Source organism: Bos indicus x Bos taurus, chromosome 2, assembly GCF_003369695.1.
Source record: "Bos indicus x Bos taurus breed Angus x Brahman F1 hybrid chromosome 2, Bos_hybrid_MaternalHap_v2.0, whole genome shotgun sequence".
Taxonomy (NCBI): domain Eukaryota; kingdom Metazoa; phylum Chordata; class Mammalia; order Artiodactyla; family Bovidae; genus Bos; species Bos indicus x Bos taurus.
This window is the reverse complement of record NC_040077.1, coordinates 128,339,233-128,480,049: the sequence shown is the minus strand read 5'-3', so window position 1 is coordinate 128,480,049 and position 140,817 is coordinate 128,339,233. Positions and strand designations below refer to the sequence as shown.

General features: G+C 49.8%; 3 protein-coding genes and 1 long non-coding RNA gene across 5 annotated transcripts in view; 1 reads left to right on the top strand and 3 right to left on the bottom strand.

Annotated features, from left to right (window-relative positions):
* MYOM3 (myomesin 3) overlaps positions 1-45,578 on the bottom strand; it is a 51,977-nt gene extending 6,399 nt beyond the window's left edge. The window contains exons 1-31 of one of the 2 annotated variants that reach the window (XM_027520389.1): positions 45,419-45,578; positions 42,976-43,154; positions 42,273-42,353; positions 41,290-41,449; positions 40,455-40,612; positions 35,502-35,597; positions 33,950-34,038; positions 31,661-31,705; positions 31,067-31,207; positions 29,484-29,645; positions 28,700-28,841; positions 27,515-27,714; positions 26,300-26,353; positions 25,780-25,907; positions 24,108-24,291; positions 20,769-20,943; positions 18,384-18,505; positions 17,836-18,023; positions 17,476-17,602; positions 16,224-16,402; positions 11,235-11,349; positions 9,922-10,078; positions 9,117-9,226; positions 7,602-7,646; positions 6,523-6,659; positions 4,725-4,869; positions 4,526-4,585; positions 4,091-4,158; positions 2,785-2,895; positions 568-655; positions 28-66 (exon numbers count right to left, since the gene is read on the bottom strand). In XM_027520389.1, coding sequence (XP_027376190.1) covers positions 28-66; positions 568-655; positions 2,785-2,895; positions 4,091-4,158; positions 4,526-4,585; positions 4,725-4,869; positions 6,523-6,659; positions 7,602-7,646; positions 9,117-9,226; positions 9,922-10,078; positions 11,235-11,349; positions 16,224-16,402; positions 17,476-17,602; positions 17,836-18,023; positions 18,384-18,505; positions 20,769-20,943; positions 24,108-24,291; positions 25,780-25,907; positions 26,300-26,353; positions 27,515-27,714; positions 28,700-28,841; positions 29,484-29,645; positions 31,067-31,207; positions 31,661-31,705; positions 33,950-34,038; positions 35,502-35,597; positions 40,455-40,612; positions 41,290-41,449; positions 42,273-42,353; positions 42,976-43,136 — 3,667 coding nt within the window. In that variant the 5' untranslated portion in view covers positions 43,137-43,154; positions 45,419-45,578. The remainder of the gene's footprint in view (positions 1-27; positions 67-567; positions 656-2,784; positions 2,896-4,090; positions 4,159-4,525; positions 4,586-4,724; positions 4,870-6,522; positions 6,660-7,601; positions 7,647-9,116; positions 9,227-9,921; positions 10,079-11,234; positions 11,350-16,223; positions 16,403-17,475; positions 17,603-17,835; positions 18,024-18,383; positions 18,506-20,768; positions 20,944-24,107; positions 24,292-25,779; positions 25,908-26,299; positions 26,354-27,514; positions 27,715-28,699; positions 28,842-29,483; positions 29,646-31,066; positions 31,208-31,660; positions 31,706-33,949; positions 34,039-35,501; positions 35,598-40,454; positions 40,613-41,289; positions 41,450-42,272; positions 42,354-42,975; positions 43,155-45,418) is intronic. The other variant, XM_027520383.1, reaches the window with a different exon arrangement.
* Positions 45,579-53,756: 8,178 nt separating this feature from the next.
* On the bottom strand, positions 53,757-80,379 carry IL22RA1 (interleukin 22 receptor subunit alpha 1). The gene is made up of 7 exons (XM_027520378.1): positions 80,113-80,379; positions 75,861-75,993; positions 74,543-74,721; positions 72,420-72,595; positions 60,563-60,701; positions 56,628-56,749; positions 53,757-55,715 (listed from the first exon to the last, which is right to left on the bottom strand). The coding sequence occupies exons 1-7, from the start codon at positions 80,153-80,155 to the stop codon at positions 54,762-54,764; spliced, it is 1,746 nt and encodes a 581-aa protein (XP_027376179.1). The 5' UTR covers positions 80,156-80,379; the 3' UTR covers positions 53,757-54,761.
* A 10,857-nt stretch (positions 80,380-91,236) lies between these two features.
* On the bottom strand, positions 91,237-115,399 carry IFNLR1 (interferon lambda receptor 1). Its single transcript, XM_027520361.1, has 7 exons — positions 115,267-115,399; positions 110,395-110,518; positions 104,073-104,257; positions 98,483-98,625; positions 96,541-96,700; positions 95,777-95,910; positions 91,237-94,592 (listed from the first exon to the last, which is right to left on the bottom strand). Exons 1-7 carry the CDS (start codon positions 115,322-115,324, stop codon positions 93,822-93,824), a joined length of 1,575 nt encoding a protein of 524 aa, XP_027376162.1. The 5' UTR covers positions 115,325-115,399; the 3' UTR covers positions 91,237-93,821.
* Positions 114,870-119,939, top strand: LOC113879103. The gene is made up of 3 exons (XR_003507202.1): positions 114,870-115,201; positions 117,036-117,137; positions 119,708-119,939. It is a non-coding gene; the product is annotated as an uncharacterized LOC113879103 (long non-coding RNA).
* Positions 119,940-140,817: the final 20,878 nt, after the last annotated feature.

Genomic DNA, 140,817 nt, shown 5'->3' with positions numbered 1-140,817 from the left:
GGGCAAAAGTGGGTGGGACTTGCTTACCACCGATCCTGCCCAGCTCAGTGAAGATGGCATCCAGGGCTGGAGGGAGAAGAGGGAACAGTCAGCTGATATGGGGGACTCCCCGAGGGACGTACCAGTGTGGGCTCGGCCTTGGAAAAGGCTGGTGGAGCTTATGAGCAGCTCTGAGGATGCAGGCGTAGGCGCAAGGAAGGGACCCAGGGCACTCCGTGATGGATGGGGTGGGGCCACGCAGATGGAGGACAGATGGGCTGACCTGATGATTTTCCTGCAGGCTGAGCCCGCCGGCCTGGTGAGGACCCTGGGGCCCATGTGGGGCAGAGCAGAGAACCCAGACTCCACATCACGAAGCCTGGGCTCACTGTGGGGCAGGGCAGTGAGCGTGGGCTCCAGCATCACACAGGCCAGGCCCGCCCTGGCCCTGACCTGCTGTGAAGCCATGGGTAGGTCACTTAACCCCCCTGGGCCTCAGTTGCCCCCAGTGACACGGGGATCACAGACTGTATCTCTTGGTTCAGCAAGAGACCCTCCTGGCCCGTCTCTGACATCGCCAGCTCCTACCTTCATCTCTGAGGTCCAGGATGGTATCGTCCTCCCCTCGATCGTCAGAAACCTGTGCTCTGTAAACGCCCTGGTCCTCTTTGGACAGCTGGAAGGAAGGAGGAGAGAAGGCGATATTGGCATGGGTTCCAGAAAGAGCGATGGACAGCAAATCAGGAGGCCTGGGCTCCAGGCCTGCCCCTAACTCTCCTCCCTGGGCTCAGTTTAGCCCCCTGTGATGGGCCATCTCTGGCTCCTTCCAGCTCCAGAGCCCTTTGATTCCAAGCTCTTGGTTTGTCTGGGCCTGGAGGTGGGGCAGGGAGGCGGACCTGAGGGCAGAAACAGGTGCCCCCTTCCCTTCTCCCCTCCCCCAGGGGGATTCTGAGTCAGCTGCTTTGAGCAGAGCAGAGCGTCCTCCTTGCAGAGCTGGGCTGAGCTGGGGGCACCCTCCACCAGAGCTGCCCTGCTTCTGGGGGGCCTGGGATGGAGGGGTCTCTCTGCATCTCTCAGAAGAGGTGTGCTTTCTTTTGCTCAGGACAAGCGGGTCCTTATTGGCACATGCTTGTCAATCTGGAGAAGCCTGGGTCAACACTCAGCAAAGCAAGAACTTGGGCTGTTCTTTGAAAGCAAGGTCAGAGGTCAACTGTGCCCTCTCATTACACATCATCTCCTCCAAGGGCTGGGTTAGGGGCAGGGGGCGGGACGATATCTGCCTCCCTGACCCGTCAAAGGGCCCCTTGCAACCATCTCCACATAGTGTGCTTTGAAGCAGGATCTGAGGCAGACACATTTCTCTAAAAAAAAATTATTTCTTTTTAGGTGGAGGACAATTGCTTTACAATATTGTATTGGTTTCTGCCATACATCAACATGAATCAGCCACCGGTATACATACGCCCTCTTTCTCATGAACCTCCCACCCATCCCAGCCCACTCCTCAAGAAGCATCTCTTAACCCGGAGATCAAAGGACTGAAAACCCAACAGTCCTCCCCTATGTTCCCTCCCTGCTCCTTCAGTGAAGGCTCCAAAGCCCCAGCCACATTCTGTGGAGGGTGTTTGGAGAGACTTTTGGGTCCACTCTCCAGCCTTGCATCTTGGTACTTAAACTCCCTGAGTCTCAGTTTACTCATCTGTAAAATGGTGGCATAAACATTGCCCTGACCACATGCTACAGTTTCCGATCAAGGGAGATAACTTTTCAGAAGCCAGAGAGTTCTCGCACCAACAGGCCAGACGATTATGACAAGACTCAGTAGCAATTAAGCCCCTCCTTGACGCCAAGCCCAGTGGAAGGGCCTGCATTGTGATGACAAAGGCCAACTGGTCATTATTTTGGCTGAGATTTGGGCGAGGACCCTGAAATCATTAGTTCTTTCCTCGTCAGCAAACCTGCGTTTGCGCCGTGCTCCTTGGCACACGGGCCACAGAAATCAGTGGCAGGGCAGAAAAACATTGAATATTTAAGAACGAGCTTTGTATTTCTATCTTAACCAGGTCACACTCCTTTGAGGGCCCTGGGGAGGAAGTGGGTGGGAGAGGTGAGCTCCAGGCCTGCTTTGCTCTGCCCAGAACTGCCTCCCATGGAGACAGTCTTCCTGCCCCAATCTCAGGCCGCAGCAGCAGGAAGGAATCTCTGAGACAGCATCCTGCCTGACCCTCTCAGGTTACAGGTGAAAATTGAGGTCAGAGAGGGACAGTGACAAGCCCAAGGCCACACGGTTGGGGGCAGGGCCAGGACTGGAATTCAACGAAAAGGAAAAATCAGGATGACTGTGCCTGTCTTTATTTACAATTTTGGCATTGCTTTCCCCCATGGTCTTTTATTTTGGCATTAATTTGATTCTTACTGTTGCCTAAAAAGGGCTTCCCTGGTGGCTCAGGCAGTGAAGCGTCTGCCTGCAATGCCGGAGACCTGAGTTGGATCCCTGGGTCAGGAAGATCCCCTGGAGAAGGAAATGGCAACCCACTCCAGTACTCTTGCCTGGAAAATCCCATGGACAGAGGAGCCTAGTAGGCTACCGTCACGGGGTTGCAAAGAGTCGAACACGATTGAGCAACTTTATTTACTTACTTATTGCCTAAAATATTATTTATCTTGATTACTAAGCTTTTTTAGTGCCCCCTTAAAGTGCGTGCATGAAGTTAGTGCCTCACTCGCCTCGTCTTGGTCCTGACTCCCTGCCCAGTGCTCCTGGCACCGCAACTCCATGAGCTCTCAGGTCAGGGCTGCACTTACCTCTTCGATGCAGAGAAGCCCTGCTCCAGTCTGCGGGTCGTACTGACCAGCTGGGAACTCTCTCTTCTGGAAGAACCACTGGAAGCGGGTTTCTTTCTTGGTGTTGGTCACCTGAGGAAGGTCAGGAATGAGGAGACTCCTTCAGGCTTCCTCTTTTAAGTGAAGACCCAGTTCATCTGAACTTTCTTTTACAAAAATGACTTCCCCCTCCCCCGCTCCCACCTTGCTCTCCCCCTAAATCTCAGCCAACTCCTTCCTCACACAGTATGTCTTCTCTGATGGCTTCTGGACTTTGGACTTTTGCTAATGACGTTCCCTCTGCTTCTTGATTCCTTTCCTACCTTATTTTTCTTTGTAAATAGCTGTGTTACCTCCTCCAGGAAGCCTTCCTTTCTGCGCCCCAGAGTGCCCCCTATCATGAATAGTAAATTTCATGCATGTCTCCATCACAACACCAGGCATGCTGTTTGCACAGGCTCTTGCTTTGGACTGTGGGATGCTGGAGGCCTCAGGAGACCACCTCTTCATTCTTGTAGGCCCAGGGCTTGCAGAGTGCTTAAGTTTGCTGAATGGATGCCCTTCTGGGAGTGCGCCGTCCCCTAGTTATCTAAAAGGCTGCAGGGTGCTGAGAAACAGCAGCACCAGCTCTGGAGTCAGACTTGGTTAAACCCCGGCTCCAGGCTCTGCCTCTTTCTCTGTGGTCTTGAGCTACTTCTCCACTTGTTTTTTCATCCTAAAGTGGGGATGCTAACGCCTCTCTCACAGATGGTTGTGAAGTAGATGAGATCAAATGATGCTATAAAACGCTGGGCACAGTGTCTGGCGGGACACAGGGACTCCCCCTTAATCTACAGCGAGCTCTCTTTCTTCCAGACTCCTGGCCTCCGGACTCTCCCCCAGGGCAGCTAGGAGACCTAGCTCAAGGCTGACCCAGCGCACTATAATTCACTCCAACTCTGCTTCTTGGGCTTTTGTTTTCTCGGTTAAAGGCAAAATGCCTGGGGCTACTTCCCCTGCTTGGGATCAGACTTAGCGCAGAGTATGGAGTTTCCGGGGAGTGGGGCAAGACCGACTCTTTGCGACCCCATGGACTGCAGCACGCCAGGCTTCCCTGTCCATCACCAACTCCCGAGTTTACTCAAACTCAGTGTCCATCGAGTCGGTGATGCCATCCAACCATCTCATCCTCTGCCGTCCCCTTCTCCTCCCGCCTTCAATCTTAAGACAGCCACTGGGCTTGGGGGAAACCACTGGTCTGGGCCCACGTGGCCCGGGGGCAGGGCTGGAGGCGGGGGCGAGGCTTTGCCTTGCAGGTCAGCAGCACTTGGCAGTCGTCCGTGACCTTCCACTGCAAAGGCTCCACGAAATACGGACCTGCAAGGGCACAACGACACGCTCGGCGGTCAGAGCGCCAGGATCGGCTCGCGCGCCACCTGGTGGCGAGACGGGGGAAGGCACCTGGGGCGGGGCGCCTGATGCCCAAAGGCCCCTCGGATTCTGGAATCCCGCCCCTACGCAGGAGGGGCCTGGGGTGAGGCGAGGGAGGCCCCTGGGGTGCAGAATTTAAGGAGGCGCTCACTCTAGGGGTTGGGCACGTTTTGGCACGAGGACGCCACTGGCTCAAACGGCAGTGGCCCTCCCTCGGGGCCCCAGCAGGACGGAGGCATCTATTAACCCACTTGTCTGGCGGTTCCCCAACGCTAGTGGCGAGGGTTTTGGACTTCGTCCCAGCAGCTCTTACCCTGTTTTCTCTTCCAGTCTCTTCTCTTAGCATCTGCCGCCCTTAGAAGTTTGTCGAACTCTGTGAACACAGGGGGTGGGGAGGAACTGGCGTGAGCCAGGAGGAGCGCAGGTCCGGGAGTGGACTAGGGGGGCGTCTGGATGGACCAGGAAGGACCCCAGGGCTGAGAGCTGAGGTCGGGGACCGGGGCACGGCTGACCGTCGTCCACCAGCGCCAGGGTGATCTGGTTCTTGGCTTTTCCGTCTTGGAGCTGGGCAGTGTACGACCCTTTGTCGTCCTCGGTCAAGTGCTGGATGATAACTTCCACCAGGCCCTTCTCTCGGACAAAATTGATTTTGCGGTTCTGGGGAGAACAAAGCACGAGAGTCTGTTCTGCTTTCTTCCAATTATAGGGAATTTGTGTTGTGGTGTTGCAAATCGGGGTGTAGTTGGACTTGGGGTGGTAAAGTTAGAAGACTTCAGGTTTGGGGAAGGGGTCCTGGGTACCTCTCTTCATGTGTATAGACACACCCGGCTCCTGAGAACACCCTGGAGCCCAGCGGGCCCAGGAGAGTCTTGTGTCCCAGTCAATTTCAGTTCATAATAATCCCCCAATCTCCTACTGCGCCATACTTTTTTGGTTATTTTCTGCCACTTTTTTTTTTTTGCAGTTTAATAGGCAAAAGTTCCCCATAAAATTATAAAGGGTACTATAAAAATCCTGTGTGTCTGCTACCCAGAGTTAATACTTCTTTATATTTTGTCACATTCTAACAATTTTCAAAATGTTTTGTTTTCCATATTTAGGATCCTTTCCCCTCTGGCTTCACTTGTACTATGATTTGAGGGAACTCCTAGTTTTGTTTTGTATTTCTATAGTCTCAGTGCTGTGTGCTGAGTCCAGACTTTGTTACACTTCCTCTATCATGAGCCAAAGTCATGCAGGCTTCATCTTTATGCAAAACTTTCTCTATTTTCTCAGTTGTTCCTCCTGATCCTGGGGCAACCAACCCCATTGTACGGATGCAGAAACTGAGGCACAGAGAGGTGAAGAGACCCGTCCAGGGGCACGCGGCCCACAGGAGATGAACATGAACCTTCTGACATTTAGCCTCGAGTTCTTTTCTCCTCTGTCAGAACCAGCTCCTCTCTTGATAACACATATGTAATGACGGCCACTTGGCCATCTGGAGATGGAATTCACAAATAAGATCATTTTATGATTAAATCTCTTATGAGATTGAAATTGGCATCTTTGTAAGTAAAAACAGTTGCGTATGGGCAACTTATATGGTTCAATTAATACAACTTGCTGTACACAAAGATTTTAAAAAAGCAATGTAACACCACAACTATAATAGGAAGAGGAAATAAAAGTAATGCTTTTCAATACACAGATGCTCATATCACTCACTGGTGCTTCATGACTTACAGTGAATTCGTTTTAACTAAAGAGAAGTTAGGAAAGAAAACTATTCTGTATGGGGGAATTCCCTGGTGGTCTAGTGGCCCAGATTCAATCCCTGGTCAGGGAACTGAGATCTTGCAAGTCAAAGCAAACAAAAACTATTCTGTACAAGAACAGGAAAATGAATAAAAGAGCACAGGTAATGTGGCTAATAGAATAAGACTATCAGTGTATGTTAACATTGCAAAAAAGTTAAAAAAATTGTGTTTGTGTCTCAGAGTTAGGGTCTAGGCTTGGATACTTACAAGCATGAATGTAGGCTTTTCATCTTACGAATGTTTGTCAGGATACTCAAAAATTGTGGGGGGCATGGGAAATTCTTTGTGGGAGTGTCCCTTGCATTGGCAAATGTCTAGCATCCCTGCCCCCCCGTCCCCCAGGTACTAAAATCCAGGTGTCCCCACCCCGAGTCCTTCACTGTGACAGCTGAAGCAGGTGGCTATTTCTGAAATGTCTGCTAGGGGGAGGTTCTGGCTGGTAAAGACCACTGCCAGCGAGGCCACCTCCTGGGCCAGGGACCTCATTTAGGGATTCTGAGCCCCCAGTTACCGGTGAGCTGAAGATTTCCTTCTCGTTGAAGATTAGATGCAGCTCAGCCGCCGGAGACAACTTTTCCACTTCCAGCCAAAGCCGCACCTCTCCTTGCTCGAGGATTTCAACGTTCCAGCCGGAGATCAGCTTGATCACTGGGAGGCAGAGGACAGGAAGGGGTGGGCAGGGCATCCTTCTCCCCTCCCCACTCCCGACAGCCCCACCTTGAGCACTGCATGGACATGCCATGTGCAAAGTGCTTCAGAGTCTGGTGGAGACATAACTAGGGTGAGGGTCTGGGGAGGGTTTCCCACATTCAGTCACCCTAGATAGAATTCATCTCAGGTCATTCACCCTCCTCCTATGGCTTTGAGGCTGTGCTTCTCACCCTGGCTGGAGACCAGAAACGTAAAGACTTTTAAAAAACATGTAATTTCATTTATTTCTCTTCATTTAGAAATCATTTGACTTGCAAAATGTTGCAAAAACAGACAGAAAATTCCAGTATCCTGAACTTTCCCAAATCACTGTATGTATTTTTTAAACCAGGAAATTAATATAGATACTATTCTACAGATATTGTTCAAATTTTGGCACTATTTACTAAGACAATTTTTTTTTTTTCTGGTGTGGGATTCAATACAGGATCCCACATTGCATCCATGAACTTTCAAAACACCAATATCTGGCTCCAGTTCCAGAGATTCTGACTTATCTGGGGCATGGCCTGGGCATTTGGATTTTGAAAAGCTCCCGGGGTGATTCCAGTATACACCCAAGTTTGTGACCCCTGCCACAGGGACTATAAATGCTACCCCTGGCCAGTGGAGGAAAGGAGGGTTTAGATGACCCACAATCCAAGAGGAAGAAGAAATCATCCACTCTGCCCTCCCTTGCACCCCACGTGCTCCCTGCTGGCCACTCTTTTCCCTTTATGGACTGAGCACTCTCTGGGTGTCTGACCGTCCAGCCCCAGGATGACCCCATCCTCCCCTACCTATCAGCCTAGTGTCTGGCTCTTGGCTGACTCAGCTCTGCTCAGGACACCCCAGTGGGCCTGGCATGACTGCCCAAGTCTGGCAGCTTGGACCGCTTACCTGGGTTTCTGATCTCATGGCTCAACTTCTTCAGCTTGTTCAGCTCTGGGACAGGGAGGAGCAAGGAAGAAACCAAAGAGAATGAGATACCTGGGCTAGTGGGGGTCATGGGAACCGTTCTAGCATCCGCACTGGGTGAAAGTCCTGAGAGACTCAGCTCGGGGTCACTTGGTTACCAAGGAGGTTAATGATGACGATTGCGAGCCTTGGCTCTGGGGCACCGAGGGGGCTTCAGGGGTTGCTGTAGGCCTCCCTGAAATCGCTTATTCTTCTCGTCCTTCAAGGCCTGATCAAGTGCCACTTCCCCAGAGGAGCACCTACTGTCTGCCAATCTCTGCATGATCTCAGTGATCCTCACACCATGCTGTGGGGGGTGAGCGTTACTGTCTGCCTCCTGAGCCCCCTTGTTAATCCACTGTGACATGCTGTCCTAGAATCTGAGGGCCTGGCCCCTTCAATGAGTACTTCAGGCAACACGTGTCGGGGACAGGTTGGCACAGCGCTGTGTCACCGCTAACTGCTTCCTCGTGTTAGGTTTGTCTCTCCTGCTTAGCTGAACTCTGGACCTACATGGGTGTCTGGCACACAGCAGGTGCTTGGTAAATATATGTTGCATGAATGAACTGGCAGAGGCAGAGCCCATATCTCATTGTCCCTTGTAAGGTTAGAGTCCAGAGTATGATGAGTCTGCACACACGGCAAGCATCAAATTCCAAACCAAAAAACGACACCCACTGCTTTTGTGGATGGTTTTATGCTTTTGTGGTTGGCTTTAGCTTGCATGGAGTCACGTAAGGGTGTCTGCATAACAACATTGTTTCACTTGGGGTATCAGCGGTTATTACCCTCCTTTTACAGGTGAGAAAACTGAGGCCCAGAGAGGGATCATGACTTGCCCAAGGTCAAGCAGCCAGGAAATTGTGGAACTGGAATAGAAATCTGGACCCGCCTGGCTACTGTGTCTTAACAAAATCGAAGGGCCCCCTGTGCATTCAGCAGGGAGGACCATGGCTGTCCCAGTTGCTATGGAGACAGCAGAGGGTGAGTCTCCTGGACAACGGCTTTAGGCCCAGCCTCCCCTCTCTGGTGGCCACGGCCCCCACTGCTCCCTGTGGCCATCCTCACCCCTTAGACTAACTGCCTTTGGCAGTTTATCACTCTACTTACACTGTTGTTTTTTTCGGCTATGGAAGGAAGTGAAATAATTCACTGGTACCTTTGCTTTACCAATAGTAGAAAAAGGAAAGAGAGAGAATAGTATGAGCTCCATCAGGCAGGGGTTTTTGCCAGCGGGCTTCACTGATGTAATTCAGTGCCTGGGACGCCTCTGGCATGTGGTCAGTGCTCAACTGATACTTATTCATGGACCGGCTGACTGAGTGGGTGGCAGAGGACCTACTTCTCTTGAAATCTCTGCTTTACTCATTTTTGTGGCTTCCTGCTGGCCCCTGGGGTATTTGTGTTTGGCACTCTGGGCCTGTGTCTCTGGGTGGTGGCAGCGGAGAGGGACCTCACCATCCTCCGTCAGCGTGTGGCTTGCTGAGATGTCTTCGTCAGCATCTGTGACCACCACCGAGTAGGTGCCCAAATCCTCGAGGCCGGGATCTTTCAGGATGATCTTGGATCTGCAGAGACAGCAGAGCAGAGGCTCTGAGAGGGGACTCGTGCCCTGGAAGCCTGGGAGCTGGGGAGTCTAGGTTGGCCTTGGAAGCCCTGCATCCCAGACCCAGACCCTGGCCCAGCAGGGGCGTTTGCCTCCTTACACGTTCCCGGGGTCCCCTGCCTAGAGCCAGTCTGGCCTGCCACCCTCAATGGCTCTTGCTAGCCAGGCTCTCTGGAACTGTCTTCATACTGGCCACATCCCCCAGGCCTGCCTCTCCTTGGGCTCATTAGCTTTGTCTCCTGCCGGACGGGGCCAAAGCCAGAGCTGCTACAGATGGAGGAACAAGGTCTGGAGGCCCTTGACATCCTAACCCCTCTTTTACTGATGAGGAAGCTGAGCCCAGAGAACTTCCAAGAGCAAGTTGCTGGTACCCAGGCTAGAAACCAAATCCTGAGCATCTCCTTGGAAGCAGCCACATAAAGACACACTTCTTGCAGAAAAAGGATCTCTAGATGAGTATCACCATTTCAGCCCGTCTGTTGCCCCCTCCCTCACTTCTCCCTGAGGTGGCAGTCAGCATCCTTCATGGGAGACCACGCAGCCCCCTCAAACTCATCATCGGGGGTCCTGCCAGGTGGTCTCACCTGCGAGCTTTGCCCACTCATCTGGTAACATCCGGGACCCGTGCTCTAGGTGTGTTGCCCTCCCCTCACTTACTTGTTAGCCTCCTCCTCGACCTTGACCCTCTCTGGGTCCGGTGGGCCCTTGTAGTCTTTGGACCACTGAAACTCGGCAGAGTCGGGGGCCTCTGGGGCTTCAAAAGCCATGTAGATAAAGCCCTCGTCATCCACACCAACCTCGATCTCCCGGGCATCTGAGGGCAGGATTCAATGGAGGGTACCAGACATTTAGAAATAATAAACCAGGTAAGGCCCGTTCCCTGCTTAAAGCCTCCAATAGCTGCCCATTGCACTCGAAGAAAATAATAAACTCTAGACTCTTGTGGCCTCCAAGGCGTTGCATGACCAGGCTCTTTCTCAGCTCAAATGTCACCTCCTCCGAGAGGCCCTTCTTGACTACTCTGGCTAAAGTAATGCCTACCCCACCCTATCACCCTGTTTCATTTCCTTTATTGCCCTCGTCACTGACTTTTTCAGCATTTACTTGTTTACTGTCCATCCGTCCCCACCCCTGTTACTAGAGCGGGAACCTTGCTGTCTCATCACTGCCTCGTCCCCAGTGCAACATGGGTGTCATCAGATACTTGCTGAATGAATAATTAAAAGAATGGGAAAAGAACACACTGTATAATGAGAAGAACTGAGCGAGTCCGGCATACACGAGCTGTGTGGCTTGGTCATTTAACTTCTCCGAGCTACAACAAAATCAGTTCTTAAGTGGGGACAGCGAGGGCGTCCCTGGTGGTCCCGGGGTTAAGAATCCGCCTGCCAATGCGGGGGGCACGGGTTTGATCCCTGGTCCAGGGAGATCCCACACGCTGTGAGGCAACTAAGCCCACGTGCCATGACTAAGCAGCTGGAGAGCAGTCCCTGCTCGCTGCAACTAGAGAAAGCCCTCGAGCAGCAACGAAGACCTAGTGCAGCCAAAAATAATAAATAAATAAAAATTAAAAGTGGGGACAAGGACAGCTCTCTCAAGGGCTTGTTGGGAGGGTCAGACAGTGTAAGGACCCGACATAGCATCTGGCCTGTGTGGTAGGAGGGGACCCCGGGAGGGAGCTGTGACTGCAAGGCAGGCAAAGCCACACGGCGTATCTGAAATGCAGCTGGCTATTATTTTAAGTATCCACGAAGAGTTGTAAGAGTTTAGGAACGTGGCATATCAAGGATGGAGGACCCATCTTGTAGAAAGAGACCGTGTGTTCAGATTTCAGGATCCATCTCAGGATCCCACAGAAATAAAGGAGAGTGGGGGCTGGGAGAGAAATGGGCAGGAAGGGGTGTAGAGGGGAGGGGAGGCCCAGCTGGTCCATCTTCCTGCTGTGGATCCTCCCCTCCCCCTCCCCCTACCTGGCTTGTCCTCCAGGAGTACCGGGTCGGTGGGCATGGATGGCTGCCCTGGGCCCGCTGAATTTACAGCCTGTACCTGGAACATGTAGGTCTTCCCCGGCTGCAAATCAGAAATCTGGAAGAAAGGAGGGGGTAAGAGTGAGCCCTGAGGAGGGCAGAGGCCCGCCCTTCCTGCAGCTCTGGCCACGGCTGCAGGGGATTGACTGATCACCATCCACCCCAGGGGGGCAGGGGGAGCAGGCTGCCCGGAGGAAGGGACAGGTTGGGGGCATGTTGCCTTCCTGAGCTCCAGCTTCAGACAGGCATCTCCACTGAGATTACCTCCCATGCCTGTGACACCCGGAACTCCATCTGCTTGGGGCTTAGCTTACCATCAGCTTCCTCACAAGAAAACTCTTTCTCCTCCTGGGCCCCCCGCCTCTCCTCCATCCATCACCCCGGAAACAAGCTTGGGGATCATCTTTGACATCTTTTTCTTGAGCCCTAAACCTCTCATCACCAAAGTTCCCATTTTATTTCCCTAACGTTTCTTTCTTTTTTTTCTAATTTATTGATTGATTTTTGGATGCGCTGGGTCTTTGTTGCTGCACGTGGGCTTTCTCTACTGGCAGTGAGCACAGCTTGCTCTCCAGGTGCAGTGCACAGGCTTCTCACTGCGGTGGGTTCTCTTGTTGTGGAGCAAGGCTCTGGACCATGCAGACTCAGTAGCTGTGGTGCATGGGCTTAGTTGCTCCGTGGCATGTGGAATCTTTCCGGACCTGGGGTTGAACCCATGTCCCCTGCATTTGCAAGTGGATTCTTATCCACTGTACCGCCAGGGAAGTCCGTCTAACGTTTCCTGAATGTGACCTCTCTGTGTCCCGGCCATGCCTTGATTAAAGTGTTTTTTCTCTCACTGGGATTAGTGCAACAGTTTCCTAGATGGCACCTCTGTCTCTAGACCCATCTTCCCGGTCTATAGTTCCCTCTACCAATCTTTCCAAGATGCCAGTCTGATTACACTTAACTCTTTCAGTGGCCTTCAGGGTGAACTTCAGATTTTGTGGCTTCGTACCAAAGTCTTCCTCATCCAACCATCTTCAGCCTTCTGTCTTCTTCCTCTGCTCTGTGCCCCTTCACCCCCTGACTCCTCAGGGTCCCCCATGCGTCACATTGCTTCATGCCTCCCTGCCTTAGCCCTCGCAGAGCCCTCTGTCTGGAATGCCCTCCCCTCCTCTTGGTCTAGCAACTCCAACTCATCCTCAGCCACTCAGCGTGGCAGATGGGACGAGTCCAGGAAGGATCTCTTACCTTCCTGCTTGGAGCGCCCAGAATCCCCTGAACCTGCCTCGATTGTATGACACACAGTATTGTAATTGCCGGTTCCCCAAGGCCTGTGACTTGAGCCTTGAGCTTTTTACATCCAGGATCTAGTTCCCGGTCTGGCACTAAGGAGGTGTCCAGAAGTGTTGAGTGAATGCCAGCCAATCATCCACACGCAGAAATGCTGCCAAGTCACTGAAGCTCCCCGACCCTGGAGAGCAGAGGGACCAGCCATTTCCTGTGGCTCTCGAGGGTCAGCTGTCCAGCACTGGCTGACTCTACCGCAGGGAGCCGGCTTCCATGGGGGCAGCAGCTGCAGAATCTCAGAGCATCCCATGGGCTCTCATCCCTCTGTGATTCAGTTAAGACTTAATATTATTGTTTCAAAATGAAATATTTTTATTCTTTTCTGACTATGAAAGAAATGCATGCTTGTTGGGGGAAATATCAAAGCAATAGAAAAGAATATAAAGTGAAGGCTCCCCTGGTATTCCCATCTCTAGAGATGACCAAAATTGCCAATATTGTAAAAATCCATTAGTACTTGTATTAAATGCGTGTAAACCATGTTGAGGGCTTCCCTGGTGGCGCTAGTGGTAAAGAACCCTCTTGCCAATGTAGGAGGCGTAAGAGATGCAGGTTTGATCCCTGGGTAGGGAAGATCCGCTGGAAGAGGGCATAGCAACCCACTCCAGTATTCTTGCCTGGGAAATCCCATGGACAGAGGAGACTGATGGGCTACAGTTCATGGGGTCCTAAAGATTCGGACATGACTGAAGCGACTTAGCACTCAGACCACGTTGAAATGTGACAAGCACCATACTCTGCCTGTTAGCATCTTCTTTCCACATTGTTTTGGGCCTCTTGAGCATGCTTTTCTTTCCTTTTGGTGCTAACAGAGTGTTCACCTGTGGTGTTGAAACCCACACACCCTCCTGCCTGCTGGTGAGAGATGCCTCAGGAAAATGAGTTGGAGAAAATATTCCCTCTCTCCTTAGAGCTGCAGAAGATAAAATTGAGTACATCTCATGGAACTTTCCTTAAACCAAGGAGGCCTGTGAGACATGTTGTCTTCGGAGACAGATACTACCATCTGGAAGTCTGTGATCCGATGGATTGTTTGTTAGTAATTTGTGTCTGTTAAGAATGCTACGGGCTTCCATTGTAGCTCAGTTGTTAAAGAATCTGCCTACAATGCAGGAGACCTGGGTTCGATCCCTAGGTTGGGAAGATCCCCTGGAGCAGGGCAAGGCAACCCACTCCAGTATTCTTGTCTAGAGAATCCCATGGACAGAGGAGCCTGGCAGGCTACAGTCTATTGGGTCCCAGGAGTTGGACACGACTTAGCGACTAAATCACCACCAAGAATGCTTCAGTGGACACCTTTGTTTTTGCACAAATCTGCGTGAGTTGTCTTTGTAATGCCAGAAAAGCATTGTTTGTGTTTCCCTTCTACACATGTGGAAGTGAAAGCAACCACCACAGGTGCATAAAACCAGTGATTTTGCTAGATTTATCATTTGTCCAAAGAGTTTAGAATTTGCTTCTCATCGAAATTAAGAAACATGTGTATGCATATATGGTCATTAATATACAATGTGATATACATATATTACATGTTGCATGCTCAGTTGCTCAGTTGTGTCTGCCTCTTTTGTGAACCCATGGTCTGTAGCCTGCCAGGCTCCTCTGTCCATGGGATTTTTCCAGGCAAAAATGCTGGAGTGGGTTGCTATTTCCTCCTCCAGGGGATCTCCCCAACCCAGGGATCAAACCTGCGTCTCTTGCATTGCAGGTGGGTTCTTTACCCATGAGCCAGCAGGGAAACCCCTATTAAATGTTATCTAACATAAGGAAGCAACTGGACATGGAACAACAGACTGGTTCCAGATAGGAAAAGGAGTACGTCAAGGCTGTATATTGTCACCCTGCTTATTTAACTTAAATGCAGAGTACATCATGAGAAACACTGGGCTGGAAGAAGCACAAGCTGGAATCAAGATTGCCAGGAGGAATGTCAATAACCTCAGATATGCAGATGACACCACCCTTATGGCAGAAAGTGAAGAGGAACTAAGAAGTCTCTCGATGAAAGTGAAAGAGGAGAGTGAAAAAGTTGGCTTAAAGCTCAACATTCAGAAAACGAAGATCATGGCATCTGGTCCCATCACTTCATGGCAAATAGATGGGGAAGCAGTGGAAATAGTGTCAGACTTTATTTTTTTGGGCTCCAAAATCACAGCAGATGGTGATTGCAGCCATGAAATAAAAAGATGCTTACTCCTTGGAAGGAAAGTTATGACCAACTTAGATAGCATATTGAAAAGCAAAGACATTACTTTGCCAAAAAAGGTCCATAAAGTCAAGGCTATGGTTTTTCCAGTGGTCATGTATGGATGTGAGAGTTGGACTGTGAAGAAGGCTGAGCGCTGAAGAATTGATGCTTTTGAACTGTGGTGTTGGAGAAGACTCTTGCAAGTCCCTTGGACTGCAAGGAGATCCAACCAGTCCATCCTAAAGGAGACCAACCAATCCTGGGTGTTCATTGGAAGGACTGATGCTGAGGCTGAAACTCCAATACTTTGGCCACCTCATGCAAAGAGTTGGCTCATTGGAAAAGACCCTGATGCTGGGAGGGATTGGGGGCAGGAGGAGAAGGGGACAACAGAGGATGAGATGGCTGGATGGCATCACCGACTTGGTGCACATGAGTTTGGGTGAACTCCGGGAGTTGTGATGGACAGGGAGGCCTGATGTGCTGCGATTCATGGGGTCGCAACAAGTCAGACACGACTGAGCGACTGAACTGAACTGAACATATAAATATCCTGCTCTGTATTGTGCGTTTTTTTAGCCACATATGATGGATATATTTTTGTGTCAAAACTTACATGTAGCTCTACCTTGTTGTATGTACTATTGCTGCTCCTTAAACTCCCACAGTCTTTACACTCCCTGGCACTGAGTTCGCATCAAGGATACACTGTGATCTATTTAAACAAACCCACTGCTGATGGATGTTTAAGCTGTTTCCAGCTTTTGCCTTCATAAACAACACTCCAATGAGCGTCACTGTCCCGAGGTCTTTGTGCATTTGACTAATTGCTCCTCTTCAGTTCAGTCCTAGAAGCAGAATTCCTAGCTTAAGGGATGTGCATATCAAGGACTTCCCTGGCAGTACAATGGATAGGAATGCACCCAGCAAAGAAGGGGACATGGGTTCAATCCCTGGTCTGGGAAGATTCCACATGCCACAGAGCCACTAAGCTCCGCGCGCCACAGCTACTGAAGCCCACGTGCCCTAGAGCCCGTGCTTTGCAAGAAGAGAAGCCACTGCAATCAGAACCCAGGGCACCACAGCTAGAGAGTAGCCCCTGCTCTCTGCAACAAGAGAAAACCCCCTCTCAGCAGCAAAGACCCAGCACAGCCAAAAGCAAAGAATAAATAAGTGTTTTAAAGAGGGATATGCACACCCAAATGCTGCTACACCTTGCTGATCACAAGTGAGGTTTTCGGGAGGAGTCTACTCAGCACAGAGCAAGTTAAGGCCAACCTGCCAGCCGGACCTACTGCCAACTTGCTGTGTGACCCTGGCTAAGCCACACCCCCTTTTTGATCCTCTGCTAGTAAGTGAGGGCAGTGATGTCCTGGAGTCCTGCCATATCCTGTGGCAGGGCGGGGACTCACCCTCAGGTGGGTGTCAGAGATGAGGTCTGGAGTGACTGGCTTCCACTGCTCAGAGCCTTCCTCCTGGACGCTGATGCGGTAGCCTGTGACAGGTCCAGCCCCTCGGTAGAGAGGGGGCTCCCACGCCAGCATCAGGGAGGTGGCCCGCACCTCAGACACCCGCAGATCATATGGGGGCCCTGTGGGAAGATGGGCGAGAGAAGGAGAAGGGCAGCCAGGCACCCAGCCAGACAGCCAAATGCCAGCCACACAGTCAGGAGGCAAGCGGGTGGTAAGTCAGCAAGCTTGTCCATTTTCCGGTCCCTCCCAGGCCTGGAAGTGCCTGCTCAGGGCCTGGTGGAGACCTGACCCGCCTTGGCTTCATGGCAAAGCTTGGTCTGGCTCAGAAATAGAGTTAACTCTTCAGAGTGTATCCAGTAGCACTTCCTCTGGGAAACATCCCTAATCCTCCTCATTCCCAGCCCCCACACGGCATTCATCTGTTTGATCTCTTTGGCATTTCAGTGTTTAATGTAGAAGTTCAGGGTGTGGGGTTCAGGTCCCAGCTCCACCCTTTCAGGCCATGCGGACTCTGGGAAGTTACTTCACCTCTATATTCTTGACTCTCATCTGTAAAATGGGGATAATAATAGTTCTTATAGAAGAGTGCTGTTGTGAGCATTAATGACAGAATTGATGGGAGGTGTCAATACACCTTATTGTTAGTACCCAGTAAGTATCAGTTGTTTAAAATGTTGTCTCAGGCCTCACACAGAGTGACTATCTGCCATTCAGGTAGAAGGTTTGTGCAGAAAACAGAACTGAGCTAAACAGAAAGGTGGGAGGCTGGCATCCTCCCTTCCTAAGTGGGAGGTGAAGGGCTATCTTGTGAGAACGCTCATGTGGCACTTTGTCCAGGACTGGAACACGGGACTTTTGATGATAATTCGGGGAACGTGCTGGGCAAACTGGAATGAGCTGGTCACCTAGCCGTGTGCCTTTGGGGTTTGGGATTGGCCTGTGGTGAGAATCAGAGCTCTGATGGAGTGCTGAGCTAGAGAGTTAATTTGGACGGGGGTGCAGGGCCAGTCAATGGCCAAGGTCAGGGCTCTTGACTTGCCTGGGTTACGACCATCTGTGGATAAGATTACGGGCCCATTGGTGGAAGGGGACAGGGGAAAGAGAGCAGGGCGGTGATGTTCATCTTCACTGGTTAGCTTTGGGGAAGGAGGCAAGGACTGGTACTGGGCTTCGGCTCCTCCCGGCTGCTCACCTGGTTGGGGCATCGTCCACTCTTTACACTCAAACAGCTTGCTGGGTGCCGACAGCTCCCCAACACCTGCCCAGTTTACGGCCCGGGCACGGAACTCATAGAAGTGACCTTCATGGAGGTTGCTGACCTTGAAGAGCAGAAACACAGACTGTGAAGGCCGAGTTTGGGGAGACAGAGGATCGAGCTGACAGCAGGAGGTCTGTGGGGACTTTCGGTGAGATTGGTCTGCCCTTGACAATCAGCTGGATCGTGCAGACCGAGGGGCCTGAGGTCTCTCAGCCTCAGAACCTCCAGCCCCGACCTCTGGTCTCTGCCTGCGTAAGTCAGGACCGCAGGCCAGTGGCCGCCTTCCAGCCTCACCTTGCAAATCTGGGTGGGGACGGGCTGCTGGTTGACCTCGTGCCAGTCCAGTTCCTCGGAGTCGTGCTGGTCCAGGAAGTAACCCAAGATCTTGCCCCCTCCACGCCGCTTCGGGGGTTTCCATCCAATGACCATTTCATTTTTCCCGCAGTTCAGGAGGGCGAAGTCATATGGCGCAGATGGTGTTGCTACAGGGAGGAAAGGGGGTGAGGGTCACTGCTCCCAGGGCATGGCCAGACTGGGCAGTGGGGCCCGAGGGAGGTAGAGAGCCTCTCCTGGTGAGTGCCCACCCTGCTCTGGGGGCGCTGACTTAGCTGGTGGTGTCCCTTGATAACTCTGACTCTGCTACATGGAGGACACCTGAGCCTCCACGCTGGTCTCAGGCCACGGTTACTCTCTCCTCAAAGGATCGGGTGGTCAGGGGGGCTTCTGCCCCGTGGCCTCCGGATTGGACCCTCCAAGAGATGGTCAATGAGCCCCCAGCTCTCTCCCAGGCCACGGCTGCCCACCCTCAAGGCTTGCAGGCTGCACCTGCCCTGTGGACTCACCCAGAGCCTGCTTGACCCTGATGGGTTCGGTGACGGCTGAGCTCTCCCCGACTCCGGCCTCGCTGACGGACCTGATACAAAACTCATACTCCTTCCCCGTCCTTAGCCCGGGAATTGTAAACCTGGGAGAGACATGTGCTGCCTTCAGGGACGGCCAAACAGTTCGGAGACATCCCTGAAACTTCTAGAACAACCCTGAGGGGGCTAAGTGGCCCCCCAGCGTGGCAGGATTGGAGGGCCTCAGTTCTCACCTAAAGACCTTGCCCCTGCCCCCAAAGTGATGCCTGCATCCTGGAGGGTGAGGTCCTTAAGATTTTAAAGGCTGTGACTTCTAGAGCCTGTCATTAAAGTGCAAACATGCTGGGGACTCCCCTGGTGGCCCAGTGGTTAAGAATCTGCCTTGCAATGCAGGAGACACAGGTTCAATCCCTGGTTGGGGAACTAAGATCCCACATACCACAGGGCAACTAAGCCTGAGAGCCACAATTACAGAGAAGCCTGTGCACCATGGCAGTAAAATTAAAAAAAAAACAAAAGCAAATACCTTGGGAAAGGTACCATTTGAAGGCCCAGGGAGCCAACCCCTGAACCAAGCTATCTAGTAGATCGCCAGGACTTTGGGCCCCATCCTGGGAACACGAGTGGTCTTTTCATCTGTACAAATGCTGTAACTCCAAAATAGAGTCCCTTTAAAGACCCCCAAAGAGAATCATCAGCCAGAGACATACAAGGATACTCTGGCTTAGAGAAAAATGTCCTCCCATCCTGTCCCTTCTCAGTAAGACCCAGACTGTGAACCCTTCTCCACTTAGCAACATTTTCCTGGAGCAAATCTTGTTCTATAGGGAGCCTCTCTTGGTCAGTTGACCTTAAGGAGTTGAATGTTGGAAGGCTGGAGAGGCCCCTATGGATCAAACCAGTGTCTTCATTTTACAGGCAGGGAAGGTCTTCTGCAGGAGGAATGAGGGGAGCCAAGAGCACACAGCCCACCAGGAATGGGCTGCAGCCCAGGCCTCCTGAATCCCAGCGCAGTGCCTGCCCGTTCATTATTCATTCACTCAAGTCTTTTTTGAGCATCTCCTGTGAGCCAGCTTCTGAGGAGGTCGTGGCACGGTGGTGAACCAGGCCCTGCCTTCCAGCCGAGCTCGCTTTAGGCACCACCTCAGGCAACACTCCCGGGCAGCTGTGTTAAACCTCTTTCCAGCCCCGACACACGTAACCGATGAGATACACACGTGTGATGAGCTCTCTGGATGGTCACTCCCACGTGTGACACATTCTTCCGACATACCACTCTTGTCACGTGACTCTCGCTCAGCCCCCGCCCCCCCCCACCCCCCAGCCCAGGGATGCCCACCTGGATGCAAGTCCTTGGGGAGATGTCATTCCAGGGATAACTTGGACTCTCATTTGTCTCAAACCCAAACTTTAGCGGTGACAAAGCGTGAGTGACTGCGAGGCACCGTGAGCCAGTGGGGCGCCAGGTCCTGTCTCTTTCTTTGGGTGAAATGATCTTGCAGCCCAGGGTGAGGGGAGCCCACAGATGTGCTCAGGGCCTGGTCAGTCATCGGATGGAATGGGGGGTATGTGCCATTGACTGAGTCCCTGATCCCACAGGGCCTCAAAATGGAGAGAAGTCATGAGTGCAGAAGCCTGAGGCTTCTGCCTGCAAGGATGAGGCCACTGAGTGAGGAGGGAGGCTCAGAGGGGAGTGGGGTGGACAGGCAGGCTGAGCTGAGGGTCAGAGAGGGCGAGTCTCTGTGCCAAGGTCCCTGGTGAATGAGGGTGGGTGAGGAGCCTAAACCCTGGCCTCCTGGCCTGTACACTCTGCTTCTCTGTCTCTAAGCTTCCGGAAGGACGAGACCTAGCCAGTCCCTGCTATCTCCAAACAGCGTGCCCTTAGAGAGTGTTTGCCAGAAAAGAGGCCGTCCGGGGCAAGTCCTGTTTCCTCCACTCACTAGTTAAGGAAGTTTTGGCAAGCTACTTATCTGTGCTGTGCCTCAGTTTCTTCTTCTGTGCAACGACAATAAAAATAGTAATCCTGGGACTTCCCTGGTAGTCCAGCGGTAAAGAATCTGCCTAACACTGCAGCGGACTCGGGTTTGATCCTTGGTTGGGGAACTAAGATCCCACGTGCTATGAGGCAGCTAAGCCTATGAACCACAACTAGAAAAGCCTGTGTACCACAATGAAGACCCAGAACAGCCACACAAAGAAGCAGAAAAGTAGCCCTAAGTTCTTAGGATTGCAGGTAGAACTGATTGATCTAACGTATGAAAAGAGCTTAGAACGGTGCCCTGTGCCCAACCGTGTCTTGGAAGGCAGGCTTCCTCATTATTACTGTTATTATTATTTCTGAGGCAGGAAGGGTGGGCGCAAACTCACCTGCTGCCCTGGATGGGTTTGTTGTTCACTGTTCGCCACTCAGATGATCCTGCCTCCCGGGAGTAGATGTAATAACCCAGGAGCTCTGGGCTGTCTTTCACTGGATCCCAGGTCAGGGAGACAGAGGTCTGTGTGTCTCGGAAAGCTTGAACTTGCGTTGGAGGCGGGAGAGTGGCTAAAACACAGAAATATGGGCTGAGTGAAGATGCTGTCCCATGGCTGGGAAGGGGGAGAGGTGTGGGAGAGGCAGAGAGGGGCGCACACAGCATGGGGGTGGGGGTGGCTGGGGGTAGCCACAAGCACTTCAGACATGCCCTGGGGCTTTGGGCAGCTCTTTCCCAGTCCCAGAGGCGTGGTCCAGGCTCTTGTATTCTGAAAGTCCTCTCTCACCTCCAAACATTTCCACTTCCTCATTAAAATTCTTTTATCAATCCTTACTGTCACTTTCTCTCCTAGAAGTTACCGGATCTGACAATTTTCCTCAGCCCTTATCTTCAAGCTCTAGGAAACATAGTTTGTTTCCCTTTGAAACGTTATCTTTCATGGCTTTCTCAGACAATGTTCCTTGAAGTGGGTCTGCCATGATTTGTTAAATGAAAAGATCTCTGGATGGATGGATGGGAGAATGGATGGAGGGATAGATGGATGAATGGATGGAACGATGGACGGACGGACGGATGGATGGATGGACAGAGGGATGGATGGATGATGGATGGATGTCAGATACAGGAACTTCCTAGTACTCTTTGTATTTCTCAAACTCCTTACATATCTGTTTATGTTTTCCCCTCTTCCCTTTGTCCCTAAATTTGAGACTCCTCCAAGCCTCAGTTCCTTGGCTTGCTCCGTTTTTCTTGAACTCTTTTCAAGAAAGGCATGGAGGGTCCACTATGCCCATGGCTTCAATCCTCACTTCTCTGCAGGTGAACCCCCAGGCTTTACCGCCAGCCCTGCTCTCTCTCCTGAATTCTAGAGCCTCATCTTCCATTTCCCCTGGACACTTCTCCTTATGTTCCAGTGGTCCTTTGAAGTCAAAAGGCAAAGGCTGAACTCAGCATCCATCCAACAGAAACCCAGTATCTCCTGAATGCCTACTCTGCGCCAGGCTCTGTACCTGGCCCAGGGGAGGTGCTGAGATGTAGACTTGGGGTCCTGGGCTCAGGAAGGTCCCATCACAAATTTCAGTCTCAGATTGAAGGCAGAGTGGCAGTGGATGGAGGCTGGGTGGTGGGACAGGCTTGAAGGTCAGGCATGGCCATCCACGAGACCTGACTCTACCAGTGGGCAAGAACTGGAGCTGAGGGTGTCCATGTATGGAGTCCTCCTCACACGCTAAAACCTTGATTTCAAGGAGGATGTCAAGACCTGAGGGTATGTTTGTGATATAACATTAATTTTAAAAAGTAGAATGCAAAGCTCTACATATGGCTTGATTGGACTTTCAAGAAGAGGCACTGGTAGGCATGTGGTTGAAAGACCAGAAGCCCAGGTACCTGGATTCTCACAGTGGTTACCCTGTCAGTGGGATTTTGGGGGGTGGGGTGCTCTTGCCCTTCCTTCCCTCCTTCCTTCCCTCCCTCGCTTCCATTCTCTCCTTCTCTCTTGCTCCTTTTGTATTTTCCTACTTTTGTGCAATACTTTTGCTTTCATGCTGCTGCTGCTGTCGCTGCTAAGTCGCTTCAGTCGTGTCCGACTCTGTGCGACCCCATAGACGGCAGCCCACCAGGCTCCCCTGTCCCTGGGATTCTCCAGGCAAGAACACTGGAGTAGGTTGCCATTTCCTTCTCCAATTGCTTTCATAATACAAGTCAATTCCTTTTCTTTTTCCTCTCCTCCCCTCCTCTCTTTTCTTTTCCTCTCCTTTCCTTCTCTGAAGTGTACCAGAACCTTGCCCTAAGGCTACCTTGTGGTCCAGAGACTGCCTACATCCAATCACAAACCACTCACTGGCTGGAACCCTGAATCAAGCTTAATTGTTAACCAGACTAGAATGAAAGAAAAACTCCATCTGCCCACCAACCTATTTATACTTACGATGAATATGTACATGCATTCATGTGGGCTAAGTTGCGTCAGTTGTGTCTGACTCTTTGCAACCCCATGGACAGAGGAGCCTGGAGGCTCCTCTGTCCATGGGGATTCTCTGGGCAAGAACACTGGGGTGGGTTGCCATGCCCCTCCACCAGGGGATCTTCCCAACCCAGGGATAGAACCTGCGTCTCTTACATCTCCTGCATTGGCAGGCAGGTTCTTTACCACTAGCACCATCTGGGAAGCCTGAATATATGCATATATATATATATATATATATAATTTTTTTTCCTACATTATTGAGCACTACAAATCTAGGACTTGGCAATCTTCCCCACACAGGCCTTGCAGCACATCAGGCTCTTCTCAGATGGGCTGTGCTGCAGTTGGTTCCCTAAAAGACTCGTTGATGATGGCAGCTCCAGGGACCCGTCTGGTCTTATCAAAGAGAGAAAGACCCCACAATCCAGAGGCCTCAGAGGAGAGAGGGAACCCTGGCAAGTCAGGACTAGCATGAAGCTGCCGCTGGGAGGCTCAGGAAGGAGCCAGAGGGAGGGGTGATAACCAGACCTTCAGAACAGTATGTTTGGCAGGTGAGGACATCAAGGTTTGCAGCTCAGAAATGACCTGCCCAGGTCCATGCTGTGCTGCTATTGAGAGGGGTTGCACCCCACAAGGGCTTCCCTGGTGGCTCAGAGGTTAAAGCGTCTGCCTCCAATGCGGGAGACCTGGGTTCGATCCCTGGGTGGGGAAGATCCCCTGGAGAAGGAAATGGTAACCCACTCCAGTACTCTTGCCTGGAGAATCCCATGGATGGAGAAGCCTGGTAGGCTACAGTCCATGGGGTTGCAAAGAGTCGGACACGACTGAGCGACTTCACTTTCACTTTCTTTCCACCTGATGAGGCAGGGCTGGGGGATGGGACCAAGGAGAGGGCGGGAGGCCTGCCCAGGGGCTCAATCCTGGCTGCACGAGGGGGATCAGGCTTTAGTTGGAGACCTTTAGCCCTGAGGGGCATTGGTCACAGACAGCTCCTGTCTGGACCCAGCTGGATTCTGCAACTCACGAATTGTTGATCTGGAAAAAAAAATGCCTGTACTTCCAAGAGCCTCTTGCCCAGAGAAATGTAATTCTTGATGGTCTGAAACTTTACAGGCCTGTAATCATGTTGCTTCTTGGCTTTGTGATAGGTAGAGTGGTCAGGAGCAGAGAAATGTGTGTGGCTCTGTCCCTGCAGCCACCGGGGGCCCGAGGCTTGGGTGCTGACAGCCTGGCTTGGCCTGCGCCCGTCTCCTGCATCCCAGGTACCTGGCTTCCCCCTCAAGGCGATGGGCTCGCTGGGCTCCGAGGGATCGCTCATGCCGTACTGGTTTATCGCCCGCACTCTGAAGACGTATGACTTCCCTTTCTCCAGATCCAAGAGGGCGAATCTTGGGGATTTCACAGGAGCTTCCGAGTTGATGGCCTCCCAGGTGCCACTACCTATGACCGACTGAGACAAAGGAGAGAAACTTGGTGTTGGTTAAGTGGGAGGGCACTTCCCACACGTGCTCTCATTAACCTCTCTCCCCACCCCAGGATGCCCCTCAATATCTGAGCTTTGGATTCACCTGCCTCTGTGATTCTCTACCTGGATGCCCGTTGAGCATTCCGTGGAGCTGACCCTGAACTTGCCTCCACGCCAGTGCTGCCCACATCTAGTCAAAGGCACCCATCCTTCCAGCTGCTCAGGTCAGAGTCCAGGAAGCCTTCTTGGATTCTTTCTCTCATTTCTCACCCTCAAATACGCTCCATCAGTGAATTCAGTTGGGGGAATTCCCTGGCGGTCCAGTGGTTAGGCTTGGGGCTTTCACTGCCAGGACCCAGGTTTGATCCCTGATTGGGGCACTAAGATCCTACAAGCTGCACAGTGCGGCCAAAAAATAAAACAAAACAACCAACCAAAAAATACCCCCAAATCCCAAATCCAGCTGGCTGGCTCTACCTTGAAAATTTATCCAGAATCTAACCATGGTTAACCTCTCTCATGCTTCCTTCCAGAACCTTGATCCAGAGCCACTGTCGTCTCTCACCATCTGAGTTATCTCAGTAGCCTCTGATCTGGTCTGCCTGCTTCTAACTTTAACTCCCTTCAATCTTTTCTCCAAATGACAGGCAGAGAAATCCTTTTACAGCACAAGTCAAATCCCATCTGTGTCTGCTCAGAACCCTCCCAAGCCCTGAGTCTCCCCGGAGTAAAAGCTGCTTCGTGGTCTGACTCCTGCCATCTGCCTGGTCACGTTCCACGTCCCACTTTGTCGGCCCACCAGGCTCTGTGGCCCCCTGCTGCTCCTCAATGGTGCCAGGCTCCACCCCTGCCTCTGGGTCTTTGCACTTGCTGGTCTTTTTTCCTGGGATGTTCTTCCCCCAGAGATCTCTGGCTGGCCCCTCACTTCCTTTAGTGCTGTGCTTAGCTGCTCAGTCATGTCCGACTCTTGCAATCCCATCGACTGTAGCCTGCCAGGCTCCTCTGCCCATGGGATTCTCCAGGCAACAATACTGGAGTGGGTTGCCATTTCCTTCTCCAGGGGATCTTCCTGACTCAGGCATTGAACCGGGGTCTCCTGCATTGCAGATAGATTCATTACTGACTGAGCTTTGAGGGAAGCATCATTTCCTTTAGGCTTTTACTCAAAACTCACCTTCTCAGGGAGACCTCTCCGGTTCCTCCATCTAAATGTCAGTAGCCCCTTCGCCTCAACACTTCAAATCCCTTCCAGAGCTGGAGATAACCTCAAAAGGTCATTTAATCCACCCCCCTGCCTCTGTGTAGGGCTATGTTCAGGACTTTCAGACAGGAAATTCTCATCAGGGTTCCCCAGGGGACGCCTCTGGGGTCTCTCAGCGCCTCCCTGGACCTCCACTCCCCCTCACATCCGGGTCCCACAGTGTTTCTATTTCTCCGGCTGACCTGGGGGTGGGGCCCTAGGGGTCGCCATACCTTCTCCAGGAAGTACGTCAGCGGGGCTTTGCCCCGGGGTCTCGGCTCCTCCCAGGCCAGAACCACATAGGCCTCACGGATCTCGCTGCCATGGACATTAGTCGGTGGTGAGGGGATGGTCACAAAGTCTGGAACCAGAGTTACCCAGGGTCTGAGATGTGTGGGCCCTTAGAGACCCCAGCTCTCAGCCCCCCACTTCATTGAGGACAGGGCCAGGGCCCAGAAAAGAGGCAGAAACTTGCTTCAGTCACCCAGCAAGGCTGGGCAGGGCAGGGCTGGAACCAGAGCCCAGGTCTCCCCACGTCCTGCTGGAGACTTTCCCCAATGTCTGCTTCCCCCAGGAGGGGTGCAGTCACCCACCTGAGAGCCTGGCCCCCCACCCGGATCTCTGCCCACGCTCACCACCCCACCCATGCCCGCAGACAACTTCTGCCTCGGGTCAGTTTGTGTCCCAGCTTCCAGACCACAAGGGGGGCAGTGCTGGAGTCTTAAGGCCAAGTGTCAGGGGGTTCACACATACCGTCAAAGTCATCTGTGCTGACCGTGATGGATTTTCCCATATCAAAGGGAATCTCTAGGGTGGAGAATGGAACCCATTAGTGGAGAACTAAGGGCTGCAGGGTGTGTGGCTGGGTCAGGAAGGGACAGGGCAGGGCCTGCCCCGCCCTGGGGGCAAATTCCTCCCGCTTCTCCTGATCCTGACCTCTCGGCCCCTCTCTGTGTGTCCTCGGGCAGGTGGCATTCTCAGACCCCAGAGGTGCTCTGCCCGCTGGGGGCAAAGGGGCACAGAAAGGAGGAGCAATGGGGTCGGATTCCAAGGGCACAGCACACCCTTGGTGTGTGTCAGGGTGACTCCTCGGGGCTGAGAGGGCTGTGTCCCCCACTCTCTGCCTCCCCACCTCCACCCTCCAGGCTGGGAGCTTCTGAGTCAGGGCAGTTTCCCTCCTGCAGGTTAAGGGCATCTGAAGAAGGTGCTGTGGTTTCACCCCAGATTAGCATCTGGTGCTAAGATTTGTGTTTCTTTCATCAGACAAGCTCTACCTCCCCCTCAGGCTAGGGGCTGCTACGGACAGCACCGTGTCTCCTCCATCAGACTAGGGGTCCCTGAGGCTGTGTCAAAGCTATAGTTTTTCCAGTAGTCATGTTTGGATGTGAGAGTTGGACTATAAAGAAAGCTGAGCGCTGAAGAATTGATGCTTTTGAACTGTGGTGTTGGAAAAGACTCTTGAGAGTCCCTTGGACTGCAAGGAGATCCAATCAGTCCATCCTAAAGGAGATCTGTCCTGGGTGTTCGTTGGAAGGACAGATGTTGAAGCTGAAGCTCCAATACTTTGGCCACCTGATGTGGAGAATTTACTGCTTAGAAAAGACCCTGATTCTGGGAGGGATTGGGGGCAGGAGGAGAAGGGGACGACAGAGGATGCGATGGTTGGATGGCATCACTGACTCAATGGACATGAGTCTGGGTAAACTCTGGGAGTTGGTGATGGACAGGGAAGACTGGTGGGCTGCGGTCCATGGGGTCGCAAAGAGTCGGACACGACTGAGCGACTGAACTGAACTGAACTGAGGCTGTGTCTCCTCCATCAGACTGGGGGTTCCTGAGGGCTGGGCTGCGTCTCGTCTCCTGGACCAGGGCTGAGAATGGGGGCCGTTCGCCTGTCTCCTGTGTGAGGCAGTCCTGGGTGTGCCCTGACAGATGCTCTAGCATGTCCTTCAGGGCCTCTGTGCCCACCTGTCTTCCTCTGAGCTTCGTCGCGGTCACCCATGACAACCGGCTCAGAAGCCTTGGAGGGGACGCTGCTGCCCGCTCTGTTGATAGCTCTCACCCGGAACCGGTAGCTCTGGCCTTCGATGAGGCCTTGGATTGGGCACCGACAGGTCCCGCCGGGAGCCTGGTGGCACGGCACCCATTCCTCGGACTCTCCCTGGCACCTGTGGGAGAGAAGCCCCGGCTTCAGCCCCTGCCCGTGACTCACACCCTCCCAGTCTGAGCCTCTACCAGGACATTCCCCTACCCTGGGCTGTCCGCCCAGCTCGTCTCGGCCAGGGAAACACCTGCTCTCCATTTAAAAGCCTGGCTCCAGCCTTGGGTCCGCAGGAGGCCTTCTCACCAACCAGGATGCTAATCGAAAGAGCTAGTGCCTTTCATGGAACTCTCCTGTGGGCTGGAGCTGTGCTGTGCCCATCACATCCATCATCTTGTTTAATCCTGAAGGTCCTTGAGGTTAGGTGTGATTACTTACACTCTACCAATGGGATCTGAGTTTAAAGAGTGAGATGACTTGCCCAAGGTCACATGGCTCATGAGTGGGTGACTTAGTATTTCCCCAGAGGACTGTCCACTCCCCTGTTGGTGTGTGTTCTAGGGTGACCCTCAGAGTCTGGGATCTCTACACCCTCTGGGTACCGCCATTCCTCGCACTGGCTGGATGGGGCAGTGTACCTCAGTTTCCTCATCTGTAGAATGGAGCACGAGAGCATCCCCTACCCCCTCAGATAGGGATTGTTGTAAGGATTCAAGTGGTTGGATTAGGCCTTACCTCCAGCTAGGGCCTCGGAGCTGGCGGGGGGGGAGGAGGCGGCGCGTCCAGGCCCTCCCCTTGCTGGGAAGCCCCTCCCTCCAGGCTCAGTGCTCCTGGGTCTCTGTCACTCAGGGAGGCGAGTAGCCACCGAAGCCTCGCGTGCTCAGGCTTCAAGCACTGATGTTTGCCCCTGCCAGGGTCAGCTTGTGCCGTAAAGGGCCCAGGGGCAGCGGCTGCCTCCAGAGGTGGACACCCTTCTGTTGCCCCTAAATAACACACCTACCTCCTGCCCTGTCCCCAGGAGAGGCATGCGGTCCCTGTTTCCTGTGGCCCCGCCCTTGTTCTCACAGAACCATCTCCCCCCGAGGGCTCTGCCACTCAAGAGACCCACTCACAGCTCGATGGAGTAGCCAGTGATGGGGTTGCCCCGGGTGTCGCTGGGCGGGGTCCAGGTCAGGATGAGGCAGTCTCTGTTCACATTCAGGCATCGAACGTTCAAGGGGGAGCCTGGGACCCCTGGCTTCTCGGCCGCAGCATCTGAAACCCGGGATGGTGAGGGGCGTGGGAAGAGAGTAGGGGCGGCTCTTCTAGTCAATGTCCACTCGGCAACCAACCCCCTCCCATTCCCACCCAGCACCTTCTTCTCACGAATCCCCCAGGGGTGCAGTTGATCTTGAAGACCAAGACCTGAATGACAGCCTGTTCTTTTAAACAGCAGCATCTAGGGGTGGGTGGGTGGGAGTCCAGTTTATTAGGGGCCCATTCTACACCATCTGCCTGAGCAATTGGCACAATTCATCTTTGAGTCCCAGAGCAACTCTCCGTTTTGCAGGTGGGAATACTGAATCTCCTAGAGGAAAAGCCAATCGCCCAAGGTCACCCAGCCAGTGAAGCGGCAAAACCCGGAAGCAGAAATCAAGCAGGACTAGAAGGATGCCAGCCCACGCTCAGCCCTCCTCTCCAGCTAGCTCCAAGCCTGAGAATCTCAGGCTGGGTCCCTTTGGAGGGTCATGGGCAGTCTTAGAAAGACTCTGCCTCAACATGCGCATTCACTATATAGCTGGGACACCGAGGCCCCAAGGAGCTGGGGGCTCGCCCACGTGTCCCACGGCAAGTCGGTCAAGGCAGAGTCCTGGTCCCTGGGCTCTGGCTGGGCGCCCTCCTCCAGCCACCCCTTACCTCTCACAAACACGTAGGCGCTCTGCTCCCGGAGCTCAAAGGGCGAAGGCACCTGGACTGTGTAGAGGCCCTCATCCTCCTTGTAGGCGCAGGCCACCTTCAGGACTGCCTGGCGGTCAGCGTAGAGGATCTGCCGGCGGCCGGAGGACCTCAGCAGCCTCCCTGTGGGGAGAGGGGTTCCAGGGTGAGCTCCTGGGGGATCTGGAGCTCAGCCGGGAACCCATAGGTGCTTCGGGGTTCACAGGCAGAGATGCGGTTGGCCAGGCTAGAGCCTGAGGCTCTGCTGGGGAGTTGGGGAAGGGAGTAGTGACCTTCAGGACTCTGCCAAGGTGGTCTCTGAACTCTCCTCTGTAGCAGGCTTGGTGGGGGTGGGGGTGGGGGGTGGGGAGCACCCGGGGAAGGGGCCGGGGGCTGCTGGCTCGGTGAGGAGTTGGAGGTTCTCTGAGAAAGTGGAAACAAGAGCAGTGGGGGCCTGGTGTGAGAGGCAGAGGCTCTTTGGGAGGCTGGGGGCTCAAGGAAGGAGATAGGGCTTGGTGGGTGGGGGTTGTGAGCTCAAGGAAGGGAGGGGGCTTGTTCAGGGGATGGGGACTCAGGAAAGGGGGAGAGGACTTACTGAGAGGGTTGGGGTGTTGGTGAGGAGGGTCAGGGTTGGGGAGGAGGGTGGGAGGTCGGCAGCTGGGACCTTAGGGAGAGGGCTGGGGACTCAGGGAAGGGGCCAGGGGCTCCAGGCCTCACCCGAGGTCCTGCTGTGCACCATGCTGCTCCTTGTCCCTGCAAAGGCCCCTCCTGCCTGTCAGCACCTCTGTTCCCAAGGATCTACGGGTCTGGGGGACATCTCGGCCTGTTATCACAGCTGTTTCTCAGGGCTCATGGCTTCTCTACTCCTCTGCCCCCAGCCCCCCAAGGGGCACCTCCCTAGGCTCAAGCTGCTGAGGGTGCTGCACTCCTGGCCCTTCGGCTGCTGGCTTGGTCATGAATAGGGCAGGAGGTCCAGCCATCTGCCTCCTCCCTGGCTGGTCCGTCTCTTCCTGCCTGAGCTGACTGGGCCTTCCCCAGCCCTGGCCTGTGATCCCCCAGAGGTCTTCCAGCTCACGAGTAGCAGTTCTTGCCTGCACCCACAAACTGACTCTGAAAAGCCCGAGGCAAGTGCCCTGACCCTCCGTAGGCTGACCTGCCTCCTGCGCTTGCCTCTGTTCCTGTTGCTTCATACGTCCTCACCCGAGGGTGCTGATGGCGATCACGTGTGCATAAAGGGCTCTCAACCAGAGGCTCTAGAGGGGCAGAGGCTGCAGTTGTGTTTCGGCTTCCTGCCCTCTCTTGGATGGAGGGCCCCCTGACTTAATGGCGTGTCTGTGCCTCCCCCTGGCCTGGCACCCAGTGCAGGCTTGGCACTGTGAGTACTCAGTGACCCTTGGCAGGGTGATTTGATCTGAGCCCACCTGGCTTGTTCAGCTTCCCTCTGCCTCGTCCACGCTCATCACTCGGCTTGTACGGGTTAGGGGAGAGGCATAGCTGAGTTCCTCTCTCCACCAGGGGTCTATCTCTGCCTCTGCAGGCTGGGGGCTGGGACCGGGGTTCCTCACCGTCTCGGAACCACTGGATGTTCTGCTCGGCGTCCAACACATCTTCTGAAAATAGGCACTTCAGGGAGAAGGTTTCCTTCTCACGGGCGAAGACCGGCTTCAGCACTGATGTGAAGTCCACGCTGGGGCCAAACATCAGTCCTGGTGGTAACAGAAATTTAGGACAGAAGTTTTCTGAGGCCGTGTCAGCTTAGCCTGGGGCTTAGATGGGAGTGAGGAGGACCTTCTGGGGTGTCCCCACTCCTTTGGGTCAAGATTCACAGTTCTCCAGGTGGTCTTAACGAGAAGAGCCTGATGCTGGGGGCTGCGGGTGGGGAAGAGATGTCTTTAGGTGGTACTACGTGAACTGAAATGGTAAATATCCATTTGTCTGCTTGGCTTTGCCTTTTTCTCATTCAGCTTTGGCCACTGGACATCCCAGTGGCCAGGGACAGCTCTGAGGTGCCTAGGGGCCCCCAGAAGCCAGTCCACAAGTATTAACAGTTTATAGGCAATCCCCACGTGGACATCCCTTTGTGGGGAATGGACAGTTATATTCTAAAGGGACCCCAGATACCTCCTCCCTGAAAGCCCGTCCCTCCCCAGCCTCCTTACTTTTAAACATCTCCGAATCGAAGCCAGCATCCTTCCCCAGGTAAGCTGAAACCCAGAGCAAATGGGAGTTGGAGAAGGCTCAGCACCCTCACTCCTACTGGGTTTTGGGGGCATGGCCTCTGGGTGTGCGTTCAACTCCTGGTCTAGCAGGGCCTCCCTTTAAGGCTCGGAGAACGTTCCCTGGCCTATCTGTGCCTTGGTTCCTTCCTGAGTCCTACCTGTTGGGGGTGGAGGTGGGTTCTGAATACCTGAGTTCACATGAACAAAGCCCTTAGCAGGACCCTGGCATATAGTTGGTGCTCAATAAATGGTGTTTTCCTTCCCAAGAGCTTCCCTGGTAGCTCAGCTGGTAAAGCTGGTAAAGAGCTGCCTGCATTGTAGGAGACCCCAGGTTCGATTCCTGGGTCAGGAAAATCCCCTGGAAAAGGGATAGGCTACTGACTCCAGTGTTCTTGGGCTTCGCTGGTGGCTCAGATGGTAAAGAATCCACCTGCAATGTGGGAGACCTGGGTTTGATCCTTGGGTTGGGGAGATCCCCTGGAGGAGGGCATGGCAACCCACTCCAGTATTCTTGCCTGGAAAATCGCCATGGACAAAACCCACCCACTACTAGGGTCACAGAGTCCTAGAGGTGGAGCATGGTCAGACTGGGATTTCTGGTAGGTTCAGGGCAGCACTAGGAAAAACTCCTGGTGGCTTCAGGGTGAAGTCCAAGGTGGTGTGGACACAGATCACCAGGGGACAGTGAGAACAGTTTTTGTTCACATAGCACGCACCACGTGCTGCTTTTTAAGGCATTTAATCCTCACAGCAGCCTTGTCTGTAGGTGACATCATTATCCTCTAATACAGATGGGGAAACAGGCATGATCACCCAGCGAGCACCCCAAGAGCCTGAAACCACTGCATGACACTGGTCCCTGGGAAGGCTCTGATGGAGGGAGGGATGGGGATTCAGAGGAGGTGATGGAAAGGAGAGGCGGACAGAGGGAGGCAGGGTCGGAGGGCCTGATGCCTGACCTTGCACTCGACTTTGGACAGCTCAGATTCCACCCAGAGAGCCTGGCCCAGCAGCGGGGACAACTGCCTCCCAAGAGCTATTTGGGGAATAGGGAAGAGGGGTGGAAAGGCTGTGAAGGACAGTTAAACAAGGAATGATGAGAGCTGGGGGGTGGGGCTGGACTCCAGCCTGCCTGCCACCCAGTATGTGTGTGAGTGTGTGTGTGTGTGTGTGTGTGAGTGAGTGTGTGTTTGAATTTGCATACATGGAGTTTCTCTTTCTGGGTCCTTAGGGCAAGGCCTTGGGCTAACCGGTCCATCCTAAAGGAAATCAGTCCTGAATATTCATTGGAAGGACTGATGTTGAAGCTGAAACTCCAATACTTTGGCCACCTGATGCGAAGAGCTGACTCATTTGAAAAGACCCTCATGCTGGGAAAGACTGAGGGCGGGAGAAGGGGACGACAGAGGATGAAATGGTTGGATGGCATCACCGACTCAACGGACATGGGTTTGAATAAACTCCGGGAGTTGGACAGGGAGGCCTGGAGTGCTGCAGTCCATGGGATCACAAAGAGTCGGACACGACTGAGCGACTGAACTGAACTGAACTTAAGCTCAAAGCTGTGGCCTTCTTGGCTAGACTGCCTGGGCCATGGGCTGATAGGGTGGGGAGGAGGATTATCTTTCCCCAAGAGCTTGCTGCAGCCAAGCTCTACCTAAACCATCTCATTTAACCCACGGGAGCATCTGAGGTGGCAGGAGGGCTCCCCCTTGCAGGTGGGGAGGTCAGGGAAGCGAGGTGGCACCCAGGCTCACACGGCCCATCAGCATCAGAGGAAGCTTGTGGTCTAGGGTCTGGTGGACTCAAGGGTCTCTTCTGCTTTGGGCTCTGATCAATGCCCAAGAGGAGCCTGAGCTAAATGGGAAATACGCACCAGAAGCTAAAAAGGGCAGTGAGAGTCAGCAGGGGAGGTGGTAGGACTCGGCCTTTGCCCCTGCTGGGGACCAGGCCGCCTTCCCAGAGGTCCTGGGATCTGGACCCAAGCCCAACCTGGTGGGACAAGCCTGCTCTCGAACAGGCACTGAATTGGGATACAGGTTGTATAGCCTGAGGGTGGAGAATCTCACTTGCTCTGAAGGCCTTGGGGAAGCAGGAGTCCCAGTGGCTGCTCTGATTACTCAATCCCAGGACAAATACCCCTGCCGCGCCCCGTGTCTGGCGCGTCCTCATCTGCCTGTCCAGGGTTTGCTGTGGGCTGCCCGGCCTGTTGGGCACGGGAGGACTCACTGCGGACAAGGACTTTGGCAAAGGAGGAGGCCTGGCCGTAGGCGTTCTTGACCTTCACTGTGTAGGTGGCTGCGTCCTCAATGGTACATCTGAAAAGGAGGAGGGAGATGTTTCCCCGAGGCTACTGGGCTCCACGGAAAACTCAAGTCCCGAGAGCAGGGTGAGTGGGGAAGGGGGTGGTTATGGGAGGCTCTAGGTCAGGGCCGGCCCCTGAGAAGCTGGGTGACTTTGGGCTGCCCCCGTCCCTCTCTACACCTCCAGGCCCTCCTTTGAAAACCGGGGAAAACAACACCGCAGCTTAAGGTGAAAGTGCTTTGAAAATACAATTGTTAGGATATCATTTGAGCTAAGTGACTGGTCCAGAGTCACAGAACAACTGGAATTCAACCCCACTTCAAGGGGACAAGCCCGCTCTCAGGCACGGCCTCCCTGCTCTGTCAACACCTCCTGGGCAGAACTCTGGAGCAGGAGATGCCCGGGCACACCGCCAGCCTGTGCGAGACCTGGGCCAGTTGCCCAGGTGTTCTCAAGCCCAGGCCTGGGGCTCACCACCAGCCAGACCAACCCTGTTCCTTGTGGAGCCTGGGGCTGGCTCCATCCAAGGGCCACCGTGGCAGCAGGGCGTATCTGGCCCCATCGGCAAGCAGAGAGGCCCCTTGGGGCCCCCTCTTCTCCCCTACTTGCGGGTCAGTTCCACCTGCTCCCCAAGGCTGCCCCGGCCCTGTGTGCTGTCCTGGACGGTGCGGTCCATGGGGCACCTCCCTGTGGAGCCTTGGAGGGTCTGGTATTTATGTCCACGCAGCCCCACTTGGCTTCTGGAGCCTCCTGTTTATATTCGTGTCTCCCAGAGCCCCAGTGGGTTGAGGTGGAGGGTTTGGTGTATTGGAAAGAACCCAGGTGAAAAGAGTTGACTCAACCCCAGGCCCTGCCCTGTACAAGTTGTGCAAGAGCCTTAATCTTTCAGAGCCTCAGTTTTCTCATCTGTTACATGGATGCAACAATGCTTCCTTGAGAGAATGAGGGTGGGCTTTGACAACTATGTTCGGAAAGCAGCGAGCACAGGGCTTGGCACCTGCAGGAGCTCAGCGCCTGGCAGTTCATATGAACAGTGCGTACTTTGGGGAATATTGTGCTCATTTTCTCCAAGCACGCTGCCTCTTCCTTAAACACAGTGCTTAAGACTCACTGCCTCCTGAAAGGCCTACCTAACTCTCTCTTCTGCTTCCCCTTGCACGCACGGGTGTGTGTATGTGTGTGTTCTCGCCCCCAGCAAGGAACTCTCCCCACATGCCTAGCTGCTAGCCAAGTCCAGATTTCTCACTGTGTATTCTAAGACATTGGAATCACATGGGGGTGTCTGTTAAATACCAATTCCTGGGCCCCACTTCAGACCTATTTGATCTGACTTTATAGGAATTAAAGGAGGGTCCATCCCACATTTACTATTTTGAGGCTGACGTGGTTCCTAGCTCTGAGGAGGGGTTGGACCTGCTCCGGCCTTGGTAGCGCCGGGGCTTGGGACCATGCGCCTCTCTGGGGCTCGTGGTCTCACCTCCTGATCTCCAGTGTCAGCAGTCCATAGTTGTTGGTGATTCGATACTTGCCGGCAGGAAAGAGGCGGGGGTCAATTCTCACGTCATTTTTGTACCTGCGGAGACACAGTGGAGTGTGGGAGGCAACGTGGTTCTGAGCAGGAAGGATCCTGAGCCTCTTAGACCTGGATTCCAACCTCAGTTTTGTGCTGCTTATTCATCTGTGTGACTCAGGGCAGCTCCAAACCTCAGTTTTCTCATCTGTGAAATGGGAATAATAACTGCGCTGATCTTGCAGTGTTGTTGTGATGATTAAATGGGATAAGATATGTAAAGTTTGAAGGCTATCGATGCTCAAGTGTTTATTCCCTTCTGGAGGGCAGAGAAGAGGGAGCCATAATTAGGGGTATCTGCCCCTTCCCTTACCAGGGGTACCCCCAAGGACCAGGCTCCAGCTTTTCCTTCCTCTCTGAAGGGGTACCAAGGAAAGTTCTCCATCCCTTCCTTTTTGTCAACCCTCAGGACAACAGTTCTTAATCTCAGTTCTTGTTAAAATCACCAGTTCAGTTCAGTTCAGTCACTTAGTCATGTCCGACTCTTTGCGGACCCATGGACTGCAGCACGCCAGGCCTCCCTGTCCATCACCAACTCCTGGAGTTTACCCAAACTCATGTCCATTGAGTTGGTGATGCCATCCAACCATCTCATTTAAAAATCTCCATGCTCAGAGTCTGAATGGAAGCCTTTGAGAATTTGCATCAGAATCTGCTCATTGCAGGGATTTCCCTGGTGGGCCAGTGGTTAAGAATCCACCTTCCAGTGCAGGGGATGTGGGTTTGATCCCTGGTTGGGAACTAAGACCCCTCATGCCACAGGACAGCGAGGCCCTTACACTGCAACTAGAGAAAAGCTGCAACTAAGACCCAGTGCGGCCAAACATAAATTAAATAAATATTAAAACATAAACTTCTCGTTGTTCTCCACCAGCCATTCTCCTCTTATTCTAAAGTAGATTTAACATGTTTCCTAGTCTCTGCTTCTGCTAGGTGTGACCACGTGACTAAACTAAGTCTTGTCAACAGAAATAAGTCCAAGTGTCACGTGGCTGCTTCTGACGACACTCTGCCCGTTTTCACATCATCTTTCCTTCCAATCTTGAGGCAAGAATACGGCCATAAATACGGCTGCCATCTTGAACCAGGAAGACCCGAGGTCTCCAGCAGTGCATGGGAACAGGCCTGAGTCCCTAAGCTGAGGGGTGGAGTTGCCATTGCAGCCCCTCCCTGTCTACATCAGACATTTACATGAAAGGGGAGAAAATATCTATCTTCTTTAAGTCATTAAAAAAACTCCATGCCCAGGCTTTAGCCTGGATCCATGAAATCAGAATTTCTGGGTGTAGAATCTGGGCATCAGTTATTTGGAAACTTGCCAGGTGACTCCCAACCATGGCCCCACCCCACTGTACCCTGGATACTTCCTTTTGTTTTCTGTGAAGTTTTGTTCCCTCTGCTGCAAGCCCTGGACAGCCAGGCGTCCTTGCGTCTGCCCACAGCCCACTGGGGTATGTTCTGGAGATCTGATGAGTGAATGTCTGTGAAAGTTAGGAGGCCTGGGTTCCTGACACTGTTTGCTGTGTGACTTAGGGCCAATCACTCCCCCTCTCTGGGCCTCTGTGTCCATGAACCCTTTATGTGAAGAGTCAGCCCCAGAGGTGTGTGTGTGAGCATGGTCAGTCGCTTCAGTCATGTCTGACACTTGGCGACCCTATGGGGTGGAGCCCGCTGGGCTCTGTCCATGATATTCTCCAAGCAAGAATACTGAAGTAGATTGCCATGCCCTCCTCCAGGGGAATCTTCCCAACCCAGGGATTGAACCCAAGTCTCCTGCATTGCAGGAGGATTCTTTACCATCTGAGCAACCAGGGAAGCCCAAGAATGCTGGGGTGGGTAGCCTATTCCTTCTCCAGGGCATCTTCCCAACCCAGGAATCGAACTGGTGTTTCCTGCATTGCAGGCGGATTCTTTACCAGCTGAGCCACCAGGGAAGCCCAGCCTCAGTGGTGGTTGAGGTCAAAGAGGAGGCCTTGGCCAAAAGAGGGCGCCCCAGCCTCAGTATATCACCTTCCTTGGATCCGCCCACCCCCCATGCCCTGTTTGTCTCCACGGCAACCAAACAGTGCTGTGCTCACACTCCACCTTATGGCTGTCAGGCCGTGCCCTCTTCTGAAAGGAGCCCAGTTAAATCTTCTGTGGGGAGGGTGGTGCCTAATCTGGATGCCCAATCTTTCCACCTCTCCCAGGCCTGGGGGGCCAAGGTCAGCCCCCCCATCCCCCAGCTGTCAGGAACATTCCAGACACCTCAGCCTGGGCCAGCCTCTGCCTTTCCCAGAAAAAGCAGCAGCTGCAGCTCTGGGCATGACCTGGACAGCCCAGGACCTCAGCTCTCTTTTTGCCCCACTCTGGGCGCCAGTCTCCTGCTGGTTCCTCAGGCCCTTGAAGGCTTGGCTGTGTGGATGAGGCTGAATGGCAGCCAATCATTAAACAGCATTAAACGAGAAAACTGAGGCAGGCGCCCAACCCAAAGCCTGGCTCAGCGAGGCCTACATAAAAGAGTGAGATTTTTTTTATTATTTATCTAAATTTATTTTCCCTTACATATTCTGGTGGGTATTTTTCCTCCTGCCACCCTCAACCTCTTTTATAAAATGAAAAAAATTTTTGACTGCGTGGCTCGTGGGATCTTAGTTCCCTGACCAGAGATCACACCTGCACTCCTGGCAGTAAGAGAACTGAGTCCTAACTACTGGATGGCCAGGGAATTTGCCATATTTTGGTGTCCGCTTTACTTTTGCAGGCAGCTTGACCTGGGAGAGTGGTTCTGATGTTCATGAACGGTGGCCAGGACCCACTTCCGCAGAGTAAACACAGCCAGCCTGGACCTTGTCTGATGTGCCCTCTTGTTGCCCCTGCATTCAGGAAGTGCTCAATAATTGCTGAATGAATGGACTCTCCTGACAAGCCTGTGGAGCCGTGATCGTCCTGCTGACTTGGGCTGGGTCTCTACCAGGGTCTGGGTGAAGCTCTGGAGGCCAATCCAGGATGAGCTGGCCCTGCCAGAGGTGCCTGATGATAGGAAACCAGATCCCCAAAGCCTGGAGCCCCCAGGGTCCCCTGAGTCCCTCCGGTTGGAGGTGGGCCTGGCCTTGGCCTCCACCACTTGCTCAGCTCCTTGTTGTGGCAACCTTGCTGGCAGGGGTGGAAACAAGCCTCCCTCCCAAGAGGCTCCTATGGAATGCCTTAGATGTGGGCCTTGGTGCCAGGGCAGGGCAGGGCTTGGCCGCCAGGCTGACTGCCACTTAGCTCAGGTCTTCCTCCCGACTGCCTTGGTCCCCACAGAATTTGAATGAATGCCATCTGGCAGTGACCAGCAATGACACTTCCCTCAAGACATTTTTCTGGATTGCTCCTGGCCTAAGTTCTTTCCCTTTCTCTCACTTCAGAGGCATTATAGATGCTTTAAAGAAAAACAAAACCAAAAAACAACTGTAATGATCACTTTCCTACTCTCTTGGCCAGTAGAGATCTGGGCTGGGAGGCAAGAGACCTGAATTTGAATCTGGGCTCGCACTAGCTGTGTGACCTTAGACCAGTCACACTATCTCTCTGAGCCTCGATATCCTCACCTGTGAAATGGGGATATAGTCCTAACCTCATGAGTGGCCCAGAGGCTCAAACGAGAGGAAAAGTGTTGGGTCAGTGTAAGGGAAGTTCAAGTGTAAGATGTTGCTTTTTCCTTTGTGACCTCAGTTATTTGTGTGCTTACCTTCTCTCTCCTACCAAAACCTTGGTCTGTTCACCCTTGAGATCGGGCTTATATGTCACCTCGTCTGAGAAGCCTTCCTGGATTCTCCAGGTGGAGGCAGCTACAGTCCTTCTTCACCTCCACTCTTTTACCTCAAATATCGCCTTTGGATATATTTTTCATTGCGTTGACATTTCCCTTCTGGGTTGAGAGTTCCTTGAGGTGAGATATGTCTGGGTCATTTCTATGCCTCACTGCCCAAGCCAGGGCCTGGGACAGATTATGTTCCTGGTAAATATTTGTTGAAATTTCTTCCTTGTCTCCCAGCATACCTGACAATGGGCCTTAGACCCTGGGGAGCTCAGGATAGACTGAACTCAGCTGTGTGAATGACACATTTCCCTCTGGGGTGAAGTGAGACCCCAGATGCTGCCATGCCCACCTCCCGAGGTCCTTTCAGAAGACTCCTGCCTCCGCTCCCCTATGCCAGCAAGGCCTCAACTCCATGGTTCTTTTATGAGTACATTCCCAGGAATGGGACCTCCTGCTTTCCCAGCAGCTTTCAAGTTCTGAGGGCTTCCACATTGTTGTGGTATTAAATCCTTAACACAGGCAAGCTGGACAGGAGGTCTTCAACCCCTTTCACAGATCAGGAAACTGAGGCAGGATCAGAGTGGTTGAACCATAGCTGAGACCACACACAGAATTAGCAGAGAGAGCAAGCCGTGGAGAGAGTAAGCTCTCCTTCTCACTGAGAGCCCCCACCCTCCCTGCCTCCTCTCCTGCCCTGACCCTGGGCCTGTCTCCGCCATCTTCCTGCAACCCTGGAGATGCCCAGCTCGGGGCAGCTGCCTTCTCATGCCACCAGAATCATATTTTCACAAGTGCTGGCTCCCCAGGTGGCCCAGACCTCTAGCCCCAGGCTGGCTGGGAGGCAGCTAAGAATAACCCCTCCTGAGCTTCCCCAGCAGCTGCTGCTCTGTTTGGGGGTGGGCAGAGCTCAGGGCTGTGGGTCTGTGGCTTTTCTAAGGCAGCAGGAACTTCTGGGGAAGGGACTGGGCCCCTGGAGGGGAGCTGTTGGGTGTAAGGAAGTCACATTCAAGGGATCCCTGAGGCCCGGAGCCTGAAGGCAGGGCAAGGACCCCTTGTCTCTTGCCCCGGGGGCTTACCAGGTGACCTGGGGTGGAGGCGAACCCTGGACGGTACAGGTCAGCAGGACCGTGGTGTGCTCCCAGACCGCGTGAGAGCGCAGAGGGATCCAGAACCAGGGCCCACGGCCGGAACACAGCTCCCGCAGCTCCTTGGCCTCCCGGACCTTCTCCTCTGTCTGGAGGCAGGAAGGGTCTGTGAGTCCCAGGAGCTGGGGCACCACCTCCGCCGTCTTTGCTGTTACCTTTCCCCTGACACCAGGCTGGACTCTCCTTGCCAGTGGCTGAGAGGCAGCATGGCACAGGGGGCAGGGCATGGGGCTTTGGGACCTGACCTGGAATCAAGGCCAAACTCTGCCACTTACGGGCCATGAGACCAACCACAGGCCAGGCCTCTGTTTCCTCATCTGTAAAATGGGGATGATAATCATATTGCCCCACCCTCCTGTGGGATTGTAGGGAGGATTACTTAGGTCACTACGTGAAAAACATGGGCAGTGACAACAACCATGTAAGTATTTACAGCTGTTCCTGTCCTGCCCAGGGATGGGGTATGGAGGTGGCTTCAGATCCCTGACATTTCCCGAGCGTCTTCTGTGTTCTAGGAAAGTGGTTTTATAAGCGTGTTCTTATTTACTTCCCATGTCGACGCTCAGCAGTGGACCACATACGTCCACTTTACAGATGAGAAAACTGAGTCTCGGTTAGAGTCATTGCTTTGCCCAAGGTCATGCAGCTGGAAGGTGGGGGCCCTGGGAGGCCCAGCTTTTCTGGAGAAGGGGGTAGGGTCGGGGCGGGCAGCACGAGAAGGGCTGCAGGTCCCAGGGCCCCGGAAGCCCCCGCCCACCCCTCTCACCCGCCGTCTCAGCGCCTTCCGGTCTCGTCTCTGGCGCAGCAGCCACTGGGTCCGTAGGAAGGCGATCTCTGTCCTCTCCCAGTCGTTGCCGAAGCCCACCCGCTTCTGCCCCCGCTCCTCCAGCTCCACGGTGCTGGTCTGGCGCCTCAGCTGGGCCTCCCTGCGGTGACAGAGGCCGTCAGAGGCGGAGAGCCCTTGGGGGCGCACCCTGGCCCAGCCTCTCTTATGCCCGGCCTTGCCGGCCACGCTTGAAGCTTCTTGAGGACAGGGCAACTTTAATCCTTTCTTGCCTCCAACATCCCCTGAATAGGTCTGGGTTTTAGAAGGTGGAGCAGGGCATGGCAACCCACTCCAATATTCTTGCTTGGAGAATCCCATGGACAGAGGAGCCTGGCGGGTTACAGTCCATGGGGTCACAAAGAATTGGACACGACTGAATGACTAACAATATTATCGATACAGTTCACAAGGGTCTTTCACAAGCCATGGTTCCTCTTGTTTCCACTACAACCAAGCGGACAGGCTTAGTCTCCCCATTTGACTGGGTAGAGATTTGCTTTATAGGCTGAGTGACTTGCTCTGGGCCAGCCAGGAGCAGGACATAGGCCTAAGGATGCTCCCAGGCTTGGAGGCCATCCTATCTCAGAGCTTGTGTTCGACATGTGGGCTGGTTTACTTGCTTCTCCTAGCTCTACCCCTAGACTCCTTCCCCGCCATGGAAGCCGGGTGGTGAAGCGTGGACCCCCGTCCTCTCCCTTAGGGACGGTCCCTCACTACTGCCTGTGGGCCCATCAGAGGGTGGTGCAGTGGGCTTTGACGTCAGTCAGCCCTGGGCTTTAACCTCTGACTAGTCACCCGCTCTAGGTGTGTAATTTCGGCACTTTTTTTTTAAGCCGAGTATGGGTGCCCAGCAGGGAGGCAGGGGACTGGACAAGATGACCTCTTCCCAGCCCAGGGCTCTCTGGAAAGGTCACTCGACTTACCATGTTGTCTCTGAGGAGGCTGTCAGAGCCAAGGCTGCCGCGAGGGCGTAGTCTGCAGCACTGAACTGGTACTCTTCCTCGCTGCCCCGGGGAAAAGAGAGATCATGGCTCCTGCAGATTTGGCTGGGGTTCTGGCTGGGGGCTCCATCTACCCACCTCAGGGTACTAGCAGGCACAACTGTGGTGCCCTCCTCAAACCGTGGTCTCAGAACAGGGCCATGCCTCCTCTCTTAGACTGGGAGCTCCGCAAAACAGAGCTGTGCTTCCCATCTCAGACTGGGTTCTCCAAAAAGAAGGGTCATTCCTCCCCTTTCAACAGGAATCTCCCAAGGTCAGGGCTGGGCCTCCCTCCTTGGACTGGAGGCCTCCAGAAAGTGGGGCTGTGCTTCCCCCCTCAGGCTAGAGTATGCAGAGTTCAAGGAGTGAGCCTATGCCTCCCTGCTTAGATTGGAGTATGAATAGGTCAGGATGTGACCCCCTTTAGGCTGGAGGCTCCAGAGAGCAGGACTGTGGCCCCTCCTCAGACTGGAGTATGCAGAGGTCAAGGTTGTGCTTCCTCCCTCAGACTGGAGACTCCAGAGAGCAGGACTGTGCCTCCCGCCTTGGACTGGAGTATGCAGAAGTCAGGCTGTGCCTCCCTGCTCAAACTGGGGGTCCTGGGGGAAGGGCAGTGGCTGGGCGGGGGTGGTTCCTGATGCCCCACCTGCTGCGGAAGGTCCGTTTCCTCATCGAGGAGTCCATCTGCAGGCTGTGCTGCCGCTCCTCCTTCTGCTCCTCCTCCCGACGATGCTCCCGCCGGTGCACTTGCATGGCCTGGGGGGGCCGGGGCTCCCCCACACCTCCCGGGCTGTGAGGCAGAGTCATGGCTGCGAGAGTGACAACCTGCAGAGCCGAAGTGCACAGTTACTCCACCTGGTGTCCACCTGCCCCTTCCCCCTGGGGTCCACCAGCATCTCTCCGCAGGTCTGCTGGTGGCAGGGGTGGGGGGTGTCTCTCTATGGTGGGCAGGCAGGCGATCTCAAGATGCAACAGGGAGCCTGGCTCGCCCACCACCCTGTGGGCTGCCCCCCATTGAGGAGCAGGCCCTGGCTTCCAGCTGCACTCTGTCCTTGCCCCTCCACGTGGTCTGAGCAAGGCCTTCCCTTCTCTGGCCTCAGCTTCCCACACATGAGTGACTGAGCACTGTGATGTCCAGGGCAAGGAGAAGTGGTCAGGAGAGTGGGGGCCCCAAGCTAGCTGGTTCTGAGTTTTTGCGGTACATTCTTTCCCGGATCTGGGGTACAATGATATCCCCGGGCCTCTGAGGACCTTCTGATGCTGAAACCCTAGGGTGCTTCTTGGTGGAACCCCTGGAATTGGCTTCCATGCTCCTCCAGGTGGGAATTTGGGATAGGCCTCTTACCTGGAAAGGTCCTTACTGGGTTTGGCCCTGATGTAGACCCTGGGCACGAAGGAGGAGACAGAAGGGGAGAGCTGCACCTTAGCCCTCTCCTGCCTGCTTCTAGGCTCTGCCCTGTCCCCGCCTCTCCTGCGGGGCCTGCTGGCCAAGCTAGAGTGAGTGTGTGTGTGTGTGTGTGTGTGTATTGTGTTCTGACCTGAACACGCCTGTGGAGGGCCATGTCTCTAAGTCCATGATGTGGGAGGTGGGCATGCTGGCCTCATCAGAGATCCTTGACCCGGAAAGGCCTATTCTAGGGTGTCAGAGGGCTCAGGCTGCCAAGGGTCAGTCTTAATGGGAATTTATTTCTTCTGGTTCCTTAAAGTTTGCTCCGTTTGGGCATCCAGAAAAGAACCCCCAGGAGAGCCTGGGTCACTGCAGAGTGTTAGCTGGGACCAAGGACTGCCCGTGAGGCTTCCTGCAATGACCCCGCTGAACACAACAGGACATCATCCCTCGGGCTTCCTATCCAGCACCCCCACACCCTCGAGGAAGAGGCTGTCTGCACCCAGACAATGCCTGGCCTGCTCTTTCTGTGCCTTCCTCCCCTCAGCCCAGAAGAGAGCCGCTGGGTGCCAGCGAGGGAGGCCCCGGCTCGGCCCTGGCCCCAGCAGCGGAGGGTTAACGTTCCCTGGCCTCAGCTGCTGGCTGCTTTCCCCGGATGCTCTGTTCCTGACGGGCACAGCGGGGTGGGCCTGGCGCTCATCCTTGACCTCCTGGGCCGCCCGCAACCAGACCCCTGGCTTTAGGGATGAGCCATCGGTTCTTTTTAAAGCGCTGACTGAGGCTTGGGATTAGGTCGTGAGCAGATTGCAGCTTTCCAGCCCTCTCTCTCCAGAAGGCGGTGTGTGTCTGCTGGGGAGGGGTCAGCGATGCGTGGCGGGTCAGGAGGGGACCTCAGCCCCCACTGCCCTCCCCTGAGGGTGCAAAGCCACCAGGGGTCCTGCCTTGTAGCCTTCCCCACCCACTCTATTCTCTCCACCTTCCTCCCAAGCCTCAGTCTGGCCACTGCCCTGTCTGCAATGCCCCCCCACCATCCCCCCAGCTCTCGGACCGCATCTCCCAGTGAGAAGGGTCAAGGAGGTCTCTCCAATTCCTCAGGTTGGGAAGAGAAGCATATGAGCCAGAGAGACTCTGAGCCCTGACGGCAGAAAGCTGGGTCCTGCGGGCAGGAGTGGAGACACAGCCTACCCAGGGGTCTGGGCAGGCGGGGACGTGCTCTTAATACTCCCCACCAGTTTCTGAGGCGGGAGTGCTGGCCCGGGTTTGGTGCCAGTGAGTCCAGGCTGGATGAGCGCCCTCCCAGCCCTGCGATGTGGGCCCCACGGCCTTGCTCTCATCCCCTGCCCGCTGGCTGGGCCAAGCAGGGCTCCGCCAGGACAGCTCTAGGTTGGCCAGACCTGCCAGCCCACCCGGGTCCCTGCTGATCCCCGATGCCTGCAGGAAAGCCTCCACTTCCCAGGGCATCGCCAAGGGATCTGGGCGGGGGGTGGGGTGGTGTTGTAGCTTTCATAGCACAGAAGGCTCAGCTCGGAAGACCCAGGGCCACACAGAACAGTGAGGCGGGGCAGGGATTTCTTTTCTAGAATCCCTTCTCATTTCCATGGCTGAGAACAAGTCTGCCTCTTCTTTCCCGATCTCACAGGATCCTTCCCCCCAACCCCCCACACCCCTACCGCACTTCCGAATGAAAAGCTGAGGGTCTCACTATCTGGAGGTCTCTCTCCTCTCCCCTGATCTCTGGAGGTGACTCACAGAAGAAGCTGTGCCCACTCAGGTGGCTCTGGGGGGACAATTCCAGAGGATGAGAGGGTCCTTGGTTTCTTCTTGCCCCGACTCAGCGGGGACCGGGAGAAGAATGTGATCCTGGAGCTTGCACGGGCCTTAAATATAGCAGTGTGATGACAATGGATGAGAACTGTGGGGGGGGGGCGGGGAGGGGCCGTTCCCTGGGCCCGGCATTGCTGGGCCGCGGCGACAGGTGGAGCTGTCCCCACACCCCCACCCACCTCCCGCAGACAGCTCCTCCCCTGGGTTCCATCCCTTCCCCAACCCTCGCCCCTGCTGCAGTGGAAAGAAGCTCATAGCTCAGGCCTGGGTATATGGAAAATGGATCAGGGACAGCTTTCTCAGCTGCTGGGAGTTCTGCTCTGAATTCCTCCCCCGGCTCCCCCCAGTGACAGGTGCTTTGGGGAAGACACGCAGCTTCTCAGATCTGATTCCCCTTCTGAAAGTGGAGACAACGAGGCCGGGCCCCCAGACATCAGGAAGACACGATGTGTGACTGGAAAAATGACTCCTTAGTGCTCATAAGTTATCACTGCTAAAATAGAAGTGGGTTTCTTCTCATCTCTATGCCCCCACTCCCCACACAGCAGCTACTAACTGGCCCTGCTCGCCTATGGTGAGGTGTGTGAGGGTGTGAGTGTGTGTGTTTGTGTGCAGGTATGTGTGTGTGTGTGTGAGGGTGTGCAGGTGTGTGTGAGAGTGTATGTGAGGGTGTGTGGGGGTGTGTGGGGTGTGTGTGAGGGTATGAGGTGTGTGTGGGTGTGCATAAAGGTGTGCAGTTGTGTGTGAGTGTGTGTGTGGGTGTGTGGGGTGTGTGTGAGGGTATGAGGAGATGTGTGTGTGTGGGGGTGTGTGTGTGAGGGTATGAGGTGTCTGTGGAATGTGTGTGAGTGTGTGTGGTGTGTGTGAGGGTATGAGGTATGTGAGGAATGTATGTATGATTGTGTATGGTGTATGTGTGAGGGTATGAGGTGTGTGTGGAGTGTGTGTGAGAGTGTGTGGGGTGTGTGTGGAATGGGTGTGAGAGTGTGTGGGGTGTGTGTGAGAGTATGAGGTGTGTGTGGAATGTGTGTGAGACTGTGTGGGGTGTGTGTGTGAGGGTATGAGATTTGTGTGGGTGTGCATAAGGGTGTGCAGTTGTGTGTGAGGGTGTGTGTGAGGGTGTGTGTGCTGAGTGTGAGGGTATGAGGGTGTGGGATGGTGTGTATGGGGTGGGGTTAGGGTATGAGGTGTGTGTGGAGTATGTGTGGGTGTGTGTGCTGAGTGTGAGGGTATGAGGGTGTGCTATGGTGTGCATGGGGTGGGGTTAGGGCATGAGGTGTGCGTGAGCTGTGTGTGAGGGTGTGTGGGCTCAGTGTGAGGGTATGAAGGTGTGCGATGCTGTGTGTGGGGTGGCGTGAGGGTGTGTGGGCAGTGTGTGAGGGTATGAGGTGTGTGTGGAGTGTGTGTGAGGGTGTGTGAGCTAAGTGTGAGGGCATGAGGTGTGTGTGGAGGGTGTGTGGGATGAGTGTGAGGGTGTGAGGGTGTGTGATGGTGTGTATGGTGTGGTGTGAGGGTGTGTGTGCTGTGTGTGAGGGTATGAGGTGTGTGTGAGGTGGCATGAGGGTGTGTGGGCAGTGTAGGGTGTGTGGGCAGTGTGGGGGATGTGGCACAAGCAGCAGAGGAGGGCAAGTCATTTCCTCCTTCCGCATCCAAAGTTCCCAGGCTTCGGGAGTGGCCACTGGGAACTTTCTTCTGGACCTTTGCTCCTCCTCCCCTTCTTAATCCTATCCCCTCACGGACATTCATACCTAGGCCTGCAGGGCACTGGGGAAGTAGAGGAGGAGAGAGAAGATGCTGGCCATTACGATACAAGTCTTATCTAGGTGGGGAGACAGGCAATTACAGTGGGGGGGATCAGGAGGGGGGACCTGAGCCAGTCTCAGCGGATGAGCAGGTTTGGGGAAGGCGGTGCTGGCTCCACTCCAGAGACACAGCTCCCCTCCTGGCCTCTTCCCGGGGCCTCAGGGGCCCAGCAACACTGAGTCTGTCATTCTCCCTAGTGCCCTGGGGACTCCTCAGGGGAGAGAGAGACAAACAGACAGACAGACAGAACATACAAGTGAGTGCTTCAGCCAAAATCTCAGTCTCCTAAAAGGGAACTCTCATATATTTCTCTCAGGAATGTAAATCGGTGCAGCCCCTATGGAAAATAGCATGAAGGCTTCTCAAAAAAATTAAATAGAACTACTATATGATCCAGCAATTCCACTCCTGGCTACATATTTTAAAAATGAAAAGATTAATTAAAAATATGCATGAACCTCAATGTTCATAGCAGCATTATTTACAATTGCCAAGATATGGAGGCAACCTAAGTGTCCATCAGGAGACGAATGGATAAAGAAGATGTGGCAAGTATATACAATGGATACTACTCAGCCAGAACAAAGAATGAAGTTCTGCTATTTGCAACAACATAGATGGATTTGGAGGATGTTATGCTAAGTGAAATAAGTCAGAAAGAGACAGACAAATACTGTATGATCAGTTCAGTTCAGTCGCTCAGTTGTGTCCGACTCTTTGTGATCCCATGGACTGCAGCATGCCAGGCTTTCCTGTCTATCACCAACTCCTGGAGCTTGCTCACTCATGTCTATCGGGTCGGTGATGCCATCCAACCATCTCATCCTCTGTTGTCCTCTTCTCCTCCCGCCTTCAACCTTTCCCAGCATCAGGGTCTTTTCTAATGAGTCAGTGCTTTGCATCAGGTGGCCAAAGTATTGGAGCTTCAGCTTCAGCATCAGTTCTTCCAATCATACTGTATGATATATTATCACTTATATACGAAATCTAAAAGATGAAATAAATGAGTGGACATAACAAAAAAGAAACGGACTCACAGATAGAGAGAACTAGTGGTTACCACTGAGGAGAGAGAAAAGGGGAGGGGGAAGATGAAGGTAGGGTATTAAGAGGTACAAACTATAGTATATAAAATAAATAATGTACAAGGGCATATTGTACAACACAGAGAATATACAATATTTTATAATAATTATAAATGGAATATAACCTTTAAAAATTGTGAATCACTAATGTCATACACCTGAAACTTATGTAATATTGTATACATAAACTATACCCCAACAAAAACATTAATATTAAAATAAAAAATCTTAGTCTCCTGATCTTTTTGAAAACTCTTTCCTCAGCATTCTCCCTTCATCCCTGACTGCAGTGTTAAGAGCCTCTTTGGGGGGAGATCATTTGGCTGCTCTCTCCCATCTTATACTGATCCAACTTAAGAAGGGATTTCCACATTTATGCGTTCACTGTGAAGAGTGAGTGTGAACCTGTACAAAAAACCAAGAGGTGTGAGTTTCCAATCCAGCAGGAGACAGTCATTTAAACTGATTCTATAAACCCCTTTCCCCCAAAGCAGCCTGGCGGAGGAGCTACTGATCACTATGATCTTGAACAAATTCTATGATCTTGAATAACTTCTAAGTTCTATGATCTTGAACAAGTCACTAAGCCATTTGGGTTTTATCACCTGTACAATGGGATCAGTGATGCCTGCCTTGCAGTCTGATTGGAAAGATTAAATTAGGAAACGTGAAGCCTGTTGCACAATGCTACTGCCAATAGCATTAAATGAGAGCTGCACCAGTAGCTTCGAGACTAAGAAAACGGAGAGCTTTCTCTACCTTCCTTTGGGTGTGGTGTTCCCATGTAACCCTTTGCAGACCAAATCCCAGTGAGGCCCTCACTCTTCCTGGGGTGCCTTAATGTGAGCACAACCAAGCCTCAGGTCGGGAGGTAGAGCAGAGGTCAGACTTGGTGCTTTATGAACCTTGGTTTAAATACCAACCTCTGGCAGCTGTACTTACTGATGGGGAAAACTTGGCCTCCTTTCTGGGCTGCTTCTTTATCTGCAAATTGTATGCAAGCTCTGAGACAACAGGGAATTGCCTGCCCGTCTTGTTCATTGTATCCCCAGCCCCAAGAATTGCGCTGGCATATAACCCGGTCTTTGATATATGCTTGTTAAAAATGAATGAATGAGTACCTGCCTTGAAGAATGTTTATGAGATTCAAATCAGGTTAAAATGCATGAAGTGCCTGGTATAATACTTAACTCATGGCTTATTATTGTTGTTTAATCACTAAGTTGTGTCCAACTCTTTGTGGCCTCATGGATTATAGCCTGTCAGGCTCCTCTGTCCATGGGATTTCCCAGGCAATAATACTGGAGTGGGTGTCCACTTCCTTCTCCAGAGGACCTTCCAGACCCAGGGATTGAACCTGTATCTCCTGCATTGCAAGCGGATTCTTTACCTCTGAAGCACCGGGGAAGCCCTCGCCCTCTGGGAAGTTCTAACCCACAGTTGTTCTTCTTAAATACTTCATTCTTTCTCCCCTTCCTTTTCCTTTTCATTGCCATCTTTGGATTTATGAATATTAAGGATACTCATCTGAACCTTATTTTTTTTTTGTAAATTAATTATTTTAACTGGAGGCTAATTACTTTACAATATTGTAGTGGTTTTGGCCATACATTCACATGAATCAGCCATGGGTGCACATGTGTCCCCCATCCTGAACCCCCTTCCCACCTCCTATTTTACCTACCGGCCACCCTGAACTGCCACGAGGCTTTCTGGGACAGCAATCAAACTGTCTTTGGCTGATCGTTCCACCTGGTGGCCAAGGGGAGAACTGTCTGGTCCAAAGCTTTCTCCCACTACCTCCTTTCGTCCTGCGTCAGTCGTCTCCCTTCCCTCCTCTGTTGCTCTCACACTTCAGTTAATTCCCATTACAGTTCATCTCATACTAACAGGTCAAAACGCATCTTCCTCATGCCCCTTCCTCATTAGAGTGGGAAGGGAAAGCTGGCTCAAGCAACTGAAGGGCTGAGTGGGGGTGGGGGTGGGAGGGTGGGGGATGGGGCTGGGGTCTCAGACCTGTGTCCCTCTGTCCAGGCTGACACTCAGACTGGGGAGGGGCACAGAGGGATCCAGCCTTGCCCTATGGGACCCTGGAGGAACCCTCATCCCCAAAGGCCCCGTTCTCTGGGTGGAAACTCAGGCAAACCATGTGCATTCCTAGGGTGAGGGGTTTGGGAGGCCAGGAGTCTTCAGATATCCCAGATTGAAATACACCCCCTCCCCATCCCACCTTCTTTCAGCTCCTTACCCCCATCTAGGGGGTTAGATGGGGGTGGCTCTAGGGGGATATTTGAGACCAATGGATAGGAGAACTATTGACATAATAGCATGGGTTCCTCCACTTGCCTAAGAGGAATCACTAAAGGACTTTATTAAAAGCCTGATTCCCTAGGAGCTGTGGACCCAGCAGGTCTGGGCTGGGGCCAAGGAAGATGTATCTTTTGTAAGCTTCTCAAGGGCTTTTCATTGTGAGGCAAGTTTAGGAAACCTCACCTAAACCCCGGAGAAAGCAATGGCACCCTGCTCCAGTACTCTTGCCTGGAAAATCCCATAGATGGAGGAGCCTGGTAGGCTGCAGTCCATGGGGTCGCTAAGAGTCAGACACGACTAAGTAACTTCATTTTCATGCATTGGAGAAGGAAATGGCAACCCACTCCAGTGTTCTTGCCTGGAGAATCCCAGGGACAGGGGAGCCTGGTGGGCTGCCGTCTATGGGGTTGCACAGAGTTGGACACAACTGAAGCGACATAGCAGCAGCAGCAGCACCTAAACCCTCTGAGCCACATTTTCCTCCTTTGCAGAATATCAGTGATGCAGCCTATCATGGCAGGTTAATGGAAGAATGAGTCATCAAGAGCAGGAACTTCCCAACAGCGAGACTGAGTCCTTCTTCCTCTTACTACTCCTTGTCGGGCTCTGCTGGACTCTTACTCACTTGCTTCTGGGCTGGGCCCTGCGTGACCTGGAGGCTGGTGACACCAGACTCACCTTTCTCTGGACTGGGTGGGGCCCGGCTGCAGTGCGGTCAAGGTCTAGGACGCTCAGGAATGCCAGTGCCCCAGCCCAGCTCCGGGGCCTCGGACACGCTGCCCCCTAGCTGGTTCCAGCTGTATCTGTAGCCTGAGTTTCCTGCCTGGCAGGCTGGAGACCTGAGAGGGGACAAAGCCTAGTAGACGCAAGGCCAGGCTGAGGAGGGTCACAGGACTCAGAGACTCATGGACTGTGGGAACAACAGTTACCCCAGGGAGCTTAGAGAGCTTTGTGGCCTTGTGAATTGGAAGAGATGCTTACAGCTTTTAATTAAAAAGTCTCTGACACCCTGACCCACTCACCTGGTGAGAAGAGTCCAGCTGGTAAGTTGATTTTCATGACTAAATCAGGTGAGACCGTCAACCTTTGACCAAGTTCACCCCGAGTGACAGGAAGCAGGCTTGTTTGCAGTGTCGCGGCAGGGAGCAATCATCAGGGCCAATGTAGCAGCTGCCAGGAGGAGAATGGGCTGGCCCACCCTCTGCCAGGGAGATACTGGGTCTAGACCAGTGACCCTGAAGAGATGTTAAATATTAATTACAGATAAGGACAGTGCTGCCTGGCGCTGTGTTGCAGGGAGGGGAGGGGTGAGGAACAGGAGGGGGGATGTGCTGGGTGCGGTGAAGGGAGGGCATTGCCCACCCGGAAAGGGTCTCACCAGGGCAGCTGCACTTTGACCCTGTTGCTCAGCTATGTTCAGACAGGGCTTTGGGATGTTCAGAGGGGGATGGGGGCGCTGGCCCCTCAGGGTGCCCATGGGGCCCTCCCCTCCTTATGTCCCTGGAGTCTCATCCTGCAAAGAACCCAAACTGCTGTGGGAAGTTCCTTCTCTTGATGAAGACAAAACATACTAGGTTGGGGGACTTCCCCTGGTGGCCCAGTGGTTAAAACTTCCCCTTTCAATGCGAGGGGTATGGGTTCAATCCCTGTCCAGGGAGCTCAGATCCCACATGCCTCGTTGCCAAAACACCAAAACATAAAACCAAAGCAATATTGTAACAGATTCAATAAAGAATTTAAAAGAATGGTCTGCATACAATTTTTTTTTTTTTTAGAAAAAGCACTAATTTTAAACTCCAATTGTGTCGTGGCCTCAGCGGGGGCCCAGTGGGGGAGCCCCCTTCTTCTCCTTGGGCCTCTGTTTCCTCATCACAAGGATCACAGGAGATGCAGTGATACAAAGGATGTGACTGCATGCTGAAAGCTCAGATGAGAACCTGCTTTTATGGAGGAGCAGAGGCAGGGGCAGAACGGTGGGGGGGCCCTGCCCTGCCTCTGGGGCTGGGGGTTGCTGGGGAGACAGGTCCTCTGAGAAGGCTGCTGCCACCCCCAAAATAGCTTCCACCTAAGAGCTCAAGGCAGAAAGTGAAGAGGAACTAAAAAGCCTCTTGATGAAAGTTAAAGAGGAGAGTGAAAAAGTTGGCTTAAAGCTCAACATTCAGAAAACTAAGATCATGGTATCTGGTCCCATCACTTCATGGGAAATTGATGGGGAAACAGTGTTAGACTTTATTTTTGGGGGCTCCAAAATCACTGCAGATGGTGATTGCAGCCATGAAATTAAAAGACGCTTACTCCTTGGAAGGAAAGTTATGGCCAACCTAGATAGCATATTCAAAAGCTGAGACATTACTTTGCCAACAAAGGTCTGTCTAGTCAAGGCTATGGTTTTTCCAGTGGTCATGTATGGATGTGAGAGTTGGACTGTGAAGAAAGCTGAGTGCCGAAGAATTGATGCTTTTGAACTGTGGTGTTGGAGAAGACTCTTGAGAGTCCCTTGGACTGCAAGGAGATCCAACTAGTCCATCCTAAAGGAGACCAGTCCTGGGTGTTCATTGGAAGGACTGGTGCTGAGGCTGAAACTCCAATACTTTGGCCACCTCATGCGAAGAGTTGACTCCTTGGAAAAGACTCTGATGCTGGGAGGGATTGGGGGCAGGAGGAGAAGGGGACAACAGAGGATGAGATGGCTGGATGGCATCACCGACTCAATACACATGAGTTTGGGTGAACTCGGGGAGTTGTGATGGACAGGGAGGCTGCGATTCATGGGGTCGCAAAGAGTCGGACACGACTGAGCGACTGGACTGACCTGACCTGACCTGAATTGAAGAGCTCAAGGAAGAGGTTCCATGTGTCTCTGGGATCCTGTTTCCTGTGGTCCCTTCCCTGGCCTCCTAGGCAGTCTAGCCCCTCTGGCTTGGCCTGGAGCCATTCTGAGGAAATCAAGATAATCTGAGAAAACATCTGATCCAAAATCAACCTGAATTGGGGGTTAAAAAAAAAATCACAATAGGAGACAGCTACTAGTTTATTGGGCATGGCCCATGTGCCAGGCACTGTGAAACACTTTACAGACATGATTTAATCTCAGCCTCACCACAACCCCATGCAGTACTATCCCCATTATACAGATGAGGAAACTGAGATTTCTAACAGCGATTCATTTGCTGGTAGTCACATGGCCGGGAAGTGTTAAGGCTGGAGTTGGAACCCAGGCGGGCTGAACCCAAGGCTGAGTTTCCAAAGTTGTGAAGTAAGTACAGTTTGTAGTTGTGTCTCCTTCAGGCGCCCCATGGCCCCATGTTCCTTTCAAACCCTGCTCCCAGGATAGGGTCTGAAACTCCTGCTGACAGAGAGGGTTTCTGTGTTCTCCCTCCCTGGTGGACCTGCACTTCACCTGGGGTCCAGCCTCCAGCAGAGGATGGAAGTTGAAACAGTGCAGTTTCAGGCAGTAGGCCTGGGTGGGGCTGAGCCACAGGCCGCACTCGGCCCTGGAGTCTTGCCATCTCGCAGGTTGTTCTGGTTCTGCCCAGTCTGCTAGGAGGCATCCCTTTTCAGGCTCCTTTTTCCCCTCTTTGGGGAATCACAGAGGAGGCAGAGACCTCAGTCTGCTGAATCAGATTATGAAACTGGCCAGGAAAGGAGTGAAGAGGGGTAAGCTCCAGAACTCTGTATCCAGTGTATTAGGAGCCGGGGCCCTGTATCTCTGGGAGGTGTCCTTGCATCAACTCCCTCTCTCTGACTGTGTCCTGCCCTGCAGAGCTCGGCGTGTTCAAGCTCATTTGCACATGATAGACCTCTGAAACTCTGGCTGGAGCTCTTCTCATGTCTTTTTTGCTCCAAAGGGATCTCAGCCGAGGCGAGGGTCCAGCCTCCTCCTCTGCTGGTTCCTCGAGGGTACCCACCCAGGGCGTGGCTGCAGAGTGCGCAGCATCCCTGGGTGCAGGAGTGATGGCCAAGGATGTGAGCTGGAGGGGTGGTGGGGACAGGAGGAAGCCCCAGGCCTGCCCTGTTCTCCGCTCAGGACTCCCACTGCACTGTTAGGGCCAGGCCTCGGAACAGAGAGTCCAGCTCCGTGGGCGACTCCAGGTCTGGGGCCTGAAGGCCTGGGCTCTCGGCCTCAGTCTTGGACACTGGATCCTCATCACTGGGACACACGAGGGACTCCAGCAGGCCCCAGGGACTTGGACCCTTGTCTGTGGGGGAACATGGGAGGGAAGGAGTCTGCAAAGGGAGGCACCCCGGGTGGCCCTCGATCTGGACAGAGGAGAGGAGGGGCAGCTGGCCCTTTAGGGAGCTTCGTGTTCCTGGCTCCCTTTGGCCTATGGTATCAGAGTCAGAGTCTGAGTCGGTGTGAACCCTTAGACACTGGTGGGAGGATTTTGCTTCTTGGGGGTCCTCCATGGCCAGGGGGGTCACCTCCTGTAGCGAAAGGCCAGTTGGGCTGCAGCTTCCAGCTGGCACCTCTTTCTGGAGCTGCCCCTTAGTTCCGAGGTGTTTGGGACCAGAGCGTGTCACAGGGGGGGAGTCTCTCCCAGACCCTTCCCCGCACATCCCGTAGGAAGGAGGCCAGTTATCCGGGGTGGCCCGTGGGGTGTAGGAGGGAAGCTGGGTCTCTGAGACAGCCTGTGGAGTGTAGGAGGGGGGTTTAGCTTCCAGAGCTCCCTGAGGTGCATAGGACGAGGGCCTGCCCTCGGGAGCAGCCTGGGGGGCATAGGAGAGCACGGGGAGTGCCTGGTGAGGTGGTCCTCCGGAGGGCCGGAGGACGGGGAGGTCTGGCTGCCCAAGGTAGGCAATCTCAGGCAGGCTGTGCCGCGGTGGGGGTCCCGGGGGCTCCGTGGGGTTGGAGACCTTGACTTCGGAGTACTGGACAGGCTGGGCCAGACCGCCGGAGCCGCTGAGGTCGAAGACGGGGATCAGGGTGTGCTCCTGGATGAACTGCAGAGGCCGGAAGGGCAGGATGTGCTGGACATTCTAGGCAGGGAGAACAGCATGCCCATTAGAGTGCCTTCTCAGCCCCCGCCCCCGAGGATGCCATGGGCGCCACGGTCCTCCCCAGGGGTGGGGGCGAGGGCAAGGCCAGACCGCCTGAGGGCTTTTCCAAGATCCACAAACCCTTCCTCCTTTCCCAGGGCTTCCTCTAAGTGCTGGGGCCTCTGTGAAGGAACAGGGCTCTGGCCCTGTTAGCTGAGGGCCACTTCCAGAGTCTGGCTTGGCCAGGGAGAGCGGTGAGTCAGGCTGTGATTTCCCAGGAGGTGGGTATTCTGGAAGGAGTTGACTCAGATTTGGAATGACCTTGGGTGATGCTCCCCGGGAGGTGCTTCAACTGCTCTTCAGCTCCCGAAGGGCCTCATGGAGGGAGAAAGGAGGGGAAGGGTCGGGGAAAGCGGAGGCGGGGAGAGTTTACAGGAAACGGCTCAGATGGGCTTTGACTCAGAGGGGCCTATGGGTCCAACTCCTCCAGCCCCAGACTGTTCAGGCTCTGCAGTGGGCAGAGATGCCGTGCTGGGGGCCAGACTCAGGCTGCTGATGTGACACGTGTGGTTTGCTAAGGCTTAATTTAGAAAAATTAGTTGCCAAGACTTGAAACGTGGGAGAGTTCACATTACCATCTGAACTTCTGACTTCATTGGTAAAAAATGCAAAGATGTGGCCACGCTGGGCCTGCGATCCCAGGTGGCAGAGCCTGCCTGGGCTGCCCATTCAGACGGGGCGTGTGCCCCCTTGAAAACGACACGGCTTTTCTGTTCCATACCTTCTCTTCCTGATCCCCTAGCTCTTGTCAGTCCACCCCAGGGGCTGCCAGCCATGTCTCTAGGTTGGCGGGAGAAGAGAAGGAGAGCCGGGAGTCCCTGGGCCCATGCCCTCCCCGGGGCCCCTGCTCACCAGGGAGCTGGGAGGTGGAGGCGGCTTGGTGATGTATCTGTAGCTCAGGTAGCAGAGCCCTGCGACCAGGAAGCCCAGGGAGAACAGGAAGGCACCGGAGAAGGAGTAGGTCCACGTCCGATCTGGTTCAATGAGAGGCAGAGCAGGAAGACTGAGGCTGTCAGTGTGGGTGCTGGCAACTCGGGCCTCAATCCCCAACCCCACCTCTCGGGACAGGCTTGGGAAGGCCTCTTCTAACCCCAAGACTTACGGGGCCAGGGTGAGGGCACAAATGGAGGGCCACACACCATACGTCTAAATATTAAGAATTTATAAATCGTGTTTTTGCATTGTTAAGTAAAATATGTTATGTGCCCCCTCCTTGACAAATATACTTTTCATAACAACCTGGAAGGCTTGAAGCTTGCTTCTTGGACTCCTCGGGGTGCAGAGTGGAAAGAAGGAAGTGCAGGGGGGAGTTCCTGCAAGCCCAGCCTGGCTCCAGTCCACCCTGCCAGGGGCCTCATGCATAAGGATATGGGCTCAAGTTCATCCATGGCCCCTACAATACCCATCCTTTGGCCACCCTTTGGGCTGCGGGCTTGTCCTCTGGAGGAAAGACCCAAGGAGGAGACCTGCCAAGACTGGACACAGGCTCCAGCCATTGATGCAGGGAATTTTGGGGCTCACAGAGTCCACAGGGATCTGCCCTCTTGGACTTAAGGACCCTTCATCTTGTGGGGAGGGCCATGGCCAGGGCAGGGCTGGAGCAGGACCTTACAAGGGCCCCTCTTGTCTAGGTCTAAAGGAAGTCCTGCCTTTCTGGTGGGGGCTTAGGAAAGAGGCTACGGGAGGGGAGATGGACAATGAGAGGGGCCTGACTTGCCCACATCTCAATCAAGGTCTGAGCTGGGTATTGGGAAGACCTCACTCAGGAGGGAGCCTGGGAGGCATCACCCTTTCTAAAGCAGCAGGAGAGGACAGATGAGGGCTTTAGTGCTGAGCCTCCTCCCTACAGTCCTGGGTCTTTGGAATGGGTGCCTGCAGCCAGTTCTTGGCATGACACACTTCCTGTCACCAACCCAAATGGGACTGGGAAGTAGCTTGGTAAAGAAGAGGTAGCTGGGGTTTTTGTTAAAACTGGTGATTTGGGACTTCCCTGATGGTCTAGTGGTTGAGAAGCCATCTCCAATACAGGGAACGCTGGTTTGATCCCTGGTTGGAAAACTCGGCTCCCACAGGCTGCAGGACAACTAAACCACTGTGCCACAAGTAAAGAAAGCCTGTGCGCTGCAACGAAGACCCAGCACGGCCAAAACAAACCACAAAAAGTGGTGATTTGGATTACCCAGCGGTCTTGGCTTTCCGAGTCACCCTCCTTCGGTTCCTGGCCCCTGTGTGGCTTCAGCTTGGGTGATCATCAGTTGCCAGTGACCTTGGCAATGACTCTGAACCCTGGGAATTGTTGGAGACTTTACTTCCAGCCCTCTCCTTACTCCTTCCCAAGCCCCTGTGGCTTGGGTCTCTCTGGGTAGCTTCCCACTTGAGCGATAACCTGTCCCCTGCCATGTGATACTCCCATCATTCTACTGGGGAGAGGACAGGAGATGACATTCTACATGACATGCCTAACGTGACTGGAAAACTGCAGCTCCTTGTGCCAGGACAGGGACTTGGAACACTTCTGATGTCTCACTCATGGGGAAGTAGGAAGACATGACAGAAACAGCACTGGAAAGTGGGGTACTAGAGGTCTGGTTCAGTCACTGATGTGTTGAGGCTATTCTCTTCTGCATGACCGTCTCCAGTCTAAGATTTATTATTAATAATAACAGTAGCCAGTGATGACTGAACTCTTACTATATGCCAGGCACTGTGTAGAGTGCTCTACCAATGCTATCCTACCAAACAGATGGCTATGTATGCCCCCTCCTTACAGATAATGAAGCTGAGAGTCTCAGAGAGGTTAGGTGACTTGAACAAGGTCACACAGCTACTCAGTGGCGAAGCCAGGGTTGACATGTATAACTCCAAAGCTCATCCTCACAGCTGCTACACAATGATACCTTTGTTTCCTTGTCTATTAAATTTGGGGTGAGCTGACCCTTAGACCCCTTTCCAGCATCAGGATGCTGGGATGATGGTCCAAGACATTCGGAGAGGTAGATAAAGGAGGGGTCCTGGGCTCTGGGGTTAGACAGACTCCTAGATACAAGGTCAAGGGCAGGATGTTTCATCCTGAAATGGAAGTAAGAGGAATAAATGTACAGCAGAGAGGACCGGCTCTAAACAAAACTGTAGAGTGGTGATTAGAGCCCAGTCTTCAAAATTAGATGAACCTGATTAGGTTCACTGACCAGCTGTGTGATCATGGGCAAGTTGCCTAACCTTTCAGAGCCAGAGTTCCTCCTCTGTAAAATGGGAATGAGGTAACCCAAGTTGCCGGATTGTTGTAAGGATTCAATGAGATAATATATGTAAAGCATTTTGCACAGTGTTTGGCACTAGAGTAGGTGCTTAATAAATGGTAGGACTTCTTATTAATATTCTTGATTATAAAGGATAAGGCACCTTCTATATGTCACCAAGGAACAGTCACCAAAAAGTATGATTCTTATAAAAGCAGCTACAGTCTTAGAAGAAAACGATACCATGAGTTAGATCATGTAGGATATGGGCAGATCAGAAGGATACGGTGGAGTGGTCTGCAAGCTGTCAATAAGCAAGGGGACAGGGGCGAGCCAGGAATGGAGGAGATTCAGCCAGTAGGGTCCGAGGAGAGGGTCACAAATCATATATACACTCCCAGCTCAGTGCCTGTGACATGGGTTTCTTTTTTCTAGTTCTTCCGTTGCCAAGTTCTATTCCCGTCTTCGTTTGGCCCTTTCCCCAGGAAGGGCACACCCCCTGCAAGTGGCCGGAGCTGGCTGGTCCACCATGCATATCTTCCCAGGAAAACTAAAGCACTGGGACTCGGGTGGAGAAGTCAGTCTCTTACAGGATCTTGGAGAAACCGTTGAGCTGATTTTCTGAACAAAGCTGAGGACCAGAACCTAACTGATGATGATTCTACCAAGCTGCAGTTATACCCTTGGGTCCAGCCTCTAAGCTGCCTGGCCTCTATCCATCAGAACAGAAGTCACCCACTGACATCATTAACCTGAAGATGATGACTAGGGTGGAAACTGTTTTCCAAATCCACCCAATCCAGTGCTATCGCTTTCATCCTCTAAACTTACAGCATTGCATTTCTACCTCTATGAAAATAAACACAAATAAAAATATCATGATGCTTACAATGAGAGTCGAGTTTCACTGTGCTAGAGGAAAGGAACATGGGATACCACCTCCTTGAGCCAGTGACTCAAAACTATTTCTATAGAAGCGTAGTGATGTGAGTGTCTTCCCTGGAATTAGGCCTTGTTCTGTCTATCACCACCTGTGCAATTTGGGGCAAGTTACTTAACCACTCTGTACCTCAGCTTTCTCAGTGGAACCAAGATGCTTCATAGATAGCTCATGAGAATTGTGTTCTGTAGTGTCTGGTCCCTGGCTGGCAGTGCAGACATGCTGTTATAATCACTGCTATTTTTATTTGACCTGGGAAGGTAACGAGGGATCTTTTTATCTTTTCTGCTCTCCCATCAGCAGATTATTTCCCAGGATGTCTCACTTGAGTTAATATAAAGTTGAATTTGCTTTGTCAGGATACACACGCAGTTTGCCAGAGAGAGGAAATTCGGATGTAAGCTGGAGGGTAAACATTTGCTATAATAACCCACCAGCTAACTCATTTATGGATAAACAAAGATTGCCTTTAATAATACACTGGTCGTCCTTCTGTGTGTGTTTTTTTAAGAGTGCGTTCGAGCCTCATCTGGGTTATCAGGCGGAAAGCACAGAGTCAAGGTGTGAATTCAGCAGTCCCGCCTCCCTCTGGCTTCAGCGGAACTTACCTGGCAACGTCTTCACTCGGCACATGTAGGGGGTGCTCTCCTTGAACAAGTTTGGAATACAAATCATGATGGTCCCAAGGAACTCCGTGTCAGGGGTCAGGCCGACAAACTCAAATTCTCTCTGCTTCCCTTCAAGGTGCTGAATTTGACAGAGAACGCAGAGCAACATCTCTTATACACCAACCTCCATAAGGAGCCTGCTTACAGCTCTGCCAGGGTCATTGCGCTCAGTAAAATGGCACGACCAGCTGCCCAAACCATACACTGGTAGGTCAGTCTGCAGTGCTCCATTCCCAGTCCCCCAACTTCTGGTTTCTCCCTAAAGCCAATGAGTTGCAAGCTCAGTGTACTTTCACTTGGAACAGCATCCGGCATTTAATATGCACTCCATAAATACTAGTTGCTGTTATACTACCACCATCAGGGTGGCACCACCACCACCACCACTGGCACCATCACCACCACCATCATGACCACCATGACCACCACCACCACCACCACCACCACCATGACCACCACCACCACCATCACTATAAAGGACAGAAATGGTATGCACCTAACAGAAGCAGAAGATATTAAGAACAGGTGGCAGGAATACACAGAAGAACTATACAAAAAAGATCTTCACCACCCAGATAATCACGATGGTGTGATCACTGACCTAGAGCCAGACATCCTGGAGTGTGAAGCCAAGTGGGCCTTAGGAAGCATCACTATGAACAAAGCTAGTGGAGGTGATGGAATTCCAGTGGAGCTATTTCAAATCCTGAAAGATGATGCTGTGAAAGTGCTGCACTCAATATGCCAGCAAATTTGGAAAACTCAGCAGTGGCCACAGGACTGGAAAACGTCAGTTTTCATTCCAATCCCAAAGAAAGGCAATGCCAAAGAATGCTCAAACTACCACACAATTGCACTCATCTCACAAGCTAGTAAAGTAATGCTCAAAATTCTCCAAGCCAAGCTTCAACAATACGTGAACCATGAACTTCCAGATGTTCAAGCTGGTTTTAGAAAAGGCAGAGGAACCAGAGATCAAATTGCCAACATCTGCTGGATCATGGAAAAAGCAAGAGAGTTCCAGAAAAACATCTATTTCTGCTTTATTGACTATGCCAAAGCCTTTGACTGTGTGGATCACAAGAAACTGTGGAAAATTCTGAAAGAGATGGGAATACCAGACCACCTGACCTGCCTCTTGAGAAACCTGTATGCAGGTCAGGAAGCAACAGTTCGAACTGGACGTGGAGTTCAGTATACGTCAAGGCTGTATATTGTCACCCTGCTTATTTAACTTCTATGCAGAGTACATCATGAGAAACGCTGGGCTGGAAGAAGCACAAGCTGGAATCAAGATTGCCAGGAGAAATATCAATAACCTCAGATATGCAGATGACACCACCCTTATGGCAGAAAGTGAAGAGGAACTAAAAAGCCTCTTGATGAAAGTGAAACTGGAGAGTGAAAAAGTTGGCTTAAAGCTCAACATTCAGAAAATGAAGATCATGGCATCTGGTCCCATCACTTCATGGGAAATTGATGGGGAAACATTGGAAAGAGTGTCAGACTTTATTTTTTGTGGCTCCAAAATCACTGCAGATGGTGATTACAGCCATGAAATTAAAAGATGCTTACTCCTTGGAAGGAAAGTTATGACCAACCTGGGCAGCATATTCAAAAGCAGAGACATTACTTTGCCAACAAAGGTCTGTCTAGTCAAGGCTATGGTTTTTCCAGTGGTCATGTATGGATATGAGAGTTGGACTGTGAAGAAAGCTGAGTACCGAAGAATTGATACTTTTGAACTGTGGTGTTGGAGAAGACTCTTGAGAGTCCCTTGGACTGCAAGGAGATCCAACCAGTTCATCCTAAAGGAGACCAGTCCTGGGTGTTCATTGGAAGGACTGATGCTGAGGCTGAAACTCCAATACTTTGGTCACTTCATGCGAAGAGCTGACTCATTGGAAAAGACACTAATGCTGGGAGGGATTGGGGGCAGGAGGAGAAGGGGATGGCAGAGGATGAGATGGCTGGATGGCATCACCAACTCGATGGATGTGAGTTTGAGTAAACTCTAGGAGATAGTGTTGGACAGGGAGGCCTGGTGTGCTGCGATTCATGGGGTCGCAAAGAGTCGGACCCGACTGAGTGACTAAACTGAACTGAACTGAACCATCACTATCACCATCACCACCACCATCATCACCATCACCTCTCCATTCTTCCTTCTTCTAGTTCTTCTTTTCCTCCTTTTTTTTTTTTTTTTTAAATAAAATAACAAAACCCTTTGACTATCCATCAATCTCTTGCCTCCTCATTGCTTCTGTCTTGACTGGACCTCAATATGTTTGCCCTGGACTCTTGCGGTGGCCTCCTTACCAGTCACTGGTCTCTGGTTTCGGCCCTGTCCACTTCCAAATTTAACCTTGTGTCACAGTGATCGCTCTAAACAATGAATATAATTGCAAAGCTCCTCTATTCAAAATCCTCTGATGGTCTAGGTCACATTACAGAGTGAAAACCCCTGGCCCCTGCCCACCTTGTTCACTCACCGCTCCTTACAGCTCACCTAATTGGTACTTTAGCCTCTGGTGATGTTGAATGCCTGCCACTCCTGCAGACACTTTGCTTCGGAAGCAAGCCCTTGCCTTTTGTGTCTGCCCATCCCCCTGCTGGAGCTGCTTTTCAGTTCTTACCCGCTTGTGTGTCTCGAAACTCCCTGACCTTGACTCCTTCCTTGGCCGCCTCATCCCTCCTTCTGGCTCTTCCTACCTCTCTGACCTGATTCCCTCCTTCTGGCTCTTCCTGCCTCTCTGACCTGATTCCCTCCTCCTGGCCCTCTTCCTGCCTCTCTGATCGCTCTTTTACTGCTTTCAGCCCCTCAGTGTTGTTTTTCTGCAAGTTTCACTCTTTATCTATTGTTTTTCTTCTTCCACCAAGTATTTTTTGTTAATACTTTTCTTGATCTGTGGCTCCTGTGATCATCAATGTGTGGATAACCTCCAAACTGATCTCAGTAAGATCTATGGAATTCCTGGGGCACAGTGTCAGCTCTCTCCTGAACATCAGTCTGTGGGCTTCTCTAACTTCACATGTCTAAACATCCTGATCTCCTCTCTCTGGGGTCTGTCCTATCCCCAACCCCAAACTGGCAACTGTATTTGATTCCCTAGTTCAGTTCAGTTCAGTTGCTCAGTCACGGCCGACTCTTTGAGACTCCATGGACTGCAGTACCCCAGGCTTCCCTGTCCATCACCAACTCCCAGAGCTTACTTAAACTCCTGTCCATTGAGTTGGTGATGCCATCCAACCATCTCATCCTCTGTAGTCCCCTTCTCCTGTCTTCAACCTGTTAATAATGTCTTTCTTGTTCTAATGTCCAAAGCATAGATCTTAAAGCCATTTTTTGACAAACGCTCTCTCATATCCTTTGTATATAATTGCCCTGAAACAATCCATAAACTTTTCTTTAAAGGTCTAGGACCTATGTTCTTGGGAGTTTAAAGGCTAAGAATTTTCTTCTTTGGTTCTTTGCCTTTCAGCTATGCCTTTCCTTTTCCAGGCATGTGGAGGCCAAGATTTAGGGTATTTATGGTTTTTCTTTTGAAGGGGGTGAAGAAGCACATATAAGGATTTAACAGGTTATTACTTTATGGAACGCATATGGTTGAAATGATCACGTGATACAATTCCAGTAGAGTTTTCAAGGTCCAAAGAGTCCTTCCTTCCGCAGTTTTTTGCTGCCTCCATCCTGGTTCAGGCCCTTACCATATCCAGCATGTACCGCTGTGATAGCCTTCTGACTTCCCACCCTGATCACTCTTTCATTTCTAAGTTTGATCTTTCTTCTTTCTCAGTAATTTACAGCTTCTATTGGACCAGTCTCCCCTAAATAACAACTATAAATTCTGGTCAAAATAAAAATTACTTTTGGGTATTGGAAAGTGTATAAAGCAGGCAGATGCTGGAGAAAGGAGAAAGGGGTGGCACTGAACGAATTTCTCTCTCTCTTTAGTATCTTTGGGCCTGAGGACAGGCCCCCATTTATACCATGTGGGATGGGTAACAGCTAGACAAAACCTTGTAATCTTACCAGTTTCAATAACCAGAAGACAGAGTTTAGGGCAGTCATGAAAGTTAGAAAGTGAGGGGAGAAACCACAGATAGGAGAAGTTCCTAGAGAGGGAGGCCTGAATTCTATGTATAAATTTTGTTCAAATTTTTGGCTGATACCTAAAGTATACACTAATGGAGTAGACTCCAAGCAGTCCAGGTAAAGTTTGAACTGAACATTACATAGCTGAGATTTTGGAGCTTGAAGTTCAGCCAGATTAAGTGCGTAAGGGACGGAGGAGCCTGGTATGGTAGGCTGCAGTCCATTGGGTCGTGAGGAGTCGGACACAACTGAGCGACTTCACTTTGACTTTTCACTTTCATGCACTGGAGAAGGAAATGGAAACCCACTCCAGTGTTCTTGCCTGGAGAATCCCAGGGATGGGGGAGGCTGGTGGGCTGCCGTCTATGGGGTCGCACAGAGTCAGACATGACTGAAGCGACTTAGCAGCAGCAGCAGTAACAGCAGCAGCAAGACAAACAAAAATCAGTACTCTTTGGAGGAACATAAGAGAACCCAGTCCTTTCAACATATCATTCACAATGTCTGGGATGCTTTCCAAAATTTTTAGGCATATAGAAAAGAAGAAAATGTAATCCATACTCAGGAGAAAAGACAGTTAATTATGACTTACCCCCAAGATAACCAAAATGTTTGAATTAGCAGACAATGATTTTAAAGTCAGTTCAGTCGCTCAGCTGTGTCCGCTCTTTGCGACCCCATGGACTGCAACACACCAGGCTTCCCTGTCCATCACCAACTCCAGGAGCTGGCTCAAACTCATGTCCATCAAGTTGGTGATGTCATCCAACCATCTCATACCCCGTCGTCCCCTTCTCCTCCTGCCTTCAATCTTTCCCAGCATCAGGGTGTTTTCCAATGAGTCAGTTCTTCACATCAGGTGGCCAAAGTATTGGAGATTCAGTTTCAGCATCAGTCCTGCCAATGAATATTCAGGATTGATTTCCTTTAGGATGGACTGGTTGGATCTCCTTGCAGTCCAAGGGATTCTCAAGAGTCTTCTCCAACACCACAGTTTAAAAGCAGAGTTCTTCAGCGCTTAGCTTTCTTTATGATCCAACTCTCACATCCATACACAACTATTGGAAAAACCACAGCTTTGACTAGATGGGCCTTTGTTGGCAAAGTAATGTCTCTGGTTTTAATATGCTGTCTAGGTTGGTCATAGCTTTTCTTCCAAGGAGCAAGCATCTTTTAATTTCATGGCTGCAGTCACCATCTGCAGTGATTTTGGAGCCCAAGAAAATAAAGTCTGTCACCGTTTCCACTGTTTTCCCATCTATTTGAAGAGATGGGACCGGATGCCATGATCTTATTTTTTTGAATGTTGAGTTTTAAGCCAGCTTTTTCACTCTCCTCTTTCACTTTCATCAAGAGGCTCTTTAGCTCTTCTCTGCTTTCTGCCATAAAGATGCTGTCATCTGCATATCTGAGGTTATTGATATTTCTCCCAACAATCTTGATTCCAGCTTGTGTTTCATCCAGCCCAGTATTTCTCACGATGTACTCTGCATATAAGTTAAATAAGCAGGGTGACAATACACAGCCTTGACGTACTCCTTTCCCAATTTGGAACCAGTCTGTTGTTCCATGTCTGGTTCTAACTGTTGCTCTTTGACCTGCATACAGATTTCTCAGGAGGCAGGTAAGGTGGTCAGGTATTCCCATCCCTTTAAAATTTTTCCACAGTTTGTTGTGATCCACACAGTCAAAGGCTTTGGTGTAGTCAATAAAGCAGAAGTAGAATGCTTTTCTGGAATTCTCTTGCTTTTTTTATGATCCAAAAGATATTGGCAATTTGATTGCTGGTTCTTCTGCTTTTTGTAAGTCCAGTCTGAACATCTGGAAGTTCTTGGTTCATGTACTGTTCAAGCCTAGCTTAGAGAATTTTGAACGTTATTTTGCTAGCATGTGAAATGAATGCAAGTGTGTGGTAGTTTGAGCATTCTTTGGCATTGCCTTTCTTTGGGATTGGAATGAAAACTGACCTTTTCCAGTTCTGTGGCCACTGCTGAGTTTTCCAAATTTGCTGGCATATTGAGTGCAGCACATTAATAGCATCCTCTTTCAGGATTTGAAGTAGTTCAGCTAGAATTCCATCACCTCCACTAGCTTTGTTCATAGAGATGCTTCCTAAAGCCCACTTGACTTCCTGTTCCAGGATGTCTGGCTCTAGGTGAGTGATCACACCATTGTGGTTATCTGGGTCATTAAGGTCTTTTTTGTACAGTTCTTCTGTGTATTCTTGCCACCTCTTCTTAATATCTTCTGCTTCTGATTAGGTCCATACCTTTTCTGTGCTTTATTGTGCCCATCTTTGGATGAAATGTTCCCTTGGTATCTGTATGTTTTTGGAAGAGATCTCTAGTTTTTCCCATTCTATTGCTTTTCTCTATTTCTTTGCACTGATTACTTGGGAAGGTTTTCTTATCTCTCTTTGATATTCTTTGGAACTCTGCATTTAGATAGATATATCTTTCCTTTTCTCCTTTGCCTTTCACTTCTCTTCTTTTCTCAGCTATTTATAAGGCCTCCTCAGACAACCAACTAATAGAAGTGTGCCTAAGAAAGTTAAGGAAAATGTGCTCATAATGAATGAATGATTTTTCAGTAACATATAGAAACTATAAAAACTAGAGACTTCAGAACTGAAAAAAAAAATCTAAAATAAAAATGCCCACTGAATAGTCTGAACAACAGATTGGAGATGACAGAAGAATCAAAGAACTTGAAAACAGATCAATAGAACATACAAAATTAGATAGTGGTGATGGTTGGAAAATTTCTTGAATATATGAAAAAACTACATATCAAACCCACATCTTCTGCATTAGCAGGTAGATTCTTTACCGCTGAGCCACAAGCGAAGCCCCAAATATAAGGCTAGAGTCACTATATTAATAGTAGATAAGGTAGAGTTCAATAAAAGAGTATTACTAGAGATAAAAGGGAACAATTCATAATGATGGAAGGGTCAATTCACCAGGAGGCTATAACAACTATATTTGTAACTGTCTGATAATAAAGTTTCGAATATGCACAGAATTAAAGGGGAAAAGAGACAAATCCATAATCACAGCTGGAGACTGTAATACTCTCAGCAATTAAGAGAACAATAGAGCTCCCCCAAATCAGGAAGGACATAGAAGATTTGATTAACACTCTTAGCCACCTGTATCTAATTGGTATTTGTAGAGCACTCCACGAAACACATATTCTTTTTGAGGGCATGTGAAACATTCACCAAGATAGCCCATATGCTGGGTCATAAAACAAGTCTCCATAATGGAGTGAACTCATACAGAATATGTTCTCTGGTCACAAACTGAATTAAACTGTAAATCAGTAACAATAAAATATTCATTCAAACCCCAAATATTTGCCAAAAATGAGTTGTGATAAAGCCTCTTCCTGCTCAGTAATCGCTACTCACTCCCCTTGATGACTGAAGCAAATAAAGACTCCTGATTCCTCCGTCTGCCTTCCAGACATCTATAGCATGGCCCCAGCCTGTCTTTTTGGGGTTAGCATTGTTCCTCTCCATCAGTGGTTCTTAAACTTTAGGGTGAGTAGTGATCATTGGGTTCCTATTAAAATTCAGATCCCAGAGGTGAAACTCTAGAATTTGATGAAGCAGATTATAAGGGGGCCCAAGAATATGCATTTTAAACCAAGGCAGTAGGAGATTGTGATGCCATTGGCTTGGGGCCAGGTTTATTTATTGAGAAACTGTTCTACATGTCCCTATGATTCAGCTCAAATGGGTAGTTTGGCGCTTTCGAACACTACCCTAAGTTTCCCTGCTTTTCTCTCTGATCGTAGTGGGACAAGGTGGTGCAAGGGGGAGGGGAGGAATGTGGGCTTAGAACAAAGCTGGCTTGGAGTCTTGACTACGCTATTATTTGCTGACCAGTCTTGAGCAAGTGAGTTAACCTCTCTGAACCTCTGTTTTCTCAATCAGGAAATGGAGCTAGAATCACCTACTTCATAGTGTTGCGATGAGCAATAAATGACACAGTCAGCATATATTACCTGGTACACCTCAGAAACTGGTATTGGCACAAGAAGTCCCCTGTTCTAGAGGTTCTTTCCCGTCTCTCTGTGCCAACAGCTCCTCTCTCAGTCCAGCTGCCCTGTCTCTCACACACTCTTGTTTCCCTCTACCTCTAGCTGTATAAATTCTTGCTTTCATTCTTGCCACACACATTGGATTATAAACTCCTTGAGTGCGGGAATAGCTGTTCAATGGAATTATGGATTAGCGGCTCACACTGCAGGGGGTAGGGGGACTACTTCATATTTTTTTTTCTGAATACAAAAAGAAATGTGTAACATTTGACAGTTTATGCCCTTGCCTTCCACCTTTCATTATTACTGATCTTAAGACACTGCTTGTATACAGTTCCTTCAAAAAGTGGAGAGTCAGCAAAAAGAATTGCAGCAGTAGAAATTGATTCTTTGAGTACAAAATGAAGCAGGGCAAAGAATAACAGAGTTTTACCAAGAGAATGCACTGGTCATAACAAATATCCTCTTCTAATAACACAAGAGACAACTCTACATATGGATACACCAGATGGTCAATACTGAAATCAGATTGATTTTTTTTTTTTTTTACAGCCAAAGATGGAGAAGCTCTCTACAGTCAGCAAAAACAAGACTGGGAGCCCACAGTGGCTCAGATCATGAACTCCCTATTGCAAAATTCAGACTTAAATTGAAGAAAGTAGGAAAAACCACTAGACCATTCAGGTATGATCTAAATCAAATCCCTTATGATTATACAGTGAAAGTGACAAATAGGTTCAAGGGATTAGAGCTGACAGAGTGCCTGATGAACTATGGATGGAGGTTTGTGACATTGTGCAGGAAGTGGTGATCAAAACCATCCCCAAGAAAAACAAAGGTAAGAAGGCAAAAAGTTTCTCTGAGGAGGACTTACAAATAGCTGAGAAAAGAAGAGCAGTGAAAGGCAAAGGAGAAGGGGAAAAATTTACTCAACAGAATGCAGAGTTCCAAAGAATAGCAAGGAGAGACTAGAAAGCCTTCTTCAGTGAGCAATGCAAAGAAACAGAGGAAGACAACAGAATGGGAAAGACTAGAGACATCTTCAAGGAGTTTGAGGAAGCTCAGGGAGTTGGTAATGGACAGGGAAGCCTGGAGTGTTGCAGTCCATGGGGTCGTACAGAGTCGGACACGACTGAGTGACTAGACTGAACTGAACTTCAAGAAAACTAGAGATCCCAAGGGAACATTTCATGCAAAGATGGGCACAATAGAGGACAGAAACAGCAAGGACCTAGCAGAAGCAGAAGATATTAAGAAGAGGTGGCAAGAATACACAGAAGAACTGTACAAAAAATGTCTTAATGACCTGGATAACTATGATAGTGTGGTCACTCACCTATCACCTAGAGCCAGACATCGAAGCATCACTACGAATAAAGCTAGTGGAGGTGATGGAATTCCAGCTGAACTACTTCAAATCCTGAAAGAGGATGCTATTAATGTGCTGCACTCAATATGCCAGCAAATTTGGAAAACTCAGCAGTGGTCACAGGACAGGGAAAGGTCAGTTTTCATTCCAATCCCAAAGAAAGGAGATGCCAAAGAATGCTCAAACTACCACACAATTGCACTCATTTCACATGCTAGCAAAATAACGTTCAAAATTCTCTAAGCTAGGCTTGAACAGTACATGAACCAAGAACTTCCAGATGTTCAGACTGGATTTACAAAAAGCAGAGGAACCAGCAATCAAATTGCCAATATCTTTTGGATCATAGAAAAAGCAAGAGAATTCCAGAAAAGCATTCTACTTCTGCTTTATTGACTACACCAAAGCTTTTGACTGTGTGGATCACAACAAACTGTGGAAAACTTTTAAAGAGATGGGAATATCTTACCTGCCTCCTGAGAAATCTGTATGCAGGTCAAAGAGCAACAGTTAGAACCAGACATGGAACAACAGACTGGTTCCAAATTGGAAAAGGAGTACATCAAGGCTGTATATTGTAACCCTGCTTATTTAACTTATGTGCAGAGTACATCATGAGAATCGCTGGACTGGAAGAAACACAAACTGGAATCAAGATTGTTGGGAGAAATATCAATAACCTCAGATATGCAGATGACACCACCCTTATGGCAGAAAGTGAAGAGGAACTCAAAAGCCTCTTGATGAAAGTGAAACTGGAGAGTGAAAAAGTTGGCTTAAAGCTCAACATTCAGAAAACGAAGATCATGGCATCTGGTCCCATCACTTCATGGGAAATAGATGGGGAAACAGTGGAAACAGTGTCAGACTTTATTTTTTGTGGCTCCAAAATCACTGCAGATGGTGACTTCAGCCATGAAATTAAAAGACACTTACTCCTTGGAAGGAAAGTTATGACCAACCTAGGCAGTATATTGAAAAGCAGAGACAGTACTTTGCCAACAAAGGTCCATCTAGTCAAGGCTATGGTTTTTCCTGTGGTCATGTATGGATGTGAGAGTCGGACTGTGAAGGAGGCTGAGCGCCGAAGAATTGATGCTTTTGAACTGTGGTGTTGGAGAAGACTCTTGAGAGTCCCTTGGACTGCAAGGAGATCCAATCAGTCCATTCTGAAGGAGATCAGCCCTGGGATTTCTTTGGAAGGAATGATGCTAAAGCTGAGACTCCAATACTTTGGCCACCTCATGCAAAGAGTTAACTTATTGGAAAAGACTCTGATGCTGGGAGGGATTGGGGGCAGGAGGAAAAGGGGACAACAGAGGATGAGATGGCTGGATGGCATCATTGACTCGATGGACGTGAGTCTGAGTGAACTCCGGGAATTGGTGATGGACAGGGAGGCCTGGCGTGCTGCACTTCATGGGGTTGCAAAGAGTCGGACACGACTGAGTGACTGAACTGAACTGAACTGATGGTGATTCCAGTAGTCGTGTATGGATGTGAGAACTGACCCATAAAGAAGGCTGAGTGCCAAAGAATTGATGATTTTGAACTGTGGTGCTGGAGCAGACTCTTGTGAGTTCCTTGGACAGCAAGAAGATAGAGATCAAGCCAGTCAAGCCTAAAGGAAATCAACCCTGAATTTTTGTTGGAAGGACTGATGCTGAAGCTGAAGCTCCAATACTTTGGCCACCTGATGCAAGAGTGGACTCATTGGAAAAGACCCTGATGCTGGGAAAGATTGAAGGCAGGAGGAGAAGGGGATGACAGAGGGTAAGACGGTTGGATGGCATCACTGACTCAGTGGACATGGGTTTGAGCAAACTTCAGGAGATCGTAAGGACAGGGAATCCTGTGGGGCAGTCCATGGGGTTGCAAAGAGTTGGACATGACTTAGGGACTGAACAACAAAAGAAATTGATTCCAGTATTTTCCAAAGTGGACATGTGCGAATGTTAATAGAAGATGTTCTTCAGAATGTTAGAAGGCATTAGACAAAACAAATCAAAACATGTAATGAAAATAAGGGGGCTTTCTCTGATCAAATATATGTGGGAACAGTTGTATTAAACAAACTGAAACTGGAGTCTTGAGTTTGCAGGACTTGTCAGAGTCTTTAGCACGCTATTGTGTTTGTGAATCTACAAGAGTAGGCTGTAGATGTATTCTGGGAAATGCTGATTTATATAATACATCTCACTTCTACTTAAAGCAATGCAGAGAGGAAAATGGGTTTTGGAGGCAGGGAAGGACCATGGTGGTATGTATATTTACCCTTCATTTACCATTTGATAGGTGTGGTTGATGCGCAGCTTTAAGTGGTAGAGTAGGTCCTGGAAGATGTTCTCCAAGGTCAGCTGGTGGCCATTCTGTGCGCGGATTGGTGTGTAGGTGGGATGGACGATCATCTGGATGGATCTTACCTTGGGGATACAGGTCACATCAGGTGGTTTGATGCTAGCTAGAAAAGGGAGAGAGCAAAAAGAAATGAAACAGTTGGAATCAGCCAGAAGTGTCTGAGAGGCTGCCGTGGACCTTAGGAAATGATTCCTTCCTACTGCCTCCCACTCCAACCCCAGCCACGCTTCTGAAAGCATCACCTAAGTTAACAGGTGAGAAGAGAAGCGACTGGTGCTTGGGCGTAAGGCTGGCGAAGAGGTAACCAAGGGTGGTGGGAAGAGCCCAGGGAGAGGGGCCCGTCCCCCCAGGCTGATCACATCCCCCAGCGTCCACACACCCCCAGTCTACTGGCAGTGAGAGATTTGGGGAGTGAGGTTTCAACTGTGCGTCCTGAAGAGTGTTTGTGGTTTCCAGTATCATTGCTGCTGCTGCTGCTGCTGAGTCGCTTCAGTCGTGTCTGACTCTGTGCGACCCCACAGACAGCAGCCCACCAGGCTCCCCCGTCCCTGGGATCCTCCAGGCAAGAACACTGGAGTGGGTTGCCATTTCCTTCTCCAATGCTTGAAAGTGAAAAGTGAAAGTGAAGGCGCTCAGTCGTGTCTGACTCTTAGCGACCCCATGGACTGCAGCCCACCAGGCTCCTCCGTCCATGGGATTTTCCAGGCAAGAGTACTGGAGTGGGGTGCCATCGTCTTCTCCGATATCATTGTGTAGCCTCAAAGGCAAGGCCTAAGACTTCAGTCTCTCTCAAGATGAATTTTCCAAATTAACCAAATGACCTTTCCTGGTTTATAGAACCTTTTGTAAATTTGGTGAATGCTATGGTTCTTTGCTCCCCCAAAATGTACATATACAAAAATCTTGCAAACAATTTCAGGGATTCATGTCTCCCCCTGAACCTAACTTATAAAAAGTCCTCAAGGGTCCATTGACCTCCAAGATTAAAATGATCTGCACTAAAAGAATGTTTGCTTCAGTTATTTATTTAAAAACAACAAAATCCTGATTCCTTCCAAAAGGGAATCAAGGAAGTCAGTTAAAGTACCTCCATAGAATGGATCATTTTTGTAGTTGTGAGATATCATGATGTGGAAAAGCATTTAATGACATGGGTAAATGTTCATGATACCATGATATGAAAAACAAACCACCAGATCACAAAAGTGGAGATACAGCTGCTAGTAACTGCGGTTATGTTTAAGTGTTCAGATTATTTGGGCTTAGTTTTATTTTTCTTTGCATATTTCTATATTTTCCAAATTTCCTACAGTAACTATGCATTAATTGAACAAGCTGAGAGACAATATAAAATAACTTGCTGAATTTTATTTTTTATTTTCCTAAAACACCATGTGACTTTTAAGTCAGTCAGTGAACATCACCTGCTTAACTTGTGTGAGGAGTTTGGCGACTCATCCATTTATCCACCCATCCATCTAATTTCATCAGTTATGTATGGAGCATCTCCTATGTGCCAGGCGCTATGTTAGGGACTAGGAATCCAATGGGTTCTATGCCCATGCATGCCTTCTTGAAGCTCACATTTCAATTCAGATGATATCCATGCACGCAAACAATAAAGACAGGTTATGATCTGAGCTCTGAAGTCAGTGAATAGTTTATGGTGACGGAAAATAGCAGGTGATGACCTGTATAGTACAAGGGAGTTGTTGGGGCTGTGGGGTGGGGATGTTCACTTAGGAGGTGATGTTGAAACTGAAACCATGACTGAGGATTGAAAAAGAGTCAAAGAAGGAGTAGGTGGATGGAGTTAGGAGGCCTTGGTTGTGCTCAAGTGGCAAGGTGAAGGTCTGCATACAAGAGGTCTAGAGATGGAGAAAAATGGAGGACCACACGGGAGATGCTGTCCAGTCTGGGGCGTCTTCCCTAAAAGCCACATCCTTAACTGGCCCCGAGAGGCAAAGCCCTTCTGGACGCTCCACCCACTCCAGAGGGGAAAAGGCCATCCTCCCACCCGCATCCCGTGCAACGAGAGGGCCCCACTCACTGTGCTGCAGTGAGCTGAAGCGGTTGGTCATCTTGGTGGCAGACCGGCCTGCCCCGTCAGTGGCGGTGACCCGGGCGTAGTAGAGCTCAGTGAGGTTGCTCGTCTCCATGGTAAGGTTGCAGGATTTCTGGGTGATCCGCTGGCAGCCCTCCTTTTCCAACCACTCTTCCTCTCCATACCTGTGGGCAAGGGAGGGGCTGGAGCACACCTTTCATGAACAGGTTTGGCAGCCAGCCTGTGGTTTATTAATATTGATAATGATATCGAATATTTACTTAGCACATGTGTCCCAGGCCTTTTATGCAGATGATCTGTTAGTCTTCAGATCAACCTCACAACAGTGTTGTGAGGCTCACACATTATTAATATCTTCCTTCCTTTTCAAGTCAGGAAGCTGGGGCTTAAGGAAGTAAAATTTGCCCAGGTGTTTGCATCATGCATGCAGGGAGCCCGGATGTGAACTCAGACGGTTTGAGTTCATGTTCTGGGCACTGTTAGGCCCATTTACAGGCCAGGGACCTGGGCCTCGGAGAGGGCAAGTGACTTGCCACAGGATGAAGTGGCAGGACCAGGAATGGAACCCAGGTTTACAGATTTCTCAGCCCATGCAACTCCCCTCTCCTGCCTGGGAAGGGAGATGAGCGGGAATGGGGCTGGGTGGGGGCTGGAGGGGGTGAACATGACTTTTTGTTGACTTGCGTGCATGCGTGCTAAGTTGCTTCAGTTGTGTCTGACTCTGTGCAACTCTATAGGCTGCAGCCTACCAGGCTCCCCTGTCCATGGGATTCTCCCGTGAGAGTACTGGAGTGGGTTGCCATGCCCTCCTCCAGGGGATCTTCCTGACTCAGGGATTGAACCCACGTCTTCTACGTTTCCTGCACTGGCAGGCAGGTTCTTTACCACTAGCGCTACCTGGCTGTTGACCTAGTCTTCCCCAAATAACAAAGCAATGGTTGGGCATTTGTTTTTTGCCAGGAACACATGCTAATGACTCATTTAACCCATCCAACAACCCTAGGAGGAAAATCTCATTGCTATCTTTACTTCTTGGATGGGAAATGGAGGCTTGGTGAATTTCTCTACCTGCCCAGGGTTATAGGATGAGGGGCTGGCGTTTGCCTCCAGAGCCCATACTTGTAACCATCATTCTAACCTCTCCCTGCAAAAGAAACATCAAGGAGCAAAGCCATGTCTTGGGGGAGAGTTGCTGAGTGACACCAGTCTGGGTCCGAGGGGGACATGGGGACATATGGAAGAGGGGAGGGTTTTCTTTGGTTTCAGAGCAGAGTCAAAGGGGTAATGTTGCTGGGGAGCCTACGTCTTATACTGGACGCTGTAGACGGTGTCGGGGGCACTCTCCGGCCTGCCGTCCCACGTCAGGATGTTTTCGAAGTTGCTGGACTGGAACTTCACGTGCTGAAGGAGATCTGAGGTGTCCTCAGTGATGTGAGCTGCCAGAAGTGGGAGCAGGGTGAGCAGATGGGTGCATAGACCCTGCCCTAGCCCCCTTTCGAGCTGCCCACCGAGGGGGTGAGCCAGCAACCACTTAGCAGGAGACGGTGCTAACTGACCCTCCCGCTCCCCTTCACTTCTTTTTTTCCTTTTTATTGAGCTATGATTCACATTCCATACAATTCACCGCTTAAAATCATATAGTTCTGTGGTATTCTGAATATATTCACAAGGTGGTGTAGACCACGGCCGCAGGTCTAGTTCTAGGACGTGTTTGTCGCCCCCAAACAAATCTTGTGTCCGTGAGCTGTCATTCCCATCCCTCCCCTCCTCCCAGCCCCAGGCAACCAACCAATAATCTACTTCCTGTCTCAATGACTTTGCCTATTTGGACATTTTCTATAAATGAAGTTATCCAATTGGCCTTTTGTGTCAGGCTTCTTTCACTTGGCATCATGTTTTCAAGGCTCATCCGTATTACATAGATTGGCACTTATTTCCTTCTTGCAGCTGAATTCTATTCCATCGTGTGGATAGGTCACATTCTGTTTATCCTCAATCAGCTGCTGGGCACTGGGGTTGTTTCCACTTTTTGGCTATTTTGAGTAATGCTGCTGCAAATGGTTGTGCACAAGTTTTTTAAGTGGACATAAGCTTTTAGTTCCCTTGGGTAGGAGTGGGATTTCTGGGTCCTACAGTGATTCTACGTTGAACTTTTGAAGAGCAGCCAAACTGTTTTCCGGAGAAGTGGCTGCAGCATCTCACATTCCCATCAGCGATGTTTGAGTGGGTGCGGTTATTTCACATCCTTGTCGACACTTGCTATTGTGTTCATTCATTTCTCAGCACCATCTGAAATCAGTGTTCTCACCAAGGGAATATTTTAGAGGTACTCAACTAATGTCTAAAAAGTAACTTTCCTAGAACCAGTAATTTCAAGCAAGGGTGGAGAAGATGTTTGTGAATCCCTGCCTCTCTGTCGGTGGGTCCAGTCCCTGCCCACCCACCACACACCTGCTGAGGAGGGCACAGGCTCCTTCCCCAGCTCCACGGGTTTCATAGGGGCAGGATGCTGACTGAGGCCACATACAGGTTCATGGGGTTGCAAAGAGTCAGACACAATTGAGTGACTGAACTGAACAGGCAGCGTGTCCTTGGGGAAGCTGTTTAAGCCATTAGAACTTCAATTTCTTCAGCTCTAAAATGGAAATAATTGGACCACAGCAGCAACTACCATGTCTGAAATTCAAGTCAAGTGCCAGGCACTGGGCTAAGTCTCCTCATCCAGTCCTCCTGACCACCTGATGAGGCAGGTTATGCCCATTTTATGGATGAGGAAAACTGAGGCCCAGAGAGGCAGGGTGCAATACTTGTCACAGCAGTTAGCCTGCTTTTGGGGTCAGATACAATGGGCCAAGGAAGGCGGAGCAAAGGCCAGAGCCCCAAGAAGAGGACCCAGGAGGAGGCACTGACCCTGAAGCAAATCTTCACTGTAAATGAGAGCCCTTGACTTACAAATAGATCTCCTCTCAGCCCTCCCAGCTTGGTCTGAGGAAAGGAGGAAAGCACAGGAAAATGGCGACCAGAGCGGCAGCTGGCTCTGCGCATGCTCAGAGGGCCTGGTTGGCCGGGGAGGGAAATGAACAGGTGCAGACCCAGCTGAGTCAAGGCCGTGAGGCCCATGTGTACATGTCTTTGATGTGATGTGTGCCCTCTCCCCGCCCCCAACCCAGTCAATGACGATGGCCGCCAGAAGGTCCAGAGAGTGAGGGAGTAGAGAGTTATTTACTCCTCTACTCCCAGTCTACATACAGGATTTCTGCAAGAGGGGTCCATGGGCTTGGGAGGCATTTGTGGGGAAAGGAAAGTATCTCAGGACAGCCCGACTCTGCTGTGTATCCGTCTGCTAAATCTAAGGCCATATCCCTCTTTGAATCTGGGTGGATCAGGCAGGCCCAGCAACTGCAGAATTCTTTGTGTTCTCGGAGCCCCCAGACTCAGGTCTTAGGGGCCGGGGGTTTCTTCCTGCCTCTAGCCAATGTGATGGATATGGTGCTGAGTCCCACGGTGTGGCTGGGATCTTGTTTGGATCTGAGTCTTGGCAGAACTGGGGTCTGTTCTGGAGCGAGGGATTCCCAGATGGCGCTAATGGTATAGAAGCCGCCTGCCGATGCAGGAGACAGAAGAGATGCAAGTTCGATCTCTGGGTAGGGAAGATCCCCTGGAGGAGGGTATGGCAACCCACTCCTCTAATTCTTGCCTGGAGAATCCCATGGACAGAGGAGCCTGGCAGGCTACGGTCTATAGGGTCGCACAGAGTGGGACATGACTTAGCGACTGAGCATGCACTTACTGAAGGGAGGGGTCCTGGATTCAGAACCGGGTCTTAAGTTGAGGCAGGGAGCCCACTTGACGTCAGAACTCAAGGGTGACTTCAGGCAAGGCGGTGAGGTCAAGAGCAGGCAAGAGAGAGGGATTTGAAAGAAGGGCAGGGTGTGCCCGGGGGTGGGCTCAGCTATGGTCTGCAGCGGGAGGGTTGCTGGTTGGAGTCGGTATCTTGGGTGGGCCATGTGGGTTTGGAGGAGGCAGGTGGCTGAGGCTGGGACATGCTAGGGAGGTGAAGGGCCCAGGTTGGACGGAGACGGGGACCCATTTCCAAGAGGGAAGTGAAGTTGGCTTCCTGAAGTCAGGTGGGTGGACCTTGGCAGATCCCCCCTCTTTTAGGGGCTGTTGAGGGATAACAAGATCTCCCCCTTTTATCCTGCCTACTCATTCCTTTTCCCTCTCAAATTCATCATCGGCTCCTCAGCCCACGTCATCTCTGTGCTTCCTGGGTAAAAGTCTATGTTGTGAAATCGTGGGGAGATGTGTATTGTCTAGAGATTGACAGCCTGGGAGATCTGATCAAAGCAAGTTTTTGCATTTCCTAGGAAAAACAATTCTACGTCAATCAGTTGGGAAGTTAAGGACAAACAAAAGCAATTCAACTTGCTCTGGAATCAGCCAAAGAATTCCAAAGAAGGCGTCTTTCCAGAGTGAACTTATAGACTCCTAACAACTTCCTAAAGGCTGGTACCCCTGGGTCCCACATCGTGAAGGGCCGATGGCCCCCAGCCAGAATGGATGAGGATCTGGAGGGACAGATCTGGGGTCTCTTGAGGGGGAAGCATCAAGTCTCCTGAACTTATCATGAGTTCAGTGTGCTGGGAATGCCCAGCTTGATGCCCAGGGGAGGGTGAACTGGAGGGCTGGGACAGCAGCTGGAAGCCCCGTGGATCCGCGCAACACACAGCGGGCACAGTGTTGGAGGGGCTGGAAGTTCCAGCCCTTTATGGCCTTCACCCTGCACTTGAGCTTGAAGGGACCTTGCGGCGGCCACCCCTCCCCACTCTTCAGCTGGGACTATGCTTTCACTTTCTCAGAAAGTTCCCTGAATTTTATTAAACATCTCAGGGAGCAGAGAGACAATCTAGGATCTCAAGCATTGGTCCTGAAGTTCTCCATAACCATACATCAAAGAATCTACTTTATTGGCTGTGAAGACTATGCCCTTGAGTCCTGTTTTCTTAAGAGCGCTGGTGTTTGAAGACCTCTTAGAGCAACAGACCTGAGCACTCTGTGAGAAAGGGCTCTTTCAGGTCTGGCACAAGGGGCTGGCAGAGGCTCCCTTGGGTAGCATGGAAGGAGGCGATGGCCGGACTCAAGCTTTGTCCATCCTGATGCTTCCTCACCTCCCCATGTCAGGCCAGCGCCAGCCAGAGCAGAGGAACAGAAGCACAACTTCTACCAGAAAGATGTGAGTTGTCCAAGGATGTCTGTCTCCCTCAAGCTAGTTCTCCATCCGCTGGGGTGGGAGCATCCACAGATTCAGACGGGTGAGAGTCTTGAGGGTCAGTTGAGTCTCTGGAAGAACCCAAGAGCTGAGGGACCCCCTCTTCCCTCCCACCCCCCAGCAACCTGAGCTGGTATCTACTTCTCCCCGGAAACTCACAGTGCAGCCCAGCAGAGAAGAAACTGAAACTGGTCATGCTGGGGCTGGATGGGGTTCCAGGGGGGATAGCCCTGATCATCAACTCCTGGGGAGGGGCACGTCTGACCGCAGGGTGATGGGCACTCACCGAGCAGGGATCCCGCCGCCAGGATGGTCAGTAGTGTCCTCATCGGGGCCGGGCACAGGGCCCTCTCTCGGTCTCCACTTCAGACTGAGCCCAGAGGGAGGGCTGAGAAGCTTTGGCGCCTTGGCAGCTGGCTCCACCCAGGCACGAGGGCGGGGAAAGGAGGAAAGGTGGGACCTGGGCAGTGGGGAGCTGGGTACAAAGGTGCCTGGTCCGTGTGCTTCAGAATTCCAGGTCCTGGGCGGGACCCAAGGGAGTTCCCTTCCTAATTGCAGAAAACAGCAACAGTGACAGACTGGCTTGTTTATCTGGTCCGGTGGCTGATTCATCCTAAGACTCTTCAGTGCTTTATTAGGGAACTGATAGGCAGAAAAGACAAAAATAATCTGTGATGTACAGCCTTATCTGGGAGCAAGTTGGCACTGGGTATCAAAAGCTTGCAACTTACAAACCACATTTTGCCCCCGTGATTCCATCCACAGGGATTCACCCTGAGGAAAGCAACTGGAGCAGAGGCAGGAGCAGAAGATATGTTCTGGAATGTTCCTTGTGGCAGAGGAAAAGCTAGACCCCTTGGCTTTGTTCTGGCAAGAAGAGATAAGTGTATTTACTTGTGTTGATGCTGGCCCGCCACGATGTACATTGGGCTTGGGGTCAGCTTTCCACCCAGAGAGGCTGCTGGGGGCGAGAAGCCCAGGCCCTCCTTCCTTGAGCCTTTGGACTTAGAAACCTGCAAAACATTAGGGGGGAAAAAAGGGTCTGAGATTTCAGTGACTCTACTGTGCTAGAGATGGGGGCAAAACTCAGGAATGGGCTTTTGACTGGGGACCGTGAAGATTCAAACTGCTCACCCAGGCTGTCTCACCACATGCAGCTGGATCTATAGGGATTACGTGATACCCACTGGGATGGGTGTTTAGGCAATGATTTTCCCCTTCTCACTGGGCCTCAAGAGAAGGTTGAAGGGGCCTGGACTCTGGTTAGGGTGGACTTTATCAGAGATCTCTACCTCTGTGGATAGTTTGGCCTGCCCCAGTCACACAACAGCTGGCTGAGTCCTGTAGCAGGGACAGCTGGGTCCTCAGGGAGGGTTAGAGGCCTTGGTTTTAGGATGTAGTTGGCTGTGACGGCCAGGGATCTGTATTTAAGTTTTTCTTCTCTGTGTTGTACTTGTTTTCTGTCAGCTCTGAGTCCTTGGCAAAATTTGTTTGACTAAATAGCCACAGTTGAGGTGTATTTTGGGGGAATTAAGGTATGGCTTGTGACCTTATTTTTTTTTGGTTCCAGAATCACTGCAGATGGAGACTGCAGCCGTGAAATTAAAAGATGCTTACTCCTTGGAAGGAAAGTTATGACCAACCTAGACAGCATATTAAAAAGCAGAGACATCACTTTGTCAACAAAGGTCCATCTGGTCGAGGCTATGGTTTTTCCAGTAGCCATGAATGGATGTGAGAGTTGGATTATAAAGAAAGCTGAGTGCAGAAGAATTGATGCTTTTGAACTGTAGTGTTGGAGAAGACTCTTGAGAGTCCCTTGGACTGCAAGGAGATCCAACCAGTCCATTCTGAAGGAGATCAGTCCTGGGTGTTCATGGAAAGACTGATATTGAAGCTGAAACTCCAATTTTTGGCCACGTGATGCGAAGAGCTGACTCATTTGAAAAGACCCTGATGCTGGGAAAGATTGAGGGCAGCAGGAGAAGGGGACGACAGAGGATGAGATGGTTGGATGGCATCACTGACTCAATGGACATGAGTTTGGGTAAACTCCAGGAGTTGGTGATGGACAGAGAGGCCTCGAGTGCTGCGGTTCATGGAGTCGCAAAGAGTCAGACACAACTGAGTAACTGAACTGAACTGTGCCAGTCCTGTCCTGTTAATTGCAGGAAACTGCATTTCCCAGACTCCTTTGCCAACGACTTCCTGCTAGGTTCAGTGCCTTGGGAGGTGAGCTGGAGGAGAGAAGTCAGGGGATTTTTCCCCCTCTTCCTCTGCTTTGAGTGGCCTCCCCCAAAGGCAGTGTCTCCTCTTGGGCTCCTGCTGCCTCCAGCCAGGCAGCCGCCACCATCTTTCCATCAGGTGGCCTGGGCTCTGATAACGTCTCCTTCCATTTTCCCCTTTAGTTCAAAGGATGGAGCAACTTCCTGCTGTGGTGCCTCTCTGGGCTGCTTCTCAGTTCCTGAGTGAATTCTCAGCTCTTTCATCACCTGGGCAACCAACTCCCTTATGTGAAAGTCTCTTGGTTTGAAAGACTCAAGAGGTTTCTCTGCTCCTGAGTGGACTATGATGGCTGAAGGGCCTTTGGTGACTTTAGGGACAAGGGGGTGTGGGGAGATCACGGTCAGAGAAACAGGTTACAAAAATGCAAAGAAGGGCTCGTCAGGAGAGGAGCAGTCGCTGGAATAATCTGGGCTGGTTGGATGAGAGGACAGGCTGCAAGCCTGAAGGTCTGTGGAAAGTGAAGTCTTCCTTGGGGACTCTCAGAAACACCTGGAAGAAGGAACCTGTGCGAGAACTAGGCCCCCCATACTTAGGCGGGACTATGATTATGGGACTATTAATGACAAGGAAGACACCTGGATTGTTAAAGAACTTGAGAACATCCAGACATCATTTCTAATAGTAAAAAATAAAGGAGAACAGCATTCATATCTGACTCTAGGGGTTTGGCTAAACACATAACTGTTAAGTCCATCCAACGCAGGATGAATGCGGCCGTCAAAACAACGCTGGAGAAAACTGTTTTGTGACCCAGGTAAAGGGTCACCATATTTTGCTAAATGAAAAGAAGCCTGGGGAATTCCTTGGTGTATAGTGCTTAGGACTCTGCGCTTTCACTGCTAACAGCGCTGGTTCAATTCCTGGTTGGGGAACTAACATCCCGTAAACCGGCCAAAAAGAAGCATGGCATGAACTATGCCCAGTATAAGGCTTGTTAAAACACATACACACGTAGAGAAAACAGTCTGAAAGATATATATGAAAACATTCACGGAATTAACTCTGGCTGGTAGTAGAATTAAATGTATTTTTATTTTCCTTCCTTTGCTCATTTGCATTTTCTAAAGTTCTTACAGGAAATATATTATTTTATGACTTCAGCCGGAGAAGGCAATGGCACCCCACTCCAGTACTCTTGCCTGGAAAATCCCATGGACAGAGGAGCCTGGTAGGCTGCAGTCCATGGGGTCGCTAGAGTTGGACACGACTGAGCGACTTCTCTTTCACTTTTCACTTTCATGCATTGGAGAAGGAAATGGCAACCCACTTCAGTGTTCTTGCCTGGAGAATCCCAGGGACGGGGGAGCCTGGTGGGCTTCCGTCTATGGGGTCGCACAGAGTGGGACACGACTGAAGCGACTTAGCAGCAGCAGCAGCATGACTTCAGCCATGAAATTAAAAGACGCTTTCTCCTCGGAAGACAAGCTATGACCAACCTAGATGCATATTAAAAAGCGGAGACATCACTTTGCCGACAAAGGTCCATCTAGTCAAAGCTAAGGTTTTCCAATAGTCATGTATGGATGTGAGAGTTGAATCATAAAGAAGGCTGAGGGCCGAAGAATTGATGCTTTTGAACTGTGGTGCTGGAGAAGACTCTTAAGAGTCCCTTAGACAGCAAGGAGATCAAACCAGTCCATCCTAAAGGACATCAGCCCTGACTATTCATTGGAAGGACTGATGCTGAAGCTGAAGCTGAAGCTCCAATATTTTGGCCACCTGATGTGAAGAGCTGACTCACTGGAAAAGACCCTGATGATGGGAAAGATTGAAGGCAGGAGGAGAAGGGGACGACAGAGGATGAGATGGTTGGATGGCATCACCGACTCAATGGACATGAGTTTAAACAAACTCCGGGAGATGGTGAAGGACAGGGAGGCCTGGCATGCTGTAGTTCATGGGATCACAAAGAGTTGGACACGACTGAGTGACTGAACAACAAAATATTAAGGAAAAGTACGGTGGCAGCACAACACAAGTGGCCACTGAAGCAGGGCCTTTCTCTGGGCTGGCCTGTCTCTGGGATTTCTTTTCCCTCAACCAGAGACCCCCTTCTTCACAGCCAGCTGGGATGGTTTCTCCTCTGCACATGATAGCTCCAGACTATCACAGATTCACTCTAAAAACTCCTTCTGGAAGATGTGGTATATATATGAATATATATAATGGAATATTACTCAGCCTTGAAGAAGAATGAAATAACTCATGGATGGACCCAGAGATTACCTACCAAGTGAAGACACACAGAGAAACACAAATATCATATGCTACCACTTACATGTGGAATCTAAAAAAAAAGATGCAAATAAAGTTTTTTTTACAAAACAGAAACAGATGCACAGATTTAGACAACCAACTTACGGTTACCAAAGGGGAAAGGTGGAGAGGGATAAATTAGGAGGTTGGGCTTGGCATATACACACTATTATATATAAAATAGAAGATCAGCAGGGACATACTGTATCCCACAAGGAACTCTGCAGTGTGGCTCTTCGGTACTCTGTGGTGACTTATACGAGAGGCGGATCTGGAAAAGAAGAGATTTTTGTGTATGTTAGCTATATTGCTTTACTGTACACCTGAAATGAAAGCAACACTAAATATTAAAAAAAGAAAGCAACATTATAAATCAATTCTACTCCAATACAAAATTAAAAATTAAAAAAATCCTCCTTGAACTCTGGTCTGCTGTGTACTTGGCATTGTCCAATATTATTCTTGAGTTGTGCTCATGTTTATGACTGGACAAAAGAGGCTCTGGTGGGGGCAAAGTGGGGTGCCAGCATCATCTTCAAATATCAGACAGGCTGCTGCATGGAGAAGGGTTGAGCCCCTTTTTGGTAACCACCTCCAAACAGGAAAACCAGAGTACAGAGTAAGGGGATGTATTAAAGAGGCAAGTTCCTTTCGGTTTAAGGAAGCAGCTCTCCCCGTGAAGGTGTGGCCGACTTTGTGACGGGCTGCACTTGGCTGCTGGGGGTATTGGGTAAGAAGGTAGGGCACCAGGAGAGGCCCCCTAGATGACCTCCTTCTCTGGCCTCTCAGGTTTAAGGTGTTTGTCTCCCCAGTGAGGAAGACAATGTTCTGAGCGCACAGAGCACCCCTTGTGTTTCTCGGTAGCCTCCTCTGTACTCTCTCGTATCCTTCACAGAGCAGCTCTCCAGCCCCGACTTACAGAACTGACCTTTATCTCAGCAGATTGCCCTTGCTAGCTCTTTGACTCAGACAGCCAGAAAAACGCACTTGTTTTCCCTCTGATAAAATTTTCCAATTACACCTTGCATTATCCTGCCTCTGAGCCTCTGCACAAGCTGTACCCACTGCTCAGAACACCATGTCCATCCCACTTTAATTCCTCTTCATTCTTGACTGCTTCTCAAGCTCACTTCCTCCAGGAAGCCTGCCCCATGTGATCAGCTCACCTGGGTAGATTAGGAGGCACAGCTCCCATGGCCCCCTGTCTTTCCTCCAACCTGGTACGTATCTCACCATTTGGGGGACAGAGCATGTAACTTGCATCCTGCACGAGCTGACACCAAGCAGATACCCAGGAATATTTGCCGGATGAATGAATGTGCTGAGGGAGCTGGCCAGGGCTTCAATACTGGCTGTGGAATACCCCTAAGCTGTGGAAAAAGCATTTCCTAAAATGACACTCAGGGATATGACCTGCTTCTGTCCCATCTCTGAACACCTGGGGATGCCAGAACCTGTTCTGTAGAAGCAAGAACATTAGCAGGGAGTGGGGTGTGCTTTGGGGGAGGGGAGTGCTGTTTCCATGGTGATTCAGCAGTGAAATGCTTGAAAGGGGTCCCTGACCACTCGTGGATGGGAGGAGCAAGGGATGAATCTTTGACAATTCACCCCAGAGCCTTTTATTAAAGAAAAGAAGCATCATATTCACTTTGGAGTCATTTGCCTCCAAGCCTGGCTGTGTTAATCAGGGACATTGGCTTAGATGTTCCAAGTTGGGAGCCTGGGTCTGCTCCCACCCCTACACCTGACTCCAGGTAACCTTGAGTAGACTTTGGTCCCTCTCTGGGCCTCTGTCTATGAAGGAGGCTGGGGTCTAGGAGTCCTCTAAGGGCCCCTGGAGCTCAAATGGCCTCTGCTTCTATGTCACTTTGACGTTGGAATCCTCTCCTGACATCCTGGAATTCCTTATCCAGTTGTTGTCAGTGACCACAAACACAAATTCAGCTCAGCAGTCACTGACTCTGCTTAGAATTTTAGCTGTCTCTCTCAGGGTAAGGAGTTCCAGCAGCTTATTACATGCTAACAAGGTCATGCTTCCTCATAAAACATTAAGAATACCCTGCATCACATACCAGGATTGGGGAAACAGGTTTATACATACCCTGGGAGTCAGGAAGTGAAAAGAATATGGGCCTTGGGCAGACAGACCTAGGTTCAAATCCTAGCTCTGCCACTTGCTTGCAGTGTGCAGGTAGCTTAAGTTCTCACCCTGAGCTTTCTCATTTACAAAAGAGAAAAAGAGCCTCTACTCTCAGTGATGCTGGGAGGATTAAACAAGCTGATGTCTCTGGGCAGTTTTGGAGGACACTTCCTGCAGTGAGTCTTCTCTGTTATAAAATGAGGAACCAAGGATCAAGAGAGGAGCCTTAAAAACCTTCATAAAAAACCAGCCTCCTGGGTATGTAGGCATGGAGATGGCAGGAGGTGGCAATCAGGACAGTCATAAATATCCACTTAGAAGGTTGAGTTGGCAGTAGTTTGTGAGGCCAAATTCCAGAGATTGGAGAAGTAAGGGATTGCATTCTGCAGTTTAGGCGTTGAGGCTGGATTAGAGCTATGTAGAGGAGGCTCCTATTCTTGCCTGGAAAATCCCGTGGATGGAGGAGCCTGGTAGGCTATAGTCCATGGGGTCACGGAAGAGTCGGACACGACTGAGAGACTTAACTTTCACCTTTCACTTTCCTGCATTGGAGAAGGAAATGGCAACCCACACCAGTGTTCTTGCCTGGAGAATCCCAGGGACGGGGGAGCCTGGTGGGCTGCCGTCTATGGGGTCGCACAGAGTCGGACACGACTGAAGCGACTTAGCAGCAGTAGCAAGCAGCAGAGGAAGCTCGACTGAAGCGACTGAGCACGCACGCCTGCACACATCCCGTGAAAGGGCTGCCCAGGTGGCACTAGTGGTAAAGAACCCCCCTGCCAATGCAGGAGACATAAGAGTTGCAGATTTGATCCCTGAGTCAGGAAGATCCACTGGAGGAGGGCACAGCAACCCAGTCCAGTATTCTTGCCTGGAGAATCCCATGGACAGAGGAGCCTGGTGGACTATGGTCCATGGGGTCACAAAAAGGCGGACACAACTGAAGCAGCTTAGCATGCATCCCCTGAAAGGGCCTGGAACTCAGAGATAGGAGTTGGAGTTGTGGAGTCTGAGCCCCTGTTGGAATCTGGCTTCCAAGACATCCATTTAGTGCCCAGAGAAGTCAAGGCTCAGAGTGGGATGGGATGTGCTGAACAACCTAAAAGAATGGATGGGACTCACCCTGGAGGCACTGGCTCCTGGAGAGCAGCCTCCCATTCCCTGCTGATGGTTTGTCCCACCAGGACCGTGTACTCTAAGGCATTCTTCTTTTGGGATCGCCACCTTCTTCTCCCAAGCCCACTTAAAGAGACAGTAAGGGAAAAAACAGACTGCTGATAATTCATAAAGTGTAGTCACACCTCTGCATCCTATATCATCACATCACATGCCAAGGGGTGCGGCTCCCTGGGCAGAAATAGGCCCGAGCACCAACCAGTATCTCTTGAGTAACTGATTCATGGAACTGACTCACTCATTTAGACAGAGATATAACTTTTTGAAAAAGCGAAAGAGTTCCAGAAAAACATCTACTTCTGCTTTATTGACTATGCCAAAGACTTTGACTGTGTGGATCACAACAAGCTGTGGAAAATTCTTAAAGAGATGGGAATACCAGACCACCTGACCTGCCTCCTGGGAAATTTGTATGCAGGTCGAGAAGCAACAGAACTGGACATGGAACAACAGACTGGTTCCAAATAGGGAAAGGAGTACATCAAGGCTATATATTATCACCCTGCTTATTTGACTTATATGCAGAGTACATCATGAGAAATGCTGGGCTGGATGAAGCACAAGCTGGAATCAAGATTACTGAGAGAAATATCAATAACCTCAGATATGCAGATGACACCACCCTTATGGCAGAAAGTGAAGAACTAAAGAGCTCCTTGATGAAAGTGAAAGAGGAGAGTAAAAAAGTTGGCTTAAAAATCAACATTCAGAAAACTAAGATCATGGCATCTGGTCCCATCACTTCACGGCAAATAGATGGGGAAACATTGGAAACAGTGTCAGACTTTATTTTTTCGGGCTCCAAAATCACTGCAGATGGTGACTGCAGCCATGAAATAAAAAGATACTTGCTCCTTGGAAGAAAAGCTATGACCAACCTAGAGAGCATATTCAAAAGCAGAGACATTACTTTGCCAACAAAGATCTGTCTAGTCAAAGCTTTGGTTTTTCCAGTAGTCAGGTATGGATGTGAGAGTTGGACTATAAAGAAAGCTGAGCCCTGAAGAATTGATGCTTTTGAACTGTGGTGTTGGAAAAGACTCTTGAGAGTCCCTTGGACTGCAAGGAGATCCAACCAGTCATCCTAAAGGAAATCAGTTCTGAATATTCATTGGAAGGACTGATGCTGAAGCTGAAACTCCAATACTTTGGCTACCTGATGCGAAGAACTGACTCATCAGAAAAGACCCTGTTGCTAGGAAAGATTGAAGGCAGGAGGAGAAGGAGACAACAGAGGACGAAATGGTTGGATGGCATCACTGACTCAATGGACATGAGTTTGAGTAAGTTCCAGGAGTTGGTGATGGACAGGGAAGCCTGGTGTACTGCAGTCCATGGCGCCACAAAGAGTTGGACATGACTGAGCAACTGAACTGAACTGATAACTTCTCATCTTTTTTATATATATATATATATTTATTTGGCTGCACTGCATTTGGGTTGCTGCATGTGTGATATTCTATCTTCATTGTGGCATAACGGGGTATTTTTTTGTAGTTGTGGCATGTGGGATCTAGTTCCCTGACCAGGGATTGAACCCCTGTATTGGGAGTATGGAGTCCTAGCTACTAGACCAGCAGGGAAGTTGTTGGGTTTTTTTTAAGCCCCCAAACTCCCATCACTTTAGCTTGATTTTGTGCACACAGGAATGAACTCCAGGAAGCTGTAAGCAAACAGTCATAGATGCTAAGTTTACAGAAAATAAAAGATTACAGGTAGGGGATTAAGGGCTTCCCTGGTGACTCAGACAGTAAAGAATGTGCCTGCAATGAGGGACACCTGAGTTTGATTCCTGGGTTGGGAAGATCCCTTGGGGAAGGGAATGGCTACCCACTCCAGTATTCTTGCCTGGAGAATTCTAGGGACAGAGGAGCCTGGCATGACTGAGTGACTAATCTTGGGAGGACAGAAGGGAGAACTCTCCTGCTCTACCTCTTGCTGTGAATCACAGACTCCCCAGAAAGAGACATAACCTTGCATGCCCAACAGGAAGAGGGCTACTATGTTACTACCCAGCAGGAGGAGGAATTTCTCTTTGCCTGGCAACAGCCTAGCCAATGAGAGACTGTCCTAACTCAGCCAATGAAGAGCCACTACCCTCGGAACTCCCAGTTTCCTGCAATAGATGACTTATAGCGGCCCGTCTTTCCCCTATAAAGGAACATTCCTCTCCTTGTTCTTTGGACTCGCTTGTTCACCACGGATTGCATGTCATAAATGGCAGTTCTTTGCTCTTTCTGAATAAATCCATTTAGCTGGTAAAATGACAGGCCTTTTTTTTTTTTTTTTAGGTTTTCCGAAGTTATCCTGAGGGATTGGTGGGAGCTGGGAGACCCTTCCCCAGTAGAGAGCTACTAGAATGAGTTTGGGCTCGTAAGGCTGCCACATAGGATAGTCTCTATCCTTCCATAGGCCATTGTTGCAAAAAGGTAAGCTGCCGGGGTGGTAGGCACAGCTCTGGCCGCACTGGAGCAGTCTTCTTGTGCACTCAGTTTGATGGATTCCAATTGCAAGTACCCGCACCTCTCTGGGAGGGAGTGGCTCTCTACACAGGACTGTTGGGGGTTGGTGGATAAATTCCCCAGTTCCTGTCCCTGGTAGTGGAACATATCCAGAGGGCCCAATACTGAACTCCCAAAGCTCCCTGGGAAGACTGAGTCCCACTTGCTCAGAGGCCTTACCTGTCTGATTGTGCCTGGGCTGGCTGCCTCCCCTCCCTCTCTTCCACTCTCCTGTTGGTGCTTTCTGAAATCACTGCACTGCTGTATACCCCCAAGTCCTTGTCTCTGGTCTGCTGCTGGGGACCCAACCGAGGACCTTATCCAGGAAAGCCCCTACATATGAATCTTCAAACTGTGACCTTTCAAAGTTGCGAACATGCATCTGATTCCAGCAAGGAACCACAACCTATGCCATCAGCGTCAGACATAAGCGAAACTGCAGCATGCCCTCCATCGCCTATTGCTGACAATCCTTCAGCTCTACCACCTCCCATCTCCTCTCTCTCTTCCAGTCAGTAGTTCTTTTTCCTGTCCACTCGATACCAGCCCTGTATGCCAGCGGTTGTACATTTCAAGGTACTGTGCATGAGTTCTCAGTTGTGTCTGATTCTTTGAGACCCCATAGACTGTAGCCCACCAGGCTCCTCTGTCCATTCTTTAAGGAAGAATACTGGAGCGGGTTGCCGTTTCCTGCTCCAGGGAATCTTCCGGATCCTCGTCTTCTGGGTCTCCTGCATTGGCAGGCAGATTCTTTACCACTGTGCCACTCGGGAAGCTTCAAGGTACTGTACTGTAAGGTGAAATATATTTTACTTTCTTGTGTTTGTTTGTATGCATTATTTGTATGAGAAATATTATAAATCTATTACAGTACAGTATAGCGGATAGTGTTAGCTGGGTACCTAGGCTAACTTCTTTGGACTTAATGAAAAAATTGGACTTACCAATGTGCTTTCAGAATGGAACACATTCGTATGTAGGGGACTTACTCTAGTCTTAACAGTCAAGACTGGTGAAAAGCCTTTGAGAAATAAGAGCACACACTTTTCCATTCGATTTTGCCTTTTTCTCTAAAAATAGAGCTCTTTATTTAAAACAGTTTAGGGTAGGTCCCAACAAACATTAGGAAATTATTTAAATATGATATAAACATAAAATAAAGCTAGAAATAAATACAAATATCTCAGAGCAACATATAAACTTCTCAGTACCCTAAAGAATCGGAATGTTGCTTTTACTTAGGGCATCGCCTACTCCACCCCCGTTGTCCTTCACATGTGGCTTTGGAGCTCAAGCTATGCAGTTCCTGGCCAATGAGTTTATGAAAGGGCTTTGTAAACAGTTCAGTGCTGACTACACCTAACAAATGATAATACTGGCCAGCATGTTCTTTCCTAATGCTGCCCATAGTTTTTTGTTTATAACCTAATGACCATGAAGGAGCTGGACTTTTAGAATTCAAGGAAGGTTCAGCCTATGTCAGAAATTAAACTTTGAAAAAAATACTTAGAAAACACACAAGGTTTCAGAATACAGTGGTTAGTTACTTGACACCAGCCTAAGACAACAGTGATGATAGCTTTTAGGGACTTGGAATTACCTCCTTGAAGCAGCTCGACAGGTTCCAGAAAGGACACCGGGCTTGGTCTGGGTATTTCCCTGGGAACTGGCCCTGGGCCTTCCCCAGTGCCACAGGCACAGCTCGTTTTTCTTCTCCTGTGTTGCATGATGGATGCAGACAAGCCTCATGGGAGAGAAACCCTTGCAGACAGGCACGTGTGTGTGCCTGGGCACGCAAGCGTGTGCATGCCTCCCAGCAGTGGGGAAGGCCCCTGCAACCCCGTGCCCCTTGCCGAGACCTTGGTACTGTTTACATGGCCAAGGGGATCGGGGTTGCCCAGGCGGGCCAGAGACCCAACCTCACTCTTAGCGACGTATACAGTGAAGTCAACATTTCCGCTTCCTCATCTGAAACAGAAGACAGGATTTTCAACTTCAAAGGGGGTTTGCTAATTTTTTCTTTAGCAGTGGAGACTCCCAAGCACCATTGCACGTGGAGAGTGCTGGAGAAAAATGAGGGGTCTGGGGAGGCTGCTCTGGTTGAACCTGGGGGAACCTCTAGCTTCCCCTGAGATTGAGACTCCTCTTCCTGTGAAGCCCAGGTCTTTCGGGAGCACAGTTTGAGAAGCCCTGGAAGTTTGAGAAGCTTTTCCAGATCATTCTCTCAATGCTATACCTTTATGCTGACTTCTAAACAGCACAGCCCTGTGGCTACAAAGCTTATGAAGATGTTTTTTGCATCAATGGAAAAATGTATTAAGTCCTGGCAGGTGAAATGGCAGAGGCAAGGTTTGCTCTGATCTCTGTGGTTCTTGCAGGGCCACAAAGCTGACAAAATTAGGTTACCGAATCAGTTGTTTGAGAACATCCATCACTACCCCCGGGCAAGAACCTGTTTCCAGAGACAGTGGTTTCTCAAAATCGGAAGGGAAATGGGACACCTTTACAACCAGAATGGGCAACTGAAGGGTCTAAAGTGCTAAGCTGGGGATCACAGGCCCGGGGCCCAGTTCCCTGCTGGGCTGCTCCCCACCACCATTAATCAGACTCCCTAGACAGTGCACCATTTGGCTCTTTGCCATGAAAAGGGAGAGGGACCAGAGACGCCCCTGACTGGGCTTCAGTTTTTGAGAACTCAGTTTCCTGACCACAAGACGGGGGGCAGTGGGGGCAGGAGGTAGGTGGGAGACTTGGAGTGAGAAGCCAGTCACTCTGAGTTTGGGGTCACAGGTGGGAGATGCCCAGTGGTGCCCACACCCGCCCGGAGCCTGGGTGGATGGGAGAATTCTCTGGTCACCGCGTGATGAGTGCCAACGATGCGGCAGGCACCACGCGTCTGTCGGACCTCTCGCCACGACCCAGGGGGTAGCTGCGGTGGGGAGACTCAGGCACAGAGGAGGAGGGTGTCTCCCCGCCGGCCACACAACTGGTGAATGGCAGGGCTGGGATCTGGACCCAGGTCTGTCTGATATTCTAGATTGTGAAACGCGTGACTCAGAGACTGGGCCTTCAATGACGACGCCCTTCCCCTTCCTCTGCCTCTCCAACACCCTCGGCCAACTAGATTTTTCTTCACCGGGGCCCACCCTAGGGAACTCATAAACCAGAAGGCTGAGTTCTGCGGAGGCGGAAGCCCAGCGGATGCTGGAGAAAGCTGCGAGTCTCCGCTCCACCAGGTGCGCTCCAAGTCCTTCTCTCCCCAAAGCCGGATGGGCCCTTGTGCTGTCGGCCTTCATGTCCGCTGGGACCTGACGTTGCCCGTTTCACGGTGTCCAGAGATAATCTTTCCAGCTGGCCTATCACCCCAGGGGCAGTGGGGTGATCTACACCCAACCAACCTCTGCCCTCCACCCATTCTTGTCTCCACCCCTCCTGGTGCTTGGTGCAAAGCAAGCAGGTCATAGGGCAGGTGGCTTCTGACGGCTCAGGCTGGTGGACGGCTTCTAATAGCTGGGGTTCTCCGAGGTGCTCTGAGGACCCTCTGCTGCCCCAGCAATGATGCTCCCGGGATTTCAAGTCTTGATGATGTCTTGGGTCCCCAGAAAGCTCAGCAGCAACCAGACTCGGAGGCACAGCTCACCTGGCCAAGTAATGCCCCAAGGGTCTGACCTCGGTCCTCTGGAGGCTCTTAGCCCCCCAGCTGCCAGCACCGCTGTCCTCACTTTCTGACTCCCTCCAGCCCTCTTCCTCCTCTTCTTCCTCCCCCTCATCATCCTCAGGACTACTGTCCCAGCAGAAGGTCAGTGTCCGAAGAGAAACTGGGGGTTCTCCAGGGACTAGATTCAGCCCTGGTGATGATAAGCCCCAGCTGGTCCAGGAGGAGACGTTGTCTTTGGAGGGCTCTCCCAGGGAACTGGAGTCCTTGGGTGGTGGGAGAGGCTTCTGGTGTTCCTCCCGACCCATCCCCTGGCCTGGCCCCTTCTTGGCCAAATAGCCCGAGGATCCAGCCTCATCCCACGGGGAGGAGGACCCCGCAGTGCTGACCCAGCTTCTGCCTGAAGAACTGCAGGCAGAGGACCCTTCCCCCTGGACCAGAGGAGTCCAGGGCTCTCCTGCCTTGGTGGGCCCCGGGCTCTGGGCTTCCTGCCCCAGGAAGGGCGGCGGTTCAACATAGGGCTGGAAGCTGATGCCAGGATCCAGGTCCTCTTCATCTGTGCTCTCCTCACCGTCCTTCTCCTCAGCGCTGTCCTTCTCTGGTCTGGCCTGGACGGGGGCTGGGGCCCTGACTCTAGAGGTCAGCCTGACCCTTCTGGTCACTTCCTTTTGGGGACATACGATCAAGTCGTGCAGGCACTCTGGGCCACCGGGCTGAAAGGTTGCCCCGCAGAGTCTGTGTCCGGAGAAGCTCTGATTTGGGGAGAGGAGAGAAGAACAGAAGATTCAGCCTTTCTGGAAGCATGACTGTTCTAATTTGGGTTCCCCTGGAAATAGACAAGGGATTCAAATGGAAGTCGTTTCTCTGGGAAGTGATCCCGGGAAGTGACAGCAAAGCACAGCAGCCCGTAGCGGGGTATGATGAATCAGGTCACCTCGAGGGCAGCTGGAGCTGAGCCTTGCTGGGGACTTGGAGCCACTGCAGCACTCGGGCCTCAGAGCACCAGCGGGGGAGGGATGGAGGGGGTGGTGGCGTGAACTCCCTGGGACACGAAGCCTGTGATGTGCACAGGCAGAGGGCACCAGAGGCCAGAGAAAGCGTCCAGGTTGCAGGCGCTGGCTTCAGGAGGTCGAGCTGGTGATCTACCATGTAACGGGAAGGTGGACAGAGGAGCCTGGTGGCTATGGTCCATAAGGTCGCCAAGAGTCGGACATGACTGAAGCGACTTCACACGCATGCATGCTCGGGAAGGTAGAGGGATGGGGCAGGTGTGGATATGTCTAACACAGAGGTAGTCCTCCAGTTAGTGGGAATTCCCTGCAGGCCCAGGAATGTCAAACACTTCCGTCTGGCAAACACTCAGAGCCCATCCTCAAAGTTCCCACACAACCCAAGTGCACCCCGAGCCCCATGTATGACTCAGCTTCCTTTCCCAGGCCTTCACTGAACAGATCTGACCTCTCCAGGCTTCCCTTGTCCCTGTGGCCCCAGGTTCTAAGTGAGTGAGCCAGCAGATCAATGAAGAAATTGCAGGGTCTGCCTGTGTAAGACACCCTCGGTTAGATGGTGAACAAAGTGCTGGGACCTTTTTAAGATGTCTCCTTTTGATCCCACCCTCCCCGCCTCCCCTCCCGGCATCTCTCCTGAGTCCCAAGGCTGGGGGTTCTGCTTTTGGCACTTGACAAATCCTTACCAGAGATGAAACTATTTTAAAAAGGGACTTAAGGCACTTGTCCCTCCCAGGCATATCTGCTATTTTAATTTGGTGCCAAAGGAATGAATCACTAATGGTGAAAATTTAGATGGGTAGATAGATAGACGTTTTGCAGTCTAGGCCATCTTAATACTCTACCTGAACTATCTACCAAGTCTAGCTCCACTTCCTTCCTCTTGGATAACCCTCCCTCTCTGTCCCACACCCCCAGATTTGCCATACCAGGGCCTGTGGCATCTTTGTCTGCTGAAACCAGGGGTTCTCCCTGAATGTCTTCCACATCACAGGCCCTATGGCAACAGCCAACAGCAGTGGAAGCAGAAATGGTAGCAGCAACAAGAGGGCCCAGTTGGATCCTAGGAAGAAAAAAATAATGACTAGAGAAAACGACTAGAGAAAGTGGGGCTCCTGTCTATCAGTTGCATCTGAGCTGAGGCTTCACATACATCATCCTGTTTAATTCTCACAAGGATAAACCCGGGACTTCCCTGGCGATCCAGTGGTTAAGAATCTGCCTGCCCACGCAGGTGACACGGGTTCAACCCCTGGTCTGGGACGATCCCACATGCCTCGAGACAACTAAGCCTGCACACCACAACCACCGAGGCCCACCCTCTAGAGCCTGGCTCCTCAGTGAGAGGAGTCACCGCAACAAGAAGCTCCTGCGCCCCGACAAAGAGCAGCCCCACTTGCAGCAGCTAGAGAAAAACCTCTAGCAGCAGTGAAGACCCAGTGCAACCAAAATAAATGAATACATAAAACTTAAAAAAAAAAAAAAAAAAAAAAACCTAATTAAACCCATCCTACAGATGGTGGAAAGCAAGGTTCAGAGAAGTTATGTAAACTGCCCAAAGATACATAGCAAGCGGGGGTGAAGCTGGGGTTTTAATGGAGGCAAGTCTGTCTCTAGACCTGGGCTCTTAACCACCAGGAAGATCCTAAGGCCCAGGGGGAAAGTCCTCACTTCTGTACCACCTGGCACTCACCCGGGGCCTCCAGGAAGAAGCAGGTAGGCTCGGAGAACTCGCTGTATTTAGGGTTGCCAAAGAAGTAGATGGTTCTGGCGCTGAGGCAGTGGTGCCCACTGGTGTCTGGCTGGAGAGGAATCTGGACTGGCTGGCCATGGCGAGTGTCTGGAAACCGGGTCTGTGGGGAGAGAGAAAGAGGAGGATGGACCTGCGGGGAGAACTGGCTCCATGCAGTCAGGATGGGGTGGGCTTGGCAGGTGTGGCACAGCTGGGATTCCCACAACTTCTTTACTTGCATTAAGGCTTAAGCATTCAGAGAGCACTTCCCAACACTATCTGGCTTCTCTTCTTCACTGAGTATCAAGGTAGAGATGGGCTGGGTTCAAAAGCAGCCCTGCCACTCAGGGTCACTCCCAGGCACACCCCACCAAGGCCCAGGGGTCCTCACTTTCGGGGACAGATGCCTCAGGTTTCCCACCCTTAGGGCATGTCAAAATATTAGGGTGGAGGAAATCACCCCTAAAGATTCACTGGAAGGACTGATGCTGAAGCGGAAGCTCTAATACTTTGACCACCTGATGCGAAGAGCCGACTCATTGGAAAAGACCCTGATGCTGGAAGGGATTGAAGGCAAAAGGAGAAGGGGGCAGCAAAGGAGGAGATGGTTAGACAGCATCACTGACTCAATGGACATGAATTTGAACAAACTCCGGGAGATAGTGGAAGAAGAGGAGCCTGGTGTGCTGCAGTCCATGGGGCTGCAAAGAGCTGGACCCGACTTAGTGACTAAAGAACAATACTGGAGTAGTCCCTCAGCCATTACAGACACAGAAAACTCTTGGGCTGCTTGTCCAACACAGTAGCCACTGGCCACATGGGGCTATTGAGCACTTGGAACATGGCTGGTATCAACCAAGATGCGCTCCAGTATAAAATACATACCAAATTTCATGGGAGACCAACCAAAATCTCAGTAATTTTTATATTAACTACATGTTGAGATGATTACATTCTAGTGAATGAAATAAAATCTACTATGAAAACTAAATTCACTTGTTTCTTTCTACTTAATTGAATGTGGAACGTTTAAACAACAGGATATGTTCTACATTATCTTTCTACTGGACAGTAGAAAGAACACAAGAACACCTGTGAAGTTCTTGAAGGCAAGGACCACATTAGATGAAGATCTGGGACCCAAAGTGTGCAGAGGTCAGGGGTGAGAGTCTGGGTCCAGTAAAAGACAGAATGAACAAGAACAGGGGTCCATAGACTTTAACCTCCCCTTTCTTTGAAAATAGTTTTCCTGGAACATGGCTACGCCTCTTCATTTACCTATTTACTTATGGCTCCTTTTGTGTTACAGATAGAGCTGAATAGATGTGAGAGACGATATGGCCTGCCAAGTCAAAAATATTTACTCTCTGGCCATGGAAAAAATTTGCTAACCCCTGCCATAAACAAATAGATACTGACATAAGCACATGTATACACAGAAACAAGTCTGAAATTGTATATATACCAAAGAGATATTTGAAATCATCTTTGGATACTTTCAGTTTTCTTCCTAGAATTTATCTGAATTTTCTAGTTTTTTTTTCCTAATGAATCTGGTGCCTCAGCAAGTAGGCCTCCCAGAGCCCATCATACTTCAATCAGATTTTTTTTTTTTAAGTTTCATAATAAAAAAAAAAGAAAACTGCTCTGTTGTTACTAGCTGTAATATGCAGGTGAAGGATATCGTGGATTTGGCCCCTTGGGTGGGGGCTTGGGGCAGAGGTGAGCCACAAGTCAATCACACTGCAAAGTCAAGGGGTGACTGCAGCAGTGAGCGGTAGGCATGGAAGGCTTCCTGGAGGAGGCATTCAGGGACAAAGCTTGGAGGGTGAAGAGCATGGGGATCTGCTGGGAGAGTGGGGAAGGGGAGTCAGTTTGTGGGGGCATGAAAGGGGCTTCTCACCTTGTTCTTAGTCCCTTCCTTCCAGAAATTCACCTCATAGTTCATATCTGGTTGGGGCAGACAATGCGGCAGCTGGTATGTAGCATTGACAATCAGAATCTCCTCTGTCTGGTTGAACACCAGGACAGGTGGGGCTGGCTCCACTAGAGGAAACAGAACGGGACCTGTCAGGACCTTCCGCAGGCCACAGAGCACGCATGCCCCTGCCTCCCGGCAGGCCTGCTCCTCACCCAGCACGGAGACAGTTAACCTGCCTTGACTCGCGTTGTCCCTTCCCCCTGGGTGCCCTTCACCTGTCACTGGTCTGTCAGCATCCTGCCCGTCTGTATCAGTATTCTGTTGCTGCCATAACATTGCCACAACCTCAGTGGCTCATGTCCACACAGATTTATCATGTCACAGTTCTAGAGGTAAGAGTCTGGGCGGGCTTGATGGGGTTCTCAGTGGAAATCAAGGTGTCAGCTGGCCTGGGCTCTCCTCTGGGATCTTTGGGGGCAGAATTCACTCCCATACTCATTATTGTTGTTAGCAGATTTCAGTTCCCTGTAGCTATGAGGCTGAGGTTTATTTCCATGCTGTTTGTTAGCCGGGAGCCTTTCTCAGCTCCTGAAGACACCTGCGCTTCTTTCTTCTTGTAAAATTTTTTGGCCACACTGCATAGCATTGTGGGAATCTTAGATCCCTGACCGGAGACTGAACCCATGTGCCCTGTAGTTGAAACATGGGGTCTTAACCACTGGACTGCTAGGGAAGTCCCAGCACCTGCATTTCTAATCATGTTACCCCTTCATCTTCAAAGCAGAAACACCACATTGAATCCTTCTCACATTTCAACTCTCTGATTGCCCCCTTCTTCTATACCTCTTTTGCCTCCAGCTGGAGAAAGGTCTCTGCTTTTAAGGACTCAAGGGACTAGACTGGGCCCATTTGGATAATCCAAGATAATCTCACTATTTTAACACCCATAAACTTAATTAAAATACCTTTTGCCATCTAATATTAACATTTAACATACTCAGAGGTTCAGGGATTAAAGCATGAACATCTATGGGGGGAGTCATTCTGCCTACCGTAGTCCTCCGTCTGACTCCTGAGAGACAGACTGAAATTCCTGTCTCTCTCAACAGCAACATACATTCACCCCATCCTGTGCGTGCAGGCTCAGTCACTCCTCTGTGTCCGACTCTTTGTGACTCCCATGGACTGTAGTCCACCAGGCTCCTCTGTCCACGGGATTCTCCAGGCAAAAATACTGGAGGGGATTGCCATTTCCTTCTCCAGGGGATCTTCCCAATTCAGGGATCAAACCTGCATTTCCTGCATCTCCCACACTGGTAGGCGGATTCTTTACCATTGAGCCATCTCACCCCATCCCAAGGCCCCCCAGGGTCTCATCCCATTACAGCATCAACTCAAATTTCAAAATCTCATCTTCTAAAGTATCTAAATCAGGCTCAGGTGAGAGTCTGGGTACAATGCATTCAGCATGACTCCTGGACTCAATTCCTGTCCTCTTGTGCACCAGTGAAAATAAAGTACAAGTTATCTGCTCCCAATACAAGGAGGTGGGATAGGCAGCGGACAATAATCACGGACATTTTGGTTCAAATAGGGGGAAACAGGAGGTAAAAAACTCACCGAGCCCAAGCAGTTTTGAAATCTAGCTACACAAACTGTATTAGATTTTTAGGCCTGGGAACTACATCTCCTTGGCTTTCAACACTGCCCTCTGGGATCTTGGTTCCACTCTCTGAATAATCCTTCTTTTTCATGAAAGATATTTGCAGGTAAATAGTTTACAGTCTGCTTCTTTCCAGTAGAAATTGGGGGACCAATAACCTTCTTTCATTTCATATTCTCTCTGCTCCTTTTCATCCAAACTGACACTGTTTCTGCTGATATAAAATTCTCAAGAAGCTTATGGATCTCCTACAGATGTCACGGGGACCTACTGCATTCGACAGAAGCCAGTTCCACATATCTTTTTGAGAAGAGCCGTTTCTATTTTTGGCTTTAGCTGAGCTGGCTGAGGGATAACACTTCAGCTTTCTTTTTTTTAAATTTTATTTTATTTTTAAACTTTACATAATTGTATTAGCTTTGCCAAATATCAAAACAGCTTCTTGCTTGAAGGGAACTGTATGCCATACCCTTAAATCTCTTCAAAGAGCCTTTTTTTCTGGACTGAACACTTCGATCTTTCTGAGGTTTTAGTAAATGGTTGTACAATCATGTGGGTGTGTGAGTGCACAGTTGCTTCAGTCACTTCCAACTCTTTGCTACCCTGTGGACTGTAGCCCGCCAGGCTCCTCTGCCCCTGGGGATTCTCCAGGGAAGAATGCTGGAGTGGGGTACTGTGCCCTCAACCAGGGAATCTTCCCCACCCAGGGATCAAACCCACATCACCTGTGCCTCCTGCCTTGGCAGGCGGGTTCTTTATCACTAGCGCCACCAGGAAGTCCCGGTGTACAGTCACGTCCTTGGCTATTTCTCTGCGTCACACTCTTAATTTTAGTATCTTTTGCCATCTGGATAGGTTGAGAATTTTCCAGACGTTCGAGTCCTGGTTCCTTTTTGTCTAGGCTCTTTCCTCAGTTTCTCTCTTTCCTCCTTGCCTTTTGCTATAGTTGCCAATGATAAACCAGACCATGCCTTCAGTATTTTGCTTGGAAATCTCCTTGATAAATGACCAAATTAATCATTTGTAAGTTCTGTTTTCCATGCACATGCAAGACACAATTTTGCTCATAGTTTTCCAGTATATAAGAGGCATCCCCCTTCCCGAATTTCTCAGTAACATATTCCTCACTTCCTTCTGTGAGGCATTACCTTTAGTATCCATACTTCTACTAACAGTCTGCTCATGATGATTTAACTATTCTTAAAAGAGATTTATGGCTTCCTAGATGGCTCAGTGGTAAAGAATCTGTCTGTCAACGCAGGAGAGGCAGGAGACGAGAGTTCGATCCCTGGGTTGGGGAGATCTCCTGGAGGAGGAAATAGCAACCCATCCCAGTATCCTTGCCTTGAAAATCCCATGGACAGAAGAGTCTGGTGGATTTCAGCCCAAGGGGTCTCAAAGAGTCGGACATGACTGAGTGACTGAGCACACACACATACCTGAAGGGGATGTAGGTTTCCTCTGTGAGGCTCTTCACTTCCTTCTGAGCCCTCACTGGCAGAATCTTTAATGTCCATTTCTACGGACAGTCTGATCAAGGTTATCTAGGTTTGACTGATGGTTTGAAGATGGAGGGGACAGTGACAAGGAATAAAGCAACAAGAGAAAATTAATATACCATTGTTCCAGGTCCAGCTGAAATGCCACTGTTTCCATGCAGCCTTCCCTGAGTACCAGACGGCAGGAGCCCTGACCACACTGGCCTTCCCTGCTCTGTGTTTGCGCTCAGGGAAAGCATGGGGCTTCTGCAAGGTGCCACCACTTACGTGTTCAGGAAACACCCACTGGACTCTGATATGTATTAAGCCCCGGGTAGGGAGCTGAGAGAACTGGGGAGACGAGGCCCCCACAAATTTTGACCTCAAGGAGTTGGAGGAAATTAGAGGGAAATGAAATATTCAAACTAAAAAAACTCAAGAGAGAAAGTGACCAGGGTCACAGTTGAGGGCAGAAAAAGGCAGGAAGGATCATTCAAGCTCGAGGTGTGGTCTAAGAGAATCAGAAGAGCTTTAGGGAGGAAGAAACAACAACAAAAAAATTAATTAAAAAAATAAAAAAGTAAGCGCCTCTCTGTATCTGTCCCTTTATTGTTCTAATTCTTATTCATATTCATCCATCGTTCTTCTAGGCAGACAATCTCTCTATCTGCCTTCCCAGCTTTCTTTTCCTTTCCATCCACCTATCCATCTTTCGTGACTATGCTTCTTTTCCTTCCCACCCACACATCCTTCTCAGCCGTCCTTCCTTCTTCCTAATTTTCCTACCTTGCTTTCTTTCCAGCTCACATTTCTTCCCTCCTATCCATCCTGTCTTCCTAATCATTTATACTTTCTTTCTTCCTTTCATCTAGCCAATCAGCCTTCTTTGCTATCCCCCATCCTTCCTATCCATCCACTTTTTCTTTCCATGTATCTTTTCTTCTTGCTTTTCCTTTCTCCTTTGCCTCTCCTTCCCTCTCCCCCTTCCCTCCCTTGCCAGGCAGCCAGCCTTCCTTCTATGCTCTCTAGCCACTGACCCAGCCATCTGAGTTTCGTTTGTATCCTGTACTTCTCCCTCTCCCCCTTTCCCCCCTTGCCAGGCACCCAGCCTTCCTTCTATGCTCTCTAGCCACTGACCCAGCCATCTGAGTTTCGTTTGTATCCTGTACTTCTCCACCCGTACTAGCTCCTTCACTGTAAGCATCTCTCCATCCTTCTAACCTCTTCCTTTCCACGCATCCATTGCTTCCTCCCTATTGTTTCCACACTTCCTTTCTTCTCATCCATCCATCCATTCTTTTGTCCATTTGTCCATCCGCCCTGCCAGCTTCCTCCCATCCCAATCACTGCTTCTTCCTTCTCTGTCATTATTTCCTGCCATCCTTCATCCAATCCTTTCCTCCCCTCCCTTCAAGCCCTATTTTGTCCTCAAACGTTTTGAGAAGCCTGAGTGATAAATTACAGATTGTAGTTCCATGAAGCTATTGTGTGAGTATTTATACTCCCTTTCTTACTCTTGACCCAATCCAGCATCTTGTCCAAGATCAGAAAGAGCCATTTCATATCACATCTCTATCACTTACGAACCAGTAAGTTTCTTAACTTTTTTGAGTTTTAATTGTTTAATTTTTTTAAAACATGGGTGGATTAAAATGAACCTCACAGGCCTATTGTGAGGATCAGAAATAAAATACACTGGAGAAAACATTGCCCTCTTCACTCAATGCTAACAGTGGTGGTTCCTTAAGGTTATAAGCATGGGGAATGTTTTCCTCCCTATTCTTATCTCTCTCTCCCCTGAAATTTCTGTGGTGTACAGAAGTTATTTTTGCAACTAAAATTTTTTAAAAATTGTTTCTGAAAGAGAGAGACTGAACATTAACAAAAATAGGAATAAATAAAATGCCTTGTGCCGTTCATAACCAAGGTTGTACACAGTAGAAGATCATGAACCTCATTAGTTGGAGGTTCAAGCGGAACTGGGTTTCCCTGGTGGCTCAGATGGTAAAGAATCTGCCTGCAATGCAGGAGATCTGGGTTTGATCCCTGGGTTGGGAAGATCCCCTGAAAAAGGGATAGGTTACCCACTCCAGGATTCTTATCTGGAGAATTCCATGCTCAGAGGAACCTGGTGGGCTACAGTCCATTCAGTCGCAAAGAGTCAGACACCACTGAGCGACTCTCTCACACACACACACACACACACACACACACACACACACACACACAGACTGAACTGCTGGCGCTGGCGAACTCTGATTCCCAATCGCAAAGTCAGACTACTTGGACTACAGGCTGGGGCCCATGGCGGATGGCTCCAGAGCTGCCCACCGCTTTGGGGAAGTGGAGGGCAGATGGCTAGGACAGACAGCAGTGCCACCAAGCTGAGCTCCTGGGCAGACAGCCTCCCTCTCACAGGTCCCTTCCCTACCTTCAAAGAAGTAATCCATGAACTTGGACTCTACCCAGGGGGACCTGGCACTGGGTGAAACTGCTTGCACACGCCCCTTGAACTTGTTGCACAGGTCTTGCTTCTCCAGGCACATCAGAGAACACACCAGCTCTTTGGTTCCTGCACACTTTTTCACTCTCCGCCACCGTCTGGGGGGTGCAAAGCTGAGAGAGGAGACAAAAGAGTGTAGGTCATGGATTTGGCCTCTTGGGGTGAGGAAACTTGGAGAATACATGATTACTTGCCCCTCCATCCCACCTGATTGTCCATCCATCTATCTGTCCGGCCAGCCAGCCATCGGCTGAGAAAGAAGAAGGACCGTCTTGTTAGGAGCTTGGGCTCAAGAATGACAGATGAGAGTGGAACCCAGGCTCTGCCCGTCACTAGCTCTGGGACCTTAACGCCCCTAAGGCTGAGTCTCCTCATTTGTGATGTCTCTCTCACAGGGCCGCTCTGCTAGTAACCATTCTCCACCACGTTTATTCATTCAGGCAGTTACAGGCCCCCTACTGTGTGTCCCACTCAGTGCTGGGTGCTACGTGAATGTCAGAGGGGACACCCAAGTCCATGACTCCAACTTCCTGAGAGCACTGAGGTGCAAAGGAGGGACCCGCTTGCTGGGCATTGTTCTTGGGGAATCTGCAATTCTTGGCAGACAAGGTCTTGCCCTCAGGAACTGATGCTCTGGAGGGAGGGGCTTTCCCACCATCGGCAAATCGACAAGATAAATCCAGGAGCTGGTAAGTGCAGTGATAACAGGGGAAGGTGGGGTGACTACTTTCTGAAGGCAGCTCAGGAAAGGCCAGGAAGACAGTGCTGAAGCTGAGGCTGGGATGCTGAGAAGGGAGCCAGGAGAAGGGGTAGGGGGAAGGAAATCACAAAAGCAAAAGCCTTGTGATGGGAAGGGACTTGATTAGTCCAGGAAAAAAGCAAGACCAGGGTGGCCAAAGCCCAGTGGACAAGGAACACAGAGGGTGGGCAGACAGGAGATGAGGAGGGAGGTGGGTGGGCAGAGCAGGCGGAGTCTCACCGTCTTGGTTTGGAGTTTGGATTTTATTCCATATGTCATAGGAAACCGCCGGAAGGTTCTGAACAGGGGAACTGAGGTTATCCAGTTTATGTTTTTAAAATATCACTGTGATAAGCCAGTGTTTAAACAGAGTTTAGGCCCCTAGTCTGGCATTTTGTTGCGGCAGCCCTGGCAGACTAACACTTCAGCTTTCTTTTCTTTCGGTGTCCTAAGAAATGTGAGCCTGACTCAAGGCCACGAAGATCCTCTCCTGTGCTTTCTTCTGTCAGTCTTATAACTTGAGCATTTACATTCCAGTTCTCTTTGATTTTTAAAAGTTTCTCTCTTTTCACCTTCTGTTTCTTTTAAGGCATTATCTGCTGTTTTGATTTGCTCTTATATTTCTTCTAATTTATTCTTCATTTATGAAATATGGTGGTGGTGGCTGTCATCTGCAGCAACATGGATGGGCCTAGAGATTGTCATACTAAGCGATTAAGCCAGACAGAGGAAGACAAATATCATATGAAGTCACTTATATGTGTAATCTTAAATGATACAAATACACTGATTTCTCATGGTTCTGGAGACGAGAAGTCCAAGATCAAGGTGTCAGCATATTTGCTGTCTTCTGAGGCCTCTCTCAGGAGATGGTCACCTTCCTTCTCCCTGTGTACTCACCTGGCCTTTTCTCTGTGTGAGAGCAGCCCTGGTGTCCCTTCCTCTTCTCATAAAGGTGCTAATCCTATTGGCTAAGGGCCTCACCCTTAGGACCGCATTTAATCTTAACTGCCTCTTACATCCTAAATACGGTATACTTGTGACTCTATCTCCAAATACAGTCCCAAGGGTGTTAGAGCTTTAACACATGAGTGACTAAGGGGTGGAACACAATTCATTCAGTCTGTAACAGGGAATTATGAATTAAGCTGCTATGAAAGTTCACACGCAAGTCTTCATATGGACATATGTTTTCACATCTCTTGGATATAGATCTAGGAGTGGAAATCGGGAAACGTGGTCACTGAATGTGTAACTCTACCAGAAACTGTAAAGCTGTTTTCCAAAGTGACTGTAGCATTGTAGTTCCCGCCAACAATATATATCCACAAGGGATTGGTTGTGGATCAGTATCCACAAGGGATTGGTTCTAGTGTCCCCTCACTGATACAGAAATCTGCAGAGTTAAGTTCCCTTACATAAGGGGCTTTGTATCTGCATACAACACATGTACATTCTCTCATAGACTTTAAATCATCTCTAGATCACTTATGATATTAAACATAAATGCAAGCACTATGTAAATAATTGTAAATATGATGCAAATGCTACATAAATATTTGCTACTGTGTGGCAAATTCAAGTTTGTCTTTTGGGGCCGTCTGAGTTTTTTTTTTAAATATTTTTGTTCCATGGTCGGTTGAACCTGTGGCTGCAAAACCTCCAAATATGGAGGGCCATATGCCCTCCATACCCACTCCAGTATTCTTGCCTGGGAAATCTCAGGGACAGAGGAGCCAGTGGGCTACAATCCCGGGGTTGTGAAGAGTCGACACAACTTAGCAACTAAACAACAAAATGCCCTCCACGTGCTTGTCTACATTTAGTACTGTCACATCTTTTCATTTTAACCATTCTAGTGGTGTGCGTATTTCCTTGTAGCTTGAATTTGCATTTCCCTAAAGACTAATGATGTTGAACATCTCTTCATATGCTTTTTGGCCATTTACATATCTTCTTTTGTTAAGTGACTATTCAAATATTTTGGGGTGATTCATCTTACTTTTGAGATGTAGGAGTTCTTTGTCTATTTTGGATAAGTTCTTTGTCAGTGTATGTATTGTGAATATATACTTTTCAATGACTGATTTTTTCATTTTCTTTGGGGTTTTATTTTATTTTTTTAAAGAACAAAAGTTTTAAATTTACTGAAATCCAGTTTATCAGTATCATTGGCTAAATCGTATGGCACCCCCCCCCCCCACCCCGTCCCAGTTCATATGTTGAAGCCCTAACATCCCAGTGTGACTGTATGTGGAGACGGGGCCTTTAAAGAGGTAATTAAGATTAAACACCGGAGAAGGCGATGGCACCCTGCTCCAGTACTTTTGCCTAGAAAATCTCATGGATGGAGGAGCCTGGTAGGCTGCAGTCCATGGGGTTGCTAGAGTCGGACACGACTGAGCGACTTCACTTTCACTTTTCACTTTCATGCATTGGAGAAGGAAATGGCAACCCACTCCAGTGTTCTTGCCTGGAGAATCCCAGGGAGGGGAAGCCTGGTTGGCTGCCGTCTATGCGGTCGCACAGAGTCGGACACGACTGAATCGACGCAGCAGCAGCAGCAAGATTAAACACAGTCCTAAGGGTGAGGCCCTAAGCCAGTAAGACTAGCACCTTTAGGAGAAGAGGAAGGGACACCATGGCTGCTCTCACATGGAAAAAAGGCCAGATGAGGACCCAGAGAGAAGGGAAGTGATCATCTCCTGAGAAGGGCCTTAGGGGTGCTAATGTAACAAATACCTAAAAATGAGTTAGTGGCTTTGCAGTTGGGTTATGGGTAGAAGCTGCAAGGGTTTGAAGTTCATGTGAGCAAAAGCCTAAATTGCCTTGAAAAGACTAGTGGTAAGAATATAGATCCCCTTCATGGATTACAGCCTTGTCGTGGTGAAGGGGCTTATGTGACTCAACGAAGCTATGAGCCATGCCATGCAGGGTCACCTAAGATGGACGAGTCATGGTTAAGAGCTATAACAAAATGTGATTCTGGGAGTGATCAGATGGAAAGGAGGAATATCTTATTGGAAACTGGAAGAAAATCGGTCCTTGTTATAGAGTGGCAATGAGTGTGGCTGAATTACATCCCAGTGTTTTCATGGAAAATCAGAAGTGGAAAGTGATAAACTTGGTTACTTAGCTGTAGAGATTTCAAAGCAATGTGCTGCAGATGTAACCTGATTTCTTCTTACTGCTTACAGTACAATGAGAGAGGAGAGAGACAGAGACAGATAGAAGGAATTGCTAAGTCGAAAGGAACCAGAACTTGAAGATTAGGGAAATTCTCAGCCTATGGATATTGCAAAAAAATAAGAAAGCATGTTCTGGAGAGAACACCAAAGTTGTGGCTGGAAAATCATTTGATAAAGAGATCATGAGTGTGACTCGCAGATTTAATCAGCCATCTCAGTAGAAGCCAGGAATAGAGATGGGATTTTTTATACATATCACCCAGTTCTGTTCATTGAAAAGATCTCTAAGCAATAGGGCAGTAGTTATCAGACAGCTACACAGTGTTCTTTAAAACCATTTTTTACCAAATGGAGACATGGTTGATTTCAGGTTTTAGGTCAGGAATTGTGCAAATGAGTCTGGAACATCTGTTTGCAACAAATGACAATAAAGATATCAAGACTTACTAGGGTCAAGTTCAAAGGACTCAGGAGCCAACCTGAAGAGACTTTCATTGGCCAAAGATGAGACAATTCAAGCTTCAATGAGTAGAATCAATTGCAATGAACTAAACCATTAGATATGTTTAACTACTTGAGTTGGTGATAATAATAAAAAAAAACAAGGCAATCATCTTTGGGACATGATAGGGAACCAATTCATTATCTTCCAAACTGGTAAAGAAAAAAATTTCAAGCATTTATTCCATCTTGCCTGTATGAACAGTACCACTGAATATCAAATACTACATGAAAGGAAGCATCTCTTTGTAAAATAATTCTAGCTAATAAATGAAAAAATAGTACTATTAGAACATCACAGTTTTGGAATCCGCACAGGTGTTTCAAAAGTGTAAAAGGACAGGAAAATATCATAAAGGTCTGAGGTTAGGCTTTCAATTCTTTAATCAATTTATCCCAACTCCACTATGCCTAGCTATGTGGTTTTGAGCAAAACACCCTCTTAGTGCTTCAATTCCCTCCCCGGTAGAGCGGAGTCCCTGAATCCTTCCTCGCAGCGCAGTGTGAGACTAAATATGTTTCATGAATGGACACATGCAGACACACAGCCAACACGCAGAACACGCTGGGTATTTTCTGCCTCCGATACAGTTCTGCGTCATTCTCTCTTTTTCTTTTCTTTCTCTCTTCTGGCCGCACTGGGTTTTTGTTGCTGCGTGTGGACTTTCTCCAGTTGTGATGAGCTGGGGCTACTTCTCAGTTATGGTGGTTTCCTACAGTGAAGCGTGGGCTCTAGGGTGCACAGGCTCAGTAGTTGTGGCCCACGGGCTTAGCTGCCCTGCAGTATGTGGGATCTTCCCGGACCAGGGATCGAACCTATGTTCCCTGCATTGGCGGGCGGATTCTTAACCACTGGACCACCAGGGCAGTTCCCATTCTTTCTTTGGAAAGCTCTCTACAGTCTGTCCTTTCCCAAGCCAGGCCCCCACCATTCACATCTGGAGGCTACAGATGGAGGCACCATGATAGAACAGGAAGAGCACAAGCTTTGGGGTTGGACAAATGCGGGTTTTTCTTCTGCTTCCATCACTGACTTCCTTACTCAAGTCACGGCCTGAGTTATTCCTCACCTCTAACGCAGGGGAAATGCAGAGCCTGCCTGGCAATACAGGGAGGCAGAAGGGAGGTACTCACGCTAGGCTCCTGACACTCAGCCTGGCACAGGAAGAGTCCTGAGTATGTGGCAGTTCTTCTCCTTCCTGCCTCCTCCTTCCCACCAATTCTAGATTAATGCTGCTGAGTAGCTGCTTTTATTAGCTTACTCTCTAATGAAAGATCTTCAGATGACTTCCACCTATGTGCAAAGATGACAAATCTGCCTTCACTTTTAGACTTTTAGACTCCTCTGCATCAATGATGGATACCTGGGCTGCCAACGTGAGAAGGACCCCAAGGCTCTGTGCAGGCTCCGTGGGGAAAAGGGTGATCATTTCACCATGTCTAACACAGCTCTGCAAGAGATATCTCTGCCTCCTTTACCTGCTATAATGTCAAGCACTTTACCTAGGCCCTCTAGATTCCCATTGTCGGGCCCTCACAGCTCCATCCATGCCCTTCTCGGACTTTTCTCAAAGATCCTGCCTCGCTCCTGGCAGGTCCATCGCCTGGGCACTGTTCTCCACTCAGCATCACCCCCACCTCCAGAATTTTCATGAATACCCTCTCCCAATACCTGCCGCATGCTATCACCTGTGAGACTAAGAGAACCAGCGGGTGCTGTCCACACTGAATGCAGCTACTTATTGCAGAGAAGCCCCTCCGGCCCCTGTCCACGTCTTCAGGCCCACCCCCCCACCCCACCAGCCCAGAGGCACCCCTCCACCTTTGATAGGCCACAAAATAGGTCACGTTCTGGGGGTTTCCAGGCCCTGGGAGCCACGTCAGGTACACACTGAAGTCCCGGGAGAGCAGCGTCACATTCTGGGGAGGGGCCAGGAGGGGCCGCCCTGTGGAGGAGAAAGAGGTCATGAAGCCTGGAGCCATTCTGAGCTGAAGAGTGGCATGGCAGGCAATCGGGTGCTTGCTCAGTTTAAGAAACAGGCATTATCTGGGGTGGCTGAAGCAGACGGGATGTGATGTAGGCTGGGGACCCAGGGGGCATGATTCCAGTTATAGCTGTGTGACCTACAGCCCCTTCCCCTCCTTAGACCTCAGCAGCCCATCTGTGCCAGGCTGGGAAGCCCACCCTGGCACTTGAGGGTTCCAGCAAAACAGCACAGAGCAGGACCATCTGATAGATCCCTGGACTTCAGGGGGAATGGCCCCGAGGGTCTCATGGAATGGAGGCTCTGTCCTGTCCTCGCCATGTCCCCAGCGTCTGCCTGCAAAGGTCCCTATGCACACAGTAAGTGCACAGTGAAATCTGTTGAGTGAATGAATGAATACTGTGAGGACTTGGATTATCCCTAAGGCCGCCTAACTGCTGTCTCTGCTTCCAGCCTTGTCTCCTCAATCCATATGGCATGTGGCAGCAAGGGTTAAAATGAAAGTCAGATCATGTCACCCTTTTGCTTTAAAGCCCCAGTGGCTTCTGTTTCACTCAAGGTAAAACCAAAGTCTTTGCCGTCACCCACAGGACCCTACCCAGTCTGACCCAGGACGCCCCAGGACTCTGTCCCCTCCAGCCACACTGGCCCCTTCCTGTTCCTAGAGCGTGATGGGCCTGCACTCACCTCCAGGCCTTTTCACAAGCTGTCCCTTCTGCCTAGACTGTTCTCCCCCTGGATATTCCATCTGGCTCACTTCTTTGCTTCCTTCACATCTCTGCTCAGATGTCACCGTCCCAGTGGCTCTTTCCCTGATCGCCTCTAACTTGCCCCTAACTTCCCTCCTTGGCACTTCTTCCTTCTCACTGCTCATCTTCTGAAATATGCATCTGCTTACACAGCTGCCCAGTTCCCGCCCTTCCCTTGCTCTCAGAATAAAGTCCATGCTCCTTATCAGGGTACGTGAAGCCCTGCCCAGGTTGGCCTGGCCGTCTCGTTGACATCTTCCTGACAGCTCACCAACATACCTCACCAGGCTGCAACCAATCTTCCTTCCCACCCTTCTCAAACCACTCCATTCCTCTGTGTGTCCTTGAACCCAAGCGTCCTTGACAGCGTGGTATTCGCCATCTAATCTTTTCAACACTTGATTCAAATGTCACTTCCTCCGGGGAGTCTTCCTGACATCTTTCAGAAGTGGTGGCGATGCTGCTGCTGCTAGTGATAGCAGCTAATGTGTATCGTGTCCTAACTATGTGCCAGGCGCGATGCAAACTATGTTATCTGCACTTTCTCCTTCAATCTGCCCCACATCTCCAGGAGGCAGGTACTAATTGTGAGCATCACATTACAGATGAGGAAACTGAGGCCCCCTCAGCTAATAAGTTGCAGAAATGGAATTCAAATCCATGCAGGCCTAGTCAATCCCAAAGTCTGAGCTCTTTTTTTTTTTTAATTTATTTTTATTTTTGGCTGAGGTCTTCATTGCTATGTGAGGGCTTTCTGTAGTTGTGGGGGCTGGGCTCTTTGTTGTGGTGAGTGGGCTTCTCATTGCCTTGGCTTCTCTTGTTGCGGCAAACTGGCTCTAGGGCACGAAGGCTTCAGTGGTGGTTCACTGGCCTAGCTGCTCCGAAGCATGTGGAATCTTCCCCAACCAGAGATTGAACCCATGTGCCCTGCACTGGCAGGTGGATTCTTAACCACTGGACCACCAGGGAAATCCCCAAAGTCTGAGCTCTTGATCACACTTCCTCCCCTAGGTTCTCATGGGGCCTGTTGTTCTTCAGCCACGAAGTCATGTTCAGCTCTTTACGATTCCATGGATTGCAGCATGCCCAGCTTCCCTGTCATATCTCCCGGGGTTTGCACAAACTCATGTCCACTGAGTCAGTGATGCCATCCAATCATCTCATCCTCTGTTGTTTTGTTTTCCTCCCACCCTCAATTTTTCCCAGCATCAGGGTCTTATCCGAAAAATGAGTCAGTTCTTTGCATCAGGTGGCTAAGGTATTGGAGCTTCAGCTTCAGCATCAGTCCCTCCAGTGAATATTCAGGGTTGATTTCCTTTAGGATTGACTGGTTTGATCTCCTTGCTGTCTAAGGGAGTCTCAACAGTCCTCCAGCACCACAATCCAAAAACATCAATTCTTTGGCGTTCAGCCTTCTTTATGTGAGCTTAACTCTCATATCCGTACATAACTACTGGAAAAACCATAGTTTTGACTAGACGGACCTTCGTTGGCAAAGTGATGTCTCTGCTTTTTAATATGCTGTCTAGGTTTTTCAGAGCTTTGCTTCCAAGAGGTAAGCGTCTATTAATTTTGTGGCTGCAGTCACCATCTGCAGTGATTTTGGAGCCCAAGAAAATAAAATCTGCCACTGTTTCCACTGTTTCCATCTATGTTCAGCATTATTCTTCCAATATCTGTGGCTCATTACTGGTCAAGAACATCTCTCGATCACTGCATGCCAGAGGTTTCAAAGAGGGCTACAACTCTACTCCTGCCCTTTAGGTGCTCATGGTTCCACGGAGAATTCACATGCGCCGGGTCACATGCGCCGTGATAGAAATCCATACAGTTTACACAAGGGCACCAGGGAGGGAGGGACCCATTCTGCTGATGGCCCTCGGTTCAGCCCCACACCCCCGCCCTTTTGGGCTCCTGCTCTCACCCCAACCTGTGTCCTCTCGTTGGAACTGTATCACCTGGATGCTGCTGCTGACACTGCTCCCCGTTTCTGGACTTCCCAGCAGGTGGCCCACAGGAGGCCAAAATCTGTCTCCAAGTGGCTTATCTGAGAACAAGCCTCACATCTGAGCTGGGCCACAGTGGAGAACTAGCAGCCAGCAGTTGCCCTCGAGGTGCTCAGTCGCTCCATGGTGTCTGACTCTTTGTGACCCTGGACTGTAGCCCGCCAGACTCCTCTGTCCATGGATTTCCCAGGCAAGAATACGGAGGTGGGTTGCCATTTCCTTCTCTGGGGGATCTTCCCGACCCAGGGATCAAACCTGTGTCTCCTGCACTGGAAGGCAGATTCTTTACCACTGAGCCCCCTGGCAATCCCAGTTGCCCTCCACTGAGCCTTCAAAGGGTGCCAGGCACAAGGGTGGAGTTCAGTCAAATCCGCATTCAATGAAAACCTCATTCAGTCCTCAGGACAAACTATTCTGTGGTGTAGGCGTCACTCCCCTTCCATAGAGACAGAAGAGGCTATATACCCATTAAGACAGAAGGGGCTACACACCCATTGCACAGTAATAGTTTAAGAGCTAGAAGAGCCCTTGGATATAATCTAATATTAATGTCAAAAGCCAATATTTGTCTGAGCAACTTCTTTGTGTTGGGCACCACATTATTCTAGTTAAGTGTCACAACCCAACTGCCTGAGACTACACACCCATTGTGTGTGGGAGCCAGGATTAGAACCTGGATTCAGCTTTGCTTCACCCTAAACCTTCACACCACAACTTGTGTTCTGTACATTAAATATTCATCGAGTGTAAGGAGAGCTAGGGCTAGACAGCAGAACTATGGAGTTTGGTGGTGAAAAGGGGAGTACAGAGGACCCCCTCCGCTCCCACCACGTAGGTACCCTATTCCTCATCAGCTGCCGTAACACTGCTGTGAAGGAACCAGGAGCTGGGGCGTCCCTGGACTGACCCGGGTAGAAGGACCAGCCGCCTGCCCCACAGCCAAAGCTGGCCATGCTCACTTCAGCCTCAGGCTTCTCTGTTCTGTGTGTCTCACCAATGCCTCCCTTCTGGGGTAATTCCCTTAACTTCTCTGAGCCTCAGTTTCCCCATCTGAAAAGGGAGAAAATACTACCTACATTGTAGGGCAGTTGGGTTGCGACGCTTAACTAGAATAATGTGGTGCCCAGCACAAAGACGATGCTCAGACACATGTTGGCTTTTAACATTAATATTAGATTATGTCCAAGGGCCCTTCTAAGCTCTTGAACTATTAGTCTAGGATCAGGGCGATATCCTGGGGCCAATCTGGGGTCCTTCTCCCTGGATTGGCTGCGGTTTGGTGGTTGGATCCCAACCACCCAAGGTATTTTGCACCCTGTCACCTTATTTACTAGCGAGGGTGCAGGAAAAAAAAAAGGTGACTTGTTAAAACGGTAGCACAGCTTAGACTAAGCGGGTGCTCCTTCCCCTCAGGCTTGGGTGGAACTTTTGACACCCTGAGTTGGGAGGAAGGGGAGGGGAGGGAACCCCCCCAACCCCTCCACAGCCCCCAACACCCCCACCCCCACCCCCGACGCCTGTCCCCCGGCCAGCGAGGGCAAGGCACTTCAGCTTGGTTTCCTGTCCAATGAGGGTCAAGTGTGGTGGTATTCACGCAGCGGACAGGGCTTTTAGGAAACCTTAAAAAGCGCTTTATAAACAAATGCAGCTGACTTTTGAACTGTATCTATTTTTCTCTGTTCACCTGGGGCTGCGCTGGCACTAGGAAACTGGATCAGGTCCTTCCCGTAAAGGAATTTCAGACTCGAGTCTGTTCAGTCCCCGGTTAGAAGAAAACTGGTGGTGGCGGGTTGGAGGAGGCGGGGAGAATGGGCTCTGCCGATTCGCACGACCAGGGTTACCCCGCACAGACCTCTGCCCGGCCACTCCCTCCCTGGGTCGGTATGAAGGTGGGTGCAGACCGGATGGAGCGCTCCCGCGGCCCCGCGCCTGCCCGGAGGCCCCCCGCCCTTACCTGGAGCGGACTGCAGCAGACACAGGAGCAGGGGGGCCCAGCGTCGGGCCCCCGTCATGCCGGTCCTCCCACGGCCCCGGGTGGGACCGGGTAGGCCTCCCACTCCTCTGGCCTCCTGGTTCACACCCGGCAGGTGATGCGACCGGCAGCCAATAGGAGGCCGAGCCGCGGGCCCGCCCCTCCGAGGGCGGAGCCTGGGAGGCTCCAGGGGCTTCCCCTGGGGCCGCCCCGCTCAAACCCTCCAGGAGCTCCTCAAAGCCTCTACTTCGTTTTTTTCTGCCTGATCCGGGAGAGGGGTTGGAGTCGGGGGGCGATCAGTAAATCCGCCTATGGAGGGAGGGGAGAAGAGGAAAACTGTTCATAGTTAATAACCACAGGAATTTCAACACGGGACTTGAAACAGGACGAACTAGTTCAGGGCCAATTTAAGAACGTAGCCCCAGACACCACTGGTTGTATCCGGGCGCGTTCCAAGTGCCAGGTTCCAGGTCAAGCACTTTGGCCGGTTATTTACTTTAATTCTAGCGACAACCGGGGGCGGGGTCTGTCCTGTTATTCTTTACATCCTTCACGCGGGAGTGACAGCTTCCAGAGCTTCCTCGGCATGTTCCCAGGAACACTGGTCCCTCTGATGCCAAAGCCTGTGGCGTGGTACCTGTCACTGGAACAGTAATTGCTTCCAGACAATGGAACAAGCCTCACCACAGAAGAGTCTACAGTCATTAAAAAAGATGTTGCCAAGACATACATAGTCACTCGGGGATGTTTACTCAGTAGCAGAAAAGCAAGTACCAAAATATGAGCGCTTTAAAAATCTGTGTGCCTATAAGCATTTGTGAGCTTCCCAGGTGGCAGGAGTGGTAACGTATCTGCCTGCCTACTCAGGAGATGCAAGAGACTCAGGTTCAACCCGTGGATCGGGAGGATCCCCTAGAGTAGGAAATAATGGCCCGCTCTGGTATTATTGCCTGGAAAATTCCATGGACAGAGGACCCTAGCGGGCTACAGTCCATGAGTTTGCAAACAGTCGGATATGACTGAGCAGGAACACACACATAGGCATAGAGAGATTTGGAAGGGTATAACACCAATATGTTCCAGTAGTCACGTATGGATGTGAGAGTTGGACTATAAAGAAAGCTGAGCACCGAAGAATTGATGCTTTTGAACTGTGGTGTTGGAGAATACTCTTGAGAGTCCCTTGGACTGCAAGGAGATCCAACCAGTCATGCTAAAGGAAATCAGTTCTGAATATTCATTGGAAGGACTGATATTGAAGCTGAAACTCCAATACTTTGGCCACCTCGTTGGAAGAGACCCTGATGCTGGGAAAGATTGAAGGCAGGAGAAGGGGATGACAGAGGATGAGATGGTTGGATGGCATCACTGACTCAATGGACATGAGTTTGACCAAGCTCTGGGAGATGGTGAAGGACAGGGAAGCCTGGTGTGCTGCAGTCCATGGGGTCGCAAAGAGTGGGACAGGACTGAGCAACTGAACTGAACTGTACTGAGCACCAATATGTTAGCCTTTGTTATCTCCCAATGGTGAGAATTTTTTTTTTTAAGTTTTCTTCTTTCTGTTTATGTCTAACTTCTAAAGTTAAGTAATTAAATTAATCCAAAACTAATTTCTAATTAATATATATTGCTTTTCGAACAAGAAAAGTCACTTGTATTCTAAAGAAAAACCATACCTCTCCTTTATGAACTCTGTTGTTTTCTGTTCTTCCACAATTCTCAAAGAAGGTTTTGTTTCCTCTTTACAGATGAGGAATCTGCCATTCTGAGAACCTTGAGAGCTCATGCAGGTGCTGAACTCCGGATTCAGTCCCAGGCCTGTCTGACTCCATGGCTACACTGCCCTCTGGGTAACTGCTTTGTTCATTCTCTGGGTCTCAGTAATGGGCCTGGTAACTGTTGATCAGTTGTGACCAAGCCCATGAACTAGGACCAATGATGTTGCAGAGAGAATTCTGGGGCTCATTTGATTGTGTTCCAGCAGTTCTTGGGAGAGAGAATGCATCTTCTGGGGACCTGGTTGCCCTGTATTTGTCCCTGGGTGCAGATGTTCAGACATTTCAGGAGACTTCTGGGATTTGCATCATGTATTGAATTCAATCAGCACTTCTTAACATGGGTTCACAGAAGCCATGTCCAGACCTCAAAGGTGAGCAAGATAGAAGCAGTCTCATCTGGGAGCATACTTAAGTATCTTTGAATCGTCCCTGGAACTGTGGCTTCATCTGACCAACTGCAGTTCTTTCAGACCCAGAACCCCACTGAACTGGGAGCAGTTTAGCAGGGGGCACAGAAGTGTCTTCCTTTGCCACCTGTTCCACATGTGTGGCTCATCTGAATCTGGCACCTGTTCTTTTTGACAAAATCTGCCACATGCTTGCTTTCCCTTGTTCTCTTTCTCCCCACCCCATAATTTCAAATTAGGAAGTTGTGTGTCTGAATGCCTTGCTGCAACTGTTCGAAAGGACATTTTGTGACCACAGAGGTCGGGTAAGTTGCATCTCTCAAAATGTTAAAAGACCTCATCTTGAGAAAAAAGAAAGATGAAAGAGAAAATCTCAGCTAGTTTCCACGACCTAGCCTCTATGTAGGTCCTCAGGGAGCTGCTTCCGTGTCTTTCCAGTATCTCAAACACTGATTATAAGTCCATTCTGGAGTAAACTGAGTGTGTCTCTATCGAGATCTCTTTACCTAAAACAGCATTGAATAGCATTACTCTATATTGGAGTCCTTATTATGCACGAGGCACTTCAGTCTACATGTATTATAGTCTTTAGTACACACAGCAATCCCATGAGGTGGGTGTCAATATCTCTTTTAACTGATGAAACTGAGAGCTTGCACTGCTTGCCCAGGGTCACACAGTGGATTAGTGATGGGGCTGGCATTCGGATCTCAGTCTGACCTGTGGGTTTAAAACTTCTTCTACTCAGCCCCCTGATGGTTAAGGGCAGACGAAAATAAAATGCCCCGATCTTGATCACTTCCTGATTTGCAAAGATCATTAGCACTAAACTTACGAGTGCTGGGATACCAGCTTCCTCTTTGGTGAAAGAAGAGGTGCTGGTAAGTGTTTAAGGACTGGGTCTCTGGGGGCAGGGGAAAGCCCTGCTTGGTAGCACTTGCCAGTTTCTGTGGTATAAATACCTCCATCATGGTCAATTTCAGTTTGACGTCGCTGAATACAAAGTTGGGAAGAAATGCACACTGTGGGCTCTTCTGAGTCTGTGGTAGCCAGCTTCTACACAACACATGGTGGGTGGAAGAACCAGAACTGAGCTTCTCCATGTTTTGAACAAACCATATCTCAAGACCTAAGTGGCCCATAGGGATCGTGTTGAAGTCTCTGGTCCAGACTTATGATCCCTTACGTGGCAGTCAAACGCTTTTACAGCGGGAGCTTCCACTGACCTTTTGAACCTCCCTCAGGTTCTCTGTTCTCCACCCACACAGAGAGTCCTCCTGGAGCCTCTCTCTGTCTCTCTCTCTCCTTCCTCCTCTCGCTCTCACTCTCATTCTCACTCTCTCTCATCTTTCAAATACTGTGCCCAGGATTCCCTTCCTCAGCTTATCTCCCCCAGAGTCTTTTAGTCTTTTAGCCAGTTCCTATTCTTGCTTCCTGTCTCAGCTCATGAGTCACTTTCTCAGGGAACTTTCCTTAACCCTTGACTTTGATTTGTTCTCAGTCCTCAAACATGTTTCCTTTGGCAGTACTAATCACCATTTCATAGAAATCATTTTTGTACCTTTAATATTTCTTTGCCTGGATATATCCTCACAGCTTAGCATATAGTAGGTATTCAATGATGAGTAACAGGCTTTATTTTTTCTTAACTTTTTATCTTATATTGGAGTACAGCTTATAACAATGTTGTGATCATTTCAGGTGGACAGCAAATGGACTCAGTCATGCATATTTGTGTATCCATTTCCCCCCAAATTCCCCTCCCATCCCAGGCTGCCAGATAACATTGAGTGGAGTTCCCTGTGCTACACAGTAGGTCCTTGTTAGTCATCCATTTTAAATAGAGCAGTGTGTTCATGTCGATCTCAAACTCTCTAACTATCCCTTCCCCCCATTTTTCCCACTCAGCAGCCGTAAGTTTGTTCACAAACAGACTTTTAATGTCTGGAGTTCAGGCAACACATTTCCAGATGCCTGAGACAACTCAGCCCCACTCCTGGCTCTTAGCTGGCACATGGTAGTTACTCTATAAATGTTCATTAAGCTGTACTTGGCGTATGACTCATAACTGAAAGACCTCAGTATCTCTTCTGAAAGTATGATTTCACAGTCATGCCTTGCTCCATAGATGGGATTTTATAATCACACCTCTTCTATGGACTCCGAGACTGATTTGCATAAATCCACATTACTGTACAAGGAGTTACACCTTTCTTCTTTCCTTCCTGCTTCCAGGATCCAGCAAGGTTGGATCAGGATCTGTGGACATTGGAAAATGCTGATGAGGAGGAAAAAGCTAAGAGCCAACTGGGCCTTAGGTGTTTGGAGAAGAAAGAAGCAAATTTAGGAGCCAGTCGCGGTGACTATGAGATGAGAGAGATGGAGAAAATAGATTTTAAAACTTTTTGTTCTGTGTTGGGACTGGAATCTCTTTTGGCATTTTCAAGAGACTAAAGATATTAAATGTTTGAAACTATTGTTGTTTTGTCTGTTGTTTTTGTTGCTCTTGCTGTATTAATGCAATTCCAGGCAGGCCTCAGAACAAAGACAGAAAGTCCAGTTTTGTATATGGTAGTATTCAGTTCAGCTCAGTTCAGTCGCTCAGTTGTGTCTGACTCTTTGCGACCCCATGAATCGCAGCACGCCAGGCCTCCCTGTCCATCACCAATTCCCAGAGTTCACTGAGACTCACGTCCATCAAGTCAGTGATGCCATCCAGCCATCTCATCCTCTGTTGTCCCCTTCTCCTCCTGCCCCCAATCCCTCCCAGCATCAGAGTCTTTTCCAATGAGTCAACTCTTCTCATGAGGTGGCCAAAGTCCTGGAGTTTCAGCTTTAGCATCATTCCTTCCAAAGATATCCCAGGGCTGATCTCCTTCAGAATGGACTGGTTGCATCTCCTTGCAGTCCAAGGGACTCTCAAGAGTCTTCTCCAACACCACAGTTCAAAAGCATCAATTCTTCAGCGTTCAGCTTTCTTCACAGTCCAACTCTCACATCCGTACATGACTACTAGAAAAACCATAGCCTTGACTAGATGGACCTTTGTTGGCAAAGTAATGTCTCTGCTTTTGAGTATGCTATCTAGGTTGGTCATAACTTTCCTTCCAAGGAGTAAGCGTCTTTTAATGGTAGTATTACTTAAAACTTTTTTCAATGGTAGGAATAGAAACCCTGAACTATCTTAAGCCAAAAGGGAATTCTGCAGGCTCACCAGATTGGGAAATTCAAGAATGGATGTAGCTTTGAGAAGGCTCTGGCAGAAAAAGATTCTGATTGGCTTGGCTTGGGGCAGGTGCTATTCCCTGAGCCAACCAGTGTGGTCAGGATCAGTTCAGTCACTCAATCATGTCCGACTCTTTGCGATCCATGGACTGCAGCACGCCAGGCTTCCCTGTCCATCACCAACTCCTGGAGCTTGATCGAACTCATGTCCATTGAGTCAGTGATGCCATCCAACCATCTCATCCTCTGTCATGCCCTTCTCCTGCCCTCAATCTTTCCCAGCATCAGGGTCTTTTCAAATGAGTCAGCTCTTCGAGTCAGGTGGCCAAAGTATTGGAGTTTCAACGTCAACATCAGTCTTTCCAATGAACACTCAGGACTGATCTCCTTTAGCATGGACTGGGTGGATCTCCTGTCAGTCCAAGGGACTCTCAAGAGTCTTCTCCAACACCACAGTGCAAAAGCATCAGTTCTTGGGCACACAGCTACAAAACAATAGGGATGGGGTGGTGGTTGGGAATGGGGCTCATGGGGCAGGCTAATTGACTAGTCTGGGTAGTGTACCCTCCCCTGGGGTGTGAGGCATGAATGGAACACCCTGATTGACAGCCCGTCCAACCACGTGGAGGTGGTGAATGAGCAGTTCCCCAAAGAATGGATGTGGAGGAGATAGCACATTTCCACTACAGAGGGTTACATGTGAGGAGACCTCAGAGATATCCACAGCAACTTCCTACCCCAGAAATGTAGGCATTCAGACATGGCTTGGAATTCTCCAGTGCTGAATCCTTTGGGGCTGCCAATTCTGTTTCTGAACAGTTCCATGTAGGAAATTTTCTCTTAAATTGATCTACCACCTTGTAATTTTTCACTTGTCCTCTAGCTCTTCCTTTTGGGGCCTCTCAAAATAAAACAAAGCCCTCCTTTCCATGTCAACTTTTCAAATGTTATCTCTGGAACCTTCTTATTGGATGGTGTTGGGGTGACAGCTAGTTTTCTAGGGGTAAAAGCATCAGTCTGGAAATCTGGGGGCCTGAGTTCCAGCCCCCGTTCTGCCTTTAACACAGAATCATGGCCATCTTGGGAGCAGGTGTACACTGTTCCCATATTATAGATGATTATACCCCAAATTCATATGTTGAAATCCTGACCCCTAAAGTGATGCAGTTGTGAGATGGGGCCTTTAGGAGGTAATAAGTTCATGAGGATGGAGCCCTCGTGAATGGGATTAGCACCCTAAGAAGAAGAGACACAAGAGAGATCATTTTCCTCTTGGCCATGTGGGGGTAAGAGGAGAAGACTTCTGCTGTCAGCAGACTGTGAAGAGCAATCTCAGCAGGGACACAATTGGCTGACAAATTGGCTGACACCTTGAACTAACCTCTGGTAGCTCAGCTGGTAAAGAATTTGCCTGCAACACAGGAGACCCAGTCCAATTCCTGAGTCAGGAAGATCCGCTGGAGAAGGGAACGGCTACCCACTCCAGTATTCTGGCCTGGAGAATTCCATGGGGTAGTCCATGGGGTTGCAAAGAATTGGACATGACTGAGTGACTTTCACTTGGAACTTTCCAGCCTCCAGAACTGTGAGGAAGTAAATGTTGTTTAAGTCATCCAATCTGTGGTATTCTGTTATAGCAGCCTGAATTGACTAAGACAGATACTGAAGTAGGGAGAGGCAGGCTCAAGGTCCCACAGTTGGAAATGGGGAAGCTGCAATCTGCAGCCGGGACCACATGATTCCAAAGATTCCAGTTTTAACCACTCCATGGGCTTACACAAGTTACATCCTTTCTCGGGGCCTCGGTTTTCTCATCTGTAATTTGGGAACGTTAGTGTGCAATAGAATCACCCTGAGGGTTTGTTAAACCACAGATTGCTGGGGCTCATTCCCAGAGTGCCTGATTCTGTATTTCTGGGGTGGGGCCTGAGGATTTGCATTTTAACAAGTTCTCAGGTGCTGCCAGTCTGGATTCCACACTTTGAGAACCACCATAGTAATGGATTCCAGCTCTAGCATACAGGTTGCAGGGTGGGAGAATTTTTTCCTTTCCATTTAGCTTAGCTTAGCTTAATCCTCTTTATATGCAGAGTACATCATGAGAAACGCTGGGATGGAAGAACCACAAGCTGGAATCAAGATTGCTGAGAGAAATATCAATAACCTCAGATATGCAGATGACACCACCCTTATGGCAGAAAGTGAAGAACTAAAGAGCCTCGTGATGAAAGTGAAAGAGGAGAGTGAAAAAGCTAGCTTAAAATTCAACATTCAGAAAACAAAGATCACGGCATCTGGTCCCATCACTTCATGGCAAATAGATGGGGAAACAGTAGAAACAGTGTTAGACTTTATTTTTTTGCCCTCCAAAATCACTGCAGATGGTGACTGCAGCCATGAAATTAAAAGACGCTTACTCCTTGGAAGAAAAGTTATGACCAACCTAGATAGCATATTCAAAAGCAGAGACATTACTTTGCCAACAAAGGTCCGTCTAGTCAAGGCTATGGTTTTTCCAGTGGTCATGTATGGATGTGAGAGTTGGACTGTGAAGAAAGCTGAGTGCCGAAGAATTGATGCTTTTAAACTGTGGTGTTGGAGAAGACTCTTGAGAGTCGCTTGGACTGCAAGGACATCCAACCAGTTCATTCTGAAGGAGATCAGCCCTGGGATATCTTTGGAAGGAATGATGCTAAAGCTGAAACTTTGGCTACCTGATGCGAAGAGTTGACTCATTGGAAAAGACTCTGATGCTGGGAGGGATTGGGGGCAGGAGGAGAAGGGGACGACAGAGGATGTGATGGCTGGATGGCATCACTGACTCGATGGACGTGAGTCTGAGTGAACTCCGGGAGTTGGTGATGGACAGGGAGGCCTGGCATGCTGCAATTCATGGGGTCACAAAAAGTCGGACATGACTGAGCGACTGAACTGAACTGAACTGAACTGGGTCCTTTTTATGGAGTAGGGCATGACAACCAACTCCAGTATTCTTGCCTGGAGAATCCCATGGACAGAGGAGCCTGGTGGGCTACACTCCATGTGGTCACAAAGAGTCGGACATGACTGAAGTGACTTAGGACACACAGTCCTTTTAAAATGGTGTGTGTGTGTGTGAGAGAGAGAGAGAAAGAGAGAGAGACAGAGAGAGAGAAGGAGGGAGGGAACAATCAGCAGGAATTTTGCTCTACAATAAAATTAATTGGAGGGAAATTCAAGAAGTAGGTAAACAAATGGGGATAATGTGGAGCTGATGCTCATCTTTGAAGAGAAACAAAAGGAACAGGCTCAGAATCTTATAGGTTTTCTGAGTATGATAATTCCACTTATTGATCACCTACTATGTATCAACTGCCTTCGCTACTTTATCAAATCTACTTCTTACAGCCAGTCTATAAGGTAAGTATCAATACTGATGCTTTGCCAGTGAGAAACTGAGGTTCAGAAAGGTTAAGAATCTGAGCTTATGCGTGTGTAGTAAGGTTCAGCTGCTGTGGAACACATTCTGGTGGTTCCTCAAAATGTTATGTATAGAGTGATGATATGACTCGGCAATTTCACTCTGGGGTATACAGACAAGATTACTGAAAACATTTCCACTCAAACACTGCATACGAATGTTCAGAACAGCATTTATCTGTAGTCACCAAAAAGTGGAAGCAGCCCAACTTTCCAACAACTGGTGGAAGTATAAACAAAATGTGCTATATCCATACAGCAGAATACTATCCAGTAATGAAAGGAATTGCGTATTGATACAAACTACAAGGGTGAACTTTGCAAACATTATGCTAAGCAAAAGAAAGGGAAGTGAAGTCGCTCAGTCGTGTCCGACTCTTTGCGACCCCATGGACTGTATAGCCTATCAGGCTCCTCCATCCACGGGATTTTCCAGGCAAGAGTGCTGGAGTGGATTGCCATTTCCTTCTCCAGGGGATCTTCCCAACCCAGGAAGCCAGGAATCGAACCCGGATCTCCCGCATTGCGGGCAGACGCTTTACCGTCTGAGCCACCAGGGAAGCCAAAAGAAGCCAGACACAAAAGGCCACGTGTTGTTTCTACGTGTATACTCCATTTACACGAAATGTCCCAAATAGGCAAATCTATAGAGACATTAAGTATATTAGTGATTGCCAGGGGCTGGGGGAGAGCAGGAGAATACAGGAGTGACTTTCGTGGTGGGTCCAGGCGTTTCTTTCCCAGGTAATGAAAATGTTCTGGAATTAGTGGTGATGTGCAAGGACTTTGTGAATATATTAAATACTGTACACATTAAAAGGGTGACTTTTATGGTAGGTGAATTCCACCTAGCAGCAGCAGCAGGGTTCCTAAGGGTACACAGAGAGAGGTGAAGTTGGGAATTGAATGCAGGGGGTTATGGCAACCTGGAAGGAGCCCATGGCTAAGGACCTTGGATCAACCATTAAACTTAGGTAAGGCCCCTCCTTCATCCCTTCTGACCTCAACCTCCTCTGCAGCAGGGTGAGCGGGTGGGATCCCGCAGGGGCCTGAGGCCAGAAGACTCCAAGTGTCAGTTCAGTTCAGTCGCTCAGTCGTGTCTGACTCTTTGCAACCCCCTGTACTGCACCACGCCAGGCCTCCCTGTCCATCATCAACTCCCAGAGCTTACTTAAACTCATGTCCACTGTATCAATGATACCATCCAACCATCTCATCCTCTGTTGTCCCCTTCTCCTCCCCTGCCTTCAATCTTTCCCATCATCAAGGTCTTTTCCAAGGAGTTAGTTCTTCGCATCAGGTGGCCAAAGTATTGGAGTTTCAGCTTCAGCATCAGTCCTTCCAATGAATGTTCAGGACCGATTTCCTTTAGGATAACTGGTTGGATCTCCTTGCTGTCCAAGGGAGTCCAGTCCATTCCCCTTGGACTGCAAGTGTGGGGCTGCCTCATTGGACCGCCCCGGCGGCTGAGGCGGGCACAGCCGGGAGTCGGGGAGAACGGGCAGGACCGCTCTCTTCCCAGAACCCCCTCCCTTTTCCTGTAAGAACAGCCTGGCTCCTTCCAAACCTGCCGGTAACGCTCTTTCCCGGCTGCGGTTCCCAGGTGTGCTGGGCTCCGGGGGCGTGCAAGGGCCAACGCTGCGCCTGCCCACGCCCAACGTGCGCCTGCCGAGACCTGGCGGCCTGCTTGCTCCTTCCGGGAAAGTGCAGGCGGCCGTGCCAGGCCGACACCTGCGGCCCCGATTTGCGCGTGTCAGCCCGAGCCTCTGCTTCCAGCGGCTTCCTCCGTCTGCCCCCTTTCGCGTCTGCCTGTCCTGGCCGACAGACTGTGCGCTCCGTCCTCCTGGGGACTCCTCCCTCCCTCTCTTCCTTAATTACTTAATCCTTTCCTTCCTTTTTCCTCTTTCTTGTATCTCTTCTTAATAATGAAGTTTTAATTACACCGCAATAGATGGTACGTTTTCCTTTTAATGCATAATCCTCTGTCCTTTCTCCTCCCCTCCCCACCCCTCCACACATAGAGTAACTGAACAGTTTCGGTGTGATTTTTTATGAACCCACAGAAAATATGATATTGTGTGTCTCTGTATATGGTTTTTAATATATATTGTTTTCCATAAATTGTCCTAGTCTGCTTGCTTCTGGCATTTTTCTCTCAACAAGACTTTGTTGAGAACTTTACACATTGTTACATAGACCTTTTTTTCTCACTGTTGAAAGTATTTCATATTTCAGGCGGATGGCAACTGCAACAATAAAATTAAAAGACGCTTGATCCTTGGAAGAAAAGCTATGACAAACATTGACAGCATATTAAAAAACGGAGACATCACTTTGCTGACAAAGGCACCTATAAACAAAGTTATGGTTTTTCCAGTAGTCATGTTTGGATGTGAGAGTTGAACCATAAGAATTGATGCTTTTGAATTGTGGTGCTGGAGAAGACTCTTGAGAATCCCTTGGACTGCAAGGAGATCCAACCAGTCAATTCTAAAGGAAATCAACCCTGAATATTCATTGGAAGGACTGATGTTGAAGCTGAAGCTCTAATACTTTGGCCACCTGATACAAAGAACTGACTCACTGGAAGAGACCCTGATTCTGGGAAAGATTGAAGGCAGGAGGAGAAGGAGACGACAGAGGATGAGACCGTTGGATGGTATTACTGATTCAATGGACTTGAGTTTGAGTAAACTCTGGGAGACAGTGAAGGACAAGGAAGCCTGTCATGCTGCAGTCTGTGGAGTCCCAAAGAGTCGGACATGACTTAGCCAATGAACAACAACAAAGAATTTTATGGTCTGGATGTGCCATGTTTTATTTAACTGATCTCTAATTGTTGGATATTTAGGGTGTTTTGGAAAAGGAGTACTTCAAGGTTGTATATTGTCACCCTGCTTATTTAGCTTATATGCAGAGGACAACATGAGAAACGCTGGGCTGGAATCAAGATTGTGGGAGAAATATCTATAACCTCAGATTTGCAGATGACACCACCCTTATGGCAGAAAGTGAAGAGGAACTCAAAAGCCTCTTGATGAAAGTGAAAGTGGAGAGTGAAAAAGTTGGCTTAAAACTCAACATTCAGAAAACGAAGATCATGGCATCTGGTCCCATCACTTCATGGCAAATAGATGGGGAAACAGTAGAAACAGTGTTAGACTTTATTTTTTTGCCCTCCAAAATCACTGCAGATGGTGACTGCAGCCATGAAATTAAAAGACGCTTACTCCTTGGAAGGAAAGTTATGACCAACCTAGATAGCATATTCAAAAGCAGAGACATTACTTTGCCAACAAAGGTCCGTCTAGTCAAGGCTATGGTTTTTCCAGTGGTCATGTATGGATGTGAGAGTTGGACTGTGAAGAAAGCTGAGTGCCGAAGAATTGATGCTTTTGAAGTGTGGTGTTGGAGAAGACTCTTGAGAGTCCCTTGGACTGCAAGGAGATGCAACCAGTCCATTCTGAAGGAGATCAGCCCTGGGATATCTTTGGAAGGAATGATGCTAAAGCTGAAACTCCAGTACTTTGGTCACCTGATGTGAAGAGTTGACTCATTGGAAAAGACCCTGATGCTGGGAGGGATTGGGGGCAGGAGGAGAAGGGGACGACAGAGGATGAGATGGCTGGATGGCATCACTGACTTGATGGACGTGAGTCTGGGTGAACTCCGGGAGTTGGTGATGGACAGGGAGGCCTGGCGTGCTGCGATTCATGGGGTTGCAAAGAGTCGGACACGACTGAGTGACTGAACTGAACTGAACTGAACTGAAATTATTCATGTTGACAAAACGCCTTGACAACACATTTATACACCACACATGCTTGGGCACGTGTTCCCTGGGAATAGATAACACAGAGTTATGTATCTGCTGGGTCAAAGGACGTGTACATTTCATGATTTAACAGATATGGCAAATTGCTCTTCACAAGGCTGAACCAATCTATTCCCCACCTGGAGTATACATGAGATTATCCTCTCCCTAACATCTTTGTCAATCTTTGCTTTCATCAAGCAAATTTTTTTTTTGCCAATAGTGTTTTCTTACTGTGGTGCTAATTTGCATTTGCATGGAGGTTATTTTGAAAGTCCAGGTTGCCAGTGTGGGGGAAGAACTCAGGAATCGGAGTTTGGTGGCCTGAATGCTAGACCCACTGTGTCATCATCTGCTGTGTGACCTTGAGCATGCCAGTCACCTCTCTGGTCCAGGCATGTTCACAGACACCATCTCTCTGCAATCTGTATTTCTCCTGCTGCCTGAGAAACTTGGTTATGAGTTTTCTTTCGGGTTCCCTGTTTCTTTGTCTCTGGGATCCAAGGTTTCTTGGTCCCCAAAGAGCCCATTCTTCCCTCTCTTCTCTCTACCAGGACTCTGAAATGCAAGGGTAAGGCACAGTGTCCAGAAGTTCTTGTTAGAATGCACATATGTGCCCACCAGTGGACAAATCTTCAACTTGTCCATTGCTCGCTGAATTCTGACCGGCTTTCAGCAGACAACAGGGGCAGGACGCCAGATAGAAAGGGCTTTATTTTTTCCTTTTGTAAAATTTCACTACGTTGCTGTTTTTCAGTCTCTAAGTTGTGTCTGCGGCCCATGGACTGCAGCACACTAGACTTCCCTATCCTTCCCTATTTTTGGAGTTTGCTCAAACTCATGTCCATTGAGTTGGTGATGCCATCTCGCCCCCTCTCCTCCTGCCCTCAATCTTTCCCAGCATTGAGGTCTTTTCCAATGAGCTGACTTTTCGCATCAGGTGGCCAAAGTATTGAAGCTTCAGCATGAGTCCCTCCAATGAATATTCAGGGTTGATTTCCTTTAGGGATTGACTAGTTTGATCTCCTTGCAGTCCAAGGGACTTTCAAGAGTTTTCTTCAACACCACAGTTCAAAAGCATCAGTTCTTTGGTGCTCAGCCTTCTTTATGGTCCAATTCTCATAACTGTACATGACTAACGAAAAAACTATAGTTTTGAGTATAGGTACCTTTGTTGGCAAAGTGATGTCTCTGCTTTTTAATATGCTGTCTAGGATTGTCATGTACTTCCCTTGTAGGGAGTCTGCCTGCAATGCAGGAGACCTGGGTTCGATCCCTGGGTTGGGAAGATACCTGGGAAAGGGAAAGGCTACCCACTCCAGTATTCTGGCCTGGAGAATTCCGTGGACTACATAGTCCATGGGGTTGCAAAGAGTTGGACACGACTGAGCAACTTTCACTTCACAGGTTTGTCATAATCCTTCCCAAGAGAAAGCGTCTCTTAATGTTGTGGCTGCAGTCACCACCTGCAGTGATTTTGGAGCCCAAGAAAAGAAAATCTGTTCCTGTTTTCATGTTTCCCCTATTTGCCATGAAGTGATGAGACCAGATGCCATGATGTTAGTTTTTTGAATGTTGAGTTTTAACTCAGCCTTTTCACTCTCCTCTTTCACCCTCATCAAGAAGCCCTTTAGCTCCCTTTTGCTTTCTGTCATTAGAGTTTTATCATGTGCATATCTGAGGTTGTTGATATTTCTCCCAGCAATCTTGTTTCCAGCTTATGATTCATCCAGCCTGGCATCTCTCATGATGTACTCTGCATATACGTTATTAATGAACACACAGGTCAACAGTATACAGCCTTGACGTACTCTTTTCCCAATTTTGAACCAGTTCATTGCTCTATGTCCGGTTATAACTGTTGCTTCTTAACCTGCATACAGGTTTCTCAGGAGACAGGTAAGGTGGTCTGGCAAGACACTTCAGTCGTGTCTGACTCTTTGGGACCCCATGGACTGCAGCTCGCCAGGCTCTTCTGTCCATAGGATTCTCCAGGCAAGAATACTGGAGTGCGTTGCCATGCCCTCCTCCAGGGGATCTTCCCGACCCAGGGATCAAACTGGCCTCTCTTAGGTTTCCTGCCTTGGCAGGTGGGTTCTTCACCACTAATTCCACTTGCTAATGCCATTAGCAAGACTTTACTATAAAAAACTAGAATGTGCTCAGTGTATAAAATTAAAAAGAAAATTAAAAAAATATAACCCCCTCCCTAAAGAGACTCATTGTTGCCATTTATGTGTCTATCTTTAATTTGTGTGTACATAGATAGTATTTTTATACACATTTTGATACTAATTTTCCCCTTACCATTATATGATGAGCATGTCATTTAAAACATTTAAAAAAATCAACTGTATCCCAGTAAAAATTTTAAAAATAAAAACCATATTTTAAAAAACTTTATTTTTTTTGAACTGCTTTCAGAAAAGTTGTACCAATTTGGGTTGCCCTGGGGAGGTTTGGATGGGTATGCTTTGAAAGGAGCAGCATGGCCCTCAGCCACTCTGGTCTCTAAGGATCGGAAAACTACATCTAGGAGAGAGTTCCTTTGAGAGGGTGGTCAGAGGAGCCCCAGCTACCACCTCCACTGGCTTTTCAAGCTCACAAGCCACTGGGAAAGCCCCTTCAAGGTCACAGTTCACTTCAGTCGCTCAGTCGTGTCTGACTCTTTGTGACCCCATGGACTGCCGCACACCAGGCTTTCCTGTCCATCACCAACTCCTGGAGCTTGCTCAAACTCATGTCCATTGAGTCGGTGATGCCATCCAACCATTTCATCCTCTGTCATCCCCTTCTCCTCCCAACTTCAATCTTTCCCAGCATCTGGGTCTTTTCTAGTGAGTCAGTTCTTGGCATCAGGTGGCCAAAGTATTGGAGTTTCAGCTTCAACATCAGTCCTTCCAATGAATATTCAGGACTGATTTCCTTTAGGATGGACTGGTTGGATCTCCTTGCAGTCCAAGGGACTCTCAATTCTTTGGCACTCAGCTTTCTTTATAGTCCAACTCTCACATCCATACATGACTACTGGGAAAACTATAGCCTTAACTAGATGGACCTTTGTTGGCAAAGTAATGTCTCTGGTTTTTAATATGCTGTCTAGGTTGGTCATAACTTTTCTTCCAAGAAGTAAGTGCCTTTTAATTTTATGGCTGCAGTCTCCATCTGCTGTGATTTTGGAGCCCCCCAAAATGAAGTCAGCCACTGTTTCCACTGTTTCTCCATCTACTTGCCGTGAAGTGATGGGACCAGATGCCATGATTTTTGTTTTCTGAATGTTGAGCTTTAAGCCAACTATTTCACTCTCCTCTTTCACTTTCATCAAGAGGCTCTTTAGTTCTTCTTCAGTTTCCACCATAAGGGTGGTGTCATCTGCATATCTGAGGTTATTGATATTTCTCCCAGCAATCTTGATTCCAGCTTGTGCTTCATCCAGCCCAGCGCTTCTCATGATGTACTCTGCATATAAATTAAATAAGCAGGGTGACAATATGTAGCCTTGACGTACTCCTTTTCCTATTTGGAACCAGTCTGTTGTTCTGTATCCAATTCTAACTGTTGCTTCCTGACCTGCATACAGATTTCTTAGGAAGCAGGTCAGGTGGTCTGGTATTCCCCTTTCTTTTAGAATTTTCCAGAGTTTATTTTGATCCACACAGTCAAAGACATACTCAATAAAGCAGAAATAGATGTTTTTCTGGAATTCTCTTGCTTTTTCAATGATCCAGCGGATGTTGGCCATTTGATCTCTGGTTCCTCTGCCTTTTCTAAAACCAGCTTGAACATCTGGAAGTTCATGGTTCACGTATTGTTGAAGCTTGGCTTGGAGAATTTTGAGCATTACTTTACCAGCGTGTGAGATGAGTGCAATTGTAGGGTAGTTTGAGCATTCTTTGGCATTGCCTTTCTTTGGGATTGGAATGAAAACTGACCTTTTCTAGTCCTGTGGCCACTGCTGAGTTTTCCAAATTTGCTGGCATACTGAGTGCAGCACTTTCACAGCATCATCTTTTAGGATTTGAAATAACTCAACTGGAATTCCATCACCTCCACTAGCTTTGTTCATAGTGATGCTTCCTAAGGCCCACTTGACTTCACATTCCAGGATGTCTGGCTCTCGGTGAGTGATCACACCATCGTCATTATCTGGGTCGTGAAACTCTTTTTTGTGCAGTTCTTCTGTGTATTCTTGCCACCTCTTCTTAATATCTTCTGCTTCTGTTAGATCCATACCATTTCTGTCCTTTATTGAGCCCATCTTTGCATGAAATGTTCCCTTGATATCTCTAATTTTCTTGAAGAGATCTCTAGTCTTTCCCAATCTATCGTTTTCCTCTATTTCTTTGCATTGATCATTGAGGAAGACTTTCTTATCTCTCCTTGCTATTCTTTGGAGCTCTGCATTCAGATGGGTTCAATATGCATATTCAATATCTTTCCTTTTCTCCTTTGCTTTTTGCTTCTCTTCTTTTTACAGCTACTTGTAAGGCCTCCTCAGACAGCCATTTTGCTTTTTTGTATTTCTTTGTCTTGGGGATAGTCTTGCTCCCTGTCTCCTGTACAATGTCATGAACCTCCGTCCATAGTTCATCAAGACACTCTGTCTATTAGATCTAATCCCTGAAATCTACTTCTCACTTCCACTGCATAATCAACCTCAAGGGATTTGATTTAGGTCATACCTGAATGGTCTGGTGGTTTTCCCTACTTTCTTCAATTTAAGTCTGAATTTTGCAATAAGGAGTTTATGATCTGAGCCACAGTCAGCTTCCGGTCTTGTTTTTGCTGACTTTTCCCCCAAATGCTCTTAGAAAATCAACTGCATTTCCTGATAGTGAACACCAGGAGGCACCACACACCAAAGGAAAGTAACCCTGACTGGGAGAGTGTTGGATCAAGAGCTTTCTTGGGCCACTCTAAGGCAGAGAGAGCTTCCCTGGTTCCTTAGATGGTAAAGAATCTGCCTGTAATGTGGGAGATATGGGTTCGATCCCTGGATTAGGAAGATCCCCTGGAGGAGGGCATGGCAACTCACTCCAACATTCTTTCATGGAAAATCCCCATGGACAGAGGAGCCTGGTGGGTTACAGTCCTTGGGGTGACAAAGAATCGGTCATGACTAAATGACTAAGCACAAGGTGGAAAGAAGGTCATTTCTCCTGACTTCCTTGACATCCTCCTGCAGCCTCTGGGGAGGATTACCCTCAGATGTGCCCATAGGAAGCTCTGGGAGTTGGAAGGCCATGTCTGGGAGCACCATGGCAGGGTGCAGGATGGTGGTAGGCGCCACGATCTGCAGTTTCCCCATTGTGTGTCTTTGGGCCAATCACACCACTGCTCTGAGCCTCAGTTTTTCTCATCTGTCAAGTGGGAGTGACAATTCCCTGCCCCCCTCCCCTTTTTCTTTCTTTCTTTCTTTTTTTTTTATTCTGTGTATGCTGCTAAGTCACTTCAGTCGTGTCTGACTCTGTGAGACCCCATAGACAGCAGCCCACCAGGCTCCCCCGTCCCTGGGATTCTCCAGGCAAGAACACTGGAGTGGGTTGCCATTTCCTTCTCCAATGCATGAAAGTGAAAAGTGAAAGTGAAGTCGCTCAGTCGTGTCCGACTCTTAGCGACCCCATGGACTGCAGCCTACTAGGCTCCTCCATCCATGGGATTTTCCAGGCAAGAGTACTGGAGTGGGTTGCCATTGCCTTCTCCGTATTCTGTGTATAAGTTATGTAAAAGTATTCAGTTGGCCAAAAAGTTTGGGTTTTTCATAACGTACGGAAAACCCAAACTAACTTTTTGGCCAACCCGATACTTTGAAACCAAGGCACAGGGGCTCTGCAGTATAAACTGTAGAGGGCAAGCATGTAGCAGGACTAGTTAGATGGCTGCTACACCAGAACGGGGCAGATGATGATGCTGGGAGCTGTGGAGGTGATGAGCAGCAGCTGGATTCTGCGTATATTTTAAATGTAGAACCAATGGGACTTGTTGAAAGATTGGATATGGGGTGTGAGAAAAAGACAGGATCAAAGGTGTTATCAGAGCTTTTGGCCTGAGCAAAGACCAGAGTTGCCTGGTACTTAGATGGGGAAGATGGTGCAGGGATGGCTTGGAGGTGCATGTGGAGTGTTCATATTTGGACGTGGTAAGTTTGAGATGCCTTTTCGGTCACTGAGTGAAGGCAGAGGTCCGAAGATTGAGCCCTGATCCCTTTCTTCCGGTACTAGTCTAATCTAGTAGATTAGACTAGATCAAGATGAAAATATATCTGACATACACTCTGTCACATCCCTTCCAGCATCCCTGGCAGACATCATGGACTCATCATAACACCCAGAATCCTTTTCAGCCCGGGATTTTACCAAGTGGAGGTGATACAAAGGGGAAAGCTCTCCATCATCCTTGGACTTGATGGGGGGCTTGAGACCCTGATGCTGGGAAAGATTGAGGGCAGGAGGAGAGGGGACGACAGAGGATGAGATGGTTGGATGGCATCACTGACTCAATGGACATGAGTCTGAGTAGGCTCCAGGAGCTGGTAATGGACAGGGAGACCTGGAGTGCTGCAGTCCATGGGGTTGCAAAGAGTCAGACATGACTTAGTGACTAAACAACAACAACTGAGAATGTAGTTAAAACCATAGATTTAAAAAAAATTGTTTTTGGAGTATAGTTGCTTTACAATGTTGTGTTAGTTTCTCAGTTCCATTCAGTTCAGTTGCTCAGTCATGTCCAACTCTTTGCGTTAGTTTAGTTAGTTAATTAATTCAGTGTTAGTTTAGGTAGTTTAGTGTTAGTAGTTTCTACTGTACAGCAAAGTGAATCAGTTGGTACGTATATATATTCCCTCTTTTAAAAATATGGAACACTTCATGAATTTGTGTGTTATCCTTGCGCGGGGGCTGTGTCCTGCCAAAGTGAGCACAAAAGCCATAGGTTTTGAGTCAGAAAGACCTGGACCAGAAAGCTAATCTTGCCACAGATGAATTTGAGACCTCAGCAAAAGAATTTATCCTTTCTGCCTCAGTTTACTCATTTGAAAAATGGGATTAATAATAGTTCTTATCTCATGGGTTTGTTGTGAAGGTTAAATGAGATAATACAAGAGGCCTACTTAGCACAGCTTCCCTGGTGGCTCAGATGGTAAAGAATCCATCGGCAATGTGGAGACCTGGGTTTGATCCTTGGGTTGGGAATTGGGAAGATCCCCTGGAGGAGGAAATGGCAATCCACTCCAGTATTTCTTGCCTAGAGAATCCCCATGGACAGAGGAGCCTGGCAGGCTACAGTTTATATCATTACCAAGAATCGGACACAACTGAGCAACTAACTATGCACACATGCTCTTAGCAGAACACTAGGGGCGCAGTCAGTTCTTTATCCATATAAGCAGCAGCAGCAGTAATAAATCACTGACCTGTATTGTTCCAGCTCAAAGAGTCTAGATTTCTTACTTGCTATTTCTGACCTCCAGGACAGAGATGTTGTAATGTTGGGGCTTTCCAGTAGGAGGCACTGTTGACATTTACATCTCCATTGCCTGCAGAGATTCAGGAAGTGAGGAGAAAGTTTCTCTGGGGGACCGTCCTCCAGGCACTGTCCTGGCAGCTGCCTAGACCCTTTCTTCCCCCAGCTCTTGGTCCTTCCCAAACCGCAGTGTCTCAGCTTTCTTCACCGGGTCTGGTCTATCTTCCTGGGTGTACTTCCCGGCCTCCTGCTGCTGTGGTCCATCCGAGCTACTGAATCTGGCTTCCCAGGCCCCAGCCAATCCCTCCTCACTGTCCATTTTCCCCAAGGTGACCAGGTGCATACCGGAGGCCTTCTCTTTGCACTTCGTGTCCGCTTGGTATGTGTCTCGGGCCCTCTCTCTTCCCCTCAGCTCTGTAGGAACCCTTTTCCCAATTCCTCCTCTTCGGGGCAGGAAAGAGATGGAGGTGGGTTAGAAGGGACAGAAGCCAGACACGTGTTCCCTGAACCGCCTAGTCTCGGTCATGGGTGAGCTCAAGAGGAAACCAGAACCCGGGTCTCCCCAGCCTCAGGCGTAAGTGAGTCACTTGCCACCCAGACCGCATTCATCTTCCAACTCAGACTCTCGTTTGGCCTGTGTTGAGCACCTGTGACTTGCCAGGCCCCGTGCCCAGCACTGGGTCAAATGGACCTTGAGGAAGACCTTGTGCCAGGCCTCAAGGGGCAGGACCGTTTCTGGGTGGGGGTGATGGGTACCACTCCAGTGGGCCACGACAGTGCAGAGCAAATGTGCTATAATGGAAGGATGGGCCCCCAGTGTGCAGTCTGGGGGAGACTTCTGACTGTCTAAACAGCAGATTCAGTGAAGCATGTGCCTGTTTTAAAGGGTCCCTCTTGGATCTAGCTTTTCTCACACTCAGTGGCCAAAATGGACCCTTCCTCAGCCTCCATATGCCTTTCTTGGCCAAATATCACATCCTCCCCACAGCCTTCAGCACCCCCAAGACAATCAGACACATATAGACACACACACACACACACACACACACTGATGCTTAGAGTAAGATGACCTCATGGGAAAGCCCTGGAAGAGGGCCAGTCACTTGAGAAGTAGCCTCTGAAACTGCCCCCTCTCTCTCCCTCCCCTCCTGCTTCGCTGCCCACCACCCCTTTCCATGGGTCCCCTCCACGGTTTGGCATCCAAAGCCTGGAGGATGTCTGTCCCCAACCTTTATCCCTCTCCGCTGGTAACCCCAGTTTGTACACAGAAGATGCCAGGACTTATGGCCTGATGAACCACAGCGTACCTCTGCCGCCCACCCCCAGATATGAAATCTGCAATCTTTGGCATGTGTTTGCTGCACAGATGCCCCCAGTAGGTCATCAGCTGTCATGATGAACAAATGAGAAGGAAAACAAACAACCAGCAGTGGGCTGCTTCTCGGGGCTCCGGCGTCCCAACCACAATGGCATGCCTGGAGGTTTCCAGTGGACGGAGGCATGGGGTCAGTGTAGGTGCTGGCTGGGGTGCCACATGAGCTGAAGTGGGTGGCAGTTATTCTATAGGTTAATCAAAATAATCTCTTTATTTCTTCACATAAAAGGATATATATATATTAGATGTTAGAGAAACTAGGAACTAGACATTTTCTGTTTTTTTTTTTTTTTAAGGAAAAAAAAAGACATTTTAAGACATTTTTGATATAACACACAAAAAGCAAAGGCATATAGTCCCCCAACCACACAGTAGGGGCTTCCCTGGTGGCTCAGATGGTGAAGAATCTGCCTGCAATGCAGGAGACCCGGGTCTGAGCCCTGGGCTGGGAAAATCCCCTGGAGAAGGAAATAGTAACCCGCTCCAATATTCTTGCCTGGAGAATCCCTGAGACAGAGGAGCCTGGCAGGCTACACAGTTAACGGGGTTGCAAAGAGTCGGATACGACTGAGCGACTAACACAACATGTAGAAATGATGTATAGAAATGATCCGTTCCTGGGAATTTCACACAAACCACACACTTTTCTTTTTTTCTTTAACACAATGTACTCTTACTGTGGAAGCTGCCTGTTTTTAAAAAAACATGGAACAATATATCATAAGTGAAAAGAACTAACATTTACTAAGACTGACTCTGTGTAAGGCGCAGTGGAAGTGCTTTGTATGGAGTTTCATTTAGTCAGCTGTGTGAGATTATTTACTGGCCCCATTTTACGGAGTCAGAAAGTCAGAGTCAAGTGCTCTTTTGACCCTAAAAGGCAGTTAAGAGATAGGCAGAAGCCTGGCCTGGGAGGTGGGAGGCCAGGCTCCAGCTCATTTTTCCCTGGTTCAGGGCCTCAGTCTTCTCATCTGAGAAATGGGGGAGCAGGGCCAGAATGACCTTCCCCATGTGGAGGGGGTTGCAGACCCCTTCCCCACTTACGGAGGGCACCTCCTCTGAGGCCTTGCTTCACCATTGTTCTGAGGCTGACGGCAGTCGCTCATGTGCACTGAGTCATGTGCCAGGTCATTCGAAGCACTTCTTTTTATCCTCCCATCAGTCCTAAGAAAACCTGGGTTATTTGCATTGCCCGCCTTGACAGGGGAGGAAACTGAGGCATGGAGAGCTAGAGCAACTTCCCCAATGTCATTTCACCTCCGATGTCATTTTCAGATCCTGTCAGCCCCACATCTGTGTTCTTACCCACCCCCTGTTGCTTTTCAATGCTTCCTTACCCATGGGAAGGCAGACACTTTACCTCTTGACTCAGTAAACACACGTATATCAAAATTTAACTGGGATACATATTTCATGAGCTAAAATCCTATCTGTACCATGTGACATGCTCTCAATATTGTTTATCTATTTCATAAAAAAAAAAAAAAAAGGAAAAAAAATCCTGGTTGCAGCTGCTACATTTGGGCTCAAAAGGGGTTGTGACCCATAGTTTGAAAACCATTGCTTATGCGGTCCCTTCTCTGCCCCTGGGGGGAGGCCTTTTTAATGGGTTCACAGTCTTTCTCTTTTGATCCTAGGAAGTAGCTGGTAGAGGCACTGTGACCTATCTCAGAGGGGAGGGAACTAAGGACCAGAGAGGGGTAGGGCAGGTCCTGCCGGGGGCACACAGGGAGCCCCGGGGTTCCCACCCAGGGCCAGGTCGGGGGCAGATTCAGGCCAGTTGACACAGCGCCTTTGCTGATCAGCTCCTCTTTGTAGGGAGTCACATACCTTAGAGCACAAGGTTCAGGTCTTTAAACTTCTCACCACCCAGGGCGAGGGAGAGATTAGGGGCCCCTTGTTACAGATGAGACAGCTGAGGCTCAGAAAGCTCGAGTGATTTGGCCAAGGCCACACAGTCCGGAAGAAGCCAGGCCTGGTTTGGGTCCGCACCGAGTTCCCGGGACCACGCTGGGGACCTGAAACCTAACAGATGCTCTAATGAGTGTGGGCCTCTGGCCGGCCCCAAGCCCTCTCCCGCTGCCTGCTGCCCGCTGCCCACTGCCAGCTGCCAGGGCTCCGTGATTTCCACTTCAGCCCCCCTTTCTGGGAACACGGGCCCCGGGTGTGGATGGCTCCCCCGGAGTTCAGAGCTTGCCGAGGCTCCGCCTGGGTGAGGGTCCCTGGGTGCGTACTCTTCTGAGTTTCGGTTCCAGGTCCCTGCACGCTCGCTCACTGGCCCTGCCCTGTCGGCTGGGAGGGAGGGAGGGAGGAATCGGAGGGAGGAATCAAGACCGCTCCCCTGGGCTTGGGGCGGAGGAACCCTGCTGGCGCCTCTGCCTCTGGGCCTCTCCCACCCCGCCTCGCCTCTCACTCCCAGGCTGGGTTCTGGGGCCTCCTGTGGGGCCCAGGCCCTCTCTGGTCCTTTCTCCAGCCTGGGTAGGGGCTCTCCCTCTCGGTCTGCCCTTTTCCTTGGGGGAGAGATCCCAGGGAGAGGGTTGAGCTTCAGGTCTGACCCCTGTGCCGAGGTCAAGCTTCCCCGGTGGAGAGGAGCAGACTCGGAGCCTTCCACCCTCTGCTCCATTCTTGCTTCGCATCGTCCCTGCCCCAGAGAAGGGGAGGAGGGGACCCTGGAGTCCTGAAGCTAACCCTCCCTTCCAGAGCAGGAAGGGGGCTGACCCCACCCCCCTAGCAGGAAGCCCAGAGCTGACTCAGGACACCTTCCAGACCTGGGAGGGGAGGAGGGGGAAGGAAGGAGGGCTGGAAGCCAGGGCAGAGGGCCAACAGCTGGGCTTTGACAGGCTTCCGCATGGTGTGGAAGTGCCAAGTGTTCAAGGGGAGTGCCATTTTCACCACCACCCTCCTCCCTGCCCATCTGGGCCTCAGCCCTCCTAAAGAGCTGGCTCAACATTCTCTTCCTCCAGGAAGCCTTCCTGGGTTGACCCCACCTCACACTGCCTGGCATCACTTTGCATCTTCCATGAGGGAAGGCGGTGAGACTAAGACCCAGCACTGCATACACTCGCAGCTGGGAGCTTACACATCTCAGAGGGCTTGGTCTGCTTTCCATCTCTTGCACAAATGTTTGAAAATGACCCTCTGAACCAGTTTGCAGATAAGACACACACACAGTCACACAAGTACCCCTATCATTTCTTGATTGTCCTATCTTGGTTTTGGCTAGGAACAGATGTTTCCTAAGTGAATTCTGGACTGTCCATCGATATTAATCCACCCACCTGACTCTTCTACCAGAATAGAGAGTCCTGTGGTCAGAGAGACTTGGAGCCCTGAGATTTAGGGATTAAGCAATGCTAATCTGATTTCTGTACTGCAGGCCTTTTCAGATCCTTTAATAGTTAATGCACACTGTGAATCTCCAAGTGTCAACAGTTTACCAAATTTACTTGATCTTAGAAATTTTGTATAGTGGAGCATCTTATGTCTAGTGTGCTACTGAGCACCCTTTGGAAAACATTGGGATATGGAATGTACTAGAATGAGCCGACACAACTGAGCAATAACTTACATCAACACACAATATACTTCCATGGACTGAGTGCTTACTCCCTGTTAGGCTCAGTACTAAGCCTTGATGTGATAGATCTTAGCAAATTCTCAGAACAACTCATGAGATGAATATTATTTTCGAAGTAAAAAGGATTTTCTAAGTCATTTGGTAGGTTAATTCATGACGATCTCCTAAGCTATGGATTCTGCACTATCTGAAGTGATATTCAAAATATTTATCAACCTACATGGCACTGATCAATTCATCAGAGATCTCAGATTCCTGGGTAGACTAAGCATTCGCCCTTTACTCTTTGGATTGTGAGGAGACCTGGAAGATTTGAGTGTAGGAACAAGGCTCTCTGGGGTGATGAGGAGGGTGCATTCAATGTTAATTCCAGCAAGAGGGATTTGGTTCAATTCTCTGGATGTTGAGACCTGGGGATGGGAGCCCTGGGAGCC

Bases quoted from the DNA above. Each gene is read 5' to 3' on its own strand.
- IL22RA1 (XM_027520378.1), bottom strand. From the start codon at position 80,155: ATGAGGACACTACTGACCATCCTGGCGGCGGGATCCCTGCTCG. The intron at 74,722-75,860 runs GTAGGCTCCCCA...CCTTGCCCACAG, and splicing joins TACAGCGTCCAGTATAAGAC to GTATGGAGAGGAAGAGTGGT. The intron at 60,702-72,419 runs GTAAATGAAGGG...TGTCAAATTCAG, and splicing joins TCAACCACACCTATCAAATG to CACCTTGAAGGGAAGCAGAG.
- IFNLR1 (XM_027520361.1), bottom strand. From the start codon at position 115,324: ATGACGGGGGCCCGACGCTGGGCCCCCCTGCTCCTGTGTCTGCTGCAG. The intron at 110,519-115,266 runs GTAAGGGCGGGG...TCTCCTCCACAG, and splicing joins TCTGCTGCAGTCCGCTCCAG to GGCGGCCCCTCCTGGCCCCT. The intron at 95,911-96,540 runs GTGAGTGCCAGG...TTTTCTTCCTAG, and splicing joins CTTCTTCCTGGAGGCCCCGG to GATCCAACTGGGCCCTCTTG.